This window comes from Cyclopterus lumpus, chromosome 3, assembly GCF_009769545.1.
Source record: "Cyclopterus lumpus isolate fCycLum1 chromosome 3, fCycLum1.pri, whole genome shotgun sequence".
In the NCBI taxonomy this organism is placed as follows: Eukaryota; Metazoa; Chordata; class Actinopteri; order Perciformes; family Cyclopteridae; genus Cyclopterus; species Cyclopterus lumpus.
In genome coordinates this window covers 3095440-3239618 of record NC_046968.1, presented here as the reverse complement: position 1 = coordinate 3239618, position 144179 = coordinate 3095440, and the positions used below count along the sequence as shown (strand labels likewise).

The 144179-nt window shown below is 43.2% G+C and overlaps 1 protein-coding gene across 1 annotated transcript; it reads left to right on the top strand.

Annotated features, from left to right (window-relative positions):
- Window positions 1–24914: 24914 nt before the first annotated feature.
- cdh8 (cadherin 8) lies at window positions 24915–119640 on the top strand. Its single transcript, XM_034562828.1, has 11 exons — window positions 24915–25172; window positions 59859–60153; window positions 86418–86537; window positions 96037–96204; window positions 96472–96659; window positions 103433–103680; window positions 111130–111266; window positions 114158–114279; window positions 114973–115090; window positions 118706–118957; window positions 119147–119640. Exons 1-11 carry the CDS (start codon window positions 24915–24917, stop codon window positions 119638–119640), a joined length of 2400 nt encoding a protein of 799 aa, XP_034418719.1.
- Window positions 119641–144179: the final 24539 nt, after the last annotated feature.

Sequence of the window (144179 nt, the reverse complement as noted above, 5' to 3'; positions counted from 1 at the left end):
GTTTACTGTCGTCTCATTCCACATTACAGTAGGTACTTTCATGCTCGGGGACGGCATAATTCATTTCCATCGGGATCCGTCGGCGTCAGTTGCACGCGGGGTACGGCCCCTGTTTGCAATGGCTTTGACTCGCTGAGAGCTCTATTGGAACACACACGTTTTAAAAGGCGGACAAGCCCTCTGACTTTGATGGATTTCCGGGCAATATTAGTCAGCGAGCATGTATCCCCCTAAGCTGTGGTGGAACTGATCGAGGTTGACCAAATAATCTGCCAATTCCCTCCTGAGAAATGCAGAGACGACAAAAAAGCGTCTAAGTCTCTCAAGCCCTCATCCCCGAGAGCTGGATCAGCAGTTGTGTCAAAAAAAAAAGAAGAAAAAAAACCTCCCGTTAAGAGCACAAGATTTCAACTTTCGAGAAGGTGGACTCGCAATTCCACGGCTTCACTTTTAATTCATGGTAAATCACGCAATCATTTACGGGATCACAGAGCGAGTGTGACGGAGTCGGCTGAACGAATGGCCGTAACAATGCAACAACATAACAATACCAACGTCGCGGCGTTGGTATTGCAGCCTGAAATTAAAAAAAACCTCACTTATTACGAATGAGTCAAGACTCAAGGACACATCAACGTTTGCCTGCGTGTAAGTCGTGTCAAGGGCCGGCCTTGAAACACTGCGTCATTCATCTCACTTCATGAAGCTTCAGGCTTCAGAGCCCCAAAAGTGCTGGGATAGCTTGTCTCTGTTTTTTCTTTCTTTTTTTTCCAGGCGATATCGTCACTATGGTTTATGAAGTGAGGTCTCCCCAGGTCACACAAGAGCAGGACATGAAAGCCGAGCACTCGGCCTCCACTTCACAAACAAGCTGTCCCTACTTCAAACGGGTGGCAAAGCCACCCCACATTTCCTTCTCTTTTCACTTCCAATAGCCAGCATCGCTAATGGCCGCCGGCTCTCTACACCTCCCGTCTCCACCTGGCAACGGGACCAAAGGTAGCCTGAACTGTGACTGTGTGGCGCAGCACTCAGCTTTTGAACACGGCCTCCATTTAGAAACGAATCATTCGGATTTGGTTGCAATTTCCATCGAAATATAATTAGCCTTTTGACAGAATCAGTTTACTTCTTTTTGTTGTTGTTAAATACAGCCTCTTCAGTGCACATTTATCTTTCAAATTAGTTTCCTCCTGACAGTTTTCTGTACAAAAATTAACTGTCTCAATTATTTCATGAAATAATTTGTGTTGCCTCGGGGCATAACAAAATTACTTATACAAAAAAAAAAAAGCAAACATATGCGATTGAAGAGTTTTAGCAGAAACCATATTTGGGCCCTTGGAGGTTCAGAAACATTGTTTCAAAACCAGGCAGAAAGGTGTCTGCATGTTCACAGAATAGTCGACGTGCACACGTAAAACCCGAACTCATAGCAAGCAGAGTAGTTGTAGCATCATATTTGTACATCTTCGGCCATACGTGATTGTCTAGCAAAGCATAGGAAGCTAAAATGATCTGCATTTACGTTGATAAATCCAACTACTTTCACTTTCTTTCGTGGACATGGCGGTTTGTTTACACGGTCACTGCTGATGAAATAAGTTGCAAGTACGGTATACGTCCAATCCACGCGAGTCTAAAGAGAAAAAAACACAACATAACATAACAAACTACTATACCCTATATTGCGTTGGCTTCTCCCCTAATTCTTTATTACTTAGATGCACCCTATGTCTCTATACAGGAAATGTGGAATAGTGTATGGATTATGGGTAAAACTATCATATATCCAATTAAACATATTCATTCTTAGTTTAAGAAACATGGAATCCTATGAACTATATATATATATACTGTATATATATATATATATATATATATACATATTAATGTGTATATTTTCTTTTCCATCCTCTACTATTGTCCACAACAGGTCTATAGCTTCCTGCCTCACCCTAATAAACTGTGCTGGTGCCCACGTGTGTGTACTGTACGCATGTATGTATACAGACAGGTTATGCATCCCTTTCTGCTCATTTGCCAGAGGAGCACACACACACAGGCATGCATGTCTCCTCTGCCTGTCAGCCACTGGCCCCCTCCACCCAACTCCCCCACTTCAGACTAGCGTGTCGGGCCCCTCCCTCACCGTGCCGCCAATTTGACTGGAACAGCGAGTGCAGGCTGGGCACCCTTCCAGGAGCCGTTCTAAAGCAGCTGAATATTCATCTTCATTAGGGGTATCACCACCCCCGCTCCGTCCAGGGCCGGGTCCTTTTAACAAGGAGCAAGTGATCCAAATAGAAGGGGGGAGGGGGGGGGGGGGGGGGAGGGGGGGGTGTCAGACTCAAAGAGGTTTGTGGAAGGTGAAGAGTTTTTTCCTTCTCATTCTACTGGGTTTTTTTTTCTTTCTTGGTCCAAAGTCTGTAGGCAGTCTGCCCTTGTCAACATATTGTTAGTATTTTCCTGGTCTTGTTGTTTTGACACAGTAGGAGAAAGACCTGGGCAAAGATGGCTACAAATAGTTTCGGAGGTGGTGCCATTGATTTGCCTGTTGAACACTAACAACATGAGCAGAACACTAAAATGTCAAGAGCTGACAAACCCTGTTCCAGATATTCCCATTGACTGGCAATTACATGTACCCGTCACTGTTGCTGAATTCAAATTCCCTACAATTAAAGCCTGCTTTGCATGGAAAGTAGATGTTTGCTATTGTATGTTTGGAACGTAGCACACATGTGTCAGTGTGTTGTGGATTGAGCTTCAGAGCTTGGAGAGTCTTCTGACTACAGATGGACATGGACATGTACGTCAAAAGGGCAAAACGCTATTTGAATAGTTGAACAACTGATGCAATCAAATGATTCTCCACTGTGTTCCAGCTGGTGCACAAGCTACACTGAATACCTGAACAATAAGAAAAGGTAAATATGTTTCTCTTCCTGCAAATTATAAAGCATCCATAAACTTTGGGGGTTTTAATCACATTTCCAAAAAAACTAAAACGCACAAACACAAGAGGAAGGAATGGCTTGAAGAGTGTGTTCATCTACTTCAAAACATTAGCACACTTACTGGCTCAATACCCACAGTAAGTAGCAGGCATTAGTTCCAAAGTCAACGACCACATCATTAGCTATCCACATTCATTTGTAGGGTTAGAGGTTATTTTAGAAAAAAAAAAATCCATATTAAGGGGCGATCCAGGCGGCTATCTCTGTCTGAAAAATGGAGCCAATGTCTTGAACTTACATTCGCACTCCTGGTTGGAAAGAGAAGACTTTGAGAAAATTACCTCACTTCTCGCTGAACATCAGTTTATGGTCTCAATCTATAGTTTCAATGTCTTCTTCAATACAGTATGATGTTCATTAAATGATGGTCCATTTGGAGTCAAATAGACCATAAAGCAGGCTAGGCTTTAGGGGCGTGGCTATCTTTTGATTGACATGTCGTTACCACAGAGTTGTCCAGTCTGGGAATTGGCCATGTTTTTTGGTCTAGAATTGGAATCCTTTCACAGAGTGTTTTCAGTTCATGAAAGTTAATTGTAACATCATTTACATCGGGGTTCGATTGTACATAGATCCATCCTCTCGTGTCACTTGTGGTTGCAAAAAAGCAAGATGGCGACAGACAAAAATGACGAAATTAAAAAAATTCCAAATGTCCGTCCACAAACCCATGGGTGACGTCGCGGTGACCTTGACCACTTTTTATATAAAGTCTGTGGGGAATACACATCCACTGTGTGGTCGTTGGGCCTGGATGGCACCATATTCCATAGTTGAAAAGTAAAGTTAGCAGATCAGCCCTTCTCTTTTTTGGATTTTGGTGTACACTGCTGCTAAATTCGTTATGGAGATACCATTATATTTACCCAAATTCAGGGGTTAGTCCTCATTTTCAAAGTCAATTATTTGACAATATTTCCATTTGTAATACCGTACCATTTTACTGGGGCACTGTGGCTACTCTGCAAAATTATAAATAATGCTACTGTTTCGTCTACAAAATTACAAAATATGTGGTGTGCCTAAATGGAAAGCATGAGAAATAGTCCATTAATAGGCTAATAAAAAAATGAAGCTTAATTGTCAGCAAACAACAACCAAATAGGTTCTGAAATGGCATTTTCGGCCAATGCATTCCACCTTGTTTGCTCTCCACTGCTCAAACGTGTCAACACTACACTTACAAACGGAAACCAAACAGTGTTCCGATGCCCAGATCTTGTCCCTTTGCCTCCATATTCTACATATGCAGAATGCAGAATCTGTTTAGAGAGATTGTTTAAGACTGTCATGGCTCGATTGGAAAGACAGGCATGACTTGGGAAAAGGGGTCCGGTATATGTACTGACAGGGAGATTGGGATCTGAGACACAGGTGAGCAGGAGGATATGCCAGCCAGGCGTCCAGGAAGAGGGAAGTCAGAGGGCTTCTAGTGAAACTTATAATAAACAATAAAGTTGAAGGGGCTTGGGGAATTGGGAATTGTGGCTGGAAGGAAGGACTGAGAAGCAAAAGTGAGGAAGCGGTTTGTCGCATTGACAATCCGAGCCCCATCCAGTTGTTTTTCATCATACTCTTCTGTTGGTGCAGCGTCAAACTTTCCTGCCGTTTCTCCTGCTTACAATCTGAAGAAAGGACCTCTTCTGTTTTCTCATGAAGTGAGAAGAGAAAATAACGACAGTATTGGGGTGGTTCTCTACCGGGAGCGCATCACGAGTCTGATCAGCTCTGAAAATACCGGGCGCTTCCTACAAACTGCCAGGAGCAGGTGAAGGCAAGTTGCCTGTGGCGCAGAACCGGCACGCTAAGCTGAAACTCATTAAATACAGTTACAAGAAAAGGGCATCTTAAAAACATCTCTGGTGCGATCACGTCAGACCCCGTCAAATAAAGCCACACAGAGCTTTTAGAATAAGTCTGAAATGCCGAAGCAGTAAAAGAAATGTGTTTTGTTACTCAGTTGGCAGGCCAAAAAGAGTTGAAAAGTATGGGAGCAGAGTAGGTGTCTTGTGTATGGGAGTTCTCCAGGCGTCTCATGGACCCGAGGGCAGAGAGCTCCACGAAACAGAGCAGAGCCCCACGCAACATTCCCAGAGTCAGGGCTATTTCGTAATTATTGCAGTATGTGTGTAAATCATACTCCCCGTGTCAGAACAAATGGAGAACTTCTGCACAACACAATGCTGCAGACCCAAGACATGTTTTCTGCCAATTACATCAGTTATTTTCTTCTTTTTCTTCCACTTCTGAGCCTAAAAAGGGATTTACCTCTTTTTTAGGGCTGATATTCCCTGATGTCTGTCAGATTCCGCACTGAGTCTCTGCAATAACCGTCGCAACGGAGCATTGAAACATAGATTACAGCTGCGTCTAGCCACCAAGTGTTATTGCCAGGTTTAATTCCACTGAATATGCAGGACAAAAACAACACCAAATGAGCAGCTAATGATGCATGTATGCCATAGGTTATTGTATATACTCTAGGAAACTGTACTTGTAGGAGGGACCACCGGCAGATGCATGAATCACGAGATGTAAAGGAACATGAACTAGGTTAGAATGTAATCGTGCTCCTCTGTTGCCAGAACACTTGAAGTCATTCGCTTGAAGTTAAAGTACCTGAATGTTGAAATACTGATGCTTTTTACAATTACTTGCCAAAATAGATTACCATTCGGTTTGCTAAATTTTCTTCCAAGTAAGACTTTGCATCCTCAAAGGGAATGTTCTACTCCTCGGTGAGCAGCCTTTTTCTATAAAAGTATGATTGAAATTGTCCCTGACAACCGCCACTCAAACTGAGCGGCCCATAACGACAAGAGAGCCAAGAACAGGCTTAATACTATTTATAAATCTCTGAAATGGCAGGGTTTGCAGGAAAGTGTGAAGGAATAAGGGATGGAGGGGAGGAGGTGGTATGTGTTGTTGTTGTTTTTTTTTTCTCACCCTAAAGCTTCTTATGACCTTAGTGTTCCTCCAGTTTAAAGATAGCACCACTGCAAATAAAAATGGGTCCTTCCAAACCAGCCCATCTCCTAAACAAGCAAGCATTTTAATCGCTGCCGTTTTTGATTAGAAGCAACTATTTAAATCAGTCATAGATTTGACATTGTGCTCATCATCTGTGTGCTATCATAAACGTTTTCTCCATTTCTGTAGAGCATTAATTTTCCAAACGAAACGATTCTAATCCCAAAAATAGTTTTATCCCGCACACCAGGGTTTCAACTCTTGACTCTAAGGCTCCCTACTTTTCCAAGAGCACAGCAAGTGTTCAGTCCTACAACACCCAGTTCTAAGAAGTCCCAAAGGATTAGCCAGATTATTGAATCACGGCTTTAGATAATACCATCAGTTACAGTTTACTTCTGAGAACAGATGCAAAAAAAAAAAGGGTGCAATATGGCAATGTTGTGAATGTGCTAATGATAGCAGCAGACTTTTCCTCCAAATAGGCAGATGCGGTGAAGTTTGAACAGCTGTCAAACGTGATGAGCGTGACACAAGCGCCTGCAGTGGAAACTGTGAGACTTTTCTTATGATATAGCGGTCTACACACCAACACAATGTACCAGATGACGGATCACACTATCTGTGAAACACCTGGCGCTTCTCTTTGAGAGACGATTCAGGGTGCAGAGGAATTACACTTAAATCAAATGCAGCATATGCAGGTGAAGCACTGTAAGTACAACAACTCAAAGATTATTTTAAAAAAAAAGGATGATAACAAAAGCAATCAAACATGCAGCTTTATGTCAGCTTATACAGTAGACTATGTACTGGTATATCTCAGAACGCGATCTTACAACTTCTGGATATGATGCATTGATTGCACCATCAAATGTAACTCAACCCTCGTCACTGCTTGTAAGATGTTAATTTAAAAAAGGTGGATATGTGACATGGCAGCACTGTCTCTTTTAAGGGTCACTTCACCCGAGCAGCTTTTATCATTTACCTTTAGCGACACATGTATCCAGCCATGCAGACCATTTTGGTTTTGTGCGCTGAGAGTTTTATTCCTCCAACCCAAAGCAGTACACCGGGGTTTTGTTTGTGGTGCTCAACGCATTGGAAAATGACAGATAAACAAATCAACAATAGTATAACCTTCTAGTCCCAGTTAGTGTGGGAGATTCCACAGAGGACGAGTTTTAGTTGGCACTACCTTTTTTTCCAGAAGAAATTCATTGAGCCTGTTAAGGCAAGGCAAGTTTATTTATAGAGCACAATTCGTACACAATTCAAAGTGCTTTACAGCTACATAAAATTACAAAAAGGCAAATAAAATCATTCCATAAAAACATAAAAATAATCATTAATTAATTATATTAAAAGTGAAGAGTACAGATAAAATACTTTCAGTTGTCAAATAGAACTGTTTTCAGCCTGGATTTAAACATTGTCAGAGTTGAGGCCTGTCTCACATCTTCTGGAAGACTGCTCCAGTTTAGTTAAACTACATTTGTACATTTTACAGACCAACTGTATACAGTATGTACTGATCAACTTACATAAGTATTTTATACTGAGAGAAAATGAGATGGGTTACGTGTGAAACTGCAACTTCAAAATGATGCTGCCAATTAACGTTGCAAAAAAAGAAATGTATCTGGTTTTGAAACAGACTAAATTGAATACTGATGCCTCTATATGACCGTCAAAAGTAACCAAGACCATCAACAAGAAGATAGACTCTTATTGTATTGTGCCATCGGGTGTGATTCTGGTGAAACCAGATGGAATCACAGAGGTTCACCAGAAACCTTCAGCTCAGACTCCAGTCAGCCCAGATAGACCCAGATCCGGCTCGGTTGCTGCCTTCGACCTGCAGCCGGAGCTCTTGTGGGAGGTGGACAGCTCTGCAGCAGCGACTCCTCTCACCGGTCTTCGTTGGGAGCCTACACACACAACGCTGCTGGAGGGCCCGGCTGTATTTTTGGGCCCGCTGAAGAAAAAAGGATGCACAAGGGAATCAGAACCAGGACTACGTGTCACACAAGGGCCACCAAAATCAACACACAATGAAAGTTGCCCGTAGTAACTTAAAACTTCACAAAGAGAAAGTGAAACTTCTTGTTAGAAAAGTTAATCCTTTTGTTTGTTCACACTTTATTTGACCTTTCTTTGTGGTACAATTGTCTCCAGCACATTTAAGAATCAACTGTTTTGGCGTGAATTACTTTTTTAAATTAGTTTTATTAATACTAATAAAAAATGAGTTAAACCTAAGCATAACTATTACAAATATAAATAAATGACAAACAATTGTTGTCTCCATTATGTCGAGAGTGACACAGTATCTCTGTTTTTATAATATGTATTTTATAAATAAGAATCAGGCAGATGATGGTGTCATGGACTCATTTTAATACAATACAAAAAAAGTAAACACATATATTGATAGTGAAAAATACACAATTAGTTGTAAGCAGCGCATCAATGCGTTTGGAGAATGAATGTGTATAAACCTGAGCTCATGTAGTGCTGTACATTGCCCACGTATTTGATGATATGTTTAGCTCCATGAAACTCAAAAGAAACACGAGCGATGAACTAAAATGTCCTTAAACAGATCACCAGTGTGTCAAAGCGTTTGGCAGTCGGTGTGTGTGGTGACTGGATCTCCATCACCTCACATCCCCCACTTGACGAGCTGCCACCGCCGCCTCCTCTGTGTTCTGTTACAATTACAAAGATTAATGGACAGGGTGGATTTTGGTTCACAGGAATTAATTGTGTCTCATTTTTTTTCCCATGCCCCGACAGATGAAACAATCAGGCCAGTAAACCTGGTGGTGATTCTTGTCAACATGAGTGCAGATGCAAATTAATAGATGCTCAACAGGCCATAACTTCCCAGAGCATTCTGGGCCGGTTCAGGATAGAAGCGCTCTAAGCGTACAGCAGCACTAAAAAACAGCTGTTCTGCTTCGCTGGCTCTCACAGTTAGGGTCAAAGTGTACATGCATCAGCTGGATGTCCTGACATATACTGTAACAGCTACGAAAAACAACTCGCTTTTAGATACTTCATTGAAGACCAAATGTAACTGGCTGATCACCAAAACACACGGTATTACAACTCCACAGAAATAAAATGGAACACATCAAAATCCTCTTTGTTGCTCTTTTCACTGTTCCAATAATCACTGACTCTGATTTGAGATTGATAGAAGTAGCCAATTGAATTAAAGAAGTAAAGATTGAAGCATTGCACTGTTTACGAACCCTGATTCTGTGCGACAGCACCACATCCTCAAAATGGGAAAGGAGTCTATGAAACCACCATCAGGCTGCTGGGAGGGCAGAACATTACGCCACGGGGTCCTGATAATATTAATTAGGATGATCTAGAATGTATACCAACATAAATAACTACTTTATCACAATAATTGTCTGTGTCATAAAAACTTCATGTATACATATGTGTATGTATGTATGTATGTATGTATGTATAACGTATGTATATATATATATATATATATATATAAATGTGTATATATATGCATATATATATATACTGTATGTGTATGTATATATATAAATGTGTATATATATGCATATATGTGTATACATGTGTATGTATTTTGTATATATGTATATACATATGTGTATATATATGTATATCTATATATATATATATATATATATATGTATATATGTATATGTATATATGTATACATATGTATATCTATATATATATATGTATAGATGTATATGTATACATATATATATATATATATATATGTATACATATACATGTATATATACACATATGTATACATATATATACATACATATATAGACACACACCCACACACACACACTCACACATATCTACAGATGTTGTGCTAAAATATGATCACCCAGCCCTGGTGGATAGAGAAGCAGATGTAGATTGTATTGATATCCAAAAGACACTAACCTGGTTTTTACTGCACAACCTTTCTCTTGGTGTGCAGTCTGAAACAATCCCTCTGCACACAGAGAATCTCCTCACCTGCACTGCCTCTGCAGTCTTGTGGAATGTCAAGGAACCTTTGAGCCATTTTGAGTTTCCAGTGATGGATATTGGCAAACAGCTTGCCTCTGTGAGTAAGGATAACCTTCCATTTGATCAATCTTGCACCCGTCTCTAAGACTATACCCTCCAATAAATCAATAGCCTAGATGTGTTTGTCCTGGTGCTTTCCATTCTCCTCGAGCCCTTTCCATACGCTCTCGTCCTGTAGTGCCTTTCTTTCCTTCTGCTGCCCTCGACAAGTCGACTATGATATTGTCGTATCTTTCAAGCGGCAGTGATATTGAAGAATGAGGATGAAGGAATCTCCGCGGACACTGTTCTTTCTGGTATAATAGAGTTTATTACAGAGAGGAATCACAGGTCAGGACGAGCGCCTAGATCGCTCGGAGAAACTTCTCAGCCAATTGGAAGTTCTACTGGACACTCCAAAGCTGACCAGTTATATAGGGCTGTTGCTTAGACCCAAACTTGAGATAACATAACGTCACACTGGACCCCCAAGCTAAACACATACCTTCCAGACGAAGGAAGGAGTATCATATGTCAAGATTTAGAGATAACATACCATCACACAAAGGCCTCTCATCTAACCACGTACCCTCCGCAGAAACAGACCCAACAGGTCAAAGGGCATTCTTTGACCCACTGGACACATGTTGAATGGAATTTTGGACGCCGAGCTTCTAAGGAAGCTGATAATTTATCACAATATCTGTATCCCTTTGTTTTTTCTTTTACATCTTATTTTTAGGCCTATTTGTCAGGCATGATCTAAAAGCTGTTGCAAGTTGCATATTCTACGAATGTTTCATCATACCGTGCTATCCGGTGTCATCAAACACTATGCTGTCTGTTTTGGTCAATATTGGATAGAAGAAATGAAAGGAAACAGTGGGAATTGGATTAAGACTAGCAGTGTTCATCAAACCATGAAGTAAGTCACTGAGAACAACAGGATTTATGGTGTTAGCATTCATATTTTTCCATTAAGATTCTTCCAGCGCTAGAGAAAAAAACAAAAAATATTTTTGCTTTTAATTTCATGTTAGAACAGAGTCATTATTTTGTAATACTCATAGGAACAAGTTTGTGGATGCCGCAATTAAATTTCATGAACAAAACACTTTTGGTGCTGCGGTACAATCCCTGCAGGACTGCTAGTCGCCTTCTTTCTCTCCTAAGATTCCGTGGAAGGGGGAGTTTTCTAATGACTTCAAATAATCTCACAGAGCGTCAGCCACATATACCAATAATTAATTAGACACTGGAAGTCCCTCTGAGATCTCGTCTTGGTGCAAGAGAAAAAAAAGGAATTAGGTAGTCCCATTAGTTGCGAGCTGCGATCTATTTTAAGTTCATCTTCAAATGCAGGATCTACTGCCAAGTATCCAGGAGATGTATCAAAACCTTATTATATGGTGTACATATGCACAGTGACACAGTTACATTAGCTATTTGAGCTATCAGCACGATACACTGATTGATACTGCAACACTGAGATATGTCACCCATTGGTGTCCCCTACCTCTGGAACTCTGCACCAGCACCTTGTTTGTGACAGTTTTTCATAACCCCAACCAAGGTTTTGTTGCATAAACCTAGGTTAACTTTGGTTTTGTAGCATAATGTTGACAGGAAAAATAAGTTGTTCCAAGTGACGCATAGCTAATACCATGAAACTATTTTGGATCATCACACACCACCAGCTTTTGAGTTTATATTCATCTTTGGAATAATACAGTGGCTAATCACACACATCCTGTGTTCCATCTGAGCTTCAGGATGTATTCAATTGGATTATTTTTTTTTACAGAATTTCATGTGGTTACACAGCTTTATTTTGTTCTTTTGAAATAATAGTTTTCTGTTTTGCTGTGTACGTGCACTCATAATCATTGCACAGTTATTGTCAGTCACAGGAGGCAGTGGCAGAGTGGGAAACGGCAGGAGAGTTGTTATGCTGAAAGAACAGGCTGCTACAGGAATAGGGAAGACATTGGTTCATATGGGCATACTTTGTCTTTCTTGGCCAAAGCATTTCAGCTGTTAATGTACTTTTATTGCACACAACCAATAATTTAAAGGGTACAATCAACTTTCAAATGTGACCTTATTAAAATATGTTAAGGGGCGCAAAGGACGACTTCAGTGGTAGTTGTGGATATGAGAACGTAACCCTGTGCCGCAGCCTCTTCCTGAGCTGGAATAGAGTTTAGTTAGGTTCTCATGTCAGACAGTTTTTCCTATAGCCCACCGTAAATGAAACAATATGTTCTGGGTCGGAAAGCACTTTTGCTTATTGTTCATGCTGGCGAGTTACGAATGGTGGTTATTTATTGATATTGTCTGCTAGCTCACACTTACTCAACCCTACGAAACTACTGCACAAGCACTTATGTACTCTCTCACATACCCATACATCTAATACTCCTGACCTATGGAGTATTTAAATAGATCTAGACCACTGTGTATGCTATATATATATATATATATATATATAATATCATATCCCCTTTTGTCCATAATGTCTTACTATATATATATATATATATATATATATATATATATATATATATATATATATATATATATACATCATTTTCCAATTATACTTAAACCTGTGATCCTACTGTAACTTCTGCACATGTTTAGACTGTTCATACTCACTCACTTTCTCACTAAGGGAGGGCTTTCAGTGTGTGCCTGAGTCTGACTCCCCTGTTCAACATGTATCAGACCTGCTCCTGGTTCGCACTTGTATGGGCCCTTCTGGGCTTCTATAATTCTTAAGACCCTTCCTTTGTCTATGTCCTGATGACAGCTCATCGTTCATCCTCGTCAACCAAGTGGCCAGTCCTCTTAATGAACACTATTAAAGGTAAAGTGCCATTATGGCAGCACTCTCTCTATTCATTACAACCATCAATGTCTATTGATGTCTGTCTTCATCTCATCATAGAACTCTTGCACCAGCACTCGTCTTTATCTATAACCTCTCACTCGCATTACACTCGATTAGTGTCTAATTATTTCCTTTTTGCCACATTCAGTTTTGCTGTTGTATCCGAGTGCTCACAGCATGACGGCCGTCAGAGAGGCTGACGAAGACGGAGACGTGTTCATGAAGAGAGCTTGTTTTCTTAAAAATGACTGTCACTTTCTCTTTTTATGGGTTTCCATAAAGAACTACCTTCAAAAGCTCAATGTGAGTTTAGTGAAACGAACACACCCTTAATCAAACCAATCAATTTCAACCTACAGGTGCTTTCTAGATATCTACTAAAGAACTTGAGTTGGCTACTTGAGGCTTGTAATTCTGATGTTGAATGAATATACATTATAACCAAACATTCATCGTCAACTGTGAGCAGCAATGGGGGCAATCATGCTTTGGGGTGACTGTATCAGAAGAAAAGGTTATTGACCAATGCAGATAAATAAGTCTAAACTCTGTCCATTTCTGTATTTAATTATGTTGGTGTCCTGACAGTCCTCTGTAGGTTATAACCATTCTGGTATCACCTAATTACCTTAAACAAGTGCACAACACATTTCAACCTGAGGCTGTTGCAACCAGCATAAGGCATACATTTCATGAGCATCTAGAAATACCAAAAGCTAAATGAAAAAACCCTGATGATCAAGGGACAACACTGTTGATAGTTGGTCAACACTGACATAACTCAATGCCAACAGAAATGTCCAATACTTACAAACTAATGACACATCTGATCTATACTTTGTGTGTGTATTTTTCTTTGGCTTACGTAATGTTATTTTGCATCAAGATGTGTTGCAACATGTTCTCCCTCCCAATGTCGTCAAATACATATCTCGACATTGGCCCTCTGCTTTAAACGGTTCTGGACCTGCTTACAGGGAAAAGGCAGACAGAACCCAGAGGAAGCTGAGGCTTTTCTCGTGGCCGGGGACGGAAGGCGATGGCGGCATACCGGGGCAGAGGCCGGGTGGGGAAGTCCAAACAGGCAGGGTCGGCAACGGGGAAGCAGTCGGAGGGTAAACGCTGGAGGGTGTGGCATAAATGGAGAGAACGATCTGGCAGTGAGTGTGTGTGAAGCGAGAGCTTAAATACTGAAGGGAGTAGGTGCAGCGGAGTGGACAGGTGAGAGTGATGGAGTTGAGGAGGTGGGGGTGACTAACAGGTGTACAGAATGAGCTGATGTGGTGAGCGAGAGAGAGAGTGGCAGGAGAGCAGGGAAGCTGGACTGTGACAGGTCAAGCAATTATGCCACACAACTACTTGTTACGGTTTAGGTGGCCAAATACTTGGTTGGGCTTTGGAAAAGGTTGTGAGTCGGGTCAAAATAACTACGCTTGCAATGTAACTTCAAAAACACAGTTATGTACGTACGTTTCGTGACCAAAAGAAAAGGTTCAATAAGTCAACGAATAACTTGTTTTAAAACAGGGCATTTAAAACAAGTCAGGACCCGACCATCCAAAAAGGCCTCCTCCATGAGCGGAGCATCTCACCCTTTCTTCTGACCGTCTTATACCGACGGGATGGGTTTAGATTGGAGTTATTTGAAAGCCTGGTGCGTCTCATACAAACATGAAAGGGGGCCTAATCGTGTCTGTATCAGGTCCCATGGGGCACTGACAAAGTGTTGGTATTTCATGACCAGAGAATGAGAACGGGTCACAGCTACATGTGAAGTGGCTTTTCTTCACGGAGTCCACATGTTTCCACAGTAGACACAAATAGACAAAACACTGGCTCTAGCAGATACTTCTTTTACGTGACCTGAAGGCCACTGCAGTTCTCCGATGTGAGCCAGAGTGCAACCCTGTGGTACTGCCAGCCGCCATATGAATCATGTTGCTACTTAAGTCGTGTTATTGTGGACAGGATGGCCTCTGAGCTTGTGAACGTCGTTACCACGGTTCCACAGTTCCACGGTTCCACGGTGAACGCAGGGGTATTCAGTTGGTTTAAATCTCCAACCGCTAGATGTCACCAAGTCCTACACAATGTTTCTTTAAATAAGTTACACAGTGGCGTCATTCGACACATTTTTCATATAGATTGAATAACGTAGGATGTTATGAAGGCATGGTGTTGTGGTATGGACATCTTGGGTGGACGATCGGATCAAAACATTGAAGTAAAATTCAAGCCTTATCTTTACACACTACATGCACTTTAAAAACAACTTGTGTTTATGGCAGTCACATGAAAAAACACCAAATATCATAAAATATGTATACAAATGTACTGAATATCGCACATTAATTTGCTCAGTTTATTAATGCTTAAGATTCAACATCTTCTTATTAACCTTGCTGTAAGTTCTCTCAGTGTTTGAGCGACGGCAATTCACGTGAAATACACGCACACACACACATACACGCACATATATATATGTGCCTGCGTGTGTGTATTAAGGAATTATAATGCACATTTCTGATGCTCTAGCTTCTTGTTGCAGTAGCTCTGCAACCGTGGATATGTATTTGTCCCTCCATCCCCTGAGCATCTTATTACATGCATCCCCTAATGAATCACTGTTTGTTATATCAGCGGGGGTCTGAGGACTGTCCTGCATAATTGGGAAGTAAGTGGAATAGATATGTGAAAGTGAATAAATAAGCCCGATGTAATTAATGAGGACCAATGATTCGACCGGTGATAATTAAATCTGCCGTGTTGTTTAATTTGCATGATTAAGACGTTAGTTAACGTTATGTTGTACCCACGCGTTACAGGTTGTTCATTCTCAAAATGTCAACATATCAGAATTCTCAACACTCCACTTATCTTCAGAAGTTTAAAACTATCAGCTAAATCAATTAACTTTAATCCGTAACCAATTAAAGTGTGACTTTTAGGAATGCTGCAATTTTATCTTGGCCAGCTCGTGACAGACGTCACCCGAAATCCCTCAGCGGCTCCAAGCGTGGGGGGATGGTTGTGCACTTTGTATGAGCAGAAATGCGGCGCGTTCAGTCTACCAACACATGCGAGAACTATGACTTATTTAATTAGTGTAATAAATGCCTTGATAATGTGTGATACCTTAAATTAGAACTAATCTGTCCATATAGCTATTAAAACTGCATGGGCTACAATTGAACTTTGCTAAGCTCCGCCCCCAGCAGCAACTCCGCCGAGGTGTCACAATGGAGCCCACACTGTCACGAACTGCACAGAGACCGAGAAGATAGTTAAGTATTTAATTAATTAAACACTGTTCCTGTATGAATGTTGTACTCAATGAAAAGCAAAAACAGCTAGTGTTTATTGTACCTTCAGTATGTAGTGTAGCATAGAACGCTCGTTATTCACGTGCTAACTTACTCTGCTAACGCTAGCTTGATGTAACGTTCTTAGAAACCTATACCTCCCACTAACTTCTCCAGGTAACAAGGATCATTATTACACAACGTTTAACCGTGGCTCGCTCCAAATCCACAAAACCAACCTGAAAATGAACTGCTTGAGACTTTATTGAGAAAGACATTTTAGGTGTTGGTCCCTGGTGGGAGCCGGCTGACGCTACGCCAGGATTGGTCTGCGTTCCAGGAGTCGAACTTAGCGAAGGATCAATTGTGCTTTTTACTTTTGACCCCAGTACATTAGTTTTTAAATGTATTGTTTAAAAAGCACTAATAAAACATAAACTGGCAACAATGATATTAAGTCATTGGGAACAAATAGTTTGATAAAGTCATGACAAATTGGGAATAAAGCACCTGGTCATTTTCCCTGTGGTTTCCCAGTTGGTGGGATAAAGTTAAAGCAGATGTGATATTTTTCAATATTCCCCTCTTACTCGACTGGAATAAAAGTTTGATTTAATGCCGCGTTTTGCGATTTAAAAGAGGTCAGAAGTAATTTGCATATTTTGACATTTTAAAGAATTCACAGCTCCAGAAATAGTGTTTTAAAAAGCTGCCTGAAATCAGCTATGGCTCTTTTGAAGGAGCCAAATGGAAGGAGCCAGTCTGAACCCCTCAATTGTGCTGTTAACATTATACTGTCAAGCAGCACTTGACAAAGGAGAACAATGAGTATTTCCAAGTAATGTTTTAGTGAGCAAAGGAACAAGGTGGAACGGAGGAAGAAGAGGAAGAAGAAGAAGATCATTTGGTCAGTTCAGACACAGAGCTATTCCCCCAAACCACACTAACACATTAACTCCATTGTAATTCACTGATATCACCAATATAACCTTGCTTCTGCCCCAATGATTGTTGCAGAAGCCCAAACATTAGCGAGACAAGTTTGCCACCACAAGGAAACTACAGTAGTTGTAATCTCTTGATCTCCTGGGAAATCCTGAGAGCAGGAAGTGAATGAGCATCGGTCCCAACGGTGCCACTTTCTTTAAAGATGCAATGTGACATTTCTTTGGACAATAAAGTGGTGGCAGACGAGTTAGATATAAAATGACACAGCTCCAGTGTGAATGTTTCAAATCCTGTGTGTTAATGCCTCAATAACTGGACCAAAAGGACATGAGCAACACAATGGGTATTTTGCCTTCTAAAGTAGCCATGCCTGTTACAAAAGATTCATATCAGTGTTTTCTGGCTTAAGGTTATTACATTCAGGCAAGGAGAACCAATGATTCTGACCATGACCACAATATCTACCTTTATCTTTTAGTCAAAACTAATCAGCAACAATTGTGGTAACTGAATATTATTTTTTTTCTAGCCGAGATGCCTCACATAACTTGTTTTTCATATGTCCACTGTTAGTGTGTTTTTGTCCTGGATACTAAATGGCTTTTACACTGTTGGTCCAAAAGACATTTGAATAGGTCCCCTTGGGCTCTGGGAAATCCTGATTGACATTTGTTAGCATTTTCAAGCAATTTTAAGACAAAGTGATTGATCAATTGAAAAATGACTAGCACCCTAATCCATAATGCAAATAAGTGCTTTAAAAAACAAAGGTAACAAAGTCCTTCACAGTTAAAAAGCATGTGAATCAATAGACGGACTGTATATGTGATCAGCTGGACTCTCAACTGGATTGTTCGTGGAGCCGAATCGTTTAACGTCTTAATTAACAGCATTTTGGCTTCAATCTCAATGTAGACAGGAAGCCAGCGTAGTGAAAGCAGCACCAGGGTGATGTGAGAATACTGTGGAGTTGTAGCTAAACTACTTGTAGACGTGCTACAGCTTCTTGACTTAAATAAGAGCACACTGCATTACAATAGTCAAGATGTGAGCAGGCAAAACAATGTTTAAGGTGGATAACAAATAGTGCAGGGGACAATCTTTCTCCCAAATAGCCTGATACAGATGCTTGTTCAGTGGCCCTGACCTTTGAACTGTGACGCTCTAGCTACCCCTCCAGTGTTAGCTTTGGACACGTCAGGGACGTCACTTTACACTTGATGGACATGCACAGTGTAATTTCAAAATCGACTTCCGACATAGGCTTACTTAGTTATTATGTTACATACGCAATAATCTACAACACTTGATTAGGTTTTTACACAAATCAAATACTTGGTAAGGCTTTCATGTCCTGCAACAAAGGCAATGCTTAATTTTTTTGACCACGGTTTTCGATGCTTTGAGCTACTGTCGCCATCGTGTGTATATTTGCTACCAGAAGTGACTCAAGAGGGAGGAGCCAAGTACAGCCGAATGCTGAAATGTTTTAATTACTTTATAAGAACAGAACACACGGAGTGAAAGGGTTAAAGTTCTTAAAGAAAAACATGGACAACACCGGGGTCTAGACCTGTCAATCACAAGGTAGCCAAGCCCTGAATCACACCCTGCTTTATCGTCCATACTAGTCTAGATGGGATCATAATTTCCTCAATTAACATCATTCTGTATTAAAGACTTAAAACCAGCATTTTAGACCATAAAGTCGTGTTTAATGTTGTTGCCAGGCACAAACAGCGGCCTCCTGAGTGAAAGTCCTGTGTTTGTTTGATACATCCAACCACCATTCCAACGTCGACTTTCTCGCTCTTCTAGTAGTGACCTGGATGGGTTCACGTAGGAGTTATTTGAAAGCCCGGTTGTGTTTCACACCGACGTCTCGTGAGTCAGTATCAGATCCCAAGGGGCACTGATCAAGAATGGGTATTTAACACAGATTTGCTTTGGAATATTCTTAAATTGAAAATAGCAGGGCTGAATAACCGAGAGCCTTTTATTTTTTACTGCACAAAATATGGCCTCTAGATCTTAGAGAAGAGTTATTATTTGGGGAGTTTTTCCTGATTCGATGTGAGGTCCTGGGACAGGGATGTCGTATGTCAGATTGTAAAGCCCTCTGAGGATAATTTGTAATTTGTGATATATGGGCTATATAAAATAAACTGAATTTATTTGAATTATTTGCATGAACACAAGAGGTCACTGGTCAGAATAAATGAAAACATGCCATGATCAGCTTGGCCAACCATAGCTGTCGAGATAAGACTCAATGAAGACTCATCAAACTGAGTGATGGGTCAGAAACCTGGCCAGCCTCAGTGGGTTATGCACAAAAATGTGTATTTGACCACATTTACACCTACTTTAACAGGCCCATGTACCGAACTAATAATACTGTGGTGTGACTAAGCATACGAGTGGGCAAGCTTGTGCTCTAAGTGATTGGTCACTGAACAAATAGCATCAAATTCTAAACCAAACAACAACATCTCCATATGGTACCGGCCACTGCGGTGGTAACTAGTGCAGAGTTTCAGATGTGGAAGACTGCAACAACCTCTGTGATTAATACCGCTGACAAAGCAGTGACTAATGATCGATTGAGGACGCTTGGATTCTAAAGACCATTTCCCCTCCACTTACTTTGCCTTTTTTCACAGCCATCTGATATTTTGATCACTGCCAGGGGCCAATGCCAGTGGAATGAATCACTAATTTCAAGCTGGAACCGTCTCACTTGCAGGAGTTTGAATGATAGTTTCAGATTTACGTGATGTCAACGGAGCTTCTACCTGATGCTAAGAGGAATCCCGGGAGGAGCATCGGTCCCAGTGGGTCCTCCTTCTTTCAGAGCTGCAAAGTGAGATTTTCTTTACCAATATAATGGTATCAAACAAGTTGGATATATAACACAAGCAATTTCATCAGTAATGCCACTTCCGTACTTATTTTAACCCTGTCAGGATCTGTGTTGTTTCGTGTTTCCTGTCTTATTTTGAAGTCCTTGTCTCTCGTGTCCTCTGTTTCTCTTCACTTCCTGTCCCTGTGATTGTCTGCCCTGTTCCTGATTGTTTCCTCCTGTGTCCAATCACCTGCACCAGCCCTCTGTATTTAAGTCCTGTTCATGTCATTCCCCTTGGTCGGTTCGTCTTGTCTAGATCGTGGAAGATCTTGTGTGCATGTTTTGTATCCTGGTTTTTTGGAATCCTGTTTTGGAATCCTGTTTAGCAATAAAAGTTGCTTTTCCATCGTTGACGGCGTTTGGGTCCTGTGTTCCAAGCTGCACATAACAAACCCACACTACAATCTTTTCCTAAACTTACCAAGTAGTTTCCTTGGACAAAAAATACCTTTATTTTAAACATATTTTATTGACATTTGTAGGAAAACAAAGCAGAACAAAAGATGGAATAACGAGCCGTTGTATAAGGACACCTTAATCCTGCTAATACTTGGAGACCAAAAAGATCTCCAACATGTTGTCAAAACAAAATGTGTCCTTTGCCAAGCCATTAGTCACAAATATGTATTTAAATAATCATTTTACGAATAGAATAAAGTTAGGGAAAGCGAGTAACACATCTATAAAGGGCTTTTAACTTGTGTCTTAAAGAGCATTCCATCAGTAACATTTGGGATTGTTGCATGCAGCATGATGCAGGGCATGTGCTTTGACACCTGTTCTGTGTTGTGTTATGCACTGCATATGTGTGTGTAGGAAAGAGAGAGGGCGAGATTAGAGTCATCATAAAAGTAAGTGTTTTTCACATTTTTTTTGCTCGTTATTTACTCAAATATGTACAGTGAATCTAAACGACCAGTCCCCTGCTGTAGTCCTTTATTTAATTCCTTTTACTCAATCCACACACACACACGCACACGCACACGCACACGCGCGCACACACCCGCGCGCGATATGTGTCCGTCAATGACATTTTCACTCATATCGAGCAAGAGAAACATGGCTCAACATTTACAGCCTAATGCATTATGCAGCAGCAGCTTTTAAAAAGAGATGATTGGAGAATTCCCATCTGAAACGCAGCTGCAACATCAAAGTGTGAGTGGGAAGAAAATTAAATGGTACAGAAATAAATAATGGTAGACTTGATGTCTTTGCTAATTGGGTTCTCTGGCACTTGGGTCAAAGGGGCCTCCGCCTAGGAGGAGCTGTTGTGGTAAAGGTGCTCTCTCACACAATAACAATAACGTGCCATGCTCGCGGACTTTCACCCACTGAATATGCATGCGCGCGCTAAGGCACTCGGTTGAGGCGCCGGGCACGGCGGAGGCCGTCATTGGAACAAAGGCATGGAGATGTAGTGCGTAATACTCGGTGGGGCTGAAATTAGTTTCATAGAGTGTCTCACAGTGGGGGTGGGGGGGGGGGGGGGGGGGGTCCATGTGTGTGTGTGTCTGACAGTACTATGACCGCCCCCTCCCCCCCCCCCCCCCCCCCTCCCCAAAGGCCTGCTCGGCTGTCGCCAAGTAGCCGGACAAACACTAGAGGGCTCTCTCTCGTGGACGGCAGCAGCGCGCGCGCGCGTGTGTGTGTGTGTGTGTGTGTGCTGTCACTCACACGCGCACACTGGCATCCAGCTCTGCAATCGCGAGCATGACCTTTTCACTGTCTTAATAAGACCCGTGTTAATAAGACTCCCTTGCCCCTTTTGTCTTTTAATAATGTGGGGTTTAGTTTTTCACTAATACAAATACACTAAACACCATCGAAGTGTCACTTTAAGGGGCTGTGGAATGGGGAGCCGCACGCACTTAGACTAGTTGGTACTTTCTGTTGTGCCAAACAGGGGCTAGGGTGCGCGCGTCCGTCTGTCCAGAGCCTATCGAGTGACGGTGTAAATGAGCCGCCTAGGTTTCCTTTCACTAATTGCCGTGGTCTATTTCATTCCGCTAATAACCCGGAGCATTAAGGGCGAGCTCGTGCGTCGCCGCCTCAGCAAACAGACGAGTTCGAAGAACGCAGAGGAGAAGCACGCAGTAATCAGAGGACTCTTACCTGCACACACCTATGACACCCACAGCTACAGTGTAGCAGGCAATCTGAGACAGTCACCTCTCTGCGTGTCCGCGGCTGGGCAGAGCGGCATGCATTAATGTGTGCGCCTGTTGACCCGGCTCCCCATCAACCCAATGAGCGCAGTGGAGGGGAGGCTCTCTTCGCCAGCGCGCGTCTCTCCTCCATCTCCTCCTCACTTTTCCAGTCGGCCGGCGAGCCTGTCGGAGCTCTCAACTACACAACACTGTCACTCCGCCTTCACACACCGCAGGAAGGATTTCTAGCCTCTGCGCGGTTGTTGTTGTTGTTGTTGTTGTTGTTGTGTGTGTGTCTGGTGCTCGTTTACCCTCCGCCTCGAATGAAACGCATTGGACTTTCTTTTTTTTTTGGCGTATTTTTGATGGAACGGTGAAACGATGCAGCAACGGGAAAGGATGCAAGTCTCACGGGTAAGTGCAGCCGCCGCCGTGATGGGCTTTAGAAACCAAACAGGTATCACTGATTCTGCGTTGAAGGGGTTTAACGGGACTCCTCCGTCGCGGGGATCCAGCGCATCTTCTTTTCCTCCCCCCGGCACGCAGCGACAGAACAAGTCTACAGGAAGGTGTGCAACTTGAGTTTCTTCTTTATTCACGTATCCCTCGACGCTGCCATGGGTAGAAGTGGCACACACGCCGCCTGTGTGTGGGGTTTTCCCCGTAAATCGGACTGCCAGTGCGCTCTGGCGCCACGTTTGATGCACTGAGAGGCGGGTTGATTGGAAGCAATGTCTCCTCTCAGGGTAAAACTTCAGAAAGAGGGCACATTCGGGTGATCGGGGTACGTGCCGCAGACTAACGCAGAGGCGTTAAGTAGTTCAAACTTTGCATCTTTAATTCTTTGCCAGGCGACGAGACATTGGGGGGGAATAGCGTATTGCTCCTGCTAACGGAGCACCTCGGACAGCTCCGCCGCTGCCGGGCGCTCCGTTCTCCGCCGAGCCGTCTGGAGCGGCTGCCTTCTGGTGGGGAGCTGTCTTAAACCCCGTGGTGCTGAATCCGTCTGCTTAGTCACGCACTACCGTTGGCTTAAAATGCAAAAGAGAGGAACAAGCAATACATTACATTAGCTATTAATGGTTATATTCATAGGTTTCAGAATTTTGGTTTATATGATGTTCATATCTCCCCTTATTATCCTTTTAAAAATACATTCAATGAAGAAGAAAAAAAGCCTTCGCAGGGTGAGTTGGAGGATGTCACAGTAACTCGGATCAGTCCACACTTTGTGATATTGCAGTTTGGCTGAATACGTTTCAGCTTGTTGTCCTTGGAAATGCACCCGTGGAACCACGCAGCAGTGGGACCGCAGCGACGGACTGCGTGGAGTAAAACTTACCAGAACTAACACCCGCACAGCGTCGCATGTCCACCGGCACCAGATGTAGCCGAGGGAGAGCTCAAAGACAACCCTGTGCCTTTTTTCTCCTTCTCCTTCTCCTGTGCTTTTGCATTCTGGTGAACAATGCGCACCAGTGTGTTGAACTGAAGCCACTGAGCTGCTGGAATGGACGTTAAAGCTTAAACTGTTTTTGATTAAAGGGCAACATTTACATGAGCTCCTTTCCCTTATTGCACAGCCAATGTGTCACTGTTGTATTCATTTGGCAGTTGACTTTCTTTTTTTATTACAGTCTTTCTGTGTAAAAAAAAAGAAGAAGAAAAGTTAATGCCCGTATCGATTACAAAAAGGCAGTTCCACTGTAATTCCACATATTTGATCCAACGATTAAACTCCTACTCTAAATACCCTCACTATGATCTCATCTGGATTACTATGATATCAGTGAGCTGCAGCACTGTTGACATTGTAGCGTTCACCTGCACCCACCCACTGTATCTGTAGTTTACACGATTGCATGCATGCACCGGTGTTTGAGGAATCTGATTACAGCCCATAATACCCTTCCAAACAAAAACGTGTTATGAACGCATTAATCACAAGGAACATGTAATTGCTCAAAAATCGTTTCCAGGATAATCCCCAGAACAACAGATTAAAGCAAGACAATCTGATGTTGTGGGCTGGATAGCCTCAGAGTACAGGCATACCCATTTGTTGTTCGCTTGTAATAATAATAATATTGACAACACCATTAGAATAAAGCGTCATGTCTGTAAGATGTCCCATCATTATGACGAAGTGACATCTTGACTTGTACAAAAAGGAGAATTTTCCCCCTGTTTTTGAAAGAATTTTTTTTTTAATACATATAAATATACGTTTTTTTCTCTCTCGCTTATTCTCTGCCTCATCTGATTTGTTCTTTACTTTTTCATCACTACCTCCCCTTTTCTCTCCTCTCCACCTCCTCCTCCCGACAACTCCTCACACGACTAAAAGACGTCTAACAATCGACTGTGGTTGCTCCCTTATAGGTCTCCCCTCCGGAGTAACGCCAAAGGGATGCTGCGCCGCGCTCCTCATCTCCTCACCGACTGCTATGGAGGCATGCCAAGCCATGAGAGTGACCTTTATCACACCATGAATGCAAGCTCCGCCGTTCAAAGAGGACACAAGTAACCTTTTCCTTGTTATCTAAGAAGGAGCTGTTGATCTGAAGCGAGGGGCTGGAAACCAGAGGCCGAGAGAGAGAGAGGGAGACGAGTCTCCAACAAACAAACAAACAAACAAACAAAACACACAACGACAAGATGCCAAAGCGGTCCGAGGAGATGCTGGTGGATCTGTGGATGTCCTTGCTGCTGGTGTGGATTACTTGTGTTCCTTGTGTGTCTATGACTCCCATCATAGGCCAGTCCAAAGGCACACAAACCGGTGGGTCTGCAGCGGAGGCGAGCGGTCCTGGCGAAGGACAAAGATTACTGAGCCGCGCCAAGAGAGGATGGGTTTGGAATCAAATGTTTGTGCTGGAGGAATTTTCTGGACCCGATCCAATTCTGGTTGGCAGGGTGAGTGCTGTGATTGTCAGCGTTATATTAAGCTTGCTTATCGTGTGGAAACATTAATTCGGCCATTTGAATGCTCCCTTTTTTTTTTTTTTTTTTACTTCCCACGGGCCGTGCGAGGGTTTTGGTTGTCGAGGGGAAGCAGAGATATGGGGACAAGAGAGAGGGATGCTCTTAGGAGAGAAGGGGGGGGGGGGAAATGCTTTTGAAAAAAATTAAACTCTCATCAAATAATGGTGGCAACATTTTATGCTATGTCGAATGTCCTTGAAATGCAAGAAATTGTGCATCAGTAACACAGAATGTTACTTTCTATCTTCCACACAAAATACAGATGCACGAGAAAGCCTCTATTTCTTCTTCCAATTTTCTGCAAGATATATATATTTATATATATATATATATTCTATGTAAGGGCATTGTTTAATTTGAGTTGTGCATAACATAGGAGAGGTTTGTTTTAGGTATGGTTGTTTTTTAAGAGAGGTTTATTGAAGCTCTGGTCGGTTCTTACCATCGCGGCTCGATAATGAACCGAACGTCGGGCTAATCCTGCAGCTGAGGGCCACCTGCTCCCTGGCCTGTGTGGAAGTGTCAGGCAGGTTTTCAGAGGAGGAGAAGGCTGCCGGCCAGCGCGGCCAAAGCAGCTTGTTCACAGCTCATTGCTGGGACTCACCTGGGGAGAGTCAGCCTGGCTGCTACGCTCGCTTCCCTCCACCAGAATATATATCATCCCAGCCTCTCTGGCACGGTCCAGGAATGCAGGCCATCAAGCATATTTGATCTCGTTCAGTAGCTTTTGCAAACAGTGTTGTGGTGCCTAATTGGTGGCCCTTTCTTGTTTACGACATGTTGTAGTGCATCGTACTATATCGCTTTTTTCAACACCCAAAGACGTGGCACCTGAAAGCACTGAAGCAAAAAGCTGATGTTGCACGAGTAAAATAAGTCACTCGGCCTATTTCAATACTTTTAATTTCACTTCCTTTTCTTGTTGTTTTTCTTTCCCTTTTTTTCTTTCGTCTTCCTTCTATCCCGAGCATTGTCATATGGCTGCATCAATTAAACATTTGCCACCATGTGGGATTTGCACCTGTGTTCTCTAAATACCATACGAACACAAAAATGGCGTTAAGTGATGCATTAATTTTTCAGGCGAGTCAATTAGGCAGCCTCTGCTGGATTCGACGAGGGCTGCTCATCAGAACGCTGGAACAAACAAGCACTCAGCGGGGCCACGGTGACCGTACGTACGTGAGCTTTGGAATTTAAAGGTTAGCGCTCAGCTGCCAGATAGTGAGCATCAAAGATTTGACATATCAACCTGGTTAAATATTGATGGGTATTTTACCTGGAAATGTGTCCCAAAAAAGAAAAAAAGGAAAAGCCACAGAAGAACAAAATGGATGAAGCAGTTGTGACTCATAATTCCGAGCTCACACACACACACACACACACACACACACACACACACAAACACACGGCGTGTGCCTGTGGCCCGAGTGTGAAACGCTCCTCGGATTGTCAGCAGAGGAAAACAACACCAAGTGTGCATGAAGGATGCTTCCTCTCAAGGCCTCTCCTAATGCTTGGCAACAAACCTGACTGTAGGACAGGTTAGTCACACGTATGAGCGTCTTTCCCTCTCGGAGGACATTCGAGGATCGGGTGCAGGCAGGTTAGGGGGGGGGTTAATGGGGGGTATGAAGAAGAACTCTGCATTGCCTATTGCGAGGAGATGATGATGATGATGATGATGATGATGGGTTGCATTCACTGCAAGGTTAAGTGCTCATGACTACGCCTGGCAGAGGTGAGATAAGTCCTATGTTAAACCAAGATGGCACTGTATTGGTTTAAGACTATAAATCTTCCTCCCTCCCGGTTCCTTTTCTTCCCCTTTTCTTACGCTTAATAATTTTTTTTTTATCACAGGTGTGATTCAGATTGGTCACACAGATCTCTGTGTATTTTGCAGAGTTTCCACCCCTTTCCGCCACGTGTGTGGTTGTGGGCCTATTATCAGGCTACGATTGGGCTTTCCATCCCATAGTTTTATAGTGTGCGTGCGTCCGCGATCTCCGTGGCTCCCCCAAAAAAGCGGCGTAAAGCGGCGTGAGAGCCAGTGTTTGCGAGAGCGACAGAGAGAGATTGTGCCATCGATTTCTAACGCCGTGCCATTCTCTGTGTTCTCTCTCAGCGGAGGCGATTAGCATAAACGCAGGAAAGCGGGGGAGGGGTGGGGTTGGGGGGCGTTTAGAGGAAGTGGAGGTTGTGGAAGAGCGAGGAGGACGGCCACAAGGCGTGACAGCAGCCTTCCCTTTCGCTGTTCTTCTCCTGCAGCGTCGTTTCTCTCTTGACATCGCGATTCACTGAGCGGCGTGTTCGTCAGCCCCCGTCAGTCCCGTCGGCGTCGGGGGAGCGGACATGCAGTACCTGTTAAAGTGAAGCAGGGGAGACAGCTGTGAAAAGCTTGTTGCTCGGCTGTAGCTTAAAGCGAACACGGCGTTGGAAGGGATTTCAGGATTACTCGTCGTGAGCCAGGGGACGGTTCAGAAATATCCCGTCATTAAGGGTAGGAATAGTCAAAATGGAGTGTTGAAGGTAGATCGCTCCAACGTACTGTGGGCGACGTGCGTTGTTGAACACGAGTGGAGGAACGACTCTCATGTAGACCATTGCAAGGCGGGCAGAGGGTACTTTAAGGGAAAGCAGCTCTTGATTTACAATTGCATGGCCATGATGGAAAAGTGTAGCCCGGGTTTTAAAATAGAATCAGCATACACGGTTGTTGTAGTGTTGTTGAAGAACTTTCTTTGTCTTCTTTGGCACGAGGTCTATACAAACCCAATGCAATGTCAGCCAAGGTTCCCCACCATATTTTTGCTCTCTTCAATCAAAGCCGTTTCAATCATTCAAAGCTCCAAAAGAAGCAGCTAATTTACACCGGGCCATTAAAGGCACAACACAAAAGACAAACAGTGAACAAGTGGTTGTGTTTGCACCAAAGCAAAGTCAGAATTCAGAATGCTTTGTAGTGCGAGGCAGATTGATGGCAGTTAGCCGCCGCCGTATCTAACAGCCTCAGACGCCACTTTTCAAGGATCCCTCACTCATTTAGCATATGGCGTGTGAGGATTGATAATGATGGATTCCAGTCTTCACAATTGTAGTGCAGATGTGGTAAATTGACTGATCCCTCGTCCCATTGTCCAATGCTGTTATTCACCACGGCATTGTATGTGTTTTTTGCACAAAGAGAATTGATAATCAACCATTAATATTCATTAATTCAGGCAAGACTGACAGTGATGCAGAAACGGGGGGAAAAAAGGCTTTGATTATTGATTCAGCAAAGAAAATGGATGTGTTAGGAAGAAAGGAAATGTCTTTGTCTTTGTGGGTGCTGGGGGAGAGAACCACAGGCTTCATTCTTCCAAACAAGCTGTCTGACAGCATTCCCAGCAAGAAGGGCCACAGTCGTATCATATTGGTGGAGTAATGGAAGACTGCCGGGCGTTTTCCTGGAGGCACAGGTGATATTCTGTAATGTAAGTGATGTTTGCTGGGCTCCCCCCTTACAATTGAAGACCCTTTCTGTGACTAGTCTGAAAAGGTCTCCTCCAATCATGAGCACGCATTATGCATGTAAGAATGTGCATTAGCGTAGCATAAGAAGTAGGCGGGCTGTGGCGACTAACCTCGAGCCGGTCACGGTCAGTGTGGTTGAGTCGATGTTATGCAGTGTTTTTGTCAGGCTCCGTCCAATAGAGTCCAGCAGAAGGCGGAGCCTGACAAAAACTCGCCCTGCCGCTTCTTCCAGTTTGAGTTGGAACAAAGGTTACGATATTGTAACCCTAGTTCAATAAGCACGGGCTCCACAATATTGTAACCCCTTTAGAATTACATAGGAGACCACAGCACGGAGACGTTGGCTCAGAGTGTTTCTTGGATGAAGCAGGTGCCCTTAGTATGTATTTATTCATTTACTGAATGGTGTATCTGATGAAGTTGAATGTCCATGGCTCACTGTTATTCTATGTTTACCACCTCGACTAGAACCGAATTCAATTGAGAACTTGTTTTTGTTGCTTTGTGCACTTTGGACTGCCAGTACAAGATGTGGGACACGAGTCTATAAATACTGATGCGAGCTGCTTCAGCTCGGCTGGATTGCCTCTCGGTCTCCGTCTCTGTCCCCCACCTGCACCTCCTTCCCCCTCTCTGTGTGACGGGGTGATTATGGAGAGAGTGACTCTTGAGCCCGAGTAAGCCTGCCTCCGGTGCCGATGGGGTGCGGTGCAGTTCTGTTGTTGAAGTCTTCTCCAACTGTCTGGCTTCAGCAATGTGGGGCCAGCGAGTCAAAGCCAAGGCGGAGCAGCCTGAGACTCCCCGGTGCCGCTGGAGGCCTCGCACCAAAGGTTGATCCCCCTTCTCGACTGAGTCGCGGCGATGTGCCCCCACGCCCCCTAACCCCCCCCCCCCCCCCCCCCATCCCCCCCGATTAGCAAAGATCCCCGACCTAAATCTGCATTCACTCCGGCTCCGTCAGTTGAGCGGATATCTGGCTCTGCCTTTGATTGATGGATGAGGAGTGGGAGTTAACGAGAATATTAGCCGAATTATTGCAAATGATTGATAGCCATTATGACACATAAATTATAAGCATTGGCTCGGCTTTAATACATTCTGAAATACAGCCTAAATTAGACACAGGTTCCAGTGCCATGGTGGGAGCGGGTTGAATAACAACAAGGAAGAAGCTGTCATTAAATCCCGGAATGGAAAGCCCCGCCGATGTTTCTTGGACTTCGTTTCATGCCATTTGGGTTCTCACACCCACAACAGCTCCTGGAATACAGCTCTGTAATCTCTCTTCAGGCAGCACCACAAAGATCCATATTGAGCTGCAGTGTAGCAGCAGCTCCTCTGTCTCTCAGCTCTTGGATCTCCATCCCCTCCTCTTGTGTAATTTAGCAAAGAAAGGGAAAAAAGAAAAAAGAAAAAACCAAACATGCTTAAATCCCTCTACCTCCTTTCCCTCTCTGTTACCGCACTCCCCTCTCTCGCCCCGAGGCTCACCTGTACAGTATATCACTAATGCCGGCAGGACCATTATATCAATGGGTCCATGGTCACAGTCGCCCTCTTCTTTTCCAATCTCTCTCTCTGTCTGTCCCTCCCGGTCTGTAATAAAACACTGGGTCCAGCGGTGGCTCTGATAGAGCTGTGGGATCACATTAGTGCTGCCCTCCAAGAGCTTGACAGGTTGTCTATGGCTCTGTGTTGTCGTCCTGGTTCACATTAACAAGCTGCGTACGTGCATTCGTGCGCGCGCGTCTGTTTGGTTATTGCCGTTTTGGACTAAAATGAGATGGGCTTGGATGGAGTACATTTAGACATGAGGGTTATGTGTGCGCCAGTAAATACAGCGTGTCCATGAAGCTTTGTGTCTTTGCATTTGCTGGAGTGTCAGCGGAGTCATATCCGTGAGAAATTCCTCTCTGAACTGCTCTGTATGTGTTTTGAGCAGAAATATGCAGCGTGATTACGTTGGTATTTCCACTTTAGTGGTGACCTCATCCTCACTGGCATTATTGCTTTTCCGTATCGCCGCCGCCTGTATCTTAAATGTTATTGCCAAGTCATATTACCGGCCTGTCAGTGATCATTTAATAGAAGCACTCTGAAGTATGTTGAAATATGTCAAACTTGTCTTTTTTCAATCATTCTCTTTTTCGTCTTTCTAAACACGCCTCTCCTCTCACGTGCACCGAGCGGCCGCCGTGCATTAAATCGCACGCATTAAATACCGCATTCCTCCTCCTCCCCGCCTGTTTTCATAGGGGAGCTGAAGTCACATTTCGACTGAGTGTATCGTAAAAGGAGGATCCCCGGAAGCTCTCCTGTGTACATGCATCAGCTGCAATTATGATTTAACAGGAAAGCACATCCATACGCGTGGCTTTCAGAGTCCCTGAGCAAAATAACAAGCTTGCCGCTATCACTCGCATCTGTGGCTCAGCGTGATTAAATCCATGTTGTACAGTGTGTGTGTGTGTGTGTGTGTGCGTGTGTGTGTGTGGGGGGGATTGCCAATTCATAGCAAATGGGCCCTTTATGGTTTCACCTTGGACCGCGCTGCTGTGTCAGTGTTTTGTCAGTCAAACCCTGAAAAAAAAAAAAAATTCCTCTCATTAAGTCCACCACCGACCCTCCCACCCCCCCATCCCAGCCCAGCCTGCCCCCCCCCGCCCCCTCCTCTCATCTCCTCCCTCACACTCTCTGGCTCACCGGGCCTGGCCTGTGCGGAGGTGGAGCGCTTAGCAGGCTAAATCATTCTGGCTCTCTGCCTTGAACTCTGCTCCAACTAATTTATAGGAATTAAAGCACTTCACCTCAAAAAGCTCGGCTCGTGCGGCGCTTTGGCTCAATCAGCCTGGTTCCCTTTCGTTTTGGACTACGTGCTTTTCGGAGCATCAAGAGATGCATTTGCGATCGGACGCGCGTGAGCCACGTGGGCCGTCGCCCCGTGCCGACATTTAAACACTTGTTGATTTGTCAGACACAACACCGGCTCGTGGATAATCATATTCTGAACAGGCGGCGGGAGCCTGATGTTGGACATTCTGCTTACTTAATATTAAGCTGCGCCGCGCTTCCCAGTCAAAACACCGGCCGAGCGTCGGTAGCAGTGAGCGAGGTTACGATTATTCAAATCTGATTATTCAAATCACAAGATTATGATTATCTGAAACCTGCTAATTGGCCATTGCCTCTGACATGGTGGGTGCGGGCACAGCGGCGGCGGCGGCGGCTAAAGACCCCGCTCCCCGTGCCAGTGTGCTCTTGTGGGCTCAGTGTTTGGCTGCTCTCCCCGGGCGACGGCTCCCCTCCTATGGACGGAGCCCAGCGTATATGTGCAATGCTGCAGGCGGCTTATCCCTGCGCCTGTGCTCCCATCAGCCAAACTGGGACTGCGGGAGTAATCTTGTTACGAACGGATGTTGTTATTGTGCCACTGGATGTGCATTTTGGCACGTGGGCTGGAGGCCGTGGAGACAATGGGGGGGGGGGGGATGAGTGCCTATTTCTGGCACTTAAAAGATGACAATCCTGAAACCTCTTCCTCCGCCTCCCTCACTCCTTTCCTAGTTCCTTCCGCAGCTCACTCACCCGCCCCATGCGGCCTAATAATAACAACAAAGCGTCCGCGGTAAACAGCGGATGTGACATTTACTTGTAGATCGGTGTCTTCACCTATAACAGGTATTAAAGATGATGATTAGCATCCCCGCTGAGTGGATGGCAGAAGGTTGCTCACCTCAATCACGGAGTTGACAATAAGAAGAAGAAAAAACACACACACACACACACACACGGAGAAGAATCAATGCTCCTCCTTTGCTCTTTTCTCCCCTTCAATGCAACCACTCCTGATTCTGGTATCTGGGTGCCAACAGACTGTAGCGTTGACCTTTCTCACAAATGAATTATTTCGGTTTAATGATCCCTTCTGCAGAAGAGTGCAAAAACATGAGCTGAAATAATAGCCACGGGAGGGGAGGGCGGAACGTAAAAGGGCAGCACTTTCACCCCCCCCCCCCCCCCCCCCTCCACCATCCCCCACTCCCCCATACTTCACACTCTACCTGTGAAGACACCTGTATCCCTCTAATAATGCCTCTTCCATGTGTTTGTGTCTCCAAGGTGCATGTGACACATCTAGCATGAGCCTTAAAAATGAACTGACTTCAAGAAAAAGAATAAAAAAGAAAATATACCCTGGATGGTAACAAGCAGGTGGTGATGATGGAAACACACCCTTCTCTGCTTGTGTGTGTGTGTGTGTGTGAAAGTGACACTTTTTTTTCTTCTTCTTTATTTCTCCAATGTTTGATTTATTCTCCCTTCTTTTTTTTTTCCGGATCAAAAAAGGGGGTGGGTGGGAAGTGAAGGAGGAGAGGGGGCAGACGCATGAAAAATTCAGAACGTCATAATATAAAATCCAGATGAATCATGGATGCCTAATGGAAATCATGGCCGTTAGAATTGTTCTCAAAGAATCCGCGTGTATGTGCGCTCGTCAGCCGGCGGCCGCGTGCACAAACAGGGACACGGCGTGTTACGCCGGCCCTCTCAGCTGCTCCGTCTCTCTCGATGGCAACGAAATGAGGTGTTGAGGGACAGTCAGGCCCGTAGAGATCACCCCCGCAGCCCGCACGGGGGGACCTCGCAGTGACAGGGGGCCTCGCATGGCAATTTTTTAATTTTTTAATCCAACACTAGCCAGCGCACTCGGCCGTATTGCGGCTAAGTGTCGGCTGACTCGGCTGTGTTCCGGCTCGATGCGGCCAAATGTGAGCCACCTTTGGCACATTTCACTGTTGCCATGTCTGGCCCAGGTGTAGCTGTTACGGACATGGGCAGATTCTGTCTGAGACATGGCAACCGGTTTATCGGCTGCCGAATCTGGGCCCAATAATGTAATAAATAAATAATATTACATTAAGTAATAACATTAAGATATCCCTCAAAGTTGTCTCTCTCATATGAAGCTACACAATAAAAAAAAGTATTTTAAACTGGCTTTATAAGTTTTAAATAATAGTTGTAAAGGCAATCGTAACAGGCAACCACTAGGGCCTCCTGCTACGCGGACTGGTGTTATTGTTGGGCCGCGGTGTATTCTGGGAGAACTACGAGGAAATTTCTCTTGAGGAAAAATGAAACGCACATTTAAAAGTGGTGCCCAAAAGCGGCAATCAAAACAGAACATTTCTGAATTAAATGCCAAACTTCCCAAAATTACAAGCGTCTTTTTCTACCAGCTGGTGAAGGATGCACTCATCTGCCAGAAGAGACAGGTATTGTACTGTTTGCTATAGCTAACATTACCACGTAGCTAACGTTATACTTTGACAGCTGTACTTGAAAATACATTAACCTTATTATTAATACATTAACTCTCACTATACCCCCTGCGCCCATTATCGGACACGTTTCCTTAATTATCTCCACAACCACATCGTTGTTTAACTTCATTTCACGTTGTCCAACACTGCAACCCTTTTGAGAAGACAACGGCTCTGTACAAAATAATAAAAGTAACCGTTAAGTAAGAAAGGTCATTTTCCAAGCTAAAACTGATCAAAACATATCTCAGAAGCTCCATGTCACAAGAGAGGCTGTCAGGTCTGGCCATCCTTAGCATAGAGAATAAACGTCAGTTTAGATGTAAAGAGCGTGGTTAAAGACTTTGCACACAGATTTGCTAAAAGACGCGCACATGTGTATTCAAATGCAAACCTGTAGAAAGTAGCCTACCGGTGTATCGACTATATGTAGGCATATTTGTTATGTTGTTGTATCATATGTTCTGTTTGAGCTGTTTGATAGGCCCTAGCATATGTTTTGTTTCTGTTGGAATACATTTGTTCTCTGTTTGAGCTGTTTTTTTCTGATTGAATAAATTTCCCTCAAAAGAAAAGCTTGGGTCCTGTTCGTTTATCTTTGGATAATGACCGCCGGACAATACATTATCCCTTACATATGAGGGGGGGGGGCCCTCTCAGGGCTATTCTGCAGGGGGGCCTCATGTGTTTCCGTTACGGCACTGGGGACAGTGAATAGAGGATGCCAGAAATATGTGAAAAGCTTTTAGGGGGTAGAAGGCCGTCTGTTATGGAAGTCTGGCTAATTACCTTCATCCGAGCCGCAACTGCCTGTTGTTGTGCTTGTGGATCGGACATGCACCGGTCGTCTATCTGATGAAATATTAACTACATCTTTGCTAACACCCGGTCTTCTTCTATTGTGTTTTAATGAAAGGCAGAGTTCCAAGAAAAAACGTCTCCTATTATGAATAATAGAACATCCAATTAGTGTAACATCATCGTAGATGAATTTGATGAAAGACCAGACTGGTGTAATGGTGGAGGAGTGTGAGCATTTAGTGAAGTTATCACAGTGTATGAATGTGGTGGGGCCTTGTAGGTTGATTGCGTATGACTCGGCGACGGCGTCATACAAGATTAAACCGCGGCGAGGGCTTTTTATTGACAATCGGCGACGAGGAAGTTGAGCTAAAGTTCGAATTATGAATTTCACTTTTTGGTGTGGAAACTATGTTGACGCCGCCACTACTTTGCATATTGTTGTTGTGTTTTCCAAAAGAGGATGAAATCTTCTTTGTACATATTTGTGAAAAACAGCGCCTCAGCCTCCAATGACAGCAGTGGACTAATATTTGAGAGGCAACTTGGCAACAAAAAAAAAAAAAAGGAGAAATATTAACTACTGGAGAACGTCCCACTCTCTCGTTCAAATGTTGAGAGAATACATATTTTCTTTCAACAAGCACACACACAGCAACATATCCAACACAAACAGTTGTTATGGTTGCTACGAGAAGTGATTTCATAATTGTTTGGCCGTTTTAGAGATCAGGGATCTGTGTTTCTGGTTTCACACGAGACAAGGACAGCGATCTCCTGGGTGAAAGTCTGGTGTTTGGAGCACCAACCATCCAACCAACCACAATTATATTTCTAGTGCATTACTTTTTCGTCGGTATAGCCACAAACAAAATGTGTGAAAAGCTGTTGATGTTCAGCTTGAGAGGTTGCATTGTACGGCTGACCATTTACGCCCACTGGCTGTTGAACTCTCTGTGTAGACATTTGAATAGAAGTAAGATAACACATAATTCTCCCTGCTGGCACACATAGAAATTGCACAAATTACAGTACTGACATTGTCAGTCAATACCAAAGTGTAATGGTTTCTGTTACAGCAGAGGAATAAAGAGACATTTTATAGTTTTGACCCAATACAATGATTGACCAATGTATGGACTTCCCAGCAAAATAAACTTTCATATCACTAAAATAGTATAAAGATACACTGTGTATAAGAAGTGTACGTGCTCACCGGGATGTCACCCAATAGTTTGTGGACTACGGCTTTAAAGCCTCGAGTTCAGTTATTTGGCCATAATTTACAAAATGAACATCATGCTTTATTGAAGAATACTTGAGACTAGAGATCGAGACCATAAACTTATGTTTACAATGTTTACTGAGGGAATAAATCAAGAGAGAAGTAGTCATTTTATATAGACTTCTATACAACCAGAGGAGGTGCCCCCTGGTGGCCAATATAAATGTATCAAATTCATGGCACTTCCTCATTGGATTCACTTTTCAGAACCAGATGTTGCGGCCCTAATATAAAGGATTTCAATAATTGTATGTCAATTCATGAATGGCTTTGTTATTATAACAGAGCTTTCTATCTCCTAAGCTTATCCTGCTCAGGGTCACAGGGGGCTGGCAGCAATCCCAGCATGCACTGGGCACGAGGCAGGGGTACGCCCTCACCGGCTGCCAATCTATCACAGGGCTCAACACACACTGACACATTCACACTCACATTCACACGTACAGGCAGCATGTCCAGTTCACCAGTTAACCTGCGTGTAGCATCGATGTGCTCCCATTCATAATTAATGGTGTTTTTTTGGGGGGCTGTTTTTGCCAATATATTTATAAAATAGTGTTGAGACAAAATAAAAGCTCTGTTTGCCATTCACTTTATCAAGAATGCCAGTTGCATAGAACTGAATATCCCAAAAATACAACATTGACAACAATATTGTGATGAGGAAATTCTCTTTAAGTAGCGAACAGTGAACCCAAGAACGTAAAGATACTTTGAAATTTCACAAAAAAACTCGGGGCTGTGTCTTGGAGAAGACTCCTCACCTCTAAGAGGAGGAGCACTCTGCCAAATGGCACGTCGCCCTTTCATGTTACTTTTGGGTGCATCGCGAAGGCCGCGCCGCCGTTAGCTGATGAAGACGGGGAGCAGCTGCAGTGAGGCGGCAATATTTTAATGGCTCCTCAGATCTTTGAATGGTTTGTCATCGGGGGAGAACGACCTGGGCCAACCCCAAAACCATTGTAGCCTTCCATCTGGATGGGAGCACAGGTCCCCCCCCTCCCCCAGCCCCACCCCCACACCCACCCCATCTCAATCTGTGCAGCAGTGTTTACAGACGCCGGCGTCCGCTTGAATCACCACTTGCCAAGATGTGGCATGTTTATCAGCGTCCCTCCATGTTAGCGCGCGGGCACAGAAACACACGCTGTGTATGCGTCTCACTGAGTGGCCAGATAAGAAAACATGACATTATCCTGTTGGTGTGCCTGCTGTGTATGTGTGTGTGTGTGTGTGTGTGTGTGTGTGTGTGTGAGTGTGCAGTCAAAATGCAAATGTCATATCTGCCTTGATGACCTTTTTTTTTCTTTGTAGGTGTTTTTTCTTTCATAAACACCGTGCTGATATCCTGGGACGTGTAATTACCACGCCGCCTCTTTATTAGTTTTCTGACAGCGGCCGTCCTCGTGTTTCCTGCGTGTGTTTTAATGTGTGCGAGGCTCTCCTGTGTTCCTGTTTGCACAGCTGCATCCTACAGTACACTTGTCCTCACAGTACAGGAAACGCTGCCGCTAAAGACAATGGAACATATTTACGAGTCAGTTTATCTCAACAATAGTCAGAATATCCCAGTTATTCATCTGCAGGTGCTTCTCATCTCAACGGATTTACGAAGGGATCATATGCAGGTAACACGCACATGTAAATAGGGCGGAGGGCTTTAACTCAGCAGCGCGCTGTGTAACTTCTGCAAATACCGCCGCCGCGTCAAGGCGGATATTCAGATAAGGATCTTTTTGCACACCCAAAAACTTCCGCGTGAACATTTAAGAGGCAAATGCGTGTAAGGGAAAATGCATGTTGGGAAGGTCTCTGTGCATACGTAATGAGACTGTACTCTGCGTTAGTCGATAAGGATCACACTCCCCAGGTCTGACTCCAGGGGGCGAGGGATTAGGCCAGAGGCCGTTTGATCTTGGGCGGTTTTGCATAAAAATCACAAGACTCCTGAATCCTGCGAGCAAAAGCAGCTGAGTTGGCTAATTGTGAGGTGCATGCTGGGATGGACACACTGTAGCCCCGTGTAGTGTCCTCAAGATGCCTTTGACAAGGCCGCAAGTACAGTGAAGTCAGAGTGCTGTGTTAATGGCCGCTTCCAGAGTGGAGGAGAGTACAGGGCTGTTTGGAGTCATACAGCAATTGACACACTGTGAGCGTGCTTTCAAATTGAGCACACACACACACACACACGCACACACACACACACACACACACACATAAGGTGCACGGTGAGTCAGAAATATCAACTAATTCCTATCACAGCGGGCGATCAGACAGGAAACGTGTCTGTCATCTCTCAGCAGCCGTGCTCAGCCTCATCCGGTGGAGAAGCTCTGGAGCTGCATTCAGGGTCCCCGCTCGCTCCGCATCAGATCCACATGCGCCTAAGCGGCCAACGCAGCTAAAGCAGCGAGTGTGTGTGTGTGTGGGGGGGGGGGGGGGGGGGGGGGGGGTGGCAGTTAAGGAACTTAATTGCTACTAATGACCATTAGGAGTTTGGTTTTCATCCTCCAGGGGCCGTAGAAAAGGCCTTTCGTCTTATCAGTTGATTAGGAGCAAATAGACGGGGCCGGATCCTGCATATTAAGTAAACAGGGGGCTAAAATGGTGTTGCTTTATCAAGGGGAAAGCTTAATGGAGTGGCGGGGAGCTGGTCTTCTGCTAATGCCCGGGTTCTAACAAATGGACTAACCAAGCCCTGCTCCACTTGTCAAATATTGGCTCTTTTGGTTTGGGTTTTTCCGTTGAAATTGTATCTATCAAAAAAACAACAACAAAATGGTTCCATCAGTCCGGGGCTTGGACTCAGTCCTGCTCCTAACTGCAAAATGCTGCAGACCTTCGTGCTGCTCTGTAGTAAAGGCACTTATGCCTTTCCAGCATCAGCGCTGGCATCCAACTGTCAGCCATGGCAGCAAAGTTGTTTTTTTTTTCTTCTTCTTTTTTTTCCACCCTCTCCGTGGATTCATTTGCATTATGCAAATGAACAATTGATATGGATCTTCTCCCCCTCCGTTGAACATTTTGCAGAGCAATTTGCCAAGCAAGTAATTACTTATTGATAGAATGATATTACACAGGAAATTGTTGTATAAAATGGCAAACCCATCTCATTCAAATAGCGGCAAAAATAATAATAAGAGCAGCAATAATACAAATAGAAATCATCAGTTAAATGGACGATGGAGTTGTGGAGGCTCGCACTCGTCACAGTGGCTCTCAGGGCGCTCCTCTTCACCGCCACCTGTGGTTCCACTCTGGGCTCGCGGCTTTGCATTTTAATTAATTCCAAACATTATTAAGGATACAAATTCACTGTCTCACTCGACTGCACCGAGCAATGTAGTTGAGCTGCAGAAATATCAGCAATTATCCATACTGTGATGGAATAGGTATGCTGTGTTTGTGTAACCTGCATGTCACATTGTGTTGTGCAGCGATAAAGCTTGGAGAACAAAACAAATGATTATTTATTTTTTTAAATCCTCCAAAAGCAATATATTGCGATGGACATCACGTTTCTAGTTCTATCTGTGTTAAGTTTGTTTCAACGCAAAATTCACTGTGTTGAATAATAAATCAAAGGCTAGATTCAAAACCTGTGTAAATGCATTCAATGTTGTTTTTATATCTATATCTATAGATATATATATATATATATATATATATATATATATATGTATATATGTTTTTCAAGGCCAGTTTTAAACACAGTGATAAAGCAACATCAAAGCAACCACACAAATCCAGCACTGTGACCTCTGGTAACCTTGAGAAATAAAACACGAGTCATCCAAGTCGATAAAGCATTATTAATATCACTCCAGCAGGATCAGTGGTTGGTCGCAGAAACATCAGACTCATTTTTAATCATCTACCCCATAATGGCCCAAATCACACTATTATCACGTTATATATTTCCTTTTGTCTGTTTGCAGAAATACATGATTTCCTAACACTTTGTGTGTTTGCCAGCTCTGATATTGAGCATCTCCAGAGATTGGCACCTGGAGGAAAACTGAAAAAGGGAAAAGAAGAAGAAGCAGAAAAAAAACAATATTGTGTGCAGCTGCATTATCTTCCTCAGTAATCGAATCCCTCAAAAGGGGGTCCATCTTTCTTCATCTCCCCAGGTCCACAGGACCTTTAAACAGAGCAAGGCACCGAAAGAAGGCGCCATAGAACACAATTATAGTTCCAATATAGTCTTGTAAAGAAAATGTAAACAAATAGCCGGGCTGGAAAGCTGCCCCCATTTTCCCAGAAGACTGGTAATAAAGTAGAAAAGATGTAATACTGGAAGAGGCTTTTTACCCCCTGTCCTTTTCTCACTCCAGAAATTGAAAAGTGTGGCTCTCTGCGATGACACTGGTGGAAGAAGGGAGGCTCTGAGATTTATGGGGCGACCGAGGAGGGGTGGATTTTTACCACAGGCTTTAATGCGGTTTTGCAAATGAACTCTAATGCCCGAGTATTGATAAGAATTAACGGCGGTCCGCAGTGCTGCACAGCCCCTGTTCACAGGACGCAGGAGCTGCGCGGGTTTTGTCGCAGCCTTCATGTCAGAACCTCGCGGACTCTGACAGAGGGCCCCAAACAAGCCGCTGACCCCTCCAGGCAACTGAACGGGAGAAAATTGGTGGCAATTTATTTATTTTTTATTTCAAAGAGCCTGCAGCTTTCACATTGACACATTCCGAATTCTCCGTTTTTTGTTGTTGTTTTTTTCATCCCTCTCCATAGTTTTTCTCCTCTCTTGAATATTCTGTTTGTTGTGTGCTGTCTTGGGGGTTAGCATTTGTTTCATGACCAATTCTGTTTTATTTATTTTTTCCTCCAAGTTTATTCTCCAGTCATTGGAAGGCAGAGGAAAGCAGCGAGAGGCTGCTTATGATAATTTTCCTGGCAGCGGTTGCAACTGTCCTAATAATGATTACTGGTGGTGGGAGCTGCTTGGGCACACAGCTTAGGGGCGTGTGTGTGTGTGTGTGTGTGTGTGTGTGTGTGTGTGCTCGCAGGCCGGAATGTTGCACAGCAGTCATCGCTCTTCAAATCATCTATCATTCATACTACAGAGAGAGTTGTAACAGTTATATAAGGTCAAGAGTGTCGTTTGTAAAACAGCCCTGATGGATTTTATGCCGTTTCATGTAAAGTATTCCGTTCTTGTTTAGCAATCCGGCGGTGACGACCGACGCCTGCTGTGGGTTTGTGAGATCTTGTAGCGTGACCTTTAGCGATGCACTGCGAATGCAATCTGGTACTCACTCAGCCTGGAGAGAAGAAGAGGCTCCCGGAGGGGGACGTATGCGACATGGCCATTTCACCGCGAGTGTAAATCACAGCGAGAGCGAGCGAGGCCTGGACTCGCCTCTCTCGGACGCGTGGCCCCGTCCTTGTTGTGTGCGTGCGAGCATGCGAGAGAGAATCGCAGTCCGGGCCAAGAAGCGGTAAGACCCGGCAGGCCCGGGAAAAGCGTGGCGGGGGAGGAGGAGGGTGGACGGGAGGGAGTGTGACAGTTTAGTGCGAGAAGGGGAAATGGCATGGCGCTGCTGAAGCTAGTCATCCGTCTGCTGTGACACCCAGCGTGCATGGAAGATGTCCCCGGGACTCGGCAAAGGCGGAGAGGAAGTGTGGCGGTGCAGAGGAGTGGGCGGCGGAGTGGAAGTGTCATCACACTCTGTAAGTGTCACTCTGTCCCCGGCTCCCTGTGTGTCCCCGGCCGCTCGCTGCCGCTTCTTCCAAAATGTTTGACCTCGCAACCCCATCACCGGGCTGCTTTGAGAATCCTTTTTCTATAACCTTCCATCTCTGCCCACGGCTTGACCACTCGTTACACACACAATACCTTCCTTATAGCAACACGGCGACATGGAAACATTTGGATTCCACGTGGTCGTAGGCCTTCTGTGTGCGGCCGGCGTTGTACACGGATTTTTCTTCATCATAAAAAAAATGAGAGGGGGAGGAGCATATTTGTCTATTTCATCACCAGATCTTCAGAGGCACCGGCTTTCAAGTTTGTGATAGAAGTGTTCACAGAAATTCTTTTCTCATTATATGCTATTTAATTTGTAGTGTTTTTGTAAATAAAGTGTTCAGATTTGGGACTTTTATTTGTTTAATTCTCAGACACATTTTCATCAAGCAGGAATAAAGCATAACAATAACTAGATAACAATAAAACACCAGTTTAACACTGAAGTCTTGTATGGATGCACATGTGCAGGTAAAGATACACCACAGCCACTGCGGCAGGAAACGCCATAAATCGAGGGATGACAAAGGCTGGATAGGGACCGCTGACAGCAGCCGTGAATTGTGGATCATTTGCAACCGCTAGCTGCCACGGCTCAAGGTCTGATTCACAAAGATATTGCGCTAATGTTATTACAGGGCAAACCTGGCCCGCAAAGTTTTGCATCTGATTGCAGTGATCTATGTGTCAAAGTGGAAGTGACAGCCGGGCAGGGTGAGGCTCAGGTCCATGGAGACCCTGGACCTCATTCACCTCTCTCCCTGCATTGTGCTCATCATAAACGCGCCTTTTCATGAACAAGACAACTACGTAATACAGCCACTTTGTTGCTTGAGATATTTGAGACCTTTATTTTCAGTTTATTAAATACCGTCAGTGATCCCCGGCGCACCAGATAGCACGTCTCCCCATCAAGAGGTTCGCTTTGAGGATTTATGCGCAACAACGCAGCAGAGTTACTTCATTGATTATTCGTGTAGTTAAAGAAAACGACATGAAGGGGAGCCTCTTTCATGGCACAAGGGTCTCTGCATCCCAAAGTGAAAGAGTTTGAGCGGACACCCCTTTATGAATACTCTCTGAAGACGCTAATAGAACGTCACCGCGTGTGGCTCCGCTGCTTTTTGTTAGGGGTACATTTCAACTTTGGTTCTCGTTTGCAAAAGCCACGCAATCATTTAGTGAATTAGCCCCTCGGTGTGCCAAACACATGCACGTCTTTCTTATCCCACGGTATCACTTTACATTACACACATCAGGACCAGTACAAGGTTTTGAGCCCAAATGAGCGTTTCCTCTGCGACAAAAGGCGTCCGATGGTTCCACACATTGAGCCAAAGCAACAGCACTTCTCACGTGATGGAGTAGAAGGGGAGTGACGTGAATAGTTGCGAGTCCCTGGGAGACAGAGGGCAGATTCCACCAAGGACATCCCATCTATCGAAGGGATGAGATGAAGCTCTTCTAAAGCGCTTCTGCTAATGAGTTTTCTTCGTATGTTCATTGACGAGCAGGAGACACGGACAGAGAAGGAGTGGATGACGTGCAACAAAGGTCAACACAACCAACAAAAAAATACAACTGGGGGCGCTGTGGTTATGTGGCGTCTTGTTTAAAGGACTAGTAGGAAGTCACAAATGGAAGATGAGAGTATCAAAACTATTTGATGTTGTTGTTGTTGTGTTTGCCTGTATGTCCACAGGTTTTAGGCATTTAACAGATGTAAAGTTTTCCATATGAATGGATGGATATGGCAGAGATTCCTCCTTAACAGAGATACAACAACTATGTTGAAAGGACATTCTGTCGAATAAAGGCCGTGGGTTCCACCAGAGCAACCGACATGGATATATGGATATAGCTTATTATTCACAATGACACATACAAAATACACAGAGGAGCACAGGCGGCAACATGTACTTAAAGTTGATGCAGAATGGTCGCGTTCCAAGTGTTATATTCTTATGAATATTATGCACTAAAGCTAGGGTGTTTCTTCTTGATGATTAGCAAGAGTACGCTAGATATTAAACACGTTCTAACCTAAATACACAGCCCAATGTTGCCAACTTTTTAACAATGAAAGTAGCCCGAAGCGGCAGCTCCAAAAGTCACTAAATCTAGTGGGAAAGTCACCGTGTCGGCAACACTGACAGCCCGTCCCTTCAGGCCTCCCACACAATTATCATATGCATGTAAACAACCAGCAGGGCTACTTTTAACAAATGTAATGCCGGAAAAGGGTTTGGAAAGAAGATTACCAACACTCGCTTTATTATCTAGCATGTTCATTTGTGGAACTTATTTTAATTTAATTTTACACATACTGTGAACTCTAAATTGTCTTTTAGATGTGAAATGTAAATCTGTAAAGTATGTAGCTGCTGTTTAAATAAATGGAGCAGAGTAAAAAAATACAGTAATTCAATGTGAATTGTTGTGAAATACGATTGGAAATATTCAAGTAAAATGTCTTAAAAATAAACCTCAGTGTCGTACTAGAGTACATTTACTTAGTTAATGGCAGTTTCAAGCTTATTCCAACATTATATGCGTGTTAAAGGCTACAACACTTATTCCATGACATGCCCCCTCACCCTCCTCTCCTGCTTTACAAGCTCTAGTTATTACCTTTTGGTTGTCAAGTCTCTCCCAGTGGGTGACCCAGTTGGGAGAGGGAAAAAAGACAAAGAGAGACAGAGAGACTGGGGGGGCTGGAGGGGCCCCAGAGATACTGGGATTATAATGGCTCCAGCTTGCCAAGTGCGGTCACGAGCCCCCGATGCACCAACGAGGCCTTAATCAAAGGCTCCGCACCGTGTGAGTGACATCTGCATAGTGCGGGGAATGTGCCTCCGACTTCCTCGTTTCTTCACGATGAAAGTGGGCGCAGGAAATGGAAATGCACGCTGCGATGATTTCTTCCTCTCTCTCTGTCTCTCTGTCTCTCTGTCTCTCTGTCTCTCTCTCTCTCTCTCTCTCTCTCTACTCTTCCCGCCCGCAAACAACATGAGCGTTTATCCGTTCGGCTGTTATGTGTGTGTACATTATTCCACAACCCTCAGGAGGCCTCAAAGGAGGATAGGAAGGGGGGCGGGAGGGCTGCAGAGAGAGAGAGGAGGTCTGTATTTCCACACCATTACAGTATGTAGAGCAGTTTAGCACCCTGAGTAAGCCCCCCCCCCCAAATAAATAATAAATAAGTGTTTCTGGAATACAACGGCAGGACCCACAGCACGAGTGGCTGACCGACAAACTCTCAACACAGTTGAATGATTTTCCATGCTTGAAGACGCGTTTGCTCAGAGGCGTTCGCTTTTTTTTTATTCCGTCTTCCCACGTTTACATATTTTGCCATCAATATTTTTAAAAACTACAGAATTTCTTTTTTCAAAGAGGTAAGAAGGAAAACCAACCCCGGCAGCATGAGAACATGTATGTACAGGTGTACACTGCCTCCCTCCCATTAGCCGATTGGCTACTCTACTCATGTGCCGCACAACTCTGCAGCGAGCCGGCATGATGGAAAGGACTCACACTTGGGGAACACACCAAATTAAATATATTTCCATACTTCAAGTGGGGAGATGCCGAGAGAAACCTTTTGTATTTCCACCAGCTCTTAAGAAATTATCTCCCATCCTGTGACCTCTCTTTTTCATTTTTTTTTTTTCCTCTTCATCCACCTGTGCCGACAGTGCGGGTCAGCAGGTTTGGCGACCCCGTTTCTGTGTGTGTCAGCATTTTTGCCAGCATCTGGAGCGACTAAATGGATATTGGAAGCTGTTGCCGAAGCCGAAAGAATGTTGGACAATGGTTGAGATTGATGAGTGTTTGGGCGCTCTCCCTGTGACCCCACCGCATCTGGCAGGAACAAAGTCAGGCAGGTGTGACAGCCAGCATCCATCTACGAGTCAGCTGTAATAGGGAGGGGGCATTTGTAGGGACACACACACACACACACACATATACACACACACACACACACACATAGAGAGTCACGAGGGGGGAAAAAATGTCTTCCTGGCAAGCTGCACTGTGTCTTTCCAGGAAGGAGACGTTTCGCGATGCTGACATGATTCAAATGTCTGCGAGCGCTCACGTCTTATTATGGGAGACAAAAGACATGTCGCACAGATGCCGCGTCCCTCCCCCCCCCGGCCAGTTAGCTCCGGACATGACAACCGTCGGAACATGTTTCACTTAACCATGTCCCCTTATCCGTCGGCCAAACACGTGACATGTAGCCCGCGTGCTGTTGTCGATGTATGTGGGTGGTTTCGGGTTTTCTTTTGTGGTGTGAGTGGGAGGAAAGGACCCGAACGCAGGATTCGCTTTGCAGAAACAACTACATGGATTATAATGAGCAAAGAAAGGAGAAACATGAACCATTTCAGGAGGTTTATCATTTAAGGTCGCCTGCAGACAATTCATGAGGAAAAAAAACAACAACAACCTTGGAGAGTGTTTTCCTGGAGGGAAAATTACCGAGTGACGTGTTTGATGTCTTCCAAAAACCTTTCATACTCTGACACCTGCTGTTTGCGGCCCATCAGGGAGGATCTCTGGAATAAGTGCCACTTTAACCCAGCTGTGAGCAACCTCCCCTCATATGGAGCCAACTGGTAGTCAAATACACTTTGACTAAATATATTAATCAAAGCAGAGAAACAAGTAATGGGGTCCATAATACCGCAGCATGTAAAGTCTGGACATCCTTCTTTGAAGTTTTTGTTCACCCAAATAACAAACAAACAAACAGTCAAACAAACTGAAGCAGGTTTTTCAATCACCTCTAATGGTATCGCGCAGATTAGAATTTGTGTGCCTCAGATTTCTTTTATTATAATGAAGATGAATTGACTTTCATTTATGGGTTTTTTTTTTCTCCTTTTTTTACAGCATTTGAGAAATTACAATAAAAAAGAGCAACGGTCTCCATACATATTTCTCTGGTTAATTATCATGCACTGAACACCCTATCAATACTGTGGATTGTTGAAGGAGAAGTTTGAAGAATGTCCTTCACTTCCAGTCAGAATTCATCAATCCCGTCTGAAATGGATACAGAAGCCGCTTTCGTGTGAACCGATTTGACACACAGAAAACTCAACAGGCGTATTTAACACCTACACACACTTCATCAGATTACATTTACAGATTATGTGCACGTATGTGACAGTTCCCTTCTGACGTTTAATACATGGAGCTGAATTAAAGCCCAATCTGCCCTTTAACAGCAGCTTACGATGGAGCCGGCAGTGTGATATTGGTATAGATAAATTTAAAACTTTTCAGCTTGGCCCCCATTGACCCCAACGAACACCAGAATTAATAGATGCAATAAAAATATTATAAACGTGAAATGTGTTAATTTCCTCTTTAAGTTGCTTCTCTGTTCCCATCTATAGTATCTATCATATATATATACCTATATATATACGTATATATACTGTAAATATATATATATAAATACATATATATATATATATATATATGAATAAATAAATAAGAATAAAAAGAACATGCTGGAGTCCGACCGGTGCGCTGTAGAAAGAGAACGTGACATTTCAGGCCTGAATGCAGTCATGCAGGTTTCTCTTTGCAGTAAGAGCCTCTCTCAGCTGGGTGGTCTATGCCACCATTGTTAGAGTGCCTTACTGCTTCAAGCCCCAGGGTAACAACTCCACCCCTCTCTCATCATCCCCTCCATCACCACACACCACACACCAGCACCGCACCCCCACACCCCCACACCCCCCCCTCCACTGGCATGGAAAATCCCCCATGAGCCTCTTCTCTGATGTAAATCACAGGTAGGGGGAAATGTGAGCCCGGCTGATGCACCGGCACTGTGCCGTGAAATCTCTGTTGACATTACCAACGGGCGATTCCAGAAAAAGACTCAGAGCGGGAGAAGGGGGGGGGGTGAAGAGGGAAAGGAAGAGAAAGACAGAGAGAGATGTGAGACGACGTGAGCGTTTCAGTCACTTTTGACTCTTTTTTTTTTTTACATTTTGTTTTACCCGCTGTCTCGTCTTCGTCTCCAGGACGACGGACTGAGCTCAGTGGGACGCTTTCATCCCCAGTCTATCATTGAGATTTGGCATGTTTTGTATTTCTCGCTCTCTCTCTTTTATTGGCTGACAGAGAAACTGCCTGTTTTTACTGGTCTTAAAAAAGCACTTTTAATTCAGCCGCTGGATCTTAATACCCTCTAGGCCGAACGTGTTTTCTCCCTTTCTTTAGGTAACCTTTTAACAGACAAAGATTGATTTTTTTTCTTCTCTCCCCAGCTCTGGTAGCTTTGTTATGCGAAGGCAAAAAAGGGAAAGATGAAGATAACTTGGAAATGAAGTGAAGGTAACAAGGGAATCAGGGAAATGGGTTATGAGAGGCAATTTCCATGCCCGCTACCCCTTTTTTTTCCAAAGCAGAAGGAAGGGACTGAATGACTTTTACTTTGGAGTACGAACATATTTAGTCGTACTCCATCTCGAGTGTGGCATTCCACAGGGGCTTTGGTAGGATCCCGCTTGCTGCTTCTGGAGTGGTGCGGCGGGGTGTAAAAGCTGACCGTTTAGCCACAGGATATGATTATGTAAGCAAGCGAGGCCTTGGATGCTGTTCTAACGTAGCAGCGTAACGCACTCCATGGTCGCTCCGCGTGGGCCGAGGGAAGAAAGGGGGAAAAGGAAACGTGTCCATCGTGTCAAAACAACAGAGAGACAACTCCGTCTCCTCCTCCCTCCCGTCTACCGTTTCCTTTGTTCTCCCTCCGCTTCCCGATCAGAGCGTGTGAGATGCGTACAGTGGCATCACGACACAGAGGGGGGGGGGGGGAGGCTTTGCTTGTGGCTGCCGTCCACTCCGAGGTGGTCTGACATCTTAAAGCGGTGCTCTGCGCAATTGCACATTCACTCAGACAAGCGTGTTGACGTGGCTGCCTAGCCAATGGACCCCTTCTACTCTCCCCCCCCCCCCCCACCCACCCCCCCCCCCCCCCCTTCCAGTCTGAAGCCGACTGCCAAGTGCTTCCGCAAAGAGGACGGCTTAATTGTTTCTGCCACAGCCATGCTTCTTCTTCATTTTCCTCTCTTCCCTTCCTAATCCCAGAGACGGGGGTAAAAATGGAGCTGTTATTTGCATGTCTAATGATACTCGATATCACAGGGCCTCTCAAAGGAGGAAGGCACAGATGATTATTAATATAGCCAATGAAGCTCTCATTTACTCTGCCTTTTGTTCTCATAAGGCCCGAGCAAACACTGCTTTCCAATACCTGTATCAAAAGCTGTATCCCGGGGAGGGATTAGTTTTTGTAATGTGGGAGTGTGTGTGTGTGTGTGTGTGTGTGTGTGTGTGTGTATGGGGGGGGGGGGGGTTTACACAATAGAAACAGGCAGCGTCAGTTTGGACAAAGGACTGGGCTACAAAGAAAGATCCGTCAAAAATAATGCAGCCGGCATATCGATCCTACTGGAGATGAGATCAGAACTCCAACTCTTAGAAGTTTTACACAAACAGGTTGCGGCTCATGTTTAGTTTTCTTTGCCAGCGATTGGTCTGATAGTCGTCATCACATGACGGAGCAGCTTTTGGCGTTCAATGTCACGAATGTTTGAGTGATCACAAGCCGTTAGTGCCCATTTACAATGGATGTGATACAGCTCCGGCTGCAGGGCTGTTCTCAGAAAGGGCCTGCAGTGGAGGCTTGCCATAAGACAAACAAAAGTGCTTAGCAAAAGCTGTCAGAGCCCATTATTCAAGTCCCCCATACAGGAAACTTACTGGAATTGTTTTCGACGCCAGCAATGCACGCCTTTTCCAGCAGTGGCAGTTGGAATTGAAACTGGCTATAATTTGCAAGGCTTCTCAGGTTGAGAACAATGACTGTGACAGCTCGAACAGGCACTGTGGAGCACATCTGCATTCTTCCACAGGAATAAGCCCCAAAGAAGGGCTCCGGTCTTCCAATTATGGAAATATGTGCATGTCTATATATACTGTATATGAAAACACCTCTCGAAACTTGCTAACTTGCAATGCAAAAGAGAATCAGAATTATGACTGTTGTATCCCTGCAGGAGTCTTCACTAATTGTATTTATATATTATAATTTCTTGTCATTATGAAATATTTGAAAACTTTAAACTCAGATTCATGCAATCTCACGTATGGTGCCTGTTTTTAAAAGTGTGAAGTAGGTGCGTTGTACTGTTTTACTCTTCTATATTTAAAGAGAGGAAAATACAAATGTTACATACAAAACCACTGATCGGCTTATGAAATGTGATTCATATAAATTAAAGTGATACCTTAACATTGTAGGAAGTAAATACAATTACATATATATTAAAAATATTTTGAAAAGGGCCATCCTGCCTGATTTATATTTCAAAAACATATTGTTATAATAGTTCCGTGCTTTGGTATAAACACAATTAGAAGTGCAGGACTTTTAATGGCAAAGGAGCATTCATGAAGTGAGATGTTTAATGAGTGCACCGACATGACTGAGGTCAGGAGGGATTAATAGCTTACATTATGAGGTGTATTAGTACAATTTGTTTAATCGTTAATTAATTAATATGCGCATATTAATAAAACATCTGTTGCAATATCTGTTGTCCTCTGCAGAGTGCAACTTCATGAACCACGGCACATGTGGAAACCTGTCTTCTTGATGTGTTGCTTTAACGATTAAGTTTGCTGCAAAAAGTGTTCGTCAGTCAAATGAAACATTGCAATTCCTCCCCCAGTTCTGACCTCCTCTCCCACTTAATATCCGTATTACTTGCTCTGGCTCCTTTTCTGCGTCACTCTCCGGCAACACCTTCCGCCGTGAAACTCGCCAGTCTGCACGTGTTGTTTGTGACATTTAACGAGATCACGGGATCGCATGTTTGACAGATGCGCTCGTGACGCTTTCAAATCTACATCACCCTCGTTCACTCAGCGTTCAACTACGGGCGGCGAGAGAGAGAAGGAAAAAAAAAGAAGAGAAAGGACGCCTGCGAGAGAGTGAAAGAAAGAGGGCGGGGAGGAAGGGAGGGGAGAAGAGGCGAGTGAGTAAACCGTTGAAATATGAATTACAAACCCGAGCGGCGCCATCTGGACCGAGAAAACACGCATCATAGTGGAAAGCCGGCACATTAAATTAGACGTGCTACGGGATCCATCTGCACCTCGTGAAATCAATCTCATTCCTTGATTTGATTAGGTCAGCCACGCCGAAGAAAGAGAAAACTGTTGTGCTCCTTGATTAAGCTTGTTTCGCTTTGCACCCGTCCACAGCCACCCGCCTCCAGCATGCGGTGTATACCGATGAGTTTTGGGCCCACAGGTAGGGTAATGACAGCAGTCAGGGTTAATGCTAAGAAATCTCCCTCTATTTTACACTCAGCGTGAGCGCGGCGGCCAAGCTCATTTACACCTTTTTTTTTTTAAGGTTTATTGTCTTTATTGTTTGGAACATTTCTCTCTCTTTTTTTTTTTTAAATGTATTTTCGTTTTCCGCTCGAGTCGCGCGCTTCACTCTGTTCCGCAGAGCTCTTCGCATGATCAGAAGTCGTGTCTCGTGTCACACACACCAATGAACAGACCGAGTGTCTGCTGCTCTCTTGTTGTAGCAACAGGCTGCAATGGACAGGCGGTAAGAATCCATTCCGAAGATTGCTTGCATATGCGATAGGTCATTCTGGAAGTGAGAGCTATCGTAGCCGAGAGCCTGGGCGCATTATGCAGAGTTGTTTTTATTCTCCTCTTTCCCATTCTCTCTCTCTCTGCCGTGACACTGCACCCTGCCGTGATTAAAATGCATCCTCCCGTGCATCCATACTCACAAACAAAAAGCTTTTCATGGGTGGCTAAATCTAATTGTGTTGCCCCCTTGTACTAAAGGTATCTGCTTTGACTTTGACTTATTTCTCCGGAAGCAATGACACGCCGCCGGCAGTGAATGCAACACGTGTGCCATTTGCTCAAAGTGCAGGGATGGACACGGAGCACATTAGCCCTGATTGACCTTGGTGCAGATTGCACACAAATCGGGCACAAATTGTCACGTGTTTTTTGTTAGTCTCATTAATTCATGATTGTCCGAGAGGGAAATAAAAACAGCATGAAAGTGGAAGGCGAAAGCTGGCTGTTGATTCAGTCCTCAGTTCAATAATAGGGGGAAAGAAAGGGCTGTGTGGAGAATGTCTCTCCTGATTGTAATTACTGTACCTTTTCTGAGTGGCCTTAGCTTCAATTACAAGCCGTCACCTTTGCTTGTCTGGTTCATGACACCCTCTCTGTCCCATTGTCTCAATAAGGAAAGAGTGATAATAAATGAACAGCAAAAAAAAGGCAAGGTACTCCTTGCCCTTTTTTAGCCTCCATGAATACCGTGTTTGACCTCTGAGAAGAGGCAATATTGATTATTGTTCTATTGCAACAGATGCACATGAATCCCCATGGACCAACAATGGAACTATAGATAAAGTGTAAGAGTCACTCTGAAATGCTGGTTATTTGAAGCAGAAATATATGAATCACATCAAGCATTTACGTAACTTGGCATAATTTGAGGAGTCTAGCGTATTTTATGTTGCTCTAATTCCCAAGGAACCTCTTTTATTTCCACTATTCCAGAACCTACGTTGCCTCCAGTGAAGTCTGCTGTGGTTCACACCAGAAGGGAACTTTTCTGTCCAATTTGATAAAACGCTACGTGCCACAAGACAGACTGGAGGGAAAATGTTCCCAAGAATAGCTAAGTGTATCATATATCATGCATTGCGCCATCTGTTCGGTACATTCAAAATGTTATTGCAATATTTAGAATTACAGATTATTCATGTAGGTGTAATTAACACAAGTCCAAATCCAACAAATGGGAGGAAGCCACAATTCATTTCCAGACATGTTTGAGCAGAATCTATCCGGACTAACTATTAGGCTTCAGTTGCCTCAGGGCGTACAGATAGGGAAGAAAAAAAAAAGGTAGCTCTAATTTTACCACTTTTGGCAATCAATTACTCCCCGTTGATCCCTCTGCAATACTAGGCCCTCTTGAATGAATTCCTTGGATTTGTTCTGTGAGGCTGGGTCACATCGACCAGATGAGGAGAACTGGGTCATAATAAGAGACTGATCTGAATAGAAGAAAAAAGGTCAACATCTGGCTGTTGCAAAAGGTGCTATGTAAACTAGTCCACGCAGCCTTGGGGTTCCCATACATTTTACATAACAACATGCAATCTACTACATATTTAATGGAATACGTGACATTTTCCAGTGCGATCACCAGGTCTGGTCATGCAACCTCGGTTAAACACGTCTGCCGTCTTCACGGCATTCAGGGTTTCACCAAACATGACATTCAGAGTCAACAAAGTGCTGCATTATACAATACATGTGCCTCCACGCCTTTGTCAGTTAGCATCTTTTGTTACATTAAATCACATCAAGTGCTCCTACAAAGTGTTGGAAAGTACACGTTTGATGTACTTGTACAATACTTAAGTGTTTCAATTTAATGTTATTTTACGATACTACTCCACGACACTTCAGAGGGAAATATAGTACATTTTACTTCTCCACATTTATCTGATAGCTTCTAGTTCAAGCTGTTCTCAAATATTGTTCGTAGCAATATCTACAACATGTAATGCATTTCATATAACCCCTCAAAATAAATGTGTATGTATTCAACACAACCGAAAAGCCAGGAAGTTTAAAGAGTGACCAACTCTGAAGGGAGGACATCGGGGTGGACAGGTGTGTCCAAAAACAGCAGACTTTCACCCAGGAGACCGTCGTTTGTGTCCCGTCTGAATCCCTTGTCACGGAAATGATGTACCGTATTTTCCGCACTATAGGGCGCACTGGATTATAAGGCGCACTGTCAATGAATGGTCTATTTTCGATCTTTTTTCATATATAAAGTTCACCCGACTATAAGGCGCATTAAGCGCAGTCAGTCAAACTTTATTAAACGTGTTCACAATAACTCTCAACATTGTTCAAACGTTAATTAGCGTATTCACAATAACTCCCAACCTTGTCAGTTGTAACACGTAAAAAAAACAGATACCGCTAAATCAAAAGTTAGCGTAACTCTGTGTGGTCTTCTTTACGTGGCGCAGGTCATCTTCTTGCTTCCTCCACTTCCGTACCATTGATTCATTAATGTTGAATTCTCTCGCAGCGGCTCTATTCCCATGTTCTACTGCGTGACTGATAGCCTTGAGTTCGAAGTCCGCGTCGTGTCTCTTGACAGGCGCCATTTTGGGGTCCTTATACACACACACTGTAATATTATGGCGAAGCACAGTATGTATTACTCCACGACGCCCCTGACTACGGTAGCCGTAAAGGGGCGTTCACACCAAACGTGTTGCGAATTTTTCGCGCGTCTGGATCCCATGTAAAGTCAACGCATAGACGCGTTTGGTTGAAATTCGCCGGACGTTGTGTTAGACGCGTTTCGCGCATTGCGAAATTTCGCTAGAGTTGAAATATTTCAACTTCCAACGCGAGTTGCGAAAGTTTCGCAACTCGCCAGCCAATCAGCGTTGAGATGCTCCGCCCGTTGGGCTGCTGCTGCTCTGGTAGCAGCCTATCAGCGTTGAGATGCTCCATCCGTTGGGCTGCTGCTGCTCTGGTAGCAGCCAATCAGCGTTGAGATGCTCCGCCCGTTGGGCTGCTGCTGCTCTGGTAGCAGCCAATCTACCTAGAAGCGGAAGTTATCGAGGCGGAGTCGGTGAAACTCCCCGAGCTGTGTGAGCCTACAGGTGATGTTATGAACCCAAACACCAGGGGTTAGATGTTCCGACGTTTATGGGATATCCACAACAAGTATAAAGCAGAACTAGCGTTTATTTCGACCGTGGTGGATGGAGGAAATTATAACTGTTTTTACCGAGACAAGCCACGGAGATAAGCCACGCCCCCTTTTCGCAACTGGTTGCGAAAGACACAAATGAACACAACTTGACTGATAAACTGACGCGAGTTATAAAGCGTTTGGTGTGAACGCACCATAATGCTGCAAGCGGTGCGGCTTTGTAGTTTACCAAAGTCGTACTAAAACATTTTGACAGAGCGCCGTGTACCACACAAAATCGTTTCGAGGTCAGTAAGCACAACCAGAATTAATCCATATATAAGGCGCTCCGGATTATAAGGCGCACTGTCGTTTTTTGAGAAAATTAAAGGCTTTTAAGTGCGCCTTATATTGCGGAAAATACGGTACTTAAGAAACATCACTTCCATAGATATTTTAAACTAAATGTTGCTCTAACTGTATCAATGAAATAGTCACAACCACAAAGCTACAACCTAACCAGCTAACAGTACAATGCTACTTGCACATTGTTGCATCTGAATCTGTCATCTAATAATGCCATATATAACAATATATTAGTCGCAAGGCCAATTTCTCTTTAACAAGTAAAATAACTTGTTTCTTGTACTTTTACTTTCTGCTGATAACACCTCTGTTCATGTTTATCACTGAGTTCCACCAGTGATACAAATATTTTTTTATGTGTGTAACTAGTTTTCTCCAATTAATTTCAGCAGTAATAGTAACTAACCGTTACCGAGGAGGACTACGAGCAGTAGAATTGGGATAAGGCAGTCCTACGTAGCGAGTGCAGTCTGTTCCAGTAGACAACCGCTGACAAGCAGCATCACAGTGACAGCATCGCCTCCCCCTCACTCCCCGATTCAGTCTCCCTCGCCTCCTGCGGTCCCACTGCAACGTACATATGAGGCAACGCTTGTCCTATCTGCGATTTGCCTTGACAATGAGCACAATCATTAGTTCCCTCTGCAGGGCTTCACTAAAGTATGTAAAACCCAGGCCTGAGGCAGGGGTTGGGGGGGGGGGGGGGTGTAGGCTCTTGCTCATTAGGACACAGTGATTGTTCAAGTGATTGCCGTAAAAAAGATCATCTTCAGTGGGGACGGCCGTATTTCCTCCTAAGCAGTCCTGTGCAGCCCCTGACTGGGAGCTGTGGTTGGCGAATGAAGGTGTGCATGTGTGTGTACGAATCAGAGAGTACTTTAAAGTACTGCCACAAGATCATTTCATCAGTCAACCGAGGCTCTCTTCATCCCTCCGAGTCGCAGCTTCAATCTATACACACCAATGTCTGTCTTTTCATCACAGCACAGCTAAAGGAAAGAGCCATAACAACTTCCCCAGTCCGTATACACACACACTGCACTCACTAATGGCATATTCCCCCCTTTATGATACATTCTGTTTACATTCAGACAGTGAAGCAATCACACGGTGTCCTTTGGTTACAAGCAGAAATAAACTAGACACACGACAGCTGGAGTGCTTTGCAGTATTCTTCAAAGAATCCAAAGGTTTTTTGTATAGATGTTACAGCCAGCCCGCTATCGGCTCTATCGCCACTGTTACTACTCAAATGCAGAGTAAACACGGACAGGCCAATGATCTATGTGTCCAACCAACCTGTGTAGACGGTGTTGGTGTGCTGGGGCTGCAGACCGCATTGTAGCACACAGTCTGCTGCTTGTTTCCTAAAGGCCACCATCAATGTCACTGATTCTTGATTCTGTTTTTAGTTTCCCAGGCAACTCAGTTAATGACAGGGACCTGTGACAGACCCCCAGCCCCCTTTCAGTAATTGCAATGTTTGATGACTGCTTTTGCACTCCAGTGCGAAGGCTGTCTACAAAGTGGGCGACCGAGGCATTTAAAGAACCGCAGCTGGTTCCAGCCGGATCGGCTCAACTTTCTGGGAATTTTTTTGGCAAAGAAATGATTGATTGATTTTCAGATTATTCTCAAAAGAAAGCACACAGTGTAACATTTTTGTAGAGTTGTGGACTTAGTTGTCCGTCCGTGATTTGTGTTAACTTGCCGTGTGCCACCTAGACAGCTGTACAACGTGGTAACTCAATATAAATGTTAAATGTTGAGGAATCAATCCTTTTAAAATGGAAATATCCAGGCAGTAGGCCTGTGGTGTGGTTGATATGTATTGGTGTTGTTTTCAATCTCGTAGCCGCAGTGCTTGGCTGGTATATGGCCATTGGGGAGTTGGGGGAAGACTCCTGAAAGGTCGATTCATTCCAGGCCGAACCGGCTGGTGTTCATAGAATTTTTCATTTTTTAAGTTTCTGTTGCCAGGGGTTCCTGTATGGTCCCCAGCCCTGGCGTGGGCCAGCCTGTCCCTCACCGCCACAGACAGAGTGGAACGCTGCCTGTCAAACTGGGCCAATCTCATGCTTTGAATATTCAGACATGAACAGGCCCTCCCAATTTGGGCTGGTCTTTATGTTTTTGTTGAAATCTGGCCGTGTTTTGAGTCAGTGCCGTTCAGCAGTAGTGACATGCTTATACCAAACTGAGGAGGCAGGTGTCAGCGTCTTCAAATGATCTTCATACTAGAAGAAAACTGACAATTACAGACAAATGTTTTTCGTCCTCCTCGTCATCTCAAAGTCCCAGACTGAATTCCAGTGCCATAGGCCCGTGGACATTGCCCTCCACCTTGGAGTTATAGCTGAACAAGTCAATGACCCAAACCGTGGTGTGTGGAGGATACCTTTGGATACCTGTGAGAGCATCACATTCGTCTGCCAGCGGATCTGAGAGCAGCTGACACTAAACTGAAACTTTATCTAGATATATAACTTCATTTGCTAGGCTGGTTCTTATAGTCTGTGATCTGTTTTATCGTTTGAATTACTTTTTATTTACTTAAAAAAATATATTTAAAGGCAAAACATTCTTACTTAAGAACTTTATAAAAAAATGTTATGTGATTAATCACACGCTACTATATTTTTCTTCACTGTTGTGTTTGTCAAAAGTACTTTCACGCAGAATGCAAATATCTTATATGACATTGTTCTGCTCCTGTTATATCCCACTGTCCTCATAAGCAGAAGTGGAGGTGTTCAAACTTTACCTGGTTGAACTTGACAGTTAATAATAATAATCCATTTAATTTATATAGTGCTTTTCAAGATACTCAAAGGACACTTTACATTATACACCATAGACACAGCTACGGGGAGCAATGCAGGGTTTAAGTGTCTTGCATCAAGGACACATCGACTAGGGCGGGGATTGAACTGCCAACCTCTTGATTGAAAGACGGGCATGCTAACCACTGACCCATAGTTCATTTTGACCTTGAATCCGATCGGGAATGAATGTCTACATTTCTAAATCGTTTAGCATTTCTATATGGGTGACATCACAGTATTATGTCAAGTGAATAAAGGGAGTCTTAAGTGTCAAGGACACAAGGAATTAACTGTGGACGGGTCGCAAAAAACATTCTATTTTGCACAGCCAATGGCGATATAGATATGCAAGCTTGAATAGTTGATTTGCTATCCAACGAGGGAAACGTGCAGCCATACATGCTGCATAAAGTCACACGTGGGAGGAAAAAAGAAAAGAAAACGATGACAGAACATCATTAATTTGAGCTCATTAAAGAGTTTCTCAGTGTGGAGGATTGTTGCGAGGCATTTGTGTTAATGAGCTACATCATTCATGTAAAATGATGGCACAATTAGGAAAACAAAAGTGCAAGGTGTGACAATTTAAGTGAATGTGCTTTGTCAGTGTCTGCAAACAACACCTCTGAGACAGTATATGCATAAAAAGCCAGCTTATAAAAACATTGCGGGGGCTGTTGGTGGTGGTGGTGGTGGGTTGGGGTGGGGGGGGTTGGGGTTTAGAGGTCGGGATTTTCACCGGCAGACTTTTACCTCGCTATTGTGCACCTTCACCAAGCTCCCTAAGGATCCTCTGTTGAAAACTCTGTGGCAGGAAATGGAATTAAAGCTGCTGAATACAGATGTTTTGATGCGTGCCTGTGTGCTCCGTCGTGTGTTTTTGGAACGTGCGTGCATATTAACCAAAAAAGAACAAACTGAGAAGAGGAAGGTTGTCAGCCGTGTCCCAATACCACTGCAGCATTGCCCGCTGCCTCTCTCCTCCCCTCTGAAAGTCACTCACCTTGGGGATCAAGAGGCTTATCCGAAAGGTGACTCACGGTAAAAAGAAGTGCTCTTGCTGTTTATGTGAATTAAGAAAAGTTTCTCGCCTCCCCAATGTCAGAGCCCCGCACGGCGTTTCCCTTTATTTTCTCTGACCTCTTTTGTCGCGCACCATTGTATCTCCTACTTCAGAATTACCTCTTTAACCCACACTCATTTTTCGCCTTTTCTTTCATCCACAGATGTTTGAACCGCCTTATGTAGCATTGTCAGACTCATTAGTTATACTCAGCCCGTACAGCGAGTGGGAGCCAACCACTCAGCCGTGCACGTAATGCAGCTTTAGTGAACTAATGAAACTGTAATTACAAAAGTAATGAGGAACAGGCAGTATTGTCCAGTTTTCCTTGGGGCAAGCTATTGGTGAGCATGAATAAGCGTGTGCAGAGTTTCCCTCTTTAATCTTTTATGGATTCTGATACTTTTCTGCCCTTGCTGTGTTATGGAATGCACATTCAAAGCACTTCTTGCTTCTCTGTTCTGTGGATTTCCGACTGCAGGGAGCAATATCCCCCCACAATGTGTTTGTATGATGTATTTGTGATGTATAATGAGGAACAATGTAGGCTAAGGTCCATTTCCCGTGCTACTTATAAAGTTATGGCCCCCTGGGGGCTCATTTAGCAAAGTGTAGGCTATGTTGAGCCACGTTTAGTTTCCCTGCTACAATAGCTGCCGCAAAAGAACAAAACATTACAGCCATACTGTTCACTTATCTGCATTTACACGTTGAGAGCTTCTAGAATCTGCTCAGCGTATTAACCTGCATTCATTATACTCCCCCCCCCCACCCCACCCCACCCCACCCCACACGTCTCCGGGGACCAAAATCCAGAACTCCGCTGCACCTTTTCAACTGTTCTTTTTCCTCTTAATTGCAGCTACACACAGACTTGGATGTGGGCGGCAAGAACATCAAGTACGTCCTGGCGGGCGAGGGCGCCGGCACCATCTTCGCCATCAATGAACTGACGGGCGACATCCACGCCATGAAGAGGCTGGACCGCGAGGAGAAGGCCGAGTACACTTTGACGGCCCAGGTGGTCAACGCCGACACGGACGAGCCCTTGGAGCCGCCGTCCGAGTTCATCATCAAAGTCCAGGACATTAACGACAATCCGCCGCAGTTCAACGAAGGCCCTTACCGAGCTTCTGTTCCAGAAATGTCTGCTGTTGGTGAGTGAACAACAGACAGGCTGCCTTTCCAGTGTGCGCCGCACACAGCAGCCTAAACACTGTGTGAGATCTCCGAGACGGCTGATCTCTAATAGGCTATTGGGTAAAAAATAATGAGTGGATGGGAACAAGAGGGACATGCGTATGCCTATTTACATGCATGCTTGCTATGAGTGTCTTGCAAATGGAAATATGATAAATCACTCAAACTTCCCCCAGAGCTCAGTGCAAGGCCGCCCGATGCTATGGAAAAATCAGCATATATGAGGAAACAGCACTTGCATTTATGGCAGGCATTTAAAAAAAAGCTATTCTCCACTTTGCATAGGTCAGGGGCCATTCTGTATGTGTTGCATTTGAGAAAACGGGGAATTTGTATTGCATTCTTTAACATTTTCATGCGGCAGTCAGTTATGTGGCATAGCTGGTGATCATTGTGATCAAATATTTATGGAAATCTTCGAAAGTTCAGAATTTAATGTGTTGAAGAAACAGTTGGAGAGGAACTGGGCGCAGAAAGCACTGCAGTGGAACCCTTTATTTTGTATCAAAGACTCCCCCCCCCCTTCTTGACACAGTAAAGCAGTAAAGCTTAACAAACCTCGCCGTAGAAAAGTCTGTGCACGACTGCTTTTTAATTCAGGATTCAAGCGTTTAGTATAATCGCAGATGAAGCGGAAGAAGCCAAATAAAAGCATAAAGGCTTTGCGTTTACACCGTCTCTTAGCTTGTCAACACCGACTGATGCTAATTGCCACGAGCTACCTTCCCTGTTTGCCCCACAAACTGGCACACATCTCGCCGCAAACACTTTCCATTTTGCTGTATGCTAATATATTCATATATTCACATTCTTATTCTATCCGCGCATTTAAATGACCACTGCATGATGATCACATAATTCAGATGTATAGCCCATCTAGGATTGGCAGAAGCTTGTAAGTGGATCAGTACACTGTGTTTTTTCTTTCCCTTCAGGGGAGCCTCGCCACTGACCCCAGAGCAGCAGGAATCTTGTAGACAATGTTTCCATCAGTAGCAGGAAGGAGATCAGAGTGTGTCTTTATGCCGTTTTTTGACATTGGAGGGGTTCAGCGCAGGGGTGCCGAGGTCTGTTGTTGGGCGGTATGCGCTTGTTATTGTGTTTTTTTTTTCTCATCGAGTGTCCTCTTGTTACCTGTCACAAAGCTGACATAACACGCTAAGGCAGATGGTGCTAGGTGTGTAGAGGAATCTCTTTGGTAAATCCCATCTGTGGCTTGCAGCCTTTACGTTGGTTCTTGGAGGCGACGGCGAGTTTGCTCTCAGCTCCGCATGATCATGACTTTTATTAGCTGCCGTTGCGGCTGACGCCACAGCCGCTGCAAAAAGGAACAAAACACAGTGCAAAGGAATCCGTGTAAACACAGAAAAACATTGAACTGTTGTTGTCTGAACTCTGTTCCTTGATCCCCGGTGCTCATTGTTTTGGATCTCGGCTGTTGCAGCTCTCTAAGGGTTTCGCCGGTGCAGTGCAGGGACAGCCATGGTGACGGGTATGGAGGGAAGTGGTAGTTGACAGCACTCTGTGATTTGCCGTTGGGAATAATGCATAAGAAATGGAAATCGGCGTCTCTTTGTTGATTGTTGTTCCCTTTTGTCACTACTGATTAATTAAACATTCTCGAAAAAAGCTCAGTTGTTCGCTTGAAAGGCTTTTTTTCCCTTCTTCCTGCGACTAGTTTTCCTCTTGTTAAGTTTTCATGCGGCGTTGTGGGAAGAATGTGACGCTCCGGACAGACAAACAATAAGCCGTTTGTCGCTCTCTCTCTCGCCTCATATCCATAAATAAACTGGTTTCTTTACAGTGGTGTTCCATCTCTTATCGTGTTGAAATGAGGATTTGTGAAGGCCCCAGTGGATTACTGGAAGTGTGCTGTGGAGTGGATAACTAACAAAGTCCACAAGAAAAGGGGAGTAGAAAAATAAACGAATGTTGGTGAGGTCTGCTGCGTATGAGCCCCCACCACCACCACCACGAGAAACTGGGGAGCACTACCATGTAATTATGGCACGTGCTAAGAGACGCCACATTACGTCTGGTGGGGAGTTGTGCTGATGCCCACCTGCGTCGAATAATCAAAAATCTAATCCGGGCCATAACGGGCTTGTTCTTGTGACGATGTTATCCACTTACAGGGCTTGTCAGTTCCACTCCAGACTTCATCACTGTCTTCCCGGCTCGTGGCTTATCAGGAGTGTGTCCTCGGCGTATCAGTGAGACTGGGGACAAATATCAACACCCACCTTTTATCTGCCAAGGACTACAGCGAGATAGAAAACCCTCCTCATTGAATGTCACCATGCCCCATAGGAAGCGGTCCCCGCAGCTGGATGAGATATGTGACATGGGCCGCCAGGGTCGCCATGTTTCCTGTGTGCGTAGGAGCATAGAGGTTAATGGGAAATGAAGGAGAAAGACCTTTTGTTCTTCTTTTAAAAGGGCCAGTCGGATAAGACGTGTGGCTTTCGGTGACTTTTCTCTGACTTTCACTTTCCTGAATGGCTGAGAATGGAGGTGACTACCGTTCTAATTGTACGGCGGATCGTCTCTCCGAGTGCAGCGCGACAGCGAGAGGAAGCGGAGAGCCGAGGTGGTGGACGTGCCGGAGGAGAGACGGCCAGTCAGAATCCAGTTTGATCTGATTAGTGTAAGGAGTCAGGAGAAATGTGATGTCAGTAGTGATTCTGTGACCGACGTGCTTGACTGGCGGTTGCAATGTGGTGCTGTTTTTGACATGGGGGGGAAAAAAACTTGCATTTCCAAAATGTCAACTCTTTAGTAACAAGGGAAAACAGCCGTGTTTTAAAAGCTGCATTCATTGATTCTTGTGTGCGCTTTCATGGGGGCAGTGGAACAAGCAGACAACATTAGGAGTCTTGTTACTGGCCACCTGACAAATAGAAGTCCAATGCTTACTCCTCTTTTGGATCTGTTTTCTCTATGCACCATTTGTGTTCGCTAGCTAATAGCTACTGTTGTAGGCCATGTCCTTTGGAGAACAGCTGCCTGCAATGGATGGAAAAAAAGGTTGTGGGCAAGAAAACAAAGATAGTGAATAAACAGATGATACAGTGCAGGGGCCTGGAGAGCTCGGCACACTGTAATGTTACAAAACCTAAATGGCTGCAAATAGAGAAAGCTCAAGCAAATCCAGAAACAAGTCCAACACAACACAAGGGAAGTGTGGGCTGGGAACTGTTTAATGCCAGTAAAACAATACCAGCCCCATTAAAGTGATACCGTTATCAACGGAGTACTTCATTTGACACCCAAATGGCTAGTTAATCACACAGCGGTACCCGATGACAACGCGGCCCTTGAACCACCGGTGGCGCTACCTCATTGTAGCGGAAGCATAATGCCAAACCTGTTGGTTCTCCTCCCCGGTTAAAAAACGTTAGCCGCAAAGCCCCGGCTCAGACATCTCCGTGTTCACAGCGGTGTAGCAGTCTATTCAGGTTATGGTCGCGGACCAATCACACGTTGCATATAATTGAAGAACGCTTGCGGTGATTGGCTGCCAGGTTTTCTAGATGAGGGCACAAATAGGATCAATAACTGGTATTGTTCGACTGGGTTATTTCCATCAAAGAGAACCCATACACATCCTGACTAAAAACTGAAAAATACACTTTCAATAATGTTAAAAAATATACTATGTTATTTTGACATTGAAGTTATTAGCTATGTATTCATATTAGCATTGCACTTGCATGCCCTCTGCCAACTTTGTTCTGTTGTAAAACCTCCAGCTTGTTTAATTATTTAGAGCATTTCATTCTCAATGCTACGTATGTTTCATACAAATGTTTTTCCTGTCTCTAGTTGTGTTTAGCTCTCTTCGGCCCCGGTAGTAAAGGCCCTGTACGGTAGTGCAACCCCATCCCAGAGAAATAACGCAACTACGTGTCCCAATTATGTTTCGATGAGAAAACGTAATCACCGCCTATTAATTCCACAGAGAATGTTTTTCTTTGAGAGAGTGTGTGGGTAGCAAGGTAAAACAATAAAAAGCTCTTTGGTTGAGGTTGGGAAAAGATTGTGGTTTCAGTTAAATGTTAATACACACATAGTGCCTCTTGCTTCAAGTCACTGCAGACATTTTTTTTTTATTAAACCAAGACCATAATCTCTCCCTTTCCACGACCGAGTGCCTAAACATATCCATAACAAGTTTCATAAAGGCTTAGTTGTTACAAGCAGATTCAGACAACAATTACGTTATCAGTGAACATTTTACTGATACATTGACGATCAAAATATTTGGATTACCAATATCTCCTCATTAATTTTATGCCGGCTTTTCATTCCCATTTCATACCCATTTCCTCCTGCTAATTAGTAGGATATCAATGTATACATTTGGAACTGCAGATTAGATCTCTGTAGGTTCATCACTATTACAACTCTTTCCGGAATACACATACTCATTTGATCTATTGTTAATATCAAGATATTAATTACTCGCAACGTTACAATTTTTTTTTGGAGGGGGCGGGTATCTAATTGATTTAGTTTTATGTGCTCTACAAATCCATGGCTTGTTTAATTTCCTCTGCTTCTACTCATCAGGCCAGTAAATTATGTGGTCTTTTCTTTTTTAATTGAAAGATAAAAAATAAAATAAAATTAATATTTACTCTACCTCTCCATATCCCTCCTATATCCTCAGTCTCATACGTATAATCTTTAGATAATTATGCTTCACTGCAACTTCAATTAAAAGAGAGTTTGTAGCTTGTTTGGGAAAAGCTCGGCCGTGATTACAATTCTAATTCATTTGCACGGATCTCTCAGGATTAGTAGAGCCAGTTTTCCTGTTAATGGGGGTCTTCGACTTTAAGGCCAGTACAAGCTGACAAATCCTCGCCACCCCCCCAGTATGTCTGTCGACCATATGCTGGAATTACGAGGCACTGCTACCCTTCTGCAGCTAACAAGGGGGTTGTGATGTAGTTGAAAATTACAAAGTCTGCTTGAAGTGACGCTTCAGGTAATTAGGAGGAGGTCGCTAGACCATCCTCCTAAGGGGGGGTTTTTTGGGGGGGGGGGGGGGGGGGGGGGCTGCGAATGACAATAATTGCTACACTGCCAAACAAACTTGCCGAAAGTTGTTTTGCCGGATGAAACCCGTACGAGAAGGGCCCCGGGAGTGTTGGGCTGCGAGCCTGCTTCATTATCAAGGCGATTAATGAACGTGCGCGTGGACAGATGGCCCGTCGCCTCTCCACGCGGGCCGTGCTCCCTGAAACCCCGGCAAAATGAGTACCTGCACGGAAGCGCCGATCCCCGCCAAATGTGTCAAGATCTGCTAAATTGGAGCGCAGACATAAAATTGAAGTGACATTAATAGATTACCTGGGGTTGATTTGCATTTTCAGAGTTATTATGGGTGCGTGGTAACAGGACTAACAGGCACAGCCGACTATGTGGGGCCTTAATGATGTTTCTGATTACGCTCTCGGCAGCTGGGAAAATAAGTAAAGGCTTGTCATCGCAGATTTGGACGATAAATGAGCAGACTTGATCAAGGGGAGACGTATGGAAATGAGCATGAGGCAGACCTTTATCAGAGCTGATAATGTACAGCAGAACAGCGCACTGTGATCACAGATGATTTAATACCCACACGGTTATGGAAGTGATACACTAATACATAATCCTACATGAAGGATAACGTTAAATATTGTAAGTTCCATCAAAGAACTTGTCTCTGTGTGCATCTATCTATCTATCTATCTATCTATCTATCTATCTATCTATCTATCTATCTATCTATCTATCTTTCTATCTATCTATCTATATACTGTATCTATCTAGCTTTCTATCTATCTATCTATCTATCTATCCATCTATCTATCTATCTATCTATCTATCTTTCTATCTATCTATCTATCTATCTATCTATCTATCTATCTATCTATCTTTCTATCTTTCTATCTATCCATCTATCTATCTATCTTTCTATCTTTCTATCTATCCATCTATCTATCTATCTTTCTATCTTTCTATCTATCCATCTATCTATCTATCTTTCTATCTTTCTATCTATCTATCTATCTATCTATCTATCTATCTATCTATCTATCTATCTATCTATCTATCTATCTATCTATCTATCTATCTATCTATCTATATACTGTATCTATCTAGCTTTATATCTATATATCTTTCTATCTTTCTATCTATCCATCTATCTATTATCTACGACTGATTCCTATTCCTCCTCACTTATTTTGTTCAGATCAATACAGGGAAAGCTGAGCTATTTCCAGAGCATTTCACGCTCCACTTGGGCCAGATGTTTTTTTAAAAACCCTTCGTTTGTACACCTAAAAATAGTATTGTGCTATGCTGATCTCGCAGTAAATCTTGCACACATCTTGGTCCTGGAAAGTCTGAGTCTAAATGCATTAAATGCAGTTTAACTTGAATAAACCCGGGCAGTATTTCAGGGTCACAGCAACCCACATAAGTAAAAGGAAGCACATTTATAGTGCATCTTTTATCTGGCATTTTCTCTGTGGAGCTTTGAGCAGAGTTAAGAGCGCGGGTGTCTGGTGTTTGTGTCTCTCTCCTCTCCTCTCTGATCCTAGACTCCGCTCTGCAGCTTGGCAGATGGACCGAGTGGCAGGGGGCCCCTGGCCCTTTAACATAGTGGGCAGCTGGGCCAGACCTGGGCCAGAGCTGGGCCCGGGGCACATCTGACGAGCGGGCTCCGGGGCTGGGCAGGGATGGGGCGGGGGGAGGGGGTGGCGGGGGGGGGTGGCTATGGTGGTGGGCGGCTCACAGGCAGAGCTTGGGTGAAAGGGTCAGGGCGGTGAACCCCGGCCAAGGCTGCGACTCTCTCCCAGGCCCCTCTAACTGCCAGGCGGTGTGCGTGCCAGCCTGCCCTTTACTGTGGACGTGCTAAATAGGGATGGGGCAGGGCCTTGGAGGCAGAGAGGATTTAACTGTAAATAACTCACGACTCCTATCTATCTCACCTCGTTTGGCGACAGCGTTTGCACTTGTGCGTCAGTGGCCACGTGCACGTCCATCAGCAGGTGGGTTTTTCTTTGGAGGCTTGTTCTTTAACCACATCTGTTTGTCACCTGTCAATAACCCAGTGACTCCTTCTTTTTTTTCTTTTTTCTTCTGTGCACATCCATTCTTCTTCATGGCTGCTACACCCGGCAGCATTGAGAACTCAGCATCCCTTTGTTTCACAAACACAGCCTCATGTACAAAAAAGGAAATATTCCCCAGCTACCAGATACGTTCTTCAGGAGTAAAAAAAACAACAAAGCGTACGCACGGCTGCTCAATATCACATACAGATGTGTATTACTAATTCAGCAACTGTTATTTACGATCCAATGTCGAATTATGTATGTAACATCATCAGTCACCGGTCCAGATACGGTAATATAAGCCCTTTAATGCCTCCTGGGGCGGTATTGTCTTTCTAGAGCGTGCAGAAACAAACGGCACACGTGGATGTGTCTCGTGCACAGGTGACCATAAGTGCACATACCTCCTCTGTGTTGGCATAACGCTGCACAGTCTTAAAGACACTGTCGTGCAGGTGTAATTTGTCCTTGCTCCCTCTCATACACACTCTTTTATTTACTTTTATCTCCCTCTCTGTACGTCCCCCGCCCTCGCTCATCCTCCCTTTCGCTCGCCAATCGCTCTTCTCTTTCGCTCAAGCTGATGCTCCCTCTTGGTCTTCCCTTGTGGGAGGAACAAAAAAAAAAAAAGTAGCTGGCTCCTTGGTAATGAAGCCCTCCAATGTGATCTGCATGAGATTGCCTCCCTCGCTGGCCCTGGCCGCCTCGCCCCGATGAATAGCAAAAGGCTCTCAATTAGACGCAGCACAAATAAAAGCAGCTCTCTCCTTAGCCACAGTGTCGTTTCTCAAACAAAGTCGCCTCTTTTCTTTCTTAAGCCGCGCAGATGAAGAAGCAGGAGAAGAAAAATGCAAAAAAAGGGAAGGAGGTAACAAACAAACAAACAAAGCCCATGAAAGGGAAGGTAAATGAGGCAGTGTGTCCTGTCCCTGTTTCCCTTCGTAATGATGAGGCAAAGGATGCGAAGAGCCGGGGCCGACACAAATGCCACCATCTGTTTTGTCGCGGTGGATGTGATTATGAATGGATTTCATGCAACAGGATCAACAGTGGTACAATATGGAACATGAGGGAAGCAAAGGTTTTTCTTTCTTTCACAAACCTGTCACGTCCCAGCTCACTGTACCCGTTTAATTAAAGTGTTTGTAATGAAAGTTCTTTGCAGCCTTGAAATGAATGTAAGACTCATATTTCGCTGTCATACTGTCACACGCTGCTGATCATTGAATCAAGGTCAGTTAATCAATCTGAGAGGGAGAACCAGGACACAGCTCCCTCCCTATCAGCGGTACCGCAGGGCAGCAGGTGGGACTGATCCTGGTTCGGTGTGGCATCGGAGGACACCTAATGGCCACTGGTGGGCAGATCCCCTCCGAGTTTCAGTCACTTTTTGAAGAAAAAACATTAAAATGCGAGCAGCCTCGCAGTCGGACTGTCCCACGCCGTCTCTGGATGTAGGATGGACTTGCGCTAAGGGGGCATTTTGCTGAAACTTGATCAACTGATTGATGGTGATGGACAGGACATGAACAGCAGCTATCGTAGTTGTTTTTCATTCCCTATAGTTCCAGCTTCTCAGTTGTTGGGATGTGTTTCTGTTTTTGGCTGGTTTTCTTCAACCAACAGACAAAAACACATTTCTAAATTGGTTTTAGGAAAAAAAAATCTGGGCATTTCTCACTGTTTTCAGAGCAATTAGCGAAAAAGGATTGATTGATGAATGCATTATTTTTGAGAATAAACAGCAGGTGAATCAATGATGAAACCATTGTATTGTGCTGGGCGACACGTGGGTGGCTGAGCCTTTGTTATCTGTTGGCTCTGATTTGAATGTGTGCTGCAGAACAGCATTGATGTGAGGCCGTAACAAAGATCAACTTGTGCACAATGAAAGAATAACGTCACGTTGAGAAAGGAACATTGTACAAGACTACTTCAGTATTGGAGCATTGAACCTCCTGGGGACTTGCAAATAAAGATTTTTAAAACAAGAGAGAGAAAGAATCATGCAAATCAATTCAATGGAGACGGAGATATTCTTAAGAAAGTTAACTTAATTTGGCATATAACGTATATTAAAAAAAAGCTTACACAATTATGCAATTTTGCCATTATTTACATTTTATGGGAGAAAAGGCAAAGAGCATCACAGTACAGTGAACGTTATATTTCCTGTTCATCAAGATTGTTCTTTTTGACCAGTGTGAAAAGACGGTGTGTTTGAAATGAGCGCACCACTTCATGATTGCATGGATCCTTGGATCAGCTGGAAGGCAGAACTTGCACAGCACTCCGATGATTTTCTTTTTTTTTGCTTTACATGCCGAATAATGTCAGCATACTTCTTTTCTCAGGTCTTTATTTGCACGTTTTGGATAGAGGTAATCCAAAAGTAATGGAAAGTAATCAAGTAATATTACATACTGTTATAGTTGGACAAGGTTATTTGCTTCATTTTTTGACAGGTGACTAGTAATTGCATCAGAAGTAACCCACTCAACCTCAATTCCCATAATGCAGCTCTTTATCTCCTGTTAACCCAACTTAAACCACGTCGTTTTAACATCACAATTCCCATAATGCAGCTCTTTATCTCCTGTTAACCCAACTTAAACCACGTCGTTTTAACATCACAATTCCCATAATGCAGCTCTTTATCTCCTGTTAACCCAACTTAAATCACGTCGTTTTAACATCACAATTCCCATAATGCAGCTCTTTATCTCCTGTTAACCCAACTTAAATCACGTCGTTTTAACATCACAATTCCCATAATGCAGCTCTTTATCTCCTGTTAACCCAACTTAAATCACGTCGTTTTAACATCACAATTCCCATAATGCAGCTCTTTATCTCCTGTTAACCCAACTTAACCACGTCGTTTTAACATCACAATTCCCATAATGCAGCTCTTTATCTCCTGTTAACCCAACTTAAATCACGTCGTTTTAACATCACAATTCCCATAATGCAGCTCTTTATCTCCTGTTAACCCAACTTAAACCACGTCGTTTTAACGTCACAATTCCCATAATGCAGCTCTTTATCTCCTGTTAACCCAACTTAAATCACGTCGTTTTAACATCACAATTCCCATAATGCAGCTCTTTATCTCCTGTTAACCCAACTTAAACCACGTCGTTTTAACATCACAATTCCCATAATCGAGGCTTTCTGTAAAAAAAAGAAAAATGTAGTCCCCAACCTTAATTTTCTTAGGCTTGCCACATTTTCCAAAGAACCACAGTCAATTATACTCGATGTATACTACAATTATAATTGATGTATACTACTGTAATCCACTCATTACACGGGCCCATACCACATTTTGAACCACAGATCTATTTAGATGTGGTCTTCATTTCTTCCCTCCCGACAGTGAAAGGACTGTCAGAAGAAGCACTGACCACAGCTCGCACTGAACTCTATTCAGAGCCCCTGTGATGCTGCATCCCAGGCAAGAGTGGGTGGGAACAGAAACGGAGAAGGAACAACAAGGAGTTGCTGTTCAGAGTCGCTCCACACGTTTGGTTTTTCGCAGCCTTTTGAAGGTGAACACAGATGTGGCATAACAGCAGCAGTTTACTCGAGGTGGCCTCTGACCTCTGAGCCCCGAGCACAGCAGTACCACACAGTTTACAGCACGACCATGACTGTGTTATAGCTTGATGTAGTTATGCAACATTATAACAATCAAACATTACTTTGATTACAAATAAAATACCCTGTGATGTCATTTCGCGACGTACAGATGACGACCCCGCCTGTATGTGAGACAGGTGTAGTTTGCTGTGAAAGGCCGTTGTCATTAGGCTGCCCTACTCAAACAGTCTTTCCTCACACCCTCAGTCATACACTTACTCACTAATTGCCTATGCGATGTTAGACTGAGGACATTTTATTTTTTAATTTTGTCGTAGATTTTGTTCATTTGTGTAGGTGTACACAACACCGCTGGAATTTAACGAGTAAGACCGAACACATTGGTAACATAAGTGGTTTAGTTTTTTTTCACAATTTGACATTTTTTTCACACTTTCACAAATACCCCGTGTGCGGGTCTGCGTGGCGTCCTCATCAGCCCTCGTGAATGCTTACTCATATCTGCTTTCTCACACGCATTGTCCCGCACACAGACGGGGCTCGCCATATCCATTATTGAAGAAAGCCTTGTATATATTTAATGTTGTGTGTCGTCTTTTTTTTCTTCTTCTCGGTGCACTTTTCCGCTCTGCACTCGTCCCTCTTTGCTCCTCCGCGTCTCCCTCCTGCTGCATCTGGTTCTGTGCGGTGCGTCATCCGCACTTATTCTTTGCTTTTTTTTGTTCAGCAAAGAAGAGATTTTACTCCGTGGCTCTGCAGCCAAAAGTCAACACGAGTGTGTGTGTGTGTGTGTGTGTGTGTTCCATTTTCATGCTTCAGGTGATTTTACAGTGTTGAACTGCAAGAACAGGATCCCCTGTACTCTCATCCCCTCCATGTATGCATTATTAATTGTCTGAGATACCAAGCATAGCTATTTCCCCCTAGGTCCCCCCCCCCCCCCCCCCCCGCACTCAGCGCCTAAAATTAAAAGCAGCAATTGCGTCCCATTGAAAGTCATAATTACACTCTTTAAAGCTGCATTTCGCTCCCACAAAAGGAGAGTGTAAACCTAATTTAAAGGCAACAAAAAAGAAAAGAAAAAAGACTCAGACTATGTCTTTATTAGCTGGTTTTTTTGTACGTGATCATGTGTGTGTGTGTCTGTGTGTGTGTGTGTGTGTAGGTGTGTGCGTGTCTGAATGTAGCTCTGAAATTGGCTACAGCCCAGATTCATACTGTAGCTGGGACTGGAGGGTGGGGGTGGGGGGGATTGGTCAATGCAACATAAATGGGGGTGGAACCCATTCATCAAGGTGGCAGAGATTTGAGACGAGACTGGAGAGGTCCATCCAATCACCGGCAGGGAGAATAAAAGGCAGAGGCGTAAAAGTCCGCGCAGCAAGGTCATTTGAAAAAGAAGCCGATAAGATCTCCAGTGCGGGCGAGGCCCTCCTCTTGATGTCCGTCCCCATTAACTAAAGCCCTTCGCCCGGCTGCGCACAGCCACTGCCACGCCTCGGCTGTCTGATACAATGAAGGGAAATATAGAAGAACAGACTCTAATCTTTTACACTGCCATCACAACGCATGGCTCCTGCTAGTCATGTGGTCTTTTAACCTTTTCCTCTTTGGTTTCTTGTCCAGGTGTTACTTTAAACGTTCATATTTTACAGCAGAGCGACACCAGATTCAGGTCTGGCGGCTGTTTGTTGCCCCCCCCCCCCCCCCCCCCACCCCCCTCCGCCCCCCCTCCGGTCTCGTCTCCTCCGTCATGCGGGCGGCTGATTCGCGGCATCGTGCAGCCTTCCTGCCCCGGCTGCTCGTGTGTCGGAGCATTGGGCTGCATTGCTCTCAACGCCGCAGAATGGATTTTTGTCAGTTTGTGGTTTTACGCCGGTCACAGTCTGCTGTCCACACACACACACACACACACACACACACGCACACACACGCACACACACGCACACACAGTCAATCTTACAGCAGGTTTACTATGTCACACTGGGGGCTGCTGTGTAATTGGGTGAATCTGCTCTCCAGCACGCTACAGAGATAGCCCTTTAAAATTTCACTTCACTTCTGGGAGTGTAAACAAACCTTGGGATTACTCGGGCTGTAAATCCACATTCCACCATTTCTGTTGCCCTCCTCTCATCCTCCCCACCCCCTCCCCTCCCTTTTTTTTGTGTGTGTGACTGTCTGCCACTCACTTTGAGAGTTTAGGGGGGCATGCTAGGTGTTTGCCCAGTATTTGGAGTGTGTTTGTGCCTCCGTCTGTCTCCCTGTGTTGGATGTGTGTTTTAGCATGTCCGTGGTGCGGACACTTTATGTCTGTGTGTTCCCTGTGATGGATCGCTTGTCAGACGGCAGCATAGCGCCGCTCTCACCGGCTGACGAAGACATTAAGTCGCCGGTCATGTGGACGTGGTTGCGTTTCAACATTCCTCTGGGAAAAACGCTTTAACCCCTTCCGGCTTCGGGACGGCTGTCAGATGACAGAGTGCATTACTTAGAAGGTGCTCGGCGCTCGCGTCCGCAGAACGCGGAGCTCAGCGGAGTTCAGCGGCTTAATGCAGTTGTGTGGGAGGTGGAGGACCTCTGTCACACGCGTGGCTTTGAGATGGGTCCGTAACCGCCGTGTTAAATAAGATTTTTATGAAATGATTTCACCTCTGCGGGATGTAAGAATAGGCAATATGTAATAGACGGAGCACATCTTGCACTGCAGCAGCTTGGGGGAGTCGTTGCTGAGGGAGGGATGACAACGCTCCCCCTCCTTTGTTTTTAATGCAACGTCATCCTCCGCGCTGCTGCTGCCCCCAGAATATGAAAATAGCACACTCTGAGAAAGTGAATGTTGGAGGTAGCGCTGAAATACTCTCCCCATTTCAGATGGCTGACAAATACCCACCTGCGTATTAAACCCAGGCAACACATTTAGAAGGCGTCTGCATGGTCCTCACAACAGCACATTCTGGTCTGATGGAGCAGCAAGAGTTAGTTTTTTACTCGGACATTACCGAGAAACAACAAAAGAACGTGAAATACCCGCCTGTGCATATTCACACATCATAACTATTCACACACAGTTGTGTTCATCTACATTTACCGCGTTGTGTGCCAATGCCCTCTGCTAACCAATCAGTGATCTGTTCTAAATCTAAACAACCTTTGACGACATTTTCAACCTAATAGACAGTTTTTTGTTTGCTGCTGACACATAAATGAGTACGAGTGTGAGTTATGGGTAAAGTGTCATATGAGGGCACAGTGACCTTGACCTTTGACCAGTAAAGTCTAATCAATTAACGTTTGATGAGATGTTGTGTTTTACAAACTGCACGATGCACAACATGATTGGTTGACGATTGGATATAGATATATAGATATATCTATATATCTATATATCTATATATATATATATATATATATATATATATATATATATATATATATATTATGTCAACTGTGTAATCACAAGCCAGCAACAACTTCCTCATTGTGGCAAAACATAAGCCTTTGTTGATTCCCTATAATTAGGTATCACTAGCTCTCCCATCGTGGATGGAAAAGGCTGCACAGTGCTGCCTGTCAAGTGAAGTTCACTGAGATCGCTCTTCTTCTTTTCCTCCACACTGATGTGGCCTAATGGTTTGCTAGAGGATTGGATACTCATGACATTTTAAGCCAGTTTAAGAGGTCATCACGTGAATATCCCTCTTGATTTCCTCCCTATATATATATATATATATATATATATATATATATATATATATATATATAAATCTGTTATGTTAAAGGTGTTATTTTATTACTTTAGTCGAGTTGTGTTGTCAGTTGTTCTCCATTCATACAGAAATACCCCCACACACACACACACACACACACACACCGAGCAGCTCGGCTGGAACTGGTCTTCACGCCTAGTTAAGGGCATTTTGGCATCAGTGTATATATAAGTAATTCGTTTCTGGTTTTAAGTAATAACTTTGATCTCAGGGGCTGGTGCTGGTGCAGTGTGGCAAAAATATATTAACCGCAAGTTAATTTCCCACCACGGTTTTGAATTATGCTGAAACTGTGTTTTTTTTTTTTCCTTCTTTTTCATTTTTTTCATTGAGGAAGCATAATTCACATTAAACACTTTCGCCCCCGTGGCAGCGTTCTCAAATTAAGCAACATTTTGGTTAATTTACCCGTGATAAAGTTGCTCATTAGGAAATATACTTTGCCTTATTCTTTGTTATTACCACGCCAATGCAAATGCCTTGGGAGCAATTAAACATGTGAAGTGGCCAATTTTCCGTCCTCCACTTCCAGTCCCGAACTCTATCTGCGTGTTGCACACATTTCCCACGGACTAATTAAAGTGAATCAATGACACAACCTTTTAAAATGGCGGCGTATGTCATGGCCATCGGTGGAGAACAAAGGACCCTCTTAATTATTTTGTTCCTGCTGCTCCCGTAAACGGCTTGTCAAGGCAGCAGTCTCTGTAGCCGTCTCCTTCATGTCATGTACACACACACGCATAGGCAATGACACACACACACTGTTCCTCTGTGACGGCTCCCTCTCTGTCTTATGAACGACTAGTAATTGTACACAACAATGACAATGTAAGTGCTTAAGTGTGATGATCCCCTTACTCTTCAAAAGTGCAGCGTCCCTCATCCATCACCGGCTCTTGGGACCAGCGTCTTGGATGCTGACAACCATATCTTATCTGCAAAATGTTTTTTTTCCGGATGTGAGCCTTCCTCTCCGGCCCAAGTTGCGTTCGGTCGAGTCTAATTTTGAAGAGTGTGTTGCGGCCCGATTGAAGCACATATATCCTAATCTTTTCAGCATCCGCAGGGTGTTCCCTCATTCATTTGCCCTGGTTCCTCAGCTGCTGAAACACGCACTTTAGCATGAGTACGCATTAGTCCCGTTATGAAGACTAATGGGCTGAGAGGGGCCACGTTTTCTCCTGCCTTGCAATTATTTACTGGGCCTCCCTGTAATCCAAAAGACTTACGTCTTTCAGATATAAATATAAAACATGGTAGCAGAGGAGAGCGGACACTTTTAGTCAGGCTGTAGATCGTGTGAGCCCCGGTGGAAAATGGTGACAAATGAAGGAGTGGGGGGGGGGGGGGGGGGGGGGGGGGGTGGGGGGGGGGGGGGGGGGTTTGAGGCTGCGTGCCAGTTGTTTGTGAGAGGGTTTATTTGTTTGAGGGTTTCCCTCAATGCCCACCTGCGCTGTTACCGTAAATGTCCATCTGCAGGCCAGGAAAATCCAAAACTGGCTCTGACTACTGTCGGAAAAAATCAACTGGCGGTGCTCCAAGTATGTCATCTTGTCCTCTGAGAGAGAATAGACGGACGGCGATGGGTGGATGGATGAAAGCACGCCTCGACACGCTTGTTTTCTCCACCTCGTTACAACCGTTTCCGTGTTATCAAGAGCTTTGGCCCGACCGCACTACAGCATCACTTTTGTATTTGACGATACTCTGCCTCGCGGAGCTAATCGCCTCTTAATTCTTGCGTTGTCCCCATCCGTCCGTGCACACGCATTCCAATCGAATAGGCTGCCACTGTCCAGAAATAGTGCTGGCGGCACGGCCCGGAGAGATGGGCTGTCAGTCCCTCTGTCTGATCATGAGCTATTATCCTCTCTGCCCACAGACAGAAGAGAGAGCAACACTGGTGTCTATGTGATCGTGATCAATACATAATCACTTTCCTGTCACCGCAATGGCGCTGTCAGGGGACGGACCAGCCACACACACCAGCCATTTTGGAAAAAAAACGATTTGGCATGCCGTAATTCTGACCTAGAAAAGCTGCGCGGGCGGGGGGGTTTGTGTGTGTGTGTGTGTGGGTGGGGGTGGGGGGGGGTGGGTGGGGGGGTGGGGGGGGGGGGGGGGGGGGGGGGGCAGTCGCTTAGTGAAGGCCGGACTCATTTAAACAGTCATTGCCATGGGATGCATTATTACATTTTCACTATGCTTGGGCTCATTACATTAGTCTGCAAATGCCGCTGTGAGGGAAGTGACTGTTATGAGAGCAGAGAAATATGAACTGACCAACAGACTCTATGGGAGCGGCTACAGTAAGCGTGCCGTTAACACCATCCGAACAGCTGTCTAAATTGCTAATGTACACAGGTTTCTGAATAATAGACTGCTTTTTTCCACATTTCACTTCACGGTAACGAAAAACAGCTTTTATTCATGCGAATCAAATTATTGCTGGCAGCAAGCAGAACAAAAAAAATATATAATCGACTGTGAGTTTTCCCCCCCAATACAATGTCACATTTACCTGAGTGCATGGGACATTATAATGCCAGTTAGAGGCTCAGCAGTCTTTCTGCTTTCCAGGCTGCTGAAAATGTTGAGTTCAGGGCCAAGGCGGCATCACAGAAATGTGTGGAATAAAACAGATCCTTTTGTAAACCATGTGAGAGTATGCACGGGAAAAAGATATGTACATTGCCAGTAATGCTGCACACTTTAGCCTCATGTTGAACACTGGACTGTGTTGTGGTTTTGTTCTTTAGTATAAAGGTTTTCATAGTTTCTCTTTTGCCATGGCAACGGTAAATGGGGCCACCTGCCCATCAGGACTCAAATGAATCATTCACACCCATTCACAGCAAGGGGGGTTAATTAAGTACAGTACCAAGACTGTGACGTGAACAAATGAATTTAAAAAAATCTATAAAAAAGTGTAAAAATTGTTTTGTTAATGAAAGTGTTCAAATAAAGCTTGGACGGTTATTAAAAATGTCTCCCATGATACCAAATCGATACTAATTGATATCGTGTGTTTTCTCTTTCAACCGACACAAAGTGATTTCTTTGCCCGCACAGCTGTGAACACGATGTTGACATATCATCACACGATATAGTGGACATGGCATCGAGCGCCTGAGTCTAAGTTGAGAAAAGCTAGCTTTGTTTTTCATGTAGCCTCTCAGGTAATTTAGCAAAGCGGACAACGTTAACATGAAGTCATCTGTAAGCTTCCGTTTCTCAGCGCAATCTCTCGTTCAGCACGTCTTTCTCGGGTCAGTTTGCCGTCTTGTGTTCTTATTCTGCGTTCACACTATGAGCGACAAAGCAACGGGCTACAAGTCCTTTTGAATGGAAGACGGTGACGTGAAGCTACCGACTGACGGTGTACACTTTCTCCAATGACGCCGTCCCCTTCTCTCTGCCCCACAATTCCTGCTGTGTTAATTAAATGGCAACAACAACTTGCCGTCGCCCGGTTCCCAGTTGCTACTTAACGGTCGCTGAGCACCAGAGCAACACTTCAATGGAAACTCTGCAACTAAGTAGTTTTGTTGCTTGAGTAACGGTGACGTTTAGCCCGCAAAGGGTTTGTGGGAAATAGTGTTCATTAAAGGTAACTTAAACCAGAAATACAAAATAAACTGAAGTATTCCATCATTTTAAATGATAATGTGTCAAACAAAGACAGGACTTCAGTCCAGAAGACCGCTGGTCATCATGTCCCATGTTAACTAAGAGCTCTTCACTCACAGGCGGTCGCATTCAGTGCTGCCGATATACAATTGCCTTAAACCTTCATGCCACACTTCTACCAGCCAGCAGGGGGCGACTCCTCTGGTTGTATAGAAGTCAATGAGAAAATAACTTTATGGTCTCAATCTCTAGTTTCAAGTCTTCTTCAATACAGCATGATGTTCATTTAGTAAATGATGGTCATTTAGAGTCAAACAGACCATAAAGCAGGGTATGCTTTAGGGCGGGGCTACCAGGTGATTGACAGGTCGCCACCCTACCAGAGCCGTATACGCCATCTCCACGTTGCTTCTCTGCTGTTCAAATACGGTCGCTTTCAAACTCCTCCACTACCTGCCCGTCGCAACTTGATAAAAGCCTTCCAGTGTGCGAGAGCTGTCTATTCACTTATTGACCACTTATTATTTATGTAAAACAAGTTTAAAATTACAGATTGTTCTCTTATTTTCCATGCTTTAATTTTGCATAAAAAGCCAAGATGGCCAAACTAATTGGCGACTGTGGGTCAGTGGTTAGCAGGTCTGTCTGCCAAGCAGGGGGTTGGTGGTTCAATCCCCGCCCTAGTTGATGTGTCCTTGAGCAAGACACTTAACCCTGAATTGTTCCCTGTACCTGTGTCTACAGTGTATTAATGTAACATGATTGTAAGTCGCTTTGGATAAAAGCGTCAGCTAAATGACATGTAATGTACTTTCAAAACAGTAGTCGGCAAACCAACGGGTGATGTCGAGATCACTAAGTCACTAGCATAGGCCCTATAGAAGTGGTTCTTATATACAGTGTATGCTAGTGACGTGAGTTATTGTGACTTTGAGTCCTAAGTCAATCACTTTAACTAAACCTCAAGGATTCTAGTTCATATTGAAAGGAATCGATCCACGTAATGAGTCCTAGAACTTTGACTCAAACGATAGAGGGATACCTAATTCATTCTCTAGCCTCTCTGATGCCATGTTGCACTGACCAAGAGGCAATCTTTGACAAGTTGGGAGTGAGTATGTGTTGACTAAAAGGGCTTCAAAGAAACATGTTTTAATATCTAATATTTGCTATGTGCATACCTTATACATAACAAATAAACCACCAAGAATGATGTGCTGCCATGCATGCCACTGCCCCTCTCTCGGTCGTCCCCCGCAGTGTATAGCCAGTCAGAAATAAACAGTATTGTTTTATCCGGGTAGGGCTCACAGCAGGCCACGGTTAGCCCCACGCCTCACACAGCCCACCGCTCTGCCCATGCCTCAGTGATATCCCTTCTCTGTGGCTCAGTGCCCACATACATATGAATGCCCCCTGTCTTGTACCCTTCACACTTCTGAGCTGGTCCAAGCTGAGATGTTACACGGCTGCAATGCTTGTGGGCTGTAGGGACATGCAGGAGGACTCTAGCATTCCAGCAATAGTAAATGAACTTTAATGACACATTGTTTTGAGTGATTAAAGGTATGCTGGTACTTAAGCTGAAAGTGCTTCCCTGTGGTGCGGGTTCCCTGAGTTGTGGTAAGCATGCTGGGGGAATTCTGGGCGATGGGTCGGAAAAGCAGCTCATGTTAGATCACCTGGAAAATACAACTTCTGTGTATATAAACGTGATAATGAAGGCTTTGTAATAGTTTAGCGCCATGCCGTGCTCTGCAAATATATTTTGTTTGGGACGGTAAGCTTTTGAAAGAGACTTAACAAATAAGTAACATTAACAATGCAATTATTGTGAAAAGTTAAAGAGGAAAGGGTGGATCTTGTATGCACTGCCTTTGTCAAGGTTAAAAGGAGTTTTAAAGTGTGCCGTCTTGGTTTAACCTCTGTGGTTTTTAATCTCTGTGGTTTTTTAATACTCTGTCCGTTGGTTGATGTATTTATTCGTGGTGTGAAAGCTCAGAAATATTTTGGCTTTTTTGCAATGTAATATTTGTGTTACATGTGAAAGCACTCAAGAGAAAATTAGATTTTTTGATGTATAAGTTAAAAAAAAACACTCATTGTAGAGGAGACCAACATATTTCTTCCCTTTTTTCCCTGTCAAAGGTTATTTTTGGGGAGTTTTTCCTGATCCGATGTGAGGTCCTGGGACAGGGATGTCGCATGTGTACAGATTGTAAAGCCCTCTGAGGCAAATTTGTAATTTGTGATATTGGGCTATACAAAATAAACTGAATTGAATTGAATTGAATATTTGATAAAATAAAGAAAAAATAACAATATTCCAACCAGCAGGTTTATATATATATATATTTATATTAGTAGTCTTTAGTTTTAACGTATTGGGCACCAAAGCTTGGTGTACGCTCACTGTAGAAAAAGTCTTTGCGGGTTGTGCGCTGAACGCGAAGGCTCCACAACGTGTCGTAGCGCTCGGCCGTGAAGCTGTGAATCTCGGTAACTAGGCGCCCGCTGTGGGCCCTGGGGGGTTTTCAGATGCGACTGTCACAAGTAGTTTTATGATAATAGCACTATTAATATATCTGACAAAGACAGGCTTTTTTAAAAGCTTGAGGTCTTCACAATTTACATTTCAGTTCCTGTTTTCTTTACAGCAATTTACTTTACTTGTATAAAGTATGTCACTGGATATTTGATGAGTTTACAGGTAATTACATTTCTTCCTCGGCATGGAGGAGGTTGCTTCCCGGCGTTTCGTCGGTGAAACCAGTTGACTTATTTTGTTCATATTCCCTCTGGTTTTGGAGAATGATGCAACAAACAGCTCTCTGAGCCTTTTGCATGCTCATTGCTCGCGTGCCATCTGTGGAAGCTATATAGTTCAAACAAAGCTTGAGTCGTGCTCATTCAAATGTGTGAATAAAGCTGTAGATGAAGTGCAGCGCTTGACTTCCAAAACGCGTTCCCTTTTCCAGCAGCCCGCCAGAGCACAGTGAGCGCCGGCAAATGAAAAAGCCGGGAAGGCTCACAGATACATCTTTACGACCTTCCACTGTTTGATTATGCTTGCGATACTTCTAAAGGAAATAAGCAGGCTGTACAGATGAAGCTGTGCTGTGGGATAATGCGTTACAGGAATAAGCTGCAACGTCCTTCCACAGCCATTGTGTGTCACATCGGGCCGCATCCCCCCAATTTACCCCCTCTGTGGTTCAAGGAAGATTCCTATTGATTTCCTATCACCGAGCCAGTGCGCAGAGTAAATAAGAAGTGTGCGCCCTATTATTTCTGTCGGCTGATAAAACAGGAGGCTAGACCCCCACCCCCATGTCTTAATTCCGGGGGCCCTTCAGAAACCACTGGCCCTTCAATCAAAACAAATCAGCTGTACATTTGATGTGGATGCCTCATAATGTAATGGCATCCTCTGAAAATGATCTGCTAATGAACTAATGGTGTGGCATTGAATCCTGGAAAATTCCCGGACGTGATTAATGAGATTACGCTTAGTGTGGGAGAACAAGTGTAACTTCGGGCCCTGTTTTGATACATGCTTAATGCCTTTTCACTCAGCGGGCCACTGCCCCAACCAATAGGGGGAGATCTGCTTTCCCCCGGGAACATTCATACATAATCTCTCAGTGTCCAGCATTTGCTCGACAGCGGGGGGGAAAAGTGAGACAAATCCATTTAGACAGGAAGTAGCGCACGCGTGCACCGACTTCCACTAACAGGTTTGACCAAAAACGGTGTGTAAGTGACACTTTTTAGGTGAGAAAAGAAAAGAAAGATGCGAGAGCGGCAGAGCGTACAGGACATCGGTTGGATTCTGAGTGAACATCGTTTTTTCTTCTTTTGTACATGCACTGTTTTGGGGTTTTTTTTTAGCAGCCATTCCTGTTTTTTTTCATCCCTGGAAGTGTTGCTATTTTTGTAATCGCTGCAACGCTACAGGCTTCAAATAAAAGCCAGAGACAATACTCCTCCTACAATCGAGTTTCCGCGCCCGTTGCCTGGCCCTACAGCTGCAAACATTTCTGCAGTGTCCCTGAAATTTCCGAGCATTATCAAGGGGAAGGACGAGCTAATCTGCACTGATTTGAAACCGGACCAAAACACTGGCTCTCCTAATCCCTCATTTTTTTTATCGGGCCTGGTGAGGAGCATTTTTTCCCCTGTGGGAGGAAAAGAAAGAGGGAGCTATTTCACGCTTCACCGGTTCCACTGTTTTTATGAAGATTTTTAATTTTTTTTCCCCTTACCCTCTACCTCCCCTAATTCAATGCGCAGTGTAACTGGATTTATAAAGCCTGTTTGCAATAGTCACACACCTTTGAGAAGAACGAAGGTGCTTTTCATAATTAGCGGTGTGTAGCTGGCTGCCTTCTCCCCATGTAGTAGTAGTCATTTAACTTTAAGGCAGATAAGGCTCTGAAAAAAAGAAGAAAAAAGAGGGGCAATTTTTTTTTAGCTGTCTCTCAATTTCCTTTGTTTGACAATTGGCAAACAGCTATGGCACACAGGATATAATTTGCTTCTGCATTAGCACACCTATTTGGATTATTGTACACATTCATGGGATGCAATTGTGACGTTTCATCACATTCTGTCAACCCATTTGTTTGAAATATTATTGACTTGTCTAACACGTTTGTGGAAACTCCCACATAGCGGCAGTTTGTGTAATATCTGTAGAGAGCAGACATGGATAACCTCGTACCGAGGCGTCGATTTTGAAAGGAAATGACAGTAAGCGGTTTAGGAGATTCATGGAGAGAAAATTCCAAGTCTATCAGCGGCTGACATCAAGTTAAACCATGCAGGGTATTTTTTCTTCTGCTAGCGCTATCGCAGCAAGCAGAAACACGGGGAAGAAAGAGAGCTCATTGATCTGCCGTGATCTTGACGCTGCAAAAGACATGGGGTGTAACAAGTGGTATGGAATTTACAGGGTAAGCTTTGGCAACACAACAGCATAGGTCATCATAAGACAATGAATTACTCGGTCTCGGGGGACCACTTGAGGCTCGCTCACTGTGAAATAATTGGGCTGCAACAGTGAAACTGCTATTCCAGTCAGAGTGCAAAGGTGGCTTTTTGCTTTGTTTTGCTGTTACACGACGACAGACGGCGGCGGTGACTATTAATCAATGGCTGACTTATGTTTTGGATGGCATTAATGGGGAGAAAAATGGCACAGATCTGAGACACATCTTTGGTGTAGTGCAAATTGTGAAAAAGCCCTTGTACTGGAATGGTTATCTTTGGGGATAACAAATCTATTCCCATGAGTTGGTTTTGAACTTTTTGTAGATTAACTGTTTCTTACAGAAGTATTTCATTGGATCGATGGTCTTTTCATAAAAAGTGAGCTGCCTTTGCTGTAGAGAGGTGTACATGTATTTTACATTGGTGCTGCATAGACAGGGTGAACAGAGACAAGGGGCTGTGTATTCCCTTTGGCTCAAAAGGTAACTACAACAACCAGAATACATTGTACTTGTTGCTGTCACTGTGTAGACCAAATGCAAAACTATTTTCAGTCATAACTCCTAAAAACGGACTGTTTTACGGCAAACTGCTGTTATTGTACTTACTCTACCCACAGACATCCACTTTCCCCCGCTGGTTTTGCTATTTTTATTTATTTTTTTTGGGGGGTGGTTCGGGATCCTGTCCACATGTGGGCCACAGCGTAGGTGTGACATTGCACATGCTTGTGCCCCTTCCTCTTTAAAGTTGGATTCACACCAGTGTCTTTTGAATGAAGCGACTCCACCTCAGTTTCTATCGGTGCACCATCCCCGGCTGCTGTTCTGTGTGACTCTTGGCTGTGGCAGCTTATTAAGTACAGGTCCATTCCTCCTCCATACGCCCTAACTCCTCCACACTGTGCTCAGGCTCACATGGCTTAAGTGGCCCTGAATGTCAGGTTCGCTTTTTGGGCTCTAAAGTACAATCTGTAGTTCCAACCAACTGCCCTCGAGCCGGCACACTTTTACTGGTAAATGAGCAAGTGGCCTTTGGGTGCTGGCAACATGGACTGAAGTTCCACATTGATCATTTGCATAATACTCCATATGCAACGATACAAAGCTGGTTGAAAATCATCAAAAGTCATCACTGTGCTGCACATGGGTCAGCAGGTCAGATGGAGGTTGTCTCAGAGCTTGTAGAAAAAGACAGTTAGCCGTCCGTGAGCGTGCAGATGTCCGGGATGTGCAGGGACTGTGGTTCCAGCACATCTCAGCACAAGCGTTTTCATCTGCAGCGGACAGACGTTGGCGCCCGTGGCAGGACCTGTGCCGTCTGCGACGAGGGACGACTCCCTTTGTTGTCAGAACACCTTTAAACATCTCTCACAGAAACAATTAGCATACCATCTGTAGCTTCCTGCCAGCGTGTTGCCCGCTGTCAGCATGTCAGCCTCTTTCCTCTCCTTTCTCTCTCCCCCTCACACACGCACACACACACACACACACGCACACACACATGCACACACACACACACACACTCTGTCACACTGAGGCTGATGAGGAGCTAGGTCACTGTGTATTAAAATGAACAAGTTTAATTGCGTTAATAGTCTCTTTATATTCAGTTTTTCAATGCATTTTTTCCCTGATACCTCATAATGGAGCCGTCCATGGTGGATTGAATTGTCACTAATCTGTTTTTGTGATTCGCCTTGAGCGTTCGGCAGAGCTGGGGTATTGATGGAGGTCCTTGCGCACATTTCTTGCAAAGCTCGTGGAGCCGGTCGGATAAAGGACACCACTTCTGCTACATTGAGTATTGTTGGCGTGAAGGTGGCGGCTAAAAAGTCAAACTTTTAATTTGGCTTAAAGTTTCCTCTAAGTGACAAGTCTCAAATACCTGTTTACTTATCTCGTGACCTTCAACAACACTTTACTTTCCCTGTTGCGTTGCAATAAGTGTGTGACACATCCAGCGCTGTGGATTTTCACCCTTGCTAACAACACATTAACCAACACTCACGAGTGTGAGATACTGATACCGAAGAAACACTGAAGTGAACCAGGTGAAGTGAAGATTATTTGAGTTGACGACAACAACGACGTTCGTCAGAGCTGATACTTGGTGAAAACATCTGTTGAACAAGTGTGAGCGTGTAAATGAAAGTGAAACCTAAGTCGTCTGTATCAGCAGTCTGTCATTCGCCGCTACGCTACGTTTACTCACACTCGGCTAAATGCATGTTTTCTTCTTTTACTTTATGTAGTCTAAATGTTTAGCTCATTTGTTCTTGTAAACTTCTTTGCTGGCTGAGACACTATAACTTTATTAATCCCAAATGGGGAAAGTAATTTGCCACCAAAAACTCAGGCAACAAATAGACACAGTCGACGCCATATGAAACATGATTGACATCAGAAAGATGTTCATCAGTAGAACTTCCTGAATGAGTTTCTACAAAAACAGTGTAGTGGATGGCCTTCAAAAGAAACAACCGTTTCTAACTAGCCCTTGTTCTCTTTTCTACATTCACCTCCAGTGAGTCCGGTATAAAGATAGCTCCTGGTGGTAACATCCTAAAGGTACCTATCCCTTTGAATGCCAACGGAGTTCTCCGACACGCATTGAAAGAGAACCTCTCCACTAAATGTCACACACTGTCCCTTTAAATTGATAATTCCCCAATGTAACGTGACATCATAAAGGGTTGCGTTTATTTTCGGTGTCACAACAGACTCGAAAAAACTGTAGTTTTGCGTGTGCCAACTCTTTTGGGACTTCCACATTCAAGTATCTGTGGTTTGCAGAATAGTACGATGACAACATTTAGTTTTCTTTTCAAATGAACCACTCTGTTCAGCTGCCCTCTCCATCATAATAGTTATTATACTGTCTCTGTATTAAAACATGTACAGATATAAATGCTTATATTTCATATACACTGTTGATATTTCAGAGCAACACAATTTGCATTGCGTCTGATACAGAATGGACCGGATTTCTTTTTTTTCTAACAAAATCAACCCCACAGAGGGTTGAATGGTCTCATCTCGATTGGCACAGCTATGTAGAGATGATTGCCTATCGAGTTACAGTTCCTGACTCTGTCATTCTGCCCCACAGGTACCCCGGTTACCCGGGTAACAGCGACAGATGCCGATGATCCGGTGTACGGGAACAGCGCTAGACTTGTCTACAGCATCCTGGAGGGACAACCATATTTCTCCGTCGAGCCCAACTCCGGTGAGTGCAGAGCCGAGTGCTTGTCGGTGTTTTACAGTGATGAGATAAATGGTAAATGGACCTGTACTTGTGTAGCGCTCTTCTAGTCTTCCGACGACTCAAAGCTCTTTAACACTACTTGACATCATTCACACACTGATGGGAGGAGCTAATGATCCACCTGCACATCAGCAGTAACTAACATTCACACACCGTAGGAACAGCGACAAGAGCAATCTTGGGGTTAAGTGTCTTAACCAAGGACACGTCGACATGGGCTAGCGGAGCCGGGGATTGAACCGCCGATCCTCTGATTGAAGGACGACCCTGCTCACCACTGAGTCCACAGTCGCCCAGGTGAATCTGTTCCTCTGCAGATCTAACTAGAAGACCAAGCAGCACACACATTTATCAGCGGGATTGGCCATATCTAGTTGCTTACTGCAACCAGTTCAAGTATCACACTGTAAATAGCATGCAGGGACACAAAAGGAGGACACCTACGCGGGACAGTTGGAGCTCTTTGTGCTGTTCCTCATTGTTTGCATGACAAAGCCCGACGAAGATCTCCCCGCGGTCCAAACGTTGCTTCATTACATTTAATGGGAGCTATTAATACAGCGCACGCACATCCTTTGTCCGTTTCCAACCAGTGGAGAGAGCATAATGTATTACAGAATGTAATGAATGAACGCCACACCCACAATGGGACAAAAAGGGAAAGAAACAGGCTTAACAGTGGGGGAGAGAGAGACGGTGATTACATCTAAGGATTATTTCAGAGTCTTTCGTCTCGGCGGGGCCAGTCACACCGGGCCAGAACCTCTCAGTATTTAAACATTGTCCTTTTTTATGGCCTGCTTCGACTTAGATAAATGAGCTACAAAGTCACCTCGGGTCAAGTGGTGGGCTCAGCTTTAGTCTTTTTTCTTCTTGAAAAGTACAGAACGTCATTACGCTTCGATTGTGACCATGACGGGATAATTAAATATCTTAATTAACAAAGTTACCTCTGCTGCGTAAACATGCCCATCGTTAATTTGCAGAATGTTCATGCTGCCGGCTGATGGCTACTATTCAATGAGTATTACTGAGAGTATTATGGACTGTGGAATCGTAGAGCAAAATCAAAGAGGCTAAACTTAAAATACATGGAAGGTATTTATTGGTTTAAGGAAAGGTCTAAAAAAAACGTTTTTAAAGATATGATTGACTATTATGTTACAGTGTAACTGTGACAACTAAACATGAGATGAAACAGCAGCAAGACATCTACATCAAAAGAATATACACGCACATATCTGCTGTAATATTTCCAGTTGTATTACAAATCAGTGCATGCTCATTTGCAATGCTGCCTGAGTATTTGGTATCGGTGCTGCACAGATGTAAAATAATAAAAGAAGAAAGACAGATGTGAGGCAGGGTGCATTTAATGTACATGTGAGCTGCCCACAGGTGCAACAGGTTGGTTCCAGCAGGCGAAGATGCAACAGCTTGGCCCTTCAGAGGTGGCCTCAGTCCACCGCTGTGCGTTCATCTAAAATGCATACATTTTCTGAGAGGACAATAAAGGGAATTACAGTGGGAAAAAAAATGAAGAAAAAAAAGAATAGTGAACAAGAAGACCGCCTGGCAACTATGTTAACAAGTGCGTTACTCGCTGCGTGGGTGCGTCTGTATCACCTTGTCTTGCAAGCCAGAAAACGCACGCTAAAAAGGAGCTGACAACGTTGGTTATGGCTTTAAAAAGTTCTGTAACACCCACAACAACAACAACAACAACGACAACAGGACCGCAGGTAACGCAGCCCATCTGTTTTGGTGCAACGCTTGTAGATTACGGCCTGCTGTTAACTCGGGCTCCCCGGAGCTCCGCGTCCCCTTTCCTCTGCAGCCGTCCATCTACAGCTGCACAATTATGGTTTCAAAACATGAACGGTATGCTGGGGAGGGGTGGATCAGCGGGGGGGTGGGGGCACTATTACTAAAACCGGGGACGGGAAATAACGCAGGGGAAGTGTGTCCATGTGTGTGAATGAATGTGTGTAGAACACACACAGAAATAAGACCCCGTAACGTGTACGCGGCTCCCGATAGATTTAATAAGGTAACGCTTCCATCACGCCGACATCTTCGCCGGGCCTCTCACCGACATCAGTGATGGAAAGCATTATATGCAACACATTGTTACTCACGCGTCATTGCAATCTGGATAATAAGATCCACGTGGGCCGGCTGAATAAGATACACGTGCAGCCTTTCACAGGAAGTAAAGGCCGCGCATGTAGGCGGGTGGGGACAATAGTGAGCTTTTATCAGTCGGACACATCCATACAAATACAATGGCTCCTCCATGATGCGCTTCCCGGTTTGGCCGGGTCAACTGATCATCAGCGGCGTGGTTCAACAACGGGTTGCATGAAATACAATATTAAAAAACGCCGAATTATGAGATTCATATGGGCATCACTGAGTTGCGTGCTTCCATTAGCTGATTGGTCGCCCTAAATGCTAAATGGGCCAGTACTCATATGCTGTAACATCATTGCGTTGTGTATTCAAAATAATAATGATAATAATGACTTCTTCCTTTCACAAGGCAGACTCCTCGGCAGCGACATCGTGCATAAAGTTATCTCAAAACAGTTTCCAGATTGGATCTTTAATTGCTTTTCCAGCTGACTTTTCAACATGTGTCTGTAAGCAATATGATTAAATAATGGTGAAATGACATTAATAAGAGATGAGATGGAAATCAACTGCTCACAATTTTGGGGGAACGGCGCACAATAAACAAGCTCCAAGAAAGGGACTCTCCAAATTTATGTGCATAATCAGGGGCGAACAGTCACGTGGAAATCGGGCTCGTCCTCCTCGTCCTCGCCGCTGCCGGGTGCCGCAATCCAGAAGGCATCCGCAGCCGGGACGCGGCGGCTCTGGAAGACGCACTGAACGGACAATTTAAGGATTAGCATTCATAACATCGGTGTGATTGTGCAGCACATGCAGATGGCTCATTCATGGGAGCCAGATGTTTTAATGAATGTTGATGAAAAAGGTAAGGGGAAAACAACCATTAGAATGCGTTTGACACTTGCAACGCCACATTGGAAATGAAAAGCATTCAATAAATAAATAAACACCATGCCCCAATTCATCACTTGGTTAATGGTCGGTGGAGAAAGAAAGGAAGACACAACAAAAAGTTGAGGCAAATATCTATGGAAATGAGTGTTTGTCTATCCTCCCTTTTCAGTGATTAGGAATTAATTTGAATAATTAACGATGATCAACAGAGATGAGAGTGTTGCTTCGAGCATGGTGACTGAAATGTGTGTGTGCGTGTGTGTGTGTGTGTGTGTGTGGAGGGAGTTTGAGTGACTTGTTTGTGTTGCTCTTTTTTATCTATGGGTGCATTTTGTTTTCCCGACTAGAAGAGAGGTGGGCCTCTACCTTGTTGATGCCAGTTCACGCTCATTTTTATTGCTTAGACCAGCGACAAGACACCGCATGGAGAGTTTAAGTGTTCAGTGTGCGCCCATATAGGTTTGACAGTTTCTATAAAAAGAGCAAACACCAGAATGGGTGGGAGAAAAATAGAGCATTTTGTTGGTGAACAATTTTAAAAGTAAAAAAATGGCGACCACTTTCTCCTTTGGAGGACAAATTGATATTCGGTCACTCCGTCCTTCTGAGGCCTCGTTATGCGTCTCGTGTACACTTGCAAGGACGAGTGAGACGATACACTACGTACTGTACATGTGTTTCAGATTCAGAGTACACCTCAAGGTTCTCTGGCTTAACTGCATGAAACTGAACAATTGGCCCACTGCCTATTGCAGTGTTCTACTAAATAAGATTATTAGGATTATTATTATTTTAGTTGTATTATGGGTAGTTGGAGTAGTAGCAGTACAATAGATGCAATACAAACTGTCCTTGTGTAAACCCTATGTTGTGAGGACATTCATTTAGTAATTATTTTGAATAAAATGGTTGAGTCATTTATATATAACTATATAATATATTTGTATATATATATAACCAGATATGGTTTAATATGCCTGCTATTTAGTTAGTTTTTTCTAAGAGGCCTGACAGGAAGATAGACCTCTCTCTCTGGGGTCTAATTTAATTAATAAGTATATATATATATATATATATATATATATATATATATATATATATATATATATATATATATATATATATACATGTAGAAGTAGTTTGGGGTCTGAGAGTCACACTGTGTCTTGAGTGCTGGTTCAAATTCAACAATCACCAAACGCATCATATTTTGTTTGCTTGTTCGGTCGTTACTGTGACGATGTTCACAATTCATAGAGCTATTGAAATTATTATAACGCTTGAGATACAATAGCCATGTTTCCATTCACGTGCAATCTGAAGTTTCGTATTAGAAAAGCTGTATGGAAACATCAGAATGCGTTGACAGCATGACACACGGCTAATACAGGATGACATGAAATAACTCAATAAAACCTCTGGATTACCTGGATAATTACCCATCTGGATAATTGTATATCCTAGATGAGTTTGTTTCCAGTTTGCAACCTCTACCTCTACTTCTTCATGGATTACTGTCTTAGTGCTGATTTCTGACCAAACATTACTGTAGTTTAGTCATTTTAATTTTTTTTTTTTCCAAAAGTAAGCTCAAAATGTGCTCGCCAATTGTATCAAAACAGAGCTGAAAAAAAGCTTGCTGTATTGTATTGTGAAAAGATTCCTATTTATTTAGGTATCTGAAATAAGAGGTTATTGCTCCCTCCTCCAATGCGAGGTAGATATTTTATTAAAAATACCCAACCCTTGTTTAGATAATCAGTGGTGTGTGTGTGTGTGTGTGTGTGTGTGTGTGTGACCTCCAAAAGAAAAGAAACGACCCTGAAGTTGTGCTACATCCGTGAGTAAAAATCTATCACAAGAATACAAAATGCGGGCCCAGACAACATTCTTACCCCCTCCCACGTTTTTCCTCACAGCGAAGCATATTCTCATTGTCTGAGGCAGTTCAGGACCACGGCAGGGTGTCATGCCAAAGCCGGGCTTTTATGAGGGGTTTTATATTCATTTGATGATCCTCCGGGTCTCTGTTTCCTGAGTGGATTATCCGTAGACGTCGGCGCTGAGCCCTTTTTATATTCAGTGCCATGGCAGAGTCAATAAGGTCCATTCTGCATACAATATTCAAGATTATACAAGACAGACAGCATAATTCACACTCGATCAGAATACAAATGACTGTAGACGGCAGAACGACACATTCTTTTTTTTTCTTTTTTCTTTGCACAATTCAAACAATAAAATAAAAAATCACAACAGAGATAAATGAATATCACATTGCAGGAAGAGACAAAAAGCCAACTGGGCTTATTTGAAGCCTCCACCTATATAATATTTACAATTTTACAAAATTGCAAACATAAAATAAAAAATGCATAAGATAGACAACTAAAGAAAAAAGAAAGAAAGAAAGAAAAGAAAGAAAAATAATTATATCGAGTCTGAGTGGGCATGTGTGTGCATGTGAAAGTGAGCATGGCTTGCGTTTGTTCAGGGATATTGGATTATACCCCTGTGGCATTTCCTAAGCAATGGTAATGCTACAAGTCCCATGAGTGAAACAGCTAAACATGTTGATATAACAACTAAAACAAGAAAGACATGAACTGTAATCCCTTACAAAACAGCAATTAGACTTTCTTTTAGGCAATTTTGGAAACATTTTATAGAATGACATTTCTGTGTTAGGTGGGAAAAATCCTTCCATAATTTGATTCCCCCGAAATCTAATCTAAAATGGACCTCTGCTAGTCAGGAATTTAGGAGGATGAAGATGTGAAGATTGACGAGTTGAGTAAGAATGAATCTGTGAATTCACTTTGAATATTTCCTTCACCTAAAAGTATCTTATACATGAAAATGCAAGTTAAAGAAATGTTAATGTCATAAATAGTAAGAATCTGCAGTTTGTGAAATAAAGATGTGAGACTGTGACCGGGTTGCAATTCTAACAAAACATATTTTCAGAGAAGTAGGAAAAGTACTAGCCCAAACTATATTGCAGTATGAAAGATAAGGATACATTAAACTGTAATAAAGAATAAGGAGACAGTTTGCAGAGACAAGATGTTTAACCCTCCTTGTGATTCCAATAGATTTGTATAATTCCTAGAAATGTTGTAGATGACAGTTGAGGCATCTCAAGAGATTCAATTTTAGTTAAATCCTTCAAATACGATTTTTTGCCACTGAAAATAATAAAATTAGATTTTTTGATATTCAAAGATAGCTTATTTAATTTGAACCATGTAGCATAGGTAGTTAAACCAGCATTAGCTTCCATAATCAGAGAATTGAAATTTGAATGAGAGAGAACTAGGGTTGTGTCATCAGCAAACATTATTGGAAAAATACTTTTTGACACGTTGGACAAATCATTAATATAAATTAGGAATAATAACGGACCAAGAATGGACCCCTATGGAACCCCACATATTAGTATAGCTTTGTTTGAATAACCTTTAACACAAAAAAACTGTCTTCTGTTGGCGACATAACTTTTAGGATATTATGGTTTACTGTGTGGGAGGCTTTGCAAAGTCTATGAAAATACTGCAAATAAATGTATTGTTGTCAAGTGCAGAGATAACTTTATCAAGGTAAAGTAAAGCCATATATGTTGAAGGATTTTTACGGAAACCATACGGGTGTTTGTAAAGAATTGAATTAGATCATCAATTATATCACTTATTTCTTGAATATCTGGGGGCATAACATTAGAGATAATAGGGATATTTGTTGGAATAAAATCCAGTGGATTCTCATGACATGCCAGAATATTGTTAACTAAATCCTGACCAATGTTTACAAAGAATTCATTACATTTTTGAGAGATGTCAAATGGCTTGTCAAGAGAATTGTCACCATCCAAAAAGACTGAAGGAAGCTCTTTGGTAGTCTTTTCTCTTTGCAGCACCTGATTTATTACTTTCCACGTGTTTTTTTTATATCATTTGAACACTTCAGAAATGTTTTACTGAAATATATTTTTTTTGCAGATCTAATGGTATGGGTGTAATTATTTCTACAGGATTTATAAGTAAGAGGAGTAGAATGATATTTTCTGTACAGTTTATTTTTTGTCATCTGTAGCTTCAGTACATGTATATGTAAATGTAAATGTAAACCAGGGTTTACTAAATTGATTGACTTTCTAGGTGTAACTACAAATTGGAAAACACTCATTGAAACTAAGGTTAATAACGTTCATAAACTTCTGATATGCCAAATCAGCATTATTTTCCACATATAAATCTCCCCAGTAAGAATATCATTACATTTAGAAATATTTGATTTGCTCATAATTCTTTTCTGCATTATTTTCTTAGTATGTTTAGCTCTCTTAATCACGATCAAAGAGTATTTGAAAAAAAGTCGAAATACAAGACTCCAGATTTAGTTGTGTTATCAAGATGTAACCAATCAAAGTCACTGAATTTTCTGTAACTCGTGTTGCTTTATGAATAAGAGGGACTAGAGTAACTAGAGTAAAGGATTTAAAGAAAATCCCCAGTAGGAGTATGTAGTCGATTTTTTAGAAGGTTTATATTGAAATCGCCTAAAATGTAACAAAGTTTATCCTCATTGTCTATCAGGTCAAGAGAACAGGCCAGACTGTCATTAAAAACGTTGATGACAGTCTGGTGGGTGATAAAAAGCACCCACAATAACATTCTTTCCACCAGAGACACCAGAGAGCTCACCTCATCCTTCTCTGACTTCAAGGTGAGATCATCCCTAATTTTGAAATCATAGTCACTATGAATAAACAGAGATACTCCACCTCCAGATCTATTTCCTCTTACATGATGAACTGAGTTGTATTTTGGTATTTTAAAGAAGTCTCTTGAGTCCTCAGTAAGCCATGTTTCTGACAGGGCAATAACTGAAAAATCATGCTTCAGTAAAGATAAATAATGAATTAATTTGTCATAATTGCTCCGAAGACTTCTTATATTCATATGAAAAGTAGAGAATGTATTCCGTGGCAGAAAAACACACAAGTCATTCAACTGAGTTTCATCATAAAAACTACAGAGGTTAGAAACATTAAATGATGAAAAAAAATGTAAATCTGGGTCAACATCAGAGTCACTGGTAAAGGAATCAAACGGTGTACAGGTCTGGCCTTCCAGATCAGATGTGTTGTAGATCATAGTGTACAGAATGTAAAGAATCATGTATACAGATAAAAACAAAAGAAAAAGTACTTAATATATTCCTATGGTTTGAGACTAAGGAGCCTGACTGAACATTTCTTTGTTGAAGTGGGCTTTGAGTAAGTGGATGGACAATAAGTTGCAATGTCACCTCTTTCTCGAGTGGCCTTCATTGCTGGGAGTGGTTCTTTTCTTCTTTGGCGGATGGATTCAGGGAGGTCCCCGTTGATAAAGATGCCTGAGCCCTTCAGATGTTTAGCTTCATGTAGAACAGAGTGTTCATCCTGCAGCCTTAGAGGTCTGACCACAATGGGTCTATGTGCAGATGGAATCAGCTTTCCAACCCGATGGGTCCCATCCAAATCTATTTTCAGATGATGCAGTTGTAGTTTTTCACGGAAGAGTTTTCTCACCTTTTCACAGTCAGTCGGGTTTTCTTTACCAGACTCTTTTGCCATCCACCACAATATGATGGCGTCTGGACTGGCCCTCCAGATAGTCTGATTTGTCTGAGATTTAGATCAAACTTTTGCAGATTGTGTCCAAATCTGTCTTGGTTTCATTACAATTTTTGAAACCAGTTTTACTATGATCTGTACACGTGTTTTGAAGTTTTTTTTCCTGTTGTTCAAGCAAAGATTTATAGAAGTCTTTTTGCTGATCCAACAATTCAGACATTTTAGCCATGGTGGCATTGTTAGAAGCTTTGGGTGTCATGGCACCGTCCTTAGGCTTCACGGCCTACCAGGCCCAAAGATCAGCAGAATGAAGCCAGAAACCTCCACAAGACAGCAATAGATGTCCACAGTTTTGCTGTAAAACGTTGCTTGTAGATTTCTTAGTCTGGTCTAGTACTGAGATTTTTAGTTCTAGGTAGGATTCCTCAGATTATTGTTGGATAGAATTTCCAACCACAAGATCACAGAAGCATAGCAGAAGCACAGCAGCTACCCTAGTGGTGAGGATTCAAAGACAAACAGCTGATTCTCAGTGCTGGGAATGGCTCCGTCATGACCACCTTGCCATGCTCGCACAGACTGGGATTCAACCTGCAGGGATTTTCTTTTTCTTTCCCTTTGAATATGGATTCCTTGTTTTGCAACTCACAAACCGAGGAGTGAGGTAGGCGTGACGGTCACAGCGTGACGGTCGCAGCGTGCCTCGTTTTTTTCCTCCCGCATGCCCGTGCACACTCGCATGAGCATCATTAAAATGATGTGCAGAGCATATCAGTCATGTTTAGAATTGCATTTATGTGTTCTCACCTCCAGCGACCATAAAGATTGCTCTCCATGGGATGGATCGGGAGATGAGAGAGGAGTACCTGGTGGTCATTCAGGCTAAGGACATGGGAGGACACATGGGCGGCTTGTCTGGGACCACCACCGTCACCGTCACGCTGACGGACATCAACGACAACCCACCCAAGTTCTCTAAAAGTACGTAACTTCACGACCTTGTACGTCCCAAATCGAATCGGGAGGAGAAACAAATTACTGCTGCTCTGAATGAGTATTTCTCCGTTTGCTCATAATTGGGAGAAATGAATGCGATTTTGTAAATTTCATTAAACGGGCTCCTCAGAAACGTATTCAAACTGCCGTAAAGTCTAATGATGATGCAGTGCTGTAATATGCTTCCGTGGCTTTGTTTAATTCGATGAGCAGTTGCTCGAAAACCAAAGAGCCATGTCTGTTCCTCCCCAGGTTTGTACGAGTTTGTGATCCCAGAAGATCTACCGGTGGGGAAAATGGGCGGCAAGGTGAAAGCGAATGACAGAGACATCGGCGAGAATTCAAAGTCAACGTACAGCATCATCGAGGGGGATGACCAAGGCATGTTTGAGATTGTCACGGACTCGCAGACGCAAGAGGGGATTCTTCGCCTGAAAAAGGTAAGACACTGAACACAGCAGTTGTGAGTTCACTGTAACACTCGCTAATGTTAGCCAGACAAGTAAGTTTGAGCCTTGGTGTTTTCAGCGTCTTCCACACGTGGTATCTTTGATAGTGAAACCAGTCGTAGGGAACAGCGTGATTTAAATGGCTTGACCAGTGTGCTGCGGAAATAGAAGACAACCCCTCCCACTTCAAACCTTTTGCTCAGCCCCTGACACTCATATTGGGAGGTGGGTTCCCAGTTACACAGCTGGACCTCCTCGATGAACCAATCCCAGTATACGAAACACGTGCTGCGTTAATGCAGAACTGTGTGGGAAAAGCGCTCACTCAAATTTGCAACTACACCCTGTTATTGCAGTTTGCAACACATTGTTGGACGTGCACATCATTTTTCTGTAATGTGCAGAGCGATCATAATGAGAACGCGAGTCCTGGACATTAAAAAGAAAGCTGTAACCCAGTTTGTTTATTGGCTCTTATTCCAAACATAGAGTGGCTGGAACATTTGTTTAAACTGGATTGAGCATTTAGTTGTTTAGTTTGGTGTTTCTAACAGGAGTGGGGTAAAGTATTACAAACACATTTTAATATACTGCAGGCTAGTACAACACCACCAGAACATATAACCTCAATTTTGCACATGGAGTTGAATGAACCCCTCTCTTAAATGTCAACCCAAGATAGCATTATCATTTTTCTGCAAACCTTGGATAAACTGTGTCCCCACGTCTCTTCTCCATATCCACATTTCTACCAACATGTAAATTCAATTCAATTTTCAATTCAGTTTATTTTGTATAGCCCAATATCACAAATTACAAATTTGCCTCAGAGGGCTTTACAATCTGTACATTATATTATATGTATATGTATAAGATTTATAACATATATATATATATATATATATGTATGTTATAAATCAATTGTATAATGTTTGATTTCTCATGATGCTTTGGCTGTTTCAAAAAAGACATTCTCAATGACGTTTAGGTTTCAGTAACAAAACCACTTGGTAGGTGAAGTTAAAGATTATGGTTTGGAATAAAATAAATATGTTACTTTCGGATTCTCACAGGAGAAAAACGCCGGTCTCCTGAGTGAAAGTCGTGCGTGTGACTTCAGAGAATTGTTAACGTAACCTGGGAGAAAAGGCGTCGATGCAGTATCATGAAATGGGAATGTAAATTATGAGACCAGGCTGCGGGTTGCATTTAATTGTATAGCTGAACCAAATAAAACGGCCAGGAAGTGTTTAAAGTAGGCCTCATGAAATAAATATATATATTTTTTTAATATATAGAGCAGTGATTTATATTGCAATAATTATCGATGCATGACCCCAAATTAATCCACAGTATCCAGGGCTAAACCCTTGCTGCTACAGCTAATTTGTTAAAGACATTAGCAAAAGCTGTGTAACATTTTTAGTTTTTAATTCTAACTGATGAGCTAACATGAGTGCTCTTCTTCTTCTGTACCACTTCTGGGGAAATTCTGTTTGTGAGAGAAGGCTTTACTAAAACATTAAAACATTACATATTTAGACGCCGCCTGTGCGTAGAGTACCTTGAAGGTTTAAGAACCTTTTTGCTTCCTTCCATTAAAAGAAGACATGCTTTTAGCTTGAAGTCAAGTTTTAGAGCCATACTTTCTGTGTGTGTGGACAAGATAATCTCATTTTCCCATTACAGACTTGCCTGTTTAGCTGGAGCTGTCTTAGCTGAAGGCAAATTGTTGAGCCCTCGTTTTAACATTAGTTAAATTCAGTTTCACTGAATTACCATCCCCGTAAGGAGCAGATGGACGACACCTAAAGTTGTATGTTGTGGCTTTTTTTTGTGACGCTAACACATCCACATGTGAGAGCTGCACTCTTCTACCGCTGGCCCCGAAAGCAATGACAGCGAAGCAGTTGCTGGTTAATTGCCTCGCTTACGGGAGCATTAGTACGAGTGGTTCCTAAAAGAAAATACGGCGCTCATTACACTTGTTCAAGACATTCCCCCGTGTGTACGGTCCTGAGGAAAACAAGCTAGCGACATCCCTGTCACAAAACCCCAATCTCTAACCTTGAGGCAAACGCATTAGCGTTTAATGGCGTGGTGCAACGGGATGTTGGGGAAGCGCTCGCATCAATAACGTTGTATTCATTAGCTCATTTTGAAATGTGACCGAGGCGCACGCTTTGCTGCGGATGGAACACGAATCCGAGGATCTTAGTGATTTCCACACAATTCCGACCGTGTAACACGTTTCTAGATTTGCCTCAGATGTTTCAAGAATGCGTATTTGCTCCAGGATAAAAGTCGTAGAGGTTTCACTCATATCATTGGTTGCTTGTGTGGAATCTGAAAACGGCAGGGCGTTTTAATAACGCCGTGACCCGCCAGCAAGTGGTATCAAAGAAACAAACGCCGCTCATATATTTCTGCATTCTATATTCATATAGATGCTCCGCTCGCTAGAGGATCTTTGCGTATATTGAATCACATTTGATTGATGGATGGGCGTTCGTAAGGCTCCAGTCATGCTTAGTGCATGGAGGGAAAAGCTGCGCTATCACTCAAAATGTGGAACGGCATTGTGTTGTGATGTAAAATGACATTACCCCAAGGACGTGTGGCGTGACTTTGTCAGAGTGTGAACAATGAACTACGTGGGCGGCGGAATGTAGAGGAGCTCGGGCGATCTGCCGGCACCGCGATTCACCGCCGCTAAAGGAAACATCAGCGCGGGAGAACCAGCTGGACACAAAGTCGTTAAATCTCCAACTGCCGACCAAGCAAATGTCAAATGTGTTAGTCTTTCAGGCAACCTCCACTTCCATGTCCCTCGCTGTTTCCTGTTCCTCTCAGCTTTCACTCTTTAGTGATGTGTCGGGGGGGGGAGCAGCGCCTCCAGTTGAGACCAGTTCAAAGATGCAGCTTTTGTTCCCGGGGTTGTTTCTCCACCCGGGGTCACAGGGGTAAAAGATTTCAGTGTAACGGAACGGAGAATTCAAATTATTAAAGATCCCTCGCGGCAAGGTTAAAACATATTGATCCATCCGGGGCTTGAGAGGCACGAACCAGCCGAGAGATTCTTCTGCTGTTTGGGGTTTTAAGCTTTTTATCTGCCAGCCCCCAGGCCTGTCGGGGGATGTCAGTGGGATGCTGAGCTTTCAACCCTTGCAGCCAAGGCTGAACTTTGAAGTCTCCAAATGGCCTGTGTGTACACACTGATTCGATGCAAAATAAATGACACGGGGGGGAGGGGTTGTTAACACAAGGGAAAATAGGAGTGTCTCTTGGTTGCTGCGTGTAGGTCTGCCCCCGTCTAGAAGTGTAACCGGGACCACATATGAATTTTAAACCGGCTGTGCAGCCTTGACTACAAACATGTCTGCTACGTAGCTCAACTGTCTTCCTTTTGCACTCATGCATCTCTGAATAGGCAACAGTGGCACTATTCATCCTAATAAAAATCAAAGTGGCTCTCCTTGGATTACTCATTCAAAGCGGCGTGTGCGTTTATTGAATTAATCATTGGAACAGGTCAAATATGAGTTGTGTTGTGATTCCACGGGTAGGATATCATACAATATTTAAAAGAACAGTCATTTCGTACTTGATGTTGAAAAATAATTAATCAAACTTAAGTAAGCCCATCAGGGAAACTGTTTACCACGGTGCTTTCTTTAGACCAAGCGAGTGCATTTGGTGTAATTAAACATGGCGGCAACAGTGTGACTCCCCTCTCCCCCCTCTGTTAGGACACTGGAAACAAATGTAATGAGTTGCTTCTACATCCTGTCAAGTGGGAATACAGTGGGAATAATTTGCTAAATTACTTATGTAAATGGGAAAAAACGGAGCTCATAAAACTGCATATAGTTCTATAAGCAATTGATCAAATGACTGTGTGACCATGGACTGTATATAATAAGTGGACGTAGACACGGTGACGTCACCTGTTGCCATCTTGGTCTTTGGTCGTCGCCATCTTGTTTTTTTGCAACATATATATAAGACATTTTTTAAGTGACAATTAACTTTCATCAATTGAAAACACATTCTGATAGTGTATAATTGACTAAAGGAACATCATAAATGGACCATCATTTACTAAATGAACATCATGCTGTTTTGAAGAAGACTTGAAACAAGAGATTGAGACCATAAACTCATGTTCACAATGTTTACTGAGGGGATAAATCAAGTGAGAAGTGACTTCTATGAAATCAGACTTGTTTTTGCAACCAGAGGAGTCGCCCTCTGGACATTAAAAAGAAGTTTAAGGCACTTCTGCATTGGCATAACTTTTCAGAACCAGAGGTTTTCATCTGTGTGTGAAGTGAAAGTCGTCGCTCACGTTGACAAACCCACGTGGGATTTAGCATCTCACTCTGAATGTCCTCCTGTTGTCCTTTATGGCCTACAGCCTTTCATTTAGCTATACATATTTCATTTTCTTGTTCAGGATTAGCAGAGAACAAAACCGAGCTCAAAGGAGATGTTGGACTTACGCTCATCAACACGACCTCAGACAGGTGCTTGTGTTGTTCAGCTGGATCCCGTTTTTGTACATTTTGTACATTTTCCAGAATCCATATTTCTGGTGTTGCTTGAGCATACAGCAGTTGTATGAAAATAGAATTACGCACATAAAAAAAGCAAAGTGCCAGTTAACTTCACCTCTCCTGGAATAATTCATATTATTCTGTAATATCACCCCATTTCCATATAATCATATTGACCATCCAGCCACAATCTCATACAGACTCCTCCTCTCCGCTAGCCTCTGAATTCAAGTGTAATCCATTGGCTCCAGGTCCAGCGACACCATGTACTCTCAGCACAGATGGCAGGATCAGAGAGAGGAAAGGGATAGGGGGGGTGGGGGGTAGCAGAAGAAGGGGAGGTTAATAATAAAAGTGTTTCCGAATAGCTTCTCCGAGCGTGGAGGAGTGGGGCTTGGAGAGGCTTCAGGGGGGCTTGGTCTGACTGGTGGCGCCCTGATGCCAGGATTGTAGCGTGGAAGTCAAACCCCCGAGTCGCATCCCCCCCTTCCCCCCGTCTCACAGCTGGACCCCCAGACACCCCTCTACCCCCCCCATCCCCCTGTTTCTTGAACTGAATACATTTGCCGTTTTGTTCATCTCCCTCCTCTTAGTCCTCCTCTATCTCCCCAAGCCAGCTCCTATCCCCTCAAGCGGCAAGGCCCAGTTTTGATTTCCCTATAAATCCCGGTTATGGAGTGTGGAAGTGACTTGATCCCATTATTCTCATAGCATGAGAGCGACCGGAGGTGTTTCTGAATGAAATTGTGACAGTCTGGGGTGTCCTCGGAGATGCCAAGAGACTAAAATTGTGACTCTCCTCTTTCTTTTAAATATTAATGATGAGCCATCTGTAAAAGAAATACTGCATAGCAATTGAAAAACAGCGATTAAACAGCTATGTCAGTCACGGAATGACGTGTCCTGTACAAAATGTTCGGATTTCTCTTTTTGAAAATCACACCTTTTGTTGATGGTCTTGAATAAGCGCCTGTTCTCATTTCTTTCCCGTGAGCTGGTTGTGATAGATGGTATAACAGCTCTAATCATCTGCTGCCACTGAGGCCCTTTGCGAGGAGATTTGTGTTCTTTCGGGCCGATAAAGGTTGGGAAATATTTTCAGGTTGTGCAGCTCTGTAATTTACATTTATTGCACGTGGTTTCATTTAAATAAAAAATAATGATCAAATAAATTCTATGTGCTGCAATAGAGTGATAACACAAACGCCTTTGTGTGTACTGTTCAACAGATTCCTTTCAACAATTATTTTTGTAGAAAACTAAGACAATTGTTTACAGCTTGCATGATCTCTTAGCTCAGGGACGGGTTGCTGTCTGCCACCATGTCTTTTTTGGATACTAACACTGCCACATTTAGACATTTTTTAGTCTTACACATAGGGCCTTTAATTTGAAATTGCAGGCAATCACACAATCATTTCTCATTAATGCAAATGCTCATTTTCTCAGAGTAGCATCCTTGAGAAAATGCATCTAAAAAAAATGATTTTGATTTTTGAAGCAGTGAAATACATTTTTAAACAACATATACCTAAGTATCACATGCAAAACTACTCATTAAGTAGAATAGGCATACAACTAAACTTTATTCTCAAATCTTTTTTGTTTCTTCCAGACTACGGTCGCAGTTAGTATAATTGTAAATGATAAACAAAATTGCAAGAAAAGTAGTTAATGTTTTGGCTTATAAACCATCTCTCGTTGTGTCATAAACTGTTTTTTATAGTTTGGTAGTTTAAAGTGGTTCTCCTGCCCAGTGTTCAATTTACATAAAATCAAAGATTTTTTTTTTTTAAGAAAGAAAAAGAAAGAAAAAGGTCAGTGTAAGGTCTCCACTTGTCCGTAGTAATTATAGTCAAGCTCCAAAAATATTGGATCCCACATTTTTCTTCTCCACTTATTTTAATAACAATGCATACTATTTTACAAGCCGACCATACTTTTATATTACTGGATGAAAAGAAAGAAAACTATAACTGTCAGACCAATGGTGAGATGTGTAAGCGCATTAATTTCCTTTAATATTAGGGAGTGAAAGCATAAAGTAGCACACCGTGAAAATACTAGTATGGCACAATAACCTAGATATTGTTCAAATGTACTTCAATGAAAGTATTTTTCCCCATTGGATTGTACAAATACCTTGCATTGAAACTGGCAGGAAGCAGGATAATACTTCTGCTCTTCTGTCTTCCGCCCCCCCTCCAGCCTATAGACTACGAGAGCAAGAGAGCCTACACCCTGAAAGTGGAAGCCACCAACGTCCGCTCCGAGCCCAGCAGCGGTGCGCCCTTCAAGGACACGGCTACAGTAAAGATCGTGGTGGAGGACTCCGACGAACCTCCGATTTTCTTCAAACCCGTGTACTTGCTGGAAGTGAATGAGAACGCCCCCGTTAACACGGTCATAGGGACGGTCACCGCCAGGGATCCCGACTCTACTGGGAGCCTTGTCAGGTAGGAGGGTGGATGCTTCTCGACCTTTACTGCTTAACCCTTTGGTGTCGACACGAGGCGTAAAACGAACTTGAATGCATGCAAAAAGGGATAAAGAGTAGAGGTTAAAAATGGGTTCTTTCAGACTATAATGAGTTGTTTTAATAAAAGGGTTGAAAGTGAGGCACGCAATTAAAACTGTTCAAGCCCGTGACCTCTGGAGACTATGGAGGTTTCTTCCGCAGCGAGGAAGCTACCCAATGATTGCTCTCATTTCCACAGATGTGCTAAAAGAAAAAAAGAAATGAGATTATGAGTTCAAGACAGCACAACTTTTTGCTTTCAATGTGTGACCAGTGCTGCTATATTCTCTCCTCTTGTGTGACTTATTCTTGGAAATAACACAAGGGCACCTTGAGGATAGGTTATACAGGCAATCTCTCTCCCTCCATCATGGCATTTCATTAATTCTCCAGCGACTCGCTGACCGCATTCCCGCAACAACACTCAACAGGTTGGGTGTAATTGCATGGCGACCAGGGAGCGGGCTGGGTTTCGTAGATTGGCTGAGGCTATAGAGCAGGGCTGGTTTATTCTACTTTTTCTTTTTCTTCTCTTCCTTTTCTGGTGGCATCCTCATGTTTAGTGATGAGATTGTCAGGAGGAATTGAGCCCTGAGGTTGCATGATGTCTTTTCCCTGGTAAAAAGAGAAGTCATGACATCGTTTGCCTCACTCTGTCACAGGGTTCCTGTGTTTGTGGAACAACTCTGTGTTTGTGAGAGCGATGTATTTATCCGTAAATTAGTAAATGTGAAAGTAAAAAAGTTCTTAAAATTCGTAAAATAGCTGCTCACTAAGTTATAATTGCATGGTCTTTATTTTGGTAACCTAACAACAATTACGAAGGAAACATTTCATGTGTATACATCTCAAGATATTCCTCCGATTCATGTGCAGGTGGCATCTTCAAACGTCTTGTTTTGTCCAACCAACAGCCTAAAGTCCAAAAGTATTCCAATAAAGGCGATATATCCTCAGCAGTAAATGAGTCTAGATTGTAAAATAATAAAGATATTCCAGCGGATTAACCCGTTCATTAGCCAACTGATCTGAATGTGAATGTAGTCTTTTGGTCTTCATCTCGGGAAGTAACACAAAATGATAAAGGTAATAGAAACACAGTCACGAGACAAAATGCTGGCATTTTCATCGTTGCACACCACGGATACTTGATTGTACTACTTGTTTCTGAACCAAAAATACATTCCATCAATAGGTTTCATATCAGCCTCGTGCAGAAACCCACAGTGCCACTTGGTTAAAGCTGAGAAACGATTAGTTAGATCTTGACAACAAAACTACAAAAGATTAGAAAAAGATATTGGTTTGTGCTTAAATAATTGCCTAAAGTAAAGGCGTGACAATGTTATGGAACGGAAACTCAACGTGAACTTTTTGGTTTCACTTTTGGGGACCCAAACAGCGGTCTCCTGGGTGAAGGTCCTGTGGTTATTTGACTTATCCGCCACCACCGGGCTTGGACCCCGTCATGGACCGGGCTGGTACTGAAAATAATCTCACAATGTGCAGTATTTAAAGCCCGGTACGGCTGCTGACATTCTAGTGATTTGCCTCATTCAGTGCATCGTTATTGAAAGAAATTGTCACTAAATTATGAATGAGTGTGCTCGCAGATGGCAGCGCCCTGCTGACACGATCTCTTCACATTTGTTGCTATGACACTGTCCAGATATTAACATCCTGTCTTGGCACTCAGACGCTTGGAGCGCGATGCAGTGCAGACTAAGGACAAACTCATTGGCTGCTTATCTTCATGTACTCGGTCGCCCACCTTTTTGCACTCTATTTCTCTCTCTCTTTTTGTCCTGAGGTCATTCGCTTACACTCACACTGTTCATTATGCTTTTAATCACCAATTTTACAAATCTGTGGAAAAAGTCAAGACAATGGATTGTTGCTCAAGGGCTTTGTGCGACTGTCACGGCTCCAAATAAGAATAGAGCCTTTTGATGAAATGCTCAAGAACTGTGAGATTATTTTAATACATTCATTTTTCAAACTTTCAATTCTGTTTTTTTCCAAGAGACAGAAGAGGAAGTGGTAAGTGGCCAGTAGAATGGCGCGTTAATCATCTGCCAACTGATTAGCGTGGGGGAAATAACTGCTCAAGGATTACACACAGACTTTTGTCTCGTGTTTTTATGTCACAACCCGTTGCTTTGCCTCAACAGGGGACTATTTGAAGTCCAAATGCCCACCCACCCCCTGCTAATCTTCAAGATGAGCGTGATCTATCACAGATGTCAAGTGTTTTCTTTGTGGCGGGTGAGATGAAGCAAACTATTATTATTGAGGGCTTACTGTAATGGGATGCATCACCAAAGACCATTTGATTTCACGTAGCATTGTACTGTAACTATGAGCTTTGGGCTGATACAATGATTACAGTGTGGGGATTTTAATCCTTCCACACATACTGGCTGACAGAAGGCTGTAGCCTCAGTAATGCCTCTTACATGGTCAGAAGGATCTTCTAAATAATACAAAGTCTGGGCAAAAGCCTCACCAGGCGATAAGCCAAATAAACTTGGTTTGTTCGCAGTGTACACACCTTCCCTATTATGATTGTTCATGATTATTGGATTGCTCATTTGGTCTTTAAAAGATCCGAAAACCGTGAAAAGTGGCGTCTTTAAATGTCTTTTGTTTTACACATCCAAGAGTCCAAAGCTCAACGAGGTTTAGTTTGCAGTGATGTGAAACAGACAAAATCAGTAAATCATCACGCAAAACAATTAACCAGTTGTTAAAATATCTTTTATTAGGTGATGTAATGAATAACTGTAAGGTAAAAGACATGGAAAGGGTTTTTTTTGTAGAAAAACACAATTTGTTGTCAGTATACATGAGTATGTTATCACTGAAAGCCTTTCTATTACATCTGCAAGATTGGTCCAGAAAACTGGTGAGAAGGAGAGTATTCTTGAAAGCAAAAACGAATGTGTCAGTCAGCATATGCGGCCTTTTGATCGGTACGCTTTTCTTCACCGTAAATCAAACTCACCGGTCTACGATTACCCTCCTCCCTCCTGTCCCTTTCTCTCTCCCTTTCTGTGTCTCACACTTTAACGTTTGGCTTTTCAAAGAGACAGAGCTCCCAAATCAGTAGTCAGCGAAGGAAGGTGGATCTATAGTGAAGGAGTGGCAGCAGTAATAGCAGCGTGTGTGTGGACTTTCTCCTGACCACCATCTGAACGAGCTCTCCAGTCGACCCCCCCCTCTGATTAGAATCGCTCTCCGTCTCAATCCCCCCTCCAGCTGGACCAGACTGAACCAGTCTGAGTCGAAAAGCACTCGGGGCGAGTGCTCTGGTGTGCTGCCATGTCCTCTGCACTCAGGAGACAAACAGCCCCTTAGCTGTACTTAATGCATCCAAGCAACAACATTTCAGGTGCACTCCATGAAATGCTCCCTCAGTATTGCCTCTCTCTGGAGCCTGTGCTCTGTCGTTTTCTACCTGACTGATCACAAATAAAAAGCAATGTGACATATGGCAGTCACTATGGCTGTCTGACAGAAACCGCTATTTTACAGAATCCAGAGTGTCTTCGTCCAAAAATATTGATACCGTGACAAGCGGTGCCACGTTCTTAGTTCGTTTTCACCCTCCTTTTCTTCTCGCGTCGTTTACTGTTGAGGGAAATTGAAATGGAATTCTTTAAGGCTTCTCACTGCAGGCTCCCTCCCATATGTTGTCTTAGCGCGGCTGTCAGCTAACGCGCTGCATATGCTAATGCCAACTGTCATGTTCTCAACTGAATGTCAAGAAGGCCTTTTCTGCAGGACTTGTTGTTATTTTGTTATTTATGACTCTCAAGGAAAATCACTTCGCTGTTAAAAAAAACAAGAAAAAGTCCAACCGTAACAAAGTGCAGCGTTAAAACACGACTGGTCAGCATGGAGGGGTCTGCAGAACGGAGTTGTACATCCCAGTGGGAGTACTGACCCAATGACAAGCAGAGATGTCAGAGGTTTCTGTTCCCTCCATCTTGTCACCTCTTCTCCCTTCAGCTTGTACAGGCACTCAGTCACTCACATTTACACTGACATGGAGATAAAACACACACACGCACGCACACACACACACACACACACACACACACTCACGCACACAAACCTTTCCCTGGCTGCTAACTGGAGCCCGACCGTTGTACATCAGTATGAGAGTGCATGGTGGCTCATGAGTACTGAAGTACTGAAGTTGTTATTAACTGTGATGCGCTATAATCACTCGGATTGATCACACTTAAAAAAAAAGGAACTACCTTACATTTAATTTAGCTGACGCTTTTATCCAAAACGACTTACAATAAGTGCATTCAACCATGAGTCCAAACTCAGAGCAACAAGAATCAAGCAAGTTCAATTTCTTCAATAAAGTTAAACTACAAAGTGCTATCAGCAAGAGACATTTAAGTGCTACTAAAGTGCTACTACGGCACTGCCTTCCCTATTCAAGGTATAGACGAATAAGATGTGTTTCTAACTACATTGTAACTCGTAAAAGAAAAAAAGACACAGTCACCTTCGTACAAATTAAGTTTTCGATAAAACACACCATTAATCAATTAACTCCGGAGTTTTGCAAACACTGCCTCGCTTGGTCTGGTAGGACCAGTAGCTAATACAAAACAGAATATAAACCAGTAGTATTTAAACCTTCTTAAAGTTTGGATCTCACTAAAGTGCTTTGATACTTGACTTTTAATCCCTTATATGGTCAGGATTCATGAAAAACAATGGATCCTACATTTCCCAATATGCAACTTGATGGCATTTTTTTTCCTGAGACCTGGTAACCGTGATGCCGTCATGACGATTATTTTCTCAGACTCCCTCCAGAGCAACAGATGACATTATACATCTGTTCTCACAAGCCGAGCAATACGTTCCTCATGAATAATGAACTGAACTTTGTGTGTACAATCTGTGTAGCGCCCTTTTAATACTGAAAGACCCTTTTGTCTAAGGTCCTTACATTGAGAACATAAACGTAGCCTACAACAGTACATAAACCTAATAATACACCAGCAATTTGCACCGACAATGAGAATCCTCTGTGTTCCCTCTTCTGCTCCTCACATGCATCCACTGTCCTTTCAAAATAGTTAATTTTTTTCACAGGATCTTAATTTTAACATGCATGATTTATGCAGATGAAATTTAACATGAGCAATGACAGCCACCGGGGGGGCTAAAGAGACAAGAGATCGCCAGCCACACAAACTCAAACGGAGAAGATGTCCCGGCCCTACCGCTTGATTGACGGGTGATCTGCAAGCGGTGCGGCGGCACAAATGAGTAGAAAAATGAATAATGATCTCACAGATTACAGCTCCTGGTTATGCACAGGGCAGCCTCTGTCTCGCTGATGCATTTTGATGAGCATTATTGAGGTTGAAGATATTGCGTCAGATGTGAGGACGCCTCACTGGTTTCTAATATTCACCACAAACAGCCCGGATGTTTAACCGTTGGACTGGAGTCAGCTTGGTGGCGTTTTAGAGGCCCGTGAAGAGCAAGGCCAAGCCCAACGGAGACGACACACGAGCGAGAGGACCACACATTTGCACACATGCTCGCATGATTCGGGAAAACCACGTACGTAGAACGCTGGATATCTTCTTTTTTAATTTTTTTATTTGCTTTTAATTCTTTTCACATCACATTGTCAGTTTGAGTGACAGGTGGCAGAACATTTCAGGGTCTGTCTCCCCGCTTCCACGTGAGGCTGTCAGAGTTTGACTGGGATCCACTCAGTCTGCAGGAGAGAGGCTGCTCCCAGGTGGTTTGCTGCTGTCTGCCTGTCTTGAAAGTGCTGTGCGTCTGCAGGGCAAAGAGAGAAAGAGAAAGGATGGTGGGGTGGGGAGGGGGGGTTAGGGGGGGAGGGTCCTCATGGACCTCTCCCAGCCCGGCGTCTAGAGGATTTTACACCATTTCGTCTCAAAAATGGAAATGTCACGGCTCGGTACATCTCCCCAACAATTGGAATCTGGGCCAGTGCTTTATTTATTTAATTTCCTATCGTTCTTGTATAAGCAGCACTCTCCTTCATATTAAGCTGTTGTTATTGGGACTTTGTCTTTCTCTGGCGCTCTTTTTCTCTTTCCATCCCTCAATCCCCCTTTCCTGCCTCCCTCTTCTTCTCCCTCCGTCTCCCATAGAAACACTGTAGGGTTCCTGCCAACAGGTCCGCACCGATAGGGTTGAGTGCAGGACCCAGGGTTAGGAAGGAAGGGAGGGAGGGAGGGAGGGAGGGCAGGGCCTGTTGGCGGTGTGGAGAAGGGGTCTGCAAAGGGTTTGGATTATTAAGAGACCCAGCTGGATGGAAAAGAAAGGGAGAGAAAAACGTTCTTGTTGTTGGTGAAGGGGCGCGGGGGAGGGATTGTGACGGGAAGATGTGCGAGCGAGACAGAGATAAGGAACAGAAACAGAAAAGTTTGTCCTGGAGGCACGGAAACACTTGTGCAGTGCGCGGCGTAACGAGCTCACTCCGGCCCAGTGTTTGAGGTGAGTGGGATGTTGATGGCAGTCACGCATCATGGCGACTCCAACATGTGAAAGCAAAGATGACCCATAATGACAGAATTCTTTTTTTTTAGTCAGTCTTGTGTGGGCTCGTCCCAAGGATTGGCTCTGCGCGTGCTGCAACTTGAAAGAGCAATTTCACAGCTTTCGGGAATATTCTCTTTTATGTGTATTCCAATTTCATATTCGCTGCCGGAGATTTTTTCTTCTTTTTTTTTTGTTAAATGTCTTGCCGCTGTATACTTAACACTGTACGAGTGTCAAACAGTCAGTGTGTCTCATGCGCGGCCGTCGAGTAACGGGGAGGAAGAATGCTTCACAAATCTGTGCTTTGCAAAATGTTTTGATTCAATTCACACCCAAAAAGGGACCCAAAAGCTGCTGGAGGTTTGAAAAGGCAAACAAAATAATGTTGCCTGAGGTCAGACAAGGTCATACATAACAGGCCGGTCACTGGTTCATCTCCATCACGTACATTGTCCCCTCCCACCCTCTGTTGTCGCAGCTCCTGTGTGACACAGTGTTGTCCTAACTCATTAATGCAACGCCTTAGGGGGCCATTGAGTGTTGACAGATCCCAAACGGGGTTAACACTACATTTCTTACCCTGACACGACACGTACTAATGGTCGTCAGATCTTCTTGGACCTTACGAGGCTTTAATGCCCCACTCAGCTTCTCGTGTGAATGCTGTAATTATGCCTCAGATGATTATTGATTGGCGACAGTTTTTACTGCGCATCAATCTACAGGTATCTCTTCATGGTTAAGTGAGACGGAAAGACTCAAAGGGTTGCAAGAGATGCCGCGTCGCTAAAGAGGCTGGGCTCAGATTTCTGACAATAGATTGTCCTCGCAGGTACTTCATCGATCGGCACACGGACCTGGAGAGGCAGTTCAACATCAACGTGGACAACGGGAAGATCACGCTGGCCAAGCCGCTGGACCGGGAGACGGACACGTGGCACAACATCACGGTGACCGCCACAGAAGTCAGTAAGTGACCTCTCCTGACTCTGCTGCCCCCCACCCCACCCCCGCCCGCCCGCCGTGAGCGTGGCGGCACCTCGTGCATCGTAATTCCCCGGTTTTGAAAAATCATCATACTATTAGGCATTCATTGGCATGCACGTTCTTTAAAAAACGGGGGAAGTGCCGGCAGTCACGTACAGCGTCTCCTTCTTCTGAACGACTTTGGGTTGTCTCAGTCAAAGGAGTCACTGACCTGCTACGCACAATCCTCTGTTCAACAGAATGGCGCTTTGTAAACCGGCGCTTTTAATCGCTGCGAGAGTGTGGCACAAACAATTAGCGTTTGAATCCGCGGAGGCATTAAATACGTTAATTTGCAGAGTTTTGATTGAATTAAACAGCTCAGTAGTCAATTTGTGGAAGTGCGAGAACATTAAGACGTATCAAATAAACAGTTTTAAAGACAAGCTCCGGAGTGGATTGCTCCAACGCCAGCATCCATTACAGATTAAAGAACATCTGCGAACCGCAAAACTCACTGACTACGTAGAAAATCTTGCCGGCAGAGCTGCAAACAGCTCAAACCATATGTAAGGCTCTATTTGCATACAGATTGTTTCGGGGGGCTGATAAAGCTTAATGTACCCCTTAAAGCTATTGGAATAGAAATGTACACAGCTTGTAACTTGTATCCCCCCCCCCCCACCCGTCTTCTTCCTCTCTCCATCTCGCTCTCCTTATCCCTCCGTGCCTCATCTTCCATCCGTCCCTTTCTTCCTTTAATCAAAGGAAACACACATTAATTGTCGGAGTAAATGAAAGCCCAAACGCCGTCGTCATGTTTTGCACCACGCGTCGCGCCATCGCAGCAGCCCGGTGGAGGAATTGAACGTGTCTCATTTGATAAGCCGGTTGCCTTGTCATTTCCTTGCACCCGTACATTTAAAGCGTGTTTCATGCCTCCTGGCAAAGTAACTGTGGCTCCAGATAGTGGCATCTCTGAGAACACCTAATAGGAATTTGCCAAATTAAATATGGCAGTTTTGGTCGTCTTCACGGATGGGAGGGAAGCCGGTGTCTGCTCTGGCGTGAAGAGGAATAGATGTGTTCCCACTTCTATCCTGATGCCATTTGCCACCCAAACGGAGGCGCGTTCTACTGCCTCGCACCAGTTGACATCTGACTAATCAGACTCTATTCCCAGTCTGCTGCTGGGCGAAAGTCACTTTTGAAAGGGGGCGGGGGGGTATGTCTAGCTCTCTCCCTCTGCCCTAATCCATCTATCACTGTCTATCAGACTGTCAATTCCTTCTCCTCACTGCTTACCTCTTCTTCAACTCATCTCCCAGCTCGTCTGGTGCCCTTGATTTTCTGATTCATTCTGCCCTCTGCTTGGTGTGTATGTTTCATTAGAGATAGAAAAGAATAAAAGCTGCATCTTCACATGCAGCTCAGGTACTGGGAAGAAAACACAGAAATGTTAATTTTTTTCCAATTCGTTCAGAGCAAGTGATGTAATACAACAAGCGACACACAGAGCAGGTATATAATAATGAGAATAACGAGCGGTGGGTGAAACAAACACAGGACTTTCACCCAAGAGACCGCTATCAATGTCCTCTGTAAAGAAATCTTGACGCTAGGCTTTTTAGGTAACATAGTTGTATGAGCAGCTGTTGTTTATTTACAATAGTAGCATTGTTATGGTTGTGACACAAAGTAGGAATCCACAATTTCGTTTCGAACCTTAACCTTAAGTAGATTTGCTGCCTCAGCCGATCCAATCTTTTCACGTTAATCACGTAGCATTGTGTGTTACTGCAAGTGTGACACCAGGCTGATCTGGAATAAATGATATTCTGGGTTTATAAATGTAGACATGCAACGTATTCCACGGCTTGCAGAAACATACAATGGCAAAATCATATTGTCTGGTATGACAAATAGCCTTCTGTATGGTAGCTAATGTTAACAGACTTTAGATATGTACTTCCTTAATAAGATTCATTATTATATGTGCTGACTTTAAGACTCCCTTGTGCTCCTGTTACACTACATTTTAGCATAGATGGTTATTTAATAAACATGATGATGTCTTTCAAGCAATTGGCCCGAGAGTCGTGGGAAATTAACGCAAATTCAGTTTTCCATTCTCTTGTAATTGCAGTGGCCGCTCCTCTTTGAAACCAATTTTAAACCAAAACATTTGAACAGTCACTATGATTGAAAAAGCCTTTTGATTAAATGACAACAACTCTAAGTCTTCACTTGCTATTGGCCATTCATTCGTCTTATAAGGTGACAGTTGGACCAAGTCTTACAAACAATAAATAAATCAATAGAATAGAAAACACACCAGTGTCTTTGGCAACGCTGACCCCGGTGCCACATTAATACATAATTGCTTTAAAAGTTGCTATTTCCACTACTGATTAATAAATACTACCGGTGACGGGGACACTCAAAACGGACTGTCAATTACCAGTGATGAATAATTTCAATTAAAATCTAATCTAATTAAACTGCCTTTTATTGTCTTTTTAGACTTCATTAATGACTCATTAATATGCATGTTTTAGCACTCATGTTTTAAACATTACAGTGTACAGGGGATTTTAAAAAGCACTTTGAATGGGATTCCTTCTTCTTTTTTTCTCCTCTGTTGCCTAGAATCCTGTTTCGCATCGCTGATACCCGCTGAAATGTAGATTGATGTGGATTATCATCTGTCCTTTCATCAGCTCAGGGAATGAAGGGAGAAATAAAGATTGAAAATAAGGGAAATGTAAACTAAGTCAAATAATTTACCTGGAATCTCAAGTGTAACCTTGTTATGTTTGGTAGTTTATATTTTGCTTATAGTATTTTGTATGTATCTCCCTTATCTATCTATCTATCTATCTACTTCACACTAGGAAACCACAGTCAGATATCGAGAGCCATTGTGGCCATCAGAGTGATGGACATTAACGACAATGCCCCTGAATTTGCAACTGAATATGAGGCCTTCCTGTGTGAAAATGGAAAACCTGGACAGGTAAGGACATACTATTTCATTCATCAACCCCCCCCCCCCCACCCCCCCCCTCTCTCTCCTGTAATGATTGGCCACATTGAATTATGGTTTATTTATTAACCACAGAGTTGGGAGTACTGCCCCCCCCCCCCCTCCAACAGCCCTCCCTTGACAGAGTGTGTGTGTGGAGCAGAGGGGAAATGAGAGCAGTCAGGATTGATCAGAGTGGATCATAATTCAAGACTGTCTTTCATGTCCTCCTCCAGATGGCTCAATGCCTCCCCCAGCCAAAATATCTGGACAAGTACTTAGCATTCTCCTTCTCATCAATCGATCTCATTCAGGGATCTGTGTACGTACAATAGGGAGCTCTATTGAAAGGAAAAAGAGGAGCCGCAAAAATAAAAAGGGAAACTGTCCTGCAGGGCTAGAATTCTAATTTCTAATCAATCATAAAGACGTACGGCACGATAAGACCCATGATGACAGATTAACAGATAGAGCCAGTAGCCTGAAAGTATGCCAGACTAGACAGGACCTCATTGATAATAATCTCAAACTCCAGGAATGAATAGGGCATATATTTCATCAGGCGTGATCCAGCCAGTATTAGACTGAGGCAATCCGCGGCAGGAAAAACAGAGTAATAAATAGGCTGCCTCCTCTAATGACGTCGAGCCCTCCACTGTACATCTACATCGTCTCTCAACGCAGGTGATCCAGACTGTCAGCGCGGTGGACAAAGACGACCCAATCCAGGGCCACTACTTTGACTATCGTCTCGTCCCCGAGATGCTCAACAACCCCAATTTCACCATCAAGAACAACCAAGGTGAGCAACAAAATGGAATCGCAGAGAAATAACTCTTTTTTTTTTTTTGTTCTTCTTTTTTTGGCAGAATGAATGAAGTTTCTGTAAATTTCTCCAATGGCTTTCCAGTCTAATCTCCAACCCGGCCGTGTTAGCCGTGCTCGAGATGAAATCTGGTGGATCAGTGTAGCTCACAATTAGCAGATGTGAAATTGGGTGGACACCGGCTTCTTTTTTACTCCCCAGTGCGTTTTGAGAGAAACTAAATGAATGGGATCCAAATGGCTTTTCCCTGGTAGTCTTGTAGCTCAATGTAGGGTGACGTCCTAGAAGCTGCGCGGCAGATGGTGCTGAATTTATTTGCTAAATACTCAAATTGGTTTATTTGCCTGTTTGTCTTCGTTCCATTCCCTTTCTCCTGCCTCTCCTCCATAGCCGGGCACCGAACAGGCTGTGTTCACGATGACATTGTGTAATGTTTTCAGCTCGGGGCAAATAATCTTCATATGGCACTAGCCTTCTGTTTCCATGCTGAGGCTGGAGGCTAACCTACTGCAAGAGTCCATCAAAACCAGGTCATCAAATGGACGAGCCGGTCTTTTGACAAACATACAAAAACCTTTTACCTCTGAAAAAGGTAGGAAGTGGAAAAATCACAGGCCGTGACACATTGAGCAGTAACCAAAGGAAAATTAATCTCTTTTTTTTTTGTATGTCACACATGCACAATTACCCTGTCTGAAAATGGAAAGTCAAAAATGAAGGGCTGTTTAACAGGCTAAGGCTTGCTGCAAAGTACTCCGTATTAACAGCAGATCAACCTCAAAGTGTATTAAACTTGCAGGTTCCTGAACCCTGCCCTTTTGTTAAGAAGAGATTTAATACTTTCTTAAGATGATGTAACAGATAAAAAAACCTCGCTACAAATCGTTCACCACTAAGACCAAAAGAAATAAAAGCCTGCGTGCTTTCTCATTTACCTGAAACCACAGTAAACATATGTTGTGGTTCACTCCCTTTAAAATACAAGGACCACTTGTCTGTGGCATTGCACATTCCAAACAGAGAAAAGAAGCATCCCCTTCAGTGACTATTTCTATCTGAATCGGCAGCTGTGGGAGACACTTGAGTGTAGAGCGTCAGGCTCCAGTGAGCCTCGGTGGCTCGCTTTTGTTTGCGATGATGCTTCCAATTGTAGGGACTGCACAGCGAAGAGGTTAAGGGCTGCCCACACCGAGGAAGAAGGCTGACGTTGGGACCAGCTGTACACACGATATGGAGCACTCTGACCACCCAGACAACATACATTCACCTCGCTGCCAATAATGACATTCTGCTGATACACAGTCTTCTTTCTGAAGTTAAACTCACGAGCAACAAAATGCAGATGTGTCCTAACTTGCCGCGGCTATTGTTGGCGAACCTTAGATCTACACTCCTTTCTACTGAGGCTAATGCGTTAGCCTTTAGCAGCACCCCATGAGCATCACTTGTTCCCAACGGTGTCTGCTTTTTAGTAAAAGTTGCATTGACACATTTTGAGCTCCAACTGAAATATAATAGCATGCTGTTTTACTCTGCTACAGCATTTTAATTTTTCATTTATTTAACCAGATGTGTCCCATCCCATTGAGATTAAACATCTCTTTTTCGAGGGAGACCTGGCCAAGACAGGCAGCAACATAAGAAACACAGTTACAAACAAAAAAACACGGAACAAGAGTTAAAGTTAAAAGAATACCAAAATACCTGGTAAAACTGTCACATATTTTACTTTTTACAGTAGGGTATGGCAATACACATAATTGTTAAATTATTGATTGACAGCGACACTAATAGCCAGTCAACAGCCGGGACAAAACCCGACACCCCAAACCAGCTTCGTGTCCCTTTTCCCCCTTCAGTCTCGGAGCTACCAGACAAACATCCACGTCGGGAAAAGTGCTGGCTAATGATTGCTGACTGTGCAGCTAATTATCCAGCAAGATGAAGCACACTGAACAGCCTGAAAAAAATAACTACCTGCCCAAATATCGGTGTAGATGTTGATTATTGTCGTCCTTTTTCTTGAATACTTCTACCAAGACAACAATGTACTTAGCGCGTGTGCGACATATTCAAGCGCTGCTGTGCTTTCATTGTGTCAGTGCCTCTGCTGGAACAGTTGGAGGCTAAAGGAGATAATAAATAAAACCAATCCAAGTATTTTGTTACTCTTATGAATGCCTATAAGGTTGAATGTGTTATGAATAATTAAGTGGCGAGAAATTATTTAATGTCGGTGTTGCACGTGCAACACTGCACAATTTACATGTGTAATTAAATATGCACAAAACAACACTGCACATTCTGGACAGCAGTCCATTTAAACCCAGTGTGGTGTGAAGAAGTCCGACACACGGTGAGAAGGTTTGTTCATCAGACCAGAATTCTTCTTCTTCTTGGGACTGGGACTTCTTTCAGACGGTTGGTGTCACTTCTGCTGTCACCGCCGTCATTTGGAAACCTCCCACATATTAAGTTATTTATAGCGAAAAATGCATTTGATATGGTGATGATTAATATTTTAAAAAGGTAAACAGTTTTTTTTCTTTTTCCATCTGAATCCATCAGTCGGGAGATGAAACACTTTTAATGCGCCCTAATACGTAAAAAGAAAAGGAAAAACAGAGGTCATCGGTACAGCTGATGTTCTCTTTGAGAAGCAGATTTTCTTTTCTGTGGATGAAGTGACGGGCGGGAACTTTTTAATTCTATTTTTAACATCAATAGTCACCAAGAAAATGACAATGACCTTCATACAAGCACAAGCCCTAATGGTTTATTACAGTATCGTACTCACATACTCGCTATGCACTGCCGAATGATCCAAATGAAGCGGGACATGTCGGTGCTCACAAAGCAGAGCGTTCCACTTAGTGGCAGCACTCTTCAGAAAATAAATCGGAGCATATGCTCACATGAATTACAGATTGTGCAAAGCAAATACTTCCATCGTGAAGCATCCCATCCTGTGATTAAGTTTGCTCTGTCAACGCGGCCCGCCGCTCTACATCACCAGATCTGTTTGGTCCCCTCCCTCCTCGGTGCCCCCTCGAGCAGAGGCAAAGGTTAGACCATCGGGAGTCTTGTACGTTCCCCACGAGATCAGCGGGAGTCGATTCTTATGTGGATGCGAGTGTTTGATAATGTGAGCAGGGTAAGGAGAGCCAGCTAATGAGCAGACAGCTTCACAGAAATGTCATCAAAGAGCAGCTGGCACCTTTCTGGGTCAACATGTGCCATCTTCTAAGTCAGTGTCGCCTGCCGCGGTGCCTTCAATCCTTCGGCTTTTCAAAGAGATGTGGTGGGTGGGGGGGGGGGGGGGGGGGGGCAGCAGACTCGGGCTCGCCTTCCTTCAGAATTCCCAAATCGGAGTGTCAAGAAGGAATAAAAGGAAGGTGGCTGAAATCCATCTTCGGCACTGGAATGTGAGGATGAGAGAGGCGAGTGACGATTGATGTGAAATGAGTTTACCCTCATGCTGCACCCATCTTCACCCCATAGGATAATAGAACTGTTGCTACAATGAATAATAAAGACATTCTCGCGGCACACAAATTCATCTCTGGATTTACCTCTTTCTCTCTCTGACAGACAATTCAATCAGTGTGTTGGCCAAGCACGATACCTTCCGGCGACAGAAGCAGGAGATGTACTTCCTGCCTATCATTGTGACGGACAACGGGAGCCCGCCGATGAGCAGCACCAACACCTTGACCATCCGAGTGTGCGGGTGCAGTAAGGACGGCATTGTTCAGTCCTGCAACGTGGAGGCCTACGTCTTACCCATCGGCCTTAGCATGGGAGCTCTCATCGCCATCCTGGCCTGCATTATACTGCTATTAGGTGAGGTATTTCTTTTTTGCATTGCGGTATTATTACCGTGAATTGGTTTCACAGATGTACATTCAGCCTCTTTGTTATCTCACCTCAAAGAATGATCTGCTTGTACTAGCAGAAAATCCCCTTGTCAAAAGCTTGACCTAGACTTCTTCTTCTTTCTTCCTCTTTTCTTTCCGTCTGTCTTTCTGACAGTAATAGTAGTACTTTTTGTGACCCTGAGGAGACACAAAAATGAGCCTCTGATTATAAAGGATGACGAGGACGTAAGGGAGAATATTATCCGCTACGATGACGAGGGAGGCGGCGAGGAGGACACAGAGGCCTTCGACATCGCCACGCTGCAGAACCCGGACGGCATCAACGGTTACCTTCCGCGCAAGGACATCAAGCCCGACCTGCAGTTCATGCCGCGGGCAGGGCAACACTCCGGCCCGAACGGCGTGGACGTGGACGAGTTCATCAATGTGCGGCTCCACGAGGCAGACAATGATCCCACAGCGCCGCCTTACGACTCCATCCAGATCTATGGATACGAGGGTCGGGGATCCATTGCCGGCTCCCTCAGTTCGCTGGAGACGGCGTCGTCGGACTCGGACCAGAACTATGACTATCTCAGAGAGTGGGGCCCGCGCTTCAGGAGACTTGGGGAGCTCTACTCTGTGGGCGAGAGTGACCGCGAGACCTGACCTTTGGTTTGTTAGAACAAAAATACTTTTCCGATTTCTTTTCCGTCCACATACTTGTGTATTAAACGCTAGGGGGTTTGCTGGCTTTTAGAAACACGTGTTCAAAAAAGTAAAAAAAGTAAAAAAAACAGTTCATAACAAGGGAGGCCACCTTTTTGTATTCTTGTTAGAGTGAGGTATAGCAGTCGTCATCCAACTACGTCAAGCGCATTGTAACTGTTGAGCCAAACAATGTCTTTCTTAGGAGATCTATGATTCTTGTGGAGTGTATCTTAGATTCCGTTGTGGAGTGTCTAGCAGTATTTTGGGTGTTAGTCATTTGCTGTGACTGCCAGTAGCAGAAAAACCCTGGGATCGCTGGTGGTTGCCCGATGAAGGGAACTCGCGGATAACGTCGAGTTCTCTGAAGCTCGAGCGGACACTCAATGCTCCATGGACGGCACGCTGGACCTCAGGAGCTGCAGAGGGACTCTAGTTTCACGTCTCCCGAAGCCACCCAGCTGATCGGCGTCTTGAGACGAAATGACAATGAAAAAGCAATACGTGGTCTACATTACAATGATGAATGTATGTGTGATTTGAAGAAAAAAAAGACGAAAAGCAAAAAGACAAACCAGTATTGGCTTTAAGGTGAATTTGTTAGCGTTTGATATGTTCTCCGGTGGCCACATTTATAAACTATCTAAAGCCCAGAAAGGCTTGCTTTATACAACTCTTTGTATTTACACGCTACAGGTGTGGGTCGCAAGTGTTACTAGCCTATAAAAGACTGACGTGAAGACAAAAAAGACAAATGTAGAAACTCTGAGGCCTTCTTTTTACAGAAGCAACGTTAAATACAATTGTAATCTACTGTTTGGGTTTTTTTCGACATGAGATGTGTTGATTCTTCATCATCGTTGTTTTTTGAGTTTTCTGTATTTCCGTTCTTGAATCTTTTCTTTTTTCTTTCCCTGTGCTGACGATTTGAAGTGAATGTGTTTAGATTATTTTACATTCAGCGGTTTTTTCTACCACTTGAACACTATTTCATAGAAGCCAGATCATATCATCTATTGCAGTTGAAACTATAGACTAGATAAGCAAGCAGAATAGAGTTCTAAGTAACTGCAACAATACGGATGATCTAATTAATTGGGACTGCAGGAATGGGACCTTTCTGACACGTGCTAATTCTGTGTAAAATATATCTCACAATATATCCTGAGGTACAGCCAGTGAGCGTCTGAGCACAATAGTCCAATTGATACCCGAGTGTGTGACTCACTCCAAACATTAAATCTCATTTAGAATACGCAGATTGCATTAGCCCAGGAAAAATTTCAAACAAATCCAAACCATGTGCATATTGTGCTTACACTGTATGATATCAATAAAAAAAAAAAAGACTTTGTTCTGTACATAGAGTTACTGCTAACGTCATTAGCTTTCAATGAGGTGGTAGGTTTGTCTCTGCACGTTAGCTCTTGCACATAATGAGAATTTCAATGGCACTACAGCTGCGTGCATACTCAGTTTGTACTGACACAGTATTATGGCAGTTCTCGGTAGACTAAACAATATATATGGAATAGTCCTACATGCAGATCATATTTTGTACTGTGCTTTGATGCTTATAAATGTGTATGTTCAATTATTTACTCCCTGTACTGTAATCTAAGATACCCTGTATTGTTTCCTACTTTGTGAAATATATTTTTATAAATATTGCTGAATGGGTGTGGTTTTCTGATGCAGATGACACGTTTCGGAGGATCAAAAGTCGCAGATATAAGGGGGACTGACAAAAGACGCTATTGCTTGCATTATAGGACATTTTGGTTCCAGTGATTTTGTCCCTTGTCTCATAGGGACAAAACATCAAGCGCTTTGGTTATGACCTTTGTTAATCTGTGTATGTACAATACTACTGTAAATTACCCGAGTATTCCTTAAAAGAACCGTTAGTTTACTCTGCATTTCCAGGTTATGTTTGATAAGAGGCGTTGTTAGAATCTTCAATCTTTGGGGCTTAGCCTAGCCCAAAAGTCTTTAGATTTGTACCCATGATTGCACTATTTTTAATTTTCCAGTTCATTTCGAGTTATTAAATGAATATGGGTCTGGTCAGGTGTGTAGACTTGCTTTAAAAAAATAAGAGCCTTGAAGTTGATAAAGCAGTTTCATACTGGCATGTTGCCAATTTGTTGTTCAATATCGAAAGATGACCCACTCTGGTCTCATGACTTCTGCTTCTATTGTGTAAAAATGGCTCCTTTTGAATTCTGAAGTATACTGTGTTAAATCAGATACTGTCCTCTTCTTCACCTCCTTTGTCACACTCCTCATCACAGCATATGCCAAACAAAATTTGTTGATGCAATGATTCAAACATAATGTATCAATTAATTTCAGATTTAGACTTAGCCAGTTATTAGAAAACAAACCAATATCACATTTGACACGATCAGACTGTTAATGCACTATTCCATGCTGTAGAGGCCTAAGAGTCATTTATGCCGATTATTACCTACAGTCACACAACACACTCCATCTAGTCAGGATGCCTCCTGGACGCCTCCCATTAGAGGTTTTCCGGGCACGTCCAACTGGTAGGAGGCCCCGGGGAAGACCGAGGACACGCTGGAGGGATTATATCTCCCGGCTGGCCTTGGAACGCCTCGGGATCCCCCAGAATGAGCTGGAAAGTGTTGCGGGTGAGAGGGAAGCCTGGGTCGGCCTGCTGAACCTGCTGCCACCGCGACCCGACCCCAGATAAGCGGGTGATAATGGATGGATGGATGGATGGAGTCACACAACACAGCAGTGTGGAAATGTCTAGTTTCTAAGATGCAGCGTGATGCGGATATTTGGGTTCAATCTATATCTGTTGGCGTTTAGCCTTTCAAAAGCAAGGCTCACTTCTCCAATTCAGAATGTCGGGCCCAAAACACTAATTAAGAATGGATTAAATACAACCCCCTTTTCCCCCTTGTACTTTACTTTGAGCCCAGATTATGCAGCGGGGGCCATATTGTGTCCCTTTGTAATTGCGTTGTTTTGTCCCTTTCTAGTTGTCATATTATATCTCTTCCCGGTTTGTGCATGTCTCTTTTGAGTGACATTTGCATGTGTCATGTGAAGAACAAGGGCACCCCTGACACTTTGGGGCCCGGGGCCTGTGTCTGGTAGGCGTGTTACGTTATCCATTGCAAGGACAAAATATCAGGAAAGCTGTGCTGAATTTCTACAAAATATTTCTGGCAGGGTTATGCGTCGTCAAACAGTGTCATGAAGACAAAATAAAACCGCTACCGTTATTTGTCCCAGACTGTTGGTCGCTTAGTCACCGGGCATATTCCGGCCCTGCGCTCCTTGACTGCTATGTATGAAAGCCTCATTCACTCTGATTCCTGCTGCTGTGACAAGCAGAACTTTACTTTTTACCCACTTGACTCAACATTCTGTCATTACAGCTTCTTGCTGAACCTGCGCCCACAAAACAGCAGCAAGATATGAAAACTCATAAACGAGGATGGGGAGGAAAAGTTAAATGCTTATCGTTTCCCGAGCACCTTTTCCTTGGCTTTTAAAAGTCTCTGATGTTGAAAATGTCCCGTCTCAAGAGTGTGCTTTATCAGTTTGACATTATGAAGTTGTGACAATTCAACTTTTAGAAGCATATAGCCAACAGTGCTGTTGGCTATATGAATATATATAACATGCAGAGTGGTCCTGTCACACTGACAGGAACATAGCAGTCCATCAGCGTCCACATATGGTCACAATGAATCAGAGGGAATAGGCACTGTAAATGTAAAATAGTTTTTCATCCAAGACAGTGTATATGATTCTAACCGTTAAGATATGATTAGGTTAATGCAACATAATCTGTTGTCTATCATTATCTGTCTTATCAAAGGGAAAAAAAATATGACACAGAGACCATTGTGTATTAATCCTGATTTGTTACTCCCATCTCCGGGAGATAACATTATTTGCATGAGAAAGGCCTACATTATTATAATTAGTCTGCGATGTAAATTGTGGTGTTGTGTTACAGTAATACTCTGGTTATTTTTTATTATTATTTTGTATTAGTAAAGGAGATTAAACATAATACCATTTCCTATTTCTTCCCTTTTTTTCTTTATTCTTATTTCTCTTTTTAGTTATTTATTTTTGAACATTGTCTCCTCTTTGTTAATCTTGTTGGAAGATTAGACTTCTGTTCAGTTTTATCTGATTGGGGGGTTTTCATTGATGATAAAAGCTTTTGATCGTATCAATTACGTGCTGTGCCTCACTGAAGTCAAAGGCACACAATCCACTTTCACATAAGACCTATATATCATATCATATGTCATTTAAGCGTCAGCTAAATGACATGTAATGTAATGTAATATATAGAGCTGACACACACACACATACACACACACACACACACACACTAAAGGCAGTGAATTGCTCTACTTGATAATGTTCTCGTAATTAAAACAATATGGAGAATAGCCAAAAGATTAGATACATTTGATGTAAAAAATCTGAAATATCAAAAGTGTTATCACCTGATTCCACATTGCGACGTACCTTTTACAAACTATCCTGAGAGGTTCTGGTGTTCCAGATGCTTTGGCCCTCTGGGATTGGAAGTGATGTTAAACCTGGACGCTGCTATCTTCATGCACCTGATCCATTAGTCAAGAAAATAAATATATAAATAAGAAATAAAATCAGCCGTAGAACACATTTTACCAACTGATAGCTCCCGCTAAACGATAGCACAAATTGTTTTTCTGGAATGTGCGACCCCCGGCAGGTCAGCAGGCTCATTTGTAGTCAATCTTCATGCGCCACCACTGCTGTGTATGGCTGCAAGTCTGACAGAGGTCGCCCGACTAAACAGTAAATCAAATTATCTTCTCACGTTTGTCACGTAATGGACGAGTCCCTCGGGTGACAACCTTGCTCTTGTTGTTCCCCCGCTGATATATGTCAGATTCTATAAGGCCGGCCTGTGGCTCCGGCTTGCGTGCCGTCGACACTGTAATTGCATTTGCAGTGGCAGGGATGCAGACTTGGGTGCATACTGTACACATTAACTTTCCACTTCCTTTTTTTGAGATATGATGGTGTTGCTGTGGTTAGTTTTTTCCCCACAAATATACCCTACTGTCTCCATGGCTGGAGCCACGGACCCCTACTGACCCTCTGCTCGTGCCACTGTGTTGCACATGTACCCAGACCCCTTCAAGCGCCTATCAAGCACAGAGCAGACGCCACGTGACAGATATGGTATATTTTTGCCTAAAGCTGGAGAAAACAACCAGTCCTCCGGTGCTGTAAATCTCCCCGGCCCCAGGTTTCCTGTGCGGCAATTACTTTCTGGGAATTTTATTACGCACTAATTAAATTAGCAATAGGCTCCATGTAAGCACAACATCACAAGTAATAGTGCTAGCAAAAGTAGATGGGCCCACTACAAGATTTTATTGGACAAATTAATAACTCTTGGGGCCTATGGCATCATTTAAAAAGTATAGTAAAGGAGTTTTTGCATACATACATTTTTGGGGATATCTATAATCTGATGCAGAAGAAACAGTTGTTTGAATGTAATGATTGTATGACCGATATATGATCTGATGAAGTCATACGTTGGGCCTTTTTCATATGATTTCGTAACATCCGCGATCCTGACGTCGCTGTTGTAGCAAGGTGTGTCCAGGCTATAGATGCCCTTCCCTCACTTCACAATATGTCACACCAACATGTCAGCAACCCCTGTCAATGGTCGGGGACAAATATTAAATGCAGTGCCCTCCAAATCAGTGAACAGATGAATATGAATCTCATCATTAAAAGAGAACAATAAGACCAGACAAAGCTAAGTTATCAGGCTATGGACCAGCTACAATCACAAGAAAAGACGGAACATAAAACAGACAAATGCATTTCCTTCAGATATGCTCCTTCCTGGTAAGTGTAAGTAAGTAGGCCACAATCATATTATTTTATCCCTTTTTGAAAGTAGTTTTTCTCAATCATCTTCCAGGTGGTTAAAGGTATTGGGTTTTGTTTCCTGTATTATTGCCAACACCGAGTAATAGATATGTGAGAGAGCAGAATGCAATATCCCCTGGGCTGCTTGTAGTCGTCCTGCTTGTTTAATGTGCAGAGCTGTCCATGGGGCTGATCATGCAACCGTCTTACGTACTTTGTATTGCACTAATAACAGACTTAGGCCTCTGACTGTTGAATTGTATGGATTGTAAAGTTTAGTGTACTTTGCCATTCTCTTAATTACAGGCTGCACTGTCGGTTCACAATTAGTTCATTTCCACTGAAGTGAACTTGAAGTATCATTAGTTAAATATACAGTAAAAAAGCATAGCTTGTATAGAAAGACTACTTTATATTAAAATTGAATATGAATATGTTATTATATTTAAATGGCCCAAAAAAAAAAAATAACCCACACCAAAAGCGCGACCAGTTACTTGCCTCAGGCCAGGACTCATTGCTCTGATCATCATAGCTATGCAATCTTGTTTATGGCAGTGGTGGGGGAAATATATGATATTATAATTTATTATATTTATATTTAAAAACATTTTAAGCTCATGTCTCCTATGTGCCTGTGGCACTCGAGACCTGGAGGTACATATTTATGATGTATCTATGATTTATTTATTCTGTTTGTTTCGATTTGACTTGAGTTATGACTCACTGTAACTCTTCTGGTACATCGTGTCAATCAGGAGGCATCTGGGGAGTCTGACTGGGAACTGGTGGCAGGAAAATATAACTATTACCATAAAGAAGCTGAATGATTGTAGTAAAGCAAATCAACAAAGTTGACTCTATGTCTAGAAAGTAATCAATATGTAATAGTGACATTTTTCTTTATTTCAATGATAAAAACGTCAAAGCCTCAGCAAATTAAATTCAGACTATCATCATGACAGAGCTGCCAACTCTCACGGTTTCGCCGTGTGACATTTGCATGTTTTCACACGCACTGACGCCACACAAACAATTTCTGACGGAGAGTGGGAGGTCTGTCCCCGAGACGCGTTCGTTCCTTTTCAAACTCCCTGTGAGACTAAGGTATGTTAACTGTTAAACTTAGAGACTAAGGTATGTTAACTCTCTTAAACTTAGAGACTAAGGTATGTTAACTCTTAAACTTAGAGACTAAGTTATGTTAACTCTTAAACTTAGAGACTAAGGTATGTTAACTCTTAAACTTAGAGACTAAGTTATGTTAACTCTTAAACTTAGAGACTAAGGTATGTTAACTCTTAAACTTAGAGACTAAGGTATGTTAACTCTCTTAAACTTAGAGACTAAGGTATGTTAACTCTTAAACTTAAAGACTAAGGTATGTTAACTCTCTTAAACTTAGAGACTAAGGTATGTTAACTCTCTTAAACTTAGAGACTAAGATATGTTAACTCTCTTAAACTTAGAGACTAAGGTATGTTAACTCTCTTAAACTTTAAATCTTTAAAGAAATGATTCGTTGTGTTTTGTGTGTTGAATGTAAACTCAGCTGTCATAACAAGCAGCAGGAGAGCACCTTGTTAACCTCTTGTATACTGCATGCTCAACACATCATAGCATTGTTTATTAAGGCTGCTCACATAGCATTTATCTTTTCATTTACAGGCCAAAGAAAAGGACCCTCTCAATAATTTTCCAAACAGCACTTTGAATAGCTAAGATGTATTCCAAAGAATGTAACATAAAGACAGGAAATTTGTGCAATAGAATTAGGCATGTTTTTGTAAATGAGAGTAGTTATTAAAAAACATTTTAATTCTTTAAGGTAGCAAAGATGTCTCGTAAAAGACCTTTGCCTGGCCAAGGACAAAAGCAACATGTATTATATTATTTAAAGAACCAGCCACTGTCAGAACAGCCAGAACAATTATAGAAATAACAGGGCAACAGACAGGACAGAGAGAGATATGGACAGATATGGACAGATATGGACAGCTTCTGGGCTGGAATGGCAACAAGGAAACATAAGGTATTCCTTTTTTTTTGGCAGGTGTGGCTTGACTACATCTGTTGCCTTTATTGATGCATGCATATAGTGTGTCATACATGATGCAAACTATGCATGTTGTATCTGAAGTTTGTTACAGTATACTAATATATTAATATTAATATTAATAAAAAACAAAATATAGTATGTTTTTTCCATTTTGTTCTTGGTTCATTTTTAATAGGTGACAGGAGCCAAAGAATTTCAGAGGCTTGCTGCCGTCGCCAAGCTGGTCCTGGTGTTGTCCCATTCAAATGCAGATGCTGAGAGGGTGTTTTCAGTTGTGGGACTAAATAAAACAAAGACCAGAAATAGCTTGTGTCCTCCATCATGGCCATAAAGATGGCCGACCTGGAGCCCTGCTTCAGATGGGAGCCCCCCTGAGCGGTCATCAAGGCCTCCAAGAAGGCCACAGGCCAGTACAACCTTGCCCACAAATCGTAAAAAAATTCTGATCTCTGATACCTCATTTTTTGTTATTTTATTTATGTGTTGAACTATTGTTTTGGTTAAAAAGGCTACTGTTTAAGCACTTTATTTGTTGCAAAATATTTCTCCCTAACTAATCTTGTGTCATTTTTTGCTTTTTTTCTCTTAAGAATACAATTATTAACAATATAGGTTAGGTGTCAGTTAAGAATTAGTTGAATACCATTGTAATCAAAATGTCAATCAACCTACCTTGGTCAAATCTTAAACACAGGTCTATTAATTAGGCTCTATTGTGGTACAAAGACAGTCATTGAGGCAGAATAATAGTTTTCTGGTTGAATGTTCAGCTCAAGTCTAGAAGGCCCAAGTCATGGGCAGATGAACATGAATCAGAATAAGTTCAAGTATTGCACAACTTTAGCATACCACCCAAAAATCCACTAGAATGCATGAAATAACATCTACTTAAACCAACATTTCCTGTAGGCGGACCACCATTAGCTTTGCTTCACAGAATGTAACCAATGTTGTCCATCTCCAGTAGGCCGCCCCTATCAACGACCATGGGCCCCACAAACCACCAGAATGCAGCGCACAACATGGGCACAACGCCAAATTAATTCCAATTTCCTGATATTTGAGCCACCGACGTGTGTGGCTGCGTGCGCGGCAAAATGTTGGTCACCCCCGACAAAATCTCACTCCAAGGTTTTTTGAAAAGTTGGCAGCTCTGTCATGAGTAGATAGCACTGGAGGTGAGTGGGCCACCATACATTTTTGAAACTGATCATGTGAAACCGTTTCATGTTTCCGGTCCTACTTTTGCTTTAAAGTAAATGTATAAAATGTTGTAGAATTCAGAAATGATTATAATCATTGATAGATCTGTAATCTTATTCATAGCACTGTTCAAAAAAAGCTTTGTATTAGTTCAAACTAGTTCATAGCCTCGAACAAACACATATAACTGAATTAAAAACAAATCCCGGCGCGATTTCTCTTCGACAAATAGTTGTCTTACCTTTCCTCTCAATAACAAAGTCCCAGGAGAATTCACAGATAAACACATTTCTTTATTATATGAATTTATTCCCTCATTATGATTGAACTTATTCAGGCAGAATAACCTTAACTGTAACTTTTTAATTAAGTTCCATCAAACAGTGTTTGCATGTCTAATTTAGTCCACTTTGATCTTCTGTGAGGTTGCTGCGAGAAATGTTCCAAACATCACTACAAAAGAAAATCAAAGTAAACAGTGTGATCAGGTGCATCTATATGTAGTGGAATAAATGGACTTGACTAAACAAAGGATAATGAAAATCAGCAAAGATTAAAGGCGGCCATGAATTTTGGGGCCCATTGATGTTCTATACTGTAAAACATCACAGTAATGGGCCAACCAGTCTTGTGTTCTCACCATTGGTCACGGAACCACCAAACCACGTAAACACCATATGGTTGCAGCTGTTGGTCTCATTCTGCGAGCAGTTTTTTAACCTTTTTGCTGACATGAAGGAATATATGGCCAAAGCTAATAGAGCTAATGTTGACATCCAGTTGAGCAAAAGTTAGAACTTTTCATCTCTCACATACAGCAACTTTTAATTAGAAAGTACAATGAAGTCACATTTTCATATTGCAGAGGAGAACATCAAGTCAGTTGCTGGAAATCCAAAAGAAGTGTATATTAATAAGGGCAATCTTTTTTCCCAGCATCCTCAGCTGTTAAAAGAAAAGGGTTGACATACAGGTGGGTGGGTGCTGGTAGAAGTTTGCTGTGGCACTGTTGTGGGTGTGAAGTTATTGTTTCCGAACCATAAGAGTAAAAAAAGACATCTGTGCACAAATCCAACCTATTTGTTAAAATATTGGTTTTCAGTTGCAATGCAATCCTTCCCCCGGAGCAATATTACAGTTATTTTGTGCAGAGGGGAAGAGAAAATCTCCCCTATTAGACCTCTGATTTAACACCAATATGTTTTGTTTTTTCTGCTCTCAGCAGACGGGACCAGAGCTGTTGTTTTGATTCAGTGGTCTCGAACACGGTGGTCCTAATCATGCACCATGGAGTGTATAATTCACCCCCTCTTGCAATTAGCATTAATTAGCCCCTCTGTTGGTGGATGGCACAGCCAGCAGAATGCCATCGGCTTGGGCCAAATAACTCTTGTGACCTGAATCAGTTCCTGAGCCGGCTGGTCGATTCACTGCTGTTTATGGGATGGAGGTAGCTCGGCCCTGCTGGACTACGGAAACCAGCCTCAAGGGCAGATGCATGTTGGTGTTTGGGTAATCTTTGTTCGACAAGAAGTCCTCTGTTGGAAGTTATTACTGCTGGTTACTTTTCAGAGAAAACACCCCGAGGTTATCTACTGCATCGTGATTACATCATGCTCTTTTTATTTGAACCCAACTCTATAAATGGACAACTCTAAACAGTTCGACTCTCCAGTCGACTACGTAGTGAATGTAGCCGTAGGGGAGCTACCACAGTAGGTGAGATGAGGCAGCGAGGAGCGGCCGACCAGCCGGGTTAGACACGCTGCAGACTGGCGAGAAGGAGTGGGTGAGTTGAATGCAGACAGGTGTGTATGACGAGCAGAGGAGCAAGAGAAGCCCCCTAGACACCAACCAGGAGACACGGGGGGGGGGGGAGGGGGGGTTGACATTTGACAGCAGTAAAAATACCATGATGTCATTCTTGCCTGAAATGTGATGACTTTTCCTAAAGTGACCCAAAATACACAAACATTTAAATATACATACATTATAAAGGTATTTCAGTGACTGACATGGCAGCAATATTTAGTGTACAACAGGCCCTTGATCATTAGGGCTTTTATGTGTTCATGATTTATGTAAATCAGGACATGATAATGTGTAATAGTAGATGTTTTTCTCTATAAACGAATGTTGTAAAACAAAAAAAAATTCGCTCCCTGAAACATTTACTAAGGATTAATCATACATGTATTAATGAGACATAGGCTATTTAGACATTCTAAATAAAAAATTCTGTAGTTTAAAATGTGGTATAGACACTAACTATGAGGAAATATTTGGTCTGGGTTAAAATTGAGCCGGCATACTGTCAAGGCATTACATATGAACAGTATGTAAGAGTTATATATATTAACGTGACACGCCAGCAGCTGTTTGCACTTGTAAACATCATGTCACGGTTATTGTAGTTGAATTGGTTTGCAGCCTGCGATCAATATGAAAACATATGAATTTGAAAATGTCACGAAGGAATGCGGTTAGAACGAGACGCGACACAAACAGTGAGGGAGATGAAGTTTCATCATCTTAAATAACCACAAGTCATGAATACAGAGGGAGCAGGCAGATTGCTGCCACGGTTGGATACTCTTCTGGCTGGGTGCCTCTTTTAAGACACCGGTGCCTAACATACTTCTGTAAAGGATAAGAAGAGACTTCAGGGTTTACTCACTCTTAGCTCCTCCTCGTTCCTCATCTCCTCGGAGTCCATTAAAACATAAACACAGATAAATAAACGTCAGCAGGGCGTTGGTTTCTGTGATCGACGCTTCCCCCTTTTGAAGTCGGACGGGCACACGCAACTATCCTGTGAACTGACGTCTGGTTCAAATTAACGAGATAGTTTGAGTGCGGATCAGCCTTTGAGAAACCGGGATAGCCCGATGTCAATCATCTTGTTAATTTTAGCTGGCTAATAGGACATTTGATCGACTTAGTTGAGCCATGTATACGAGAAATAGGGCCCTGGCTGAAATTCCTGTGTTTGTACTTGAGGGGAAACAAAAGGATTAAGTAATGGAAAGGCAATCATGAAGTAATGATGCTTTCCCACTACACTGCAGTGTGGCCACTCTTCTGGAGGGGAGACACACAATAAGTAACTAATCTGTACATAATAATAAAGCAATGGTTCGTTAGCTATCTGCCATTTAGCCACAGATTCAAAGGCAATCAGGGAAGATTCATTCAGGTTGTTGGTCAGCATGTAGATACACAGATAGATAACTAATCATTGGACTCTGGTTCATTCACATGGTATGTTGTATTTTGGACTTGCATAACATTATTCCTGGATCTAATGTATTTAAATAAAGTATTGGATGCCTCCCAACATCCTGAATAAGCAATATGCTGATGTTTTATAGCATCTGAAGTTAGAACAGACAACATATTCTTGGAGCCACTTCAGCCCAAAATGACTGAGACCCACATTGTCACTTCAAACTGTGCTGTGCTGTGTTAGGAGTGTCTGTTTGTGTAAAGAACCTTGGTGGAGAGCTATTTAGATCTGCCTTTTGCTTTGGGTTTAACTTACTCATGACAGATGGGTGCAGTGTGCTATGTGGGTCAACGTTTCCACAGCGAGAAAGTTCAGACAAATCAAAGTCGATCAGAAAGGCCTCTTCTAGATGGCAACTCAGAGGTGACGCGCTTTGAGTTTGAACAACACAAACCATCAAAGACTGTCTGCGTGGATGTGTGCATCCAACAAGGTGTCCATGTTCAAGATTGAAGCACACAACAAAGTGGCATAATGGCTCTATTGTTGGTGCCGCATTTCTTTTCTTGCCATGCGCTAGCAGCTCGGTTTAAGGGTTGGAAATGTCGGTCTGTCGGCTGGTCCGGACTGAAGAGGATTGGAGTTCTAATGACGCATCGTTTTCATCTCGCTCCACCATCAGGTCCAATTCTTTTTTTTATCCTTACTTTGACACATGACCACATACCTGCACATCTTATGGCATTCCCATCAGCCTGCACACAATTACGATGATTACGGCGATGATGAAATCAAGTAGTTTTACAACCAGACAGAGTCTTTGGGGCTTGGACTCTACAGGGAGATTTGTAATTGGGGGCCGTCTGCCCCAATCAGCAGCAAGATAGATCCCCTGTGGAGTCCAGACCTGGTGGTGGTGCTGATGAAGGTGGTAAAGTCAATATCTTAACTTAACCCTTACCTGTTTCAAGCATTCTGTTCAAGTCAGATCTTCTATTTGAGAATGTATTTGTCCATGCTTCATATATATACAGTATATCTAAATATTGATGGCTTGTAGTTTTGTTGTTTGAACCTAATACTCGTAGTAATGTATTATTCCTCCTGTGACAGGTTCGGAAATGTAAGAGTTGGCATGCTTTCCATCCAAAGCGTCAGGTAAAAAAATGATGACTGCAACTAACCTCCAGCTGGACTCTGTTATAAAGAATCAATACCAATTCACGTCAAAATCAAAGTACCCAAAATCTCTCTCTCTTCCTCCTTCACACACCCATCCACTCAAACATAAGTGTATTGGTAATATTGCTGCATTGCACAGTATCATCCTCAGACACTCACGTTACAAGCACATCAACGGGCAGGTTGTGAGCTCTTGTAGAGATGCCGTCTCTCTGTGCCATCACCTTTGATCGTGATATGCATATTTCATGACCAATGTAATGTCAATGAGTCCTAGACTAATCCACCTCGGAGCCGTGGGGAGCACACCCAATGATAAGGATGAGTGAACTCAAACACACCGAGATAAATATTGTATTTCACGAGGAAGGAGAGAGAAAGACGCAACGGGGCCGAGGGACATGGTGTCGGCGGGAGGTGAGATATGGGGGAGGAATATCCAGGAAGGGGAGTGTTTGAAGAAGGAGTGAATGAGACGCGCAGCTGAGAGATAGTGAGGGGGGAGGCTGAGGTTATTGTGGGCCAAACGTTGCTGTCAGGAAACACGGAATCCTGGTTGAGCTGAATTTCAGTAAAAGTTGACACTCTCCATCCTATGTTGACCCCTGACTGTAGACAGGATTCAGGTCTCATTATTGACTCATCTCCGATCCCATGCATCATTCAAATCAATTAATTTCCTCAAACAACCTCGAAATTGATGAAACAGACTGAAAGTTCAAACTATTTCAATTTTTTATGAGCGCGGCATGTTTTAATCATTACAAATATGTTCTCGCCCCAAAGATTTTATTATTTTTCCTTCCCAATACGGCCACTGGGAGGCAGATCGGGAAGACACCCCGGTGAGTCGGCAAATGGCTCACACCTACCGCGCAACAGAACCGCATGGGGCCAACCGGAGATATTAAACTCATTCAGGAAGACGGAACATATGCAGCTTGCTAATTTGCCAGACGTACGGGTTTCCAATTTTGTTCACTTCCTCCATCTCGTACTATTTGCATACCCACCCCCCGCCCCACAACAGTAAAGAACGAGCACTTCAGTAATGCATTCCCATGGAAAGGCGTTTGATTCTTGTAAGCTTTTGATGCAGATGACTACAACTCGGCCTGGAAGCGCCTCGTCCCAGCTCTCTTTGGAAGAGATGTGACACCGGATAAATGATTATGGGCTCCTCCATCCCCACCGGCAGGGAAGGGAAGAGGTTATGTGTTAATACAGGAAGAGAGGTTGTATTTTATGTCCAATGATTAGCCTTCTTAGACCTAATTACATCCCTGGGGACAACGACACTCCTCTCCTCTTTGCTCCAAACCTTCTTTTTTTTTCATTTTCTCGTCTTACCTCCCCCTTCTCTTAGCCTTCACGCCCCCGGCCATCTCTCTCTCTCTCTATCTCTCTCCCTCTCCCTCTCTCTCTCTCTCTCTCTCTCAGGTAATAGACACTCGAGACTACCCTTTTCTTTCAACATGACCAGCATGCATTCACAGAGCCCTTTTCTCCAAGTAATCCGAGTCAGCCTGAACGAGCTACAGTGGAGCGAGCGAGGAGGAGAAATAAATATGGGCAGACAAGCGGGTGAACGCGACACGAACGTTGCTGGACTTTTTTTCTTTTTTTTTGGGAGCAACAGAGAAGAAGAAAAAGAAGAAAAGGGGAAAGAGATTTCCACTCCACTTAAACCTCTCTTGATTGTGTATCAATCCCTGGCTATCTCATAGCTGCAGATGGAAGTGTAGAGAACGCGATTCCACCTGAAATCTGAATAAAACATGCTCTCTGCTTTGCAGTTCAAGGCTGCCATGTAGGCACACAGGGTCCTCGAAACGCCTAGAAGTGGGGCTCCCACTCAGCAGATGCCAGTTGGAAATGCTGTTATGAGTAATAGCAGTGTGTGATGATCTTCAAGTTCTTGTGAAACACATTACCTACACTTTTGTAGATGGTTTATGAAATTGTATCCAAGTTTGCTGAAATGAGGTTGAAAGAGTTTAGAATAAGCAGCTCATTTATATGTAAATATAATGGAGCTCAGGTTGTATATGAGTAAATATTGGGATATTGTCACGCGTATTACTCCACAATGTTATGGATTGAATAGGAATTTATTTTGTATTGCTTTTTGTGAGGATAGCTACCGACGGTGGATGAGAACAGCCTGGTTAAAATCAGAAGCTCAACTTTACATGTAAACGTTTTCAGGTATTCAAAGATGAAGAATAGCTGCTGAAGGTGCGTTCACTGACCCGTTGCGGTTGATGCTCCAGTCATTTGGGCAGGCTGTTCTCGTAGAGCCTTTGTAAGTATATCTAGGATGATGTATGCGCTGTAATACGTCATATAAACATCCCACAAAATCAATTTGCATGTAATCCATATAATCATGAACCAGGAAGTATAAAGACCGCTACGCGGGGGCGGGTTGATGGGGAGGTAGACGGGTCACACAACAAAAAGAGACCGTCAATGTGCCCGTGTTGATGTAACGTTTTTTATGCGTCATGTAACTTCCATACATAAGTATAGACCCACCGCGGTTGGTTAAACTGAAAAAAACAATCTTTTCCGTAACATAACCGAGGAGTTTTTGTTGCCTAAATCTAAATAAGTTGTTCCTGTGATGACATGAGCTACAGCCAATCAAATAATATGTTTAGTTAGGGGTTGTGTGGATGTTGCAGAGAGAACCAAATGAAACACATGAATACTGTGGAAGACAAACAAACAAACAAACAAAGATTCATCCTGGACTGCAGACACAGCGTATTGCTGCACCCCACAGTTACATTCCTTCACACCACAAGAAGAAATAACCAACAGAAACACCACATGTTGTGTGTGGACAGAGTCATCTAACAGAAGAAACAATTAAATACAGTAAATACTGTAAATATTCTGTCGCAACGTAACCAAGGGAACACGTCTCGAGATTTATCTTAATATACTACTTTTTTATTATTTGAAAAAACATTCACATAAAACTAGTTGATGGAAGTGTTTAATCAAGCTGGAGTCTTTGGATACTTGCTTTTAAGTTTGCACGTTATTTGGAAGCACAAACATTGACACATGTTTGCATCTCGGTGGTATTCACGTCTCTGCAGAAGTTCCTTTTCATGACTTCACATTCACAAAGTGCAGTTGTATGATCCAAAATAAAGTGAATGGAGGTTGAAGAGTAAGTGAATGACACCAATAAGATGTCATGAAGCTCTGCTAATTGCTTTTGAGCAGGAATCTGATGAATCCTATGATTCGCCCCGAAGCCGGAAAAAAACAACCCAAAAAAAGGAAAACGGGAACGTCGTTCACTGAGATCGCTGCACGAGGGAACGCGACGCGCAAGAAAGGCAAAGAGTTCAGCTTCACGTTTGAATGTTCATTGTGTTCCACCACGTCTAAACGGCACACTCGCTCTGAACGCAGCTCGGGGAGCAGCGTGGAGCAGCGTGGAAGTGCCGACTGATTACCGAGATGACGGCGAAATGCTCCCTGAATCGGTCCGCTGATTGGCTGAGAGCGCGCCGCGCTCCGGCCTCTGCGCTGTGCCGCGTGCACTACTTTTCAGAGCGGATTCGGATTCCAATCTGAATGTGTGCGTATGCGTGTGCATTTCAGAGGCCTAATGTGATGTCATGCACTATTATTAGAATGGCCATAAAGTCATTTGCAGCAATGTTTCTGATGAGCTTGCACCTGCAGTGGTCATTACCAGCGGTGAGCCGAGATATGCATCGTTCCCACTTTCTTCTCTTCGTAATATATTATTTAGACTCAGGGACTGTAAGGGCAATTATTAGAACGGGGGGTTAGTGTGGGGGAGGGGGGGGGGGGGGGGGGCAAAAGTATGTTTGATTTGAAAAAGAAGGTTTAAAAGGGTGATTAATATTTGCCTTTACTTCAATCCAACACTCCACTTAATAGCTCAACCCTAATAGCAAGCTAGATAAAAATGATTATGGCAAACATAACCGCAAAATTGCTCCCATAGGCTGTGCCTCTGATGTATATGTGGTATGACTGTCAATTAGTCTGATGGGCAGGTGGCACCTTGATTGGTAGTCTATATAAATGACTCTACTTCTCTCTTGATTTATTACCTCAGTAAACATCGTGAACATGAGTGTATGGTCTCAATCTCTAGTTTCAAGTCTTCTTCAATACAGTACGATGTTCATTTAGTAAATTATTGTCCATTTAGAGCCAAACAGACCATAAAGTAGGGTATGCTTTAGAGCGGGACTACTGTGATTGACAGGTTGCTGTCACTACCAGAGCCGTATACGGCGTCTCTACGTCACTCCTCCACATTCCAAATATGGTAACTTCTGTTTATTGGTTGCAAAAAACAACAACATGGCGACGTCTGAAATCCAAGATGGCGACCCCAAACTCGAGGCTTGACAAAGTCGGGTGAAGTCACAATGACTACGTCCATTTCTTATACACAGTCTTTGGTGTTTATGCAGCTTGAGTGGTCCTTAGACTAGAACAACGCTATGCGGTGCAAGTTCATTTACCATAACATATTGTGCATCTTTTTTACACAGCATGTCAGTCACTTTCCATTTTTTGTATCAATAACTGCTAAATGAACAGGTATTAGAGGGCCACAGGCGACGGTAGGGCTTCAGTGTCGTGATATGTTCACTTTACCCATTAGAGGAACAGGTAGGGGTGTGATAAACATGCACTATGGTATAGGCTAATTATCTATGATACATTTAGCTGAGCCTAGAGAAAAGTTAAGGCAATCGATGAAAAGCATTAATGGAAATGTATTAAATATAAATATCCACTTCTACTGTTTGTGAAAACTAACGTTAATATTCTTCTAGTTATACTGTGAAGCTTCAAAGGAAGTCTCAGTGCATGTGCTGAATACTGCACACTGTAAGCTGTAGTAACTATAGGCCAGAAAACAGTAAAGTCAGCAAGTAAAGAGGTGAGTTTCAAAATAAAACATGAAACACTAAATATGAATGAATAACATGAGGCAAAGAATAACAGGAGGGCAGATCATGACGCCATGAATTATTTTTAAAGTGCTCACCCTTTCCCAAACAGTTTCCGATGACACCTTCTCATCTCATACGTCAGATCCAATCTGAATAGGAAAAAAGATAAACCTTCAAATATATATATATATATATATATATATATATATATACTACCGTTCAAAAGTTTGGAGTCACTTAGAAATGTCCTTATTTTTCAAAGAAAAGCACTGATTTTTTCAATGAAGATGACATTAAATTAATCAGAAATAAACTCTATACATTGTTAACGTGGTAAATGACTATTCTAGGTCCAACGTCTGGTTTTTAATGAAATATCTACAGAGGTGTATAGAGGCCCATTTCCACAACTATCACTCCAGTGTTCTAATGGTACATTGTGTTCTTAGAAGATGGATGATTAAAAAACCCTTGAAAACCCTATATATATATATATATATATATATATATATATATATATATATAAACCCTCCTAAAACAGTCATTCCAGCAAAAATGATTAGTAATTTTGGTACAGTATTTTAGAAAGTATTGTATATGAATATGAATTCATATGATACATACAGAGAGCGCTGTGGAGGTAAACAGACACATTAACCGTGAGTTATCCTTGCATGATCAATATGTCAAAGCATTGGCCTTGGCTTTAATGATTACACTGTGCTAGTATATTAGCCTGATGTATTATAAATCCAATAGCTTTGTCCGCCCGTGTGTTCGCCCTTACATAAATGATAGTGACATAATAGAGATCAAGCCGAGTATTTAGTTTTAATTTCCACGTCATTGTTAGAAAGAAAGAAGAAAAAAAAGCTGCTGTTATTACGAAGCACACTGTGAATGTCTTCATGCTCTCTCTCTCTCTTCCTGCTCACTCTAATTAAATGGAGTCGTGTGTTTCACTTTAATGTGTTTCAATTTTGTCAGCAAGTTCCTGCACAATGCACCCATCTGAATTTCAAATGATAAATGAAAATTCGGCTCTTAGTGAAGTAATTCCATTAAAGGTCTACATTAAGGAAATAAAGACAAAAACCCACAGTATGTAATTGAGTTTTCTGCGTTTGGTTTCTCGTGGGGACCACAGTGGATGAGACCATCTATTGGATTTACTAATATTTAAGTGCTTCGTCTTCCCTGAAAACCACATTCAATTATTTTCTTTGCATAAATGAATCATTTGCATGCAGCCGTTCCTCTAAAATGTATTTCTGTTTTTTTTCTTTTCACTTTACTTAGCCTGCCCGGATTAGATATTTGGAACGTATCTCCACAATAACCAAATCACCGTCTCCAGTCGTGTCCTGTGTTCCCAAAGTCAACGGCAGGTTTAATGAGGTCAAGTTTTGGGATTTTCCATCTAACAAACAACCTCTCCATGCTTCAGAAGATTGATGAGGCCCGCAGCACATGTTTGAATAATGGCCACTGCCAAGGGTTATTTCCTTGCTCGTGGCATGTGTTTGGCTGCAGCGGTGGCAGCCTTAACAGGGATATGGATCCTGGCCTGGGGAGGTGTCTCAGCCTTGCTGCGGGATCATTATTCCGATGGACAAAGGAGTTATAAATAGGTTCATGGAGTTCTGGGCGGCACAAACTTTGTTTTTAGACCATCCCCATTTGTCTTATTGATCTCAATATGTGTGGCCACGGAGCAGCTGTTTGGAGAAACAGCTGGAAAGAAAGTTTGGTGCTGTTCTTCTGCGCTGATTCGGAAACACTTATGTGCTTCATGTCGATGAATTCAGCAAATTATTTTACTTTCAAAACTCTTAACATCAATATTTTGGACTATGGGTAAACATGAGAGATTTTGCTCATACTGATAAATTCATAAAGCACTATAACTGTTGAGTTAAAGTGCACTATAAGTGTTTTAGCTTCTTTTAGTCCATTATTTGTGTAGTTCTTTTCTCATCAACACCGTTTCCAGAAGCAGCATGCAGCTAGAAGGCACCGATAAATCAATGTACACTAACTGCCCAGCAACAAACTGCCGGCAGGCAACCTTAGCCAAGCCTAGCTCAAATCTGCAGTAAGAGTTATGTAAGGGATCTAAACTTCAAAGGAGCTATTCTTACTATTTTACTCTTGGTACATCTGTACAATTTAATGCAATTCAAATCATCAGATCTGCCACAAACAATTCTAAATTCAGACTAAGTGCTCCATCTAGTTTTAAACAAACTCTGTTTAAAAAAAAAAGCTGATAAATGTACGATTATCATCAGCTGCTTATGGATCATGTTAAATGTTGTATTGAGACTCACCAGCTTTCTGAAACATTTTAATGTCCAGGATTTGCTTTTCACGTTATTATCAGTGTGTCAACCATGTTATCCAGAAAATACATTCCAATACAACTAAACTGTGTTGTCAATTATGTTTGAGGTGGGCCCAAATAAAGGTTCCCGTCAAAATAGTATCTGTATTTCTCGCACAGGTGGGGTCGTTAGAAAGAGAGTGTGTGCGTCTGAGATTGGGATGAAATAGGGTGTGTGTCACTCAGTCAGACAGTCTATTATAAATCCTATAGCACCATATTTATTAGGAGAGACATGAAAGAAACCCTTACATTAGTATTCCATGTCCAATAAAGGTGTATTTAGGGGGAAAGTGAGAAGATAAGAAACATTGTTTAGTCTGGAAAGTGTGGTGCACTTGTGGTGATGGGCACTTAGCAGGATAGAGATGGGTTCCCATAGCAACCACTTGATTTCTTTGTTTGAAGTTTGAAATGTGTACAACTTTATATATGGGGCTGTGAACAGGTGTGTGTGTGTTGGTGTGTGTGTGATGTTCGGGTCAAATTGACCCAAACATCATCTCTGTAATATAAACCAGCATGGGGGGGGTTGCAAATACATGATATTTTTTTACGTTCATTACACTAAATAAGGTAAGCAGAATAAGTTTTATACAGAAAAAGTACTTAAAAATATTTTTCATGGATTTTCAAACTTTGAAACGGCTCAATTTTGACCTGCAACATAACAGGAGGGTTAACACTACTTATGTCATTATTCAGGCCCATTCATACACTGGTGACTGGGGCTGCCATGCAAGGTGCCACCTGCCCATCAGGACTCTAACTAGCCATTCATACACCACAGGAACCGACTGCGGGAGCAATTTGGGGTTAAGTGCCTTGCCCCGAGGACACATCAACATGGACTAGAGGAGCCGGGGATTGTAGGCCCACTGAGTTGAGTACAAACACGCTTCGTGAACATTAAAGATGCGGGCAGTCGTTGAAGTTATATTTATACATTTTGTCTCACGGACAACTCCTATTTGATGGTGCGGCTGCTTGGCTCAGTTTTGAGGGATGATGACACCTGACTTTGGCCATGCACAGTTTGGGTTTCCACAGCCTCTTGGATGAGAAGAGACGCAATCATACTTAACTTCCCAGCTTGTATATGATGCCAAACTGAAGGCTGCTGAAGAGACACAAAGACATTATGGGGACTAGCTTTCTGTTCACGATATAAGTGGTAACCCTTGTTATATGCAATTAATTAATTATTGAAGGTGAAATACTGTTGATAAATGACATCAGAGATGTATTATGACAAAGAATGAGTGTTAAGAAAGAATGTGTTAAAAGGGAGGGGGTGGCCTTTCCATTGTGCTGCTCTTGTTCAAATGGGTGCATCTTAACATAAGTGCAGATTAAAAAAGAATCTATGATAAAAGTGAAATAAACCTTGGCGGTATTTGTGACAAATTGACTTCTCATTCTCGCCTTCCACCAGTGTGTGTACACGGGTGGGTTCATTTCTGCTGCGCTGCAGGGTTTCAGTGAGGGCTGAAATCACAGATGTGCTCTACAGGGCTCCACATTGTTACACCGGCGTCAGCAACTTTCCCCACAACCGAGCATATGTGGGAACTCAGCCTGGAACGCATCCACGAGGAAGAGAGCAAAGGAAGCTTTGCTGACCCCAGACAAAATCAAATGGAGGGAGGTGAGGGATGAAGAGAGGGATGGAGAAAGGAGAGCACTGTGGGGTGTGTCTGTGTGTGTCTGTGTGTGTGTGTGTGTGTAGAGGGAGAGGAGGCTTCCATTTTCAGAGGATTAAAATGTGGCTGTAAAACTTTAATGACTCTCTGTCTATTGACAAAACGGCCACGTTACTGTCTACCACTTACCCATGTTGCACATATCACACACTCTCAGAGTTGTGTATGGAGCACGGCTAGAGAGAAAACTACATAAACCTGTAATGCTTTATGAGGAAATGTAAAAGAATGTGTGTAAATATGACATACGCATATTAATAAATAGATGTCTGGTAGAGAGATATTGGTGACCTTGGGGGATAGTCTGACATTTCATTACTTTTAGCGGACTCTTTTATCCAAAGCGACTTACAACACATTGATGAACACAACCACGGGGAGCAATTCTGGGTTAAGTGTCTTGCTCAAGGACACATCGACCTGGGCCAGCGGAGCCGGGGATGGAACCACCAAACCTCTGATTGAAGGACGGACCTGCTAATCACGGACGGACCTGGATCTTAGTTGACCATTATCTGTCAAGACCGTCTCATCATGAATACATACAATCAGATGCTGAAATGCTAACATGATCCTCACAAATAAAGAAACAACGAGTCGGCGCTGCCATGAACACAGCAATCAAAGTTGGCCATTCCATTTTCAAATGGAGGATTGGGGGGGAGGGGGTTGTTTTGTTTGTTGGTGATGTCAACTGACATTTAAAGCTTCATTCAAAAACCACAGTTCTAATGTAAAACCCCCCCCCCCAAAAATGTTGCTGGCCTACGGCCCAAATTAAAATACAACACAGCTTTTCATTTTTCATCCATCTCACCGCTCCGCTTTGCTCACATGGATCTCTGAACCTCTTCAATCAGAGGATCAGCAGTTCGATCCCTGGCTCTGCAAGTCCATGTCAATGTGTTCTTGGGCAACACTCCCAAGAACGGCTGTGCCGGCGGTGTATGAATGGGCATGAATGAGTAGATTGTCCTGATGGGCAGGTGAACGACATGTAGTGTTAAAGTGCTTTGAGCGATCGGAAGACTAGAAAAGTGCTTCACAAGTCTATTTACCATTACCTGGTGGAGGCCTACAGTACCTGCAGCACGATAGACCTTCTGAACAGAGGACATTTTGAGCTGTCATAACAGGAGAAGCACATGTGGAGTCTTTCACATGTTGGTGTCAAGCCACAATAGTGAGCCAGCATGGGCAAAAGGAGGAGGATGAAATCCCCTTTTTATGTGCGCAGCTGCAGGACACTGGACCCAAACGCCGTCAACACTGGAAAAGGCAACTTTATTGTTCCACAGGATTCAAAACAAACAAAACAGGCTCACACACATGATCTTCAAAGATCTAGACAAGACGAACCGACAAAGGGGAATGACATGAACAGGACTTAAATACAGAGGGCTGGTGCAGGTGATTGGACACAGGAGGAAACAATCAGGGACAGGGCAGACAATCACAGGGACAGGAAGTGCAGAGAAACAGAGGACACGAGAGACAAGGACTTCAAAATAAAACAGGAAACACGACACAACACTACAGATCCTGACACCCCTTACCTAAATGGAATGCATCCCATATGAATTGTATGAGCTTTACATTAGATTGACACATAAAAAAATGCCATAGTGAGAATGGTTAGCTCCTGTAAAAAAATTAAATAAAATCAATGTATGCCTTTTTGTACATTGCAGACATGCTACCTTTCATGTCATCATGCCCACCTTTCAGAATTAATTGAGACCAAACAGCTCCACCAATTACAGGTAACATAATGGCACAAAAGAGCCTACCACCATGTCATTTGAGTTTATATTCAGTCTATATTTGCATTACCTTA

What these genes read in the sequence shown, in the direction of transcription:
- cdh8 (XM_034562828.1), top strand. Translation starts at nt 24,915, where the DNA reads ATGCCAAAGCGGTCCGAGGAGATGCTGGTGGATCTGTGGATGTCCTTG. An exon ending in TCCAGAAATGTCTGCTGTTG is followed by an intron (nt 60,154 to 86,417) that starts GTGAGTGAACAA and finishes TCTGCCCCACAG; the next exon opens with GTACCCCGGTTACCCGGGTA. An exon ending in CACCATCAAGAACAACCAAG is followed by an intron (nt 115,091 to 118,705) that starts GTGAGCAACAAA and finishes TCTCTCTGACAG; the next exon opens with ACAATTCAATCAGTGTGTTG.